General features: G+C 44.9%; 4 protein-coding genes across 12 annotated transcripts in view; 1 reads left to right on the top strand and 3 right to left on the bottom strand.

Moving 5' to 3' along the window:
* STAMBPL1 (STAM binding protein like 1) overlaps positions 1 to 18,237 on the bottom strand; it is a 49,307-nt gene extending 31,070 nt beyond the window's left edge. The window contains exon 1 of one of the 2 annotated variants that reach the window (XM_045439486.1): positions 17,958 to 18,237. The gene's annotated coding sequence lies outside the window, so the exon portion shown is untranslated. Of the gene's footprint in view, positions 1 to 2,110; positions 2,226 to 17,957 lie in introns of those variants that run through there. The other variant, XM_045439485.1, reaches the window with a different exon arrangement.
* An 11,371-nt stretch (positions 18,238 to 29,608) lies between these two features.
* On the top strand, positions 29,609 to 67,779 carry ANKRD22 (ankyrin repeat domain 22). Of its 2 annotated transcripts, XM_045439484.1 has the most exons (8): positions 29,609 to 29,873; positions 36,991 to 37,153; positions 45,330 to 45,530; positions 59,161 to 59,352; positions 61,635 to 61,742; positions 64,018 to 64,095; positions 66,633 to 66,731; positions 67,009 to 67,779. In XM_045439484.1, exons 3-8 carry the CDS (start codon positions 45,510 to 45,512, stop codon positions 67,084 to 67,086), a joined length of 576 nt encoding a protein of 191 aa, XP_045295440.1. In that variant the 5' UTR covers positions 29,609 to 29,873; positions 36,991 to 37,153; positions 45,330 to 45,509; the 3' UTR covers positions 67,087 to 67,779. The 2 variants fall into 2 exon arrangements, with proteins under 2 accessions (XP_045295440.1, XP_045295439.1); XM_045439483.1 differs by lacking the exons at positions 29,609 to 29,873; positions 36,991 to 37,153 and having other exon boundaries at positions 45,135 to 45,530.
* A 2,064-nt stretch (positions 67,780 to 69,843) lies between these two features.
* On the bottom strand, positions 69,844 to 89,722 carry LIPM (lipase family member M). 2 transcript variants are annotated; one of them, XM_045439475.1, is made up of 9 exons: positions 89,384 to 89,719; positions 86,690 to 86,807; positions 81,819 to 82,017; positions 80,625 to 80,734; positions 78,217 to 78,353; positions 77,247 to 77,393; positions 75,902 to 75,973; positions 74,344 to 74,415; positions 69,844 to 70,331 (listed from the first exon to the last, which is right to left on the bottom strand). In XM_045439475.1, exons 1-9 carry the CDS (start codon positions 89,528 to 89,530, stop codon positions 70,062 to 70,064), a joined length of 1,272 nt encoding a protein of 423 aa, XP_045295431.1. In that variant the 5' UTR covers positions 89,531 to 89,719; the 3' UTR covers positions 69,844 to 70,061. The 2 variants fall into 2 exon arrangements, with proteins under 2 accessions (XP_045295431.1, XP_045295432.1); XM_045439476.1 differs by lacking the exon at positions 74,344 to 74,415 and having other exon boundaries at positions 89,384 to 89,722.
* A 27,217-nt stretch (positions 89,723 to 116,939) lies between these two features.
* Positions 116,940 to 138,332, bottom strand: LIPN (lipase family member N). 6 transcript variants are annotated; one of them, XR_006701818.1, is made up of 12 exons: positions 136,574 to 138,328; positions 133,564 to 133,641; positions 132,202 to 132,317; positions 131,366 to 131,483; positions 129,134 to 129,332; positions 127,702 to 127,811; positions 125,289 to 125,425; positions 124,346 to 124,492; positions 122,645 to 122,716; positions 121,821 to 121,892; positions 117,328 to 118,108; positions 116,940 to 117,251 (listed from the first exon to the last, which is right to left on the bottom strand). XR_006701818.1 is itself a non-coding variant. In XM_045439478.1 (12 exons), exons 4-12 carry the CDS (start codon positions 132,304 to 132,306, stop codon positions 117,875 to 117,877), a joined length of 1,194 nt encoding a protein of 397 aa, XP_045295434.1. In that variant the 5' UTR covers positions 132,307 to 132,317; positions 133,162 to 133,238; positions 133,564 to 133,641; positions 136,574 to 138,328; the 3' UTR covers positions 116,940 to 117,874. The 6 variants fall into 6 exon arrangements, 5 of the variants coding, with proteins under 5 accessions (XP_045295434.1, XP_045295435.1, XP_045295437.1 ...); XM_045439478.1 differs by adding an exon at positions 133,162 to 133,238 and having other exon boundaries at positions 116,940 to 118,108; XM_045439479.1 differs by having other exon boundaries at positions 116,940 to 118,108; positions 136,574 to 137,177; positions 137,294 to 138,328.
* Positions 138,333 to 143,249: the final 4,917 nt, after the last annotated feature.

Here is a 143,249-nt window from a genome sequence, read left to right as displayed (position 1 = left end):
AGGAGCCCTGGGGAGGGGTCGACTGGGCAGCAGAGGGCAGGGGAGGGGGTCTCACTCTGAATGCAAAAATGAAGCAAGGGCTTGAAGGAGGTGAGGGAGAGGAAAGAGAGAGATGGTGCAAAGGCCCTGGGGTAGACGCATCAGCAGGCTTGAGAGAAAGCAAGAAGGCTGCTGGCTGCAGCAGAGAGGAGGCTGAGGAAATGAAGCCAGAGGGGTGAGGAAGGTGAGGAGGCATACAGGTCTCCATATCCACCTCTGCTCTTGCTTGGACTGAAACGGGGGACTTTTCAGGGGGTTCAGCGAAGAAGTGATGAAAACGGCATTATAATTTTATTTTATTTTTTTAAAAGAGTGGGTTTTTTTTAATTTGTAGTATTTATTTATTTTTGAGAGAAAGAGAGAGAGACAGAGCAGGAGCGGGGAAGGGGCAGAGAGAGAGCGAGACGCAGAATCCGAAGCAGGCTCCAGGCTCCGAGCTGTCAGCACAGAGCCCGACGTGGGGCTCAAACTCACGAACCGTGTGGGATCATGCCCTGAGCCGAAGTTGGGCATGAACCGACTGAGCCCCCCAGGCGCCCCGGCATTATAATTTTAAAAAGCCCCTCGGGTGTGCCAGGGAAGAAGCCGGCGGTCAGTGAAGGGGCCACCGCAGGGATCCAGGGCAGAGGTGATGGTGTCTTGGTGACACGGGGAGGTGGTGACAGCACATGAAGCCAGGAGAATGTGGAGTCCTTGCAGAGGACACTGAAGCCACGAGGACGGGCAAACAACAGAAGCGTCATCGCTGGAAGCAAATGGCACTTGGGGGAAGGCAGCGACCCGTGTGACGACGGCACGGCAGGCTGGCAGGACGCCGGCCACACCGGGCGGTCCAGCTCCTCGCCCTCCGGCCGCCACGGAGGGAAGCTGGGCAAAGATGACCGCGGGCGCTAAAGAGAAGTCAGCGCTGCGGCTGGAGGGCCGGACATCAGCGGGGCGAGGCGCCGAGAAGGCCGCAGGCGGTGGTCACCTTCACGCACCAGCGACACGGAGGCTCCCTTAGCGGGTGGAGGGCCCCGGGGCAGAGGCGGCCTTTGGGGCCGGCCTGGCTGCGTCATCCGCTTGCCCGGCGTCCCTCCTGGACACCCCCCCCCCCCAGGGTCACCTCCCTCGTCCACAGCCATGCTCGTCGTGGCCCCACTCCATCACTTCACAGCGGCCCCCAGCCGACTGCAAACAGCCCTCGGGAAAGCCGGCTTCCATCCCAGCCACCCCCAAGGGGACCCCGCCTTCCCGCCACTTGACGACCTCGGAACCGCAGCCCAGAGATACACTTGACCTGCGCCGCAGCTCTCGAGAGTTCTGTTTGCTTTAGAGCCCCCGTCTGTTTGCCTGCACCCCCGGCCCCCTTTCCTGGCGGCCGCCTCCCAACACACACCGTTTTCCTCTTACAAAGACCTTTTCAAAGAGGAGTCAGGGGAGGGTCCGCTTTCCGGGAAGCCTGGCACACAAGGGCTTGGGGAGCTGGTCAGAACCACATCTATTCACACGGAACAGCTTAAGGCCAACTTCCGTCCCAGCAGTCCCAGCCTACGAGGACCTCGTGGAACCGACGAACGGCTCCCAACCTTGCCCAGGGAGGATGGGACGGAAAGAGGGTGGCCTGCGAGAGGCAGGAGCCCTCCCCATAGTGACACTGAACAGCTCTGAGGTGATGAGAGCTTACTCTCCCTGCGTCCCCAGTTTTACAGCCCAGTAGCAGAGTCCTTTGGAATTGGGGGTCCCCATGTGATGTCACCAAGTCCCAACTCTCCCCAACACGGTGCGGAAGCAGGTCTACAATTCTGCCTTTGAATTAAAAGCCAGCAGCAGGGGCGCCTGGGGGGCTCAGCCGGGTAAGCATCTGACTCTTGATTTCAGCTCAGGTCACGATCTCACCGTTCGTGGGACCGACCCCCGTGTCAGCCTCTGTGCTGACAGTGCAGAGCCTGCTTGGGATTCTCTCTCCCTCTCTCTCTCTGCCCCTCCCCTGCTCGTTCTCTCTCTCTCAAAATAAATAAATAAACGGTGCCTGTGTGGTTCAGGCAGTTAAGCATCTGACTCTTGATTTCAGCTCAGGTCATGATCTCACCATTCGTGGGTTCGAGTCCCGCATCAGGCTGCGTGCTGAGAGCGGAGCCCGTTTGGAATTGTCTGTTGATAACTTCTCTCTCTGCCCCTCCTCCATGTGCACTCTCTTCCTCTCTCTCTCAAAATGAGTAAATTTAAAAAATTAAAAATAAATAAATAAACATCAAAAAAGAGAAAACCAGCGGCAAATAATGCCAAGAATGAAGAAGAAAATATTTGACCTAGCACAGTGTGTATTTTGTGACATGTCCCATCCCTTAACTTTCCTTTCCTTTCTTTTCTTTTTTTTTAATACCTTTTTAGGCGGCTAAGCTCAGAACTCTGACCCACTTTCACACACAAGACCATATTTTCCAGAACACAGAGGAGTCGACCAGGCACTGAGCAGTCTCCTTAGAGACCCAGCAGGCACAAGAGCCAGTGAGGCGAGTTCCCAAGCGGGCCGTTTTCTCCAGGGCACAGCGGGCGACCAGAGGGCTGTGGTATGAACTGGAAAAGCAGGGATGTCCTGCCCGCAGGTGAGGGAGGCCGGAGCAGCCCCATGCCACGGCCACCTCCTGGACTGTCATTCCCAGTCGGCCAGCCGGCAGCCTTTCTTGTCCCCACTGGGTTCGAGTTCACGTGCCGTGTCTCCCTCTTTCCCTGCCCCTCCCCTGCAGGAAGAACATGGTGCCATTGACTTTGCTGGAGATAAATAAAGGAAACGACCATAACCTAGGCTTTGAGCAGCAGGGTCATAACATGATTCAGATAAAAGGGGGTAAGTTGTCATTTGCATGCCTCAAACGACAGAGATGGAAGGATGCCTCCCCCACGTCAGTCACTGTCTTACAGATTGGGACCTGCTTCAGGAACAAAAGGACCGAGGCCCACACTTGCTGTCCTTTTCAAAAGCTATACAAATTCCAGACCTGAAAACCAAAGATTACTATGATTCTTTTACACTCATCGTAGGTATCTGCACATCAGAAATGCGCTGGTCCAGATAAACATGTCTTTGCAAATAAGAGGGCACTTTATTTGTACTGCAGCACCGATGGGGTGAATATGAGACTTGAGAAGAAAATTAGAAACAGCTTTGGTTGCATTTTCCCCCTCTACTCGTGAGTACCACCTATGAGTACCTACGAGGCATTCATCCCCAGTCCCTAGAGGGAGGGATATTCCGGGTTAGACACACGGCAACACTGGGCTTTAGACCAGATCAATCAGCAAGAATGCGGTTGCTGCAGGAAAGGTTATTAAATAAATCACCACTCCCGACGCATGTTTGAAATTACTCCGAGGTAAGTCTAGGCTACCTTGAAAGCTATCGCGTCTCCCGTGGGCCGTAAAGTAATTATTTCTCATAGCGTAACATCGTTTTTATCCCGCCACCAGAATGGAGTGCTTGCAACCCTTCAGCACCAACAGCTTAGGCTTTGGGGCCAAATACACCTGTAGGAGAATCCAGCTTCGACCACTTATGAGTGGGGAGGGCTGTGACACCTTTTTTGTGCGTTTTATCTTCCTCTATGAAATGGAAGGGAGGAACACCTTTCCAGAGGAAGCTTAAACATAAAAGGCGGATATATGTGAGGTAATACATAAGGTAATAAATAAAAGTTCCATTACAGTTCCTGGCGTGCAGGAGAAACATCAGAGAAAAGCAGTCCCTTCTCACACTGAGTTCTCAGAGAAGTCAGGTTAATTGCTTCTGTCCTCCAGTCTTGATGTCTATTGCATTTCAGAAATAAAATTTTAAAAAATTTAAAAATAATAGTAACAGTAGAAATTTGTGAGATTTAACCATTTTTGAAGGAAAGATCGCCATGATATTACCTTCTTCTTTGATTAAAATGTAAATATTATTTAACTGTTGATGATTCCACTCTATTTCAACGTACCAACAGCAACGCCTCCCTCCATTTCTAATTGGCACCTGTGTAGAAAATCAATTTAAAAAGAACTTCTTTATGAAACATCTCTGACCTCAGTATTTCTGTCCTTTTATTTTTTTTTTTCGATGTTTGTTTACTTTTGAGAGAGAAAGAAAGAGACAGAGAGATCACAAGCAGGGGAGGGATAGAGAGAGAGGGAGAGAGAGAATCCCAAGCAGGCTCCCCACTGCCAGCACAGAGCCCAATGCGGGGCTCAAACTCGTGAAATTCGAGATTGTGACCTGGACCCTGAAACCAAGAGTCAGATGCTTCACCGACTGGGCCACTCAGGCGCCCCAGTCTTTCTGTCCTTTTAGTCTTAGATCACTGATAAAATAATTTAAACTCACTTGTAATATTAAAGTGTAGGCTGGACACAGATCTCAAGGAGTCTCCCTGTGAGTAAACTATGTGCTGATTACAGTGAATGTGCTCCGTGATTTCCAAACAGGCTGTGCAAAGAGCATTTTCTTACTTTTCTTTTTTTTTCCTCCGCTGTCTTCTAGATAAGAGCAAGCCAAGTTCTGGGCAGGTGAGGTATGACTGTAGGAGTACACATCACCTTCAATACAGCAAAGGCGCTATCTATCATCATCAGAGTGAGTACTAGTAACACAAAGCTTCCCTTCCCTGGTTAACTGTTAGAATGGGCTAACACACAGGATCTCGAGCCTCTCCAGAGCCTTCCCAGGGAGGGGGCAGCTGAACTGAGAGGAGACGGGCAACCTCCAGGGTCAGACCACTTGGGTTCAAATTCTGACTCCAACCACTCACTACAGGATCACGGCTTCTCAGACGGCAAAGTGGGCTTGGGAACAGTAACCAGGAAAAAGCTGTTGAGAAGCGAAGGTGAGATGATGCCTGTAGAACACAGAGCATGACTCTTGGTGTCAACAAAGGACCACCATCATCTCCGCGTGACAGAGGAGGAAACAAGAGCCCAGGACAGGTAAGCACCATGAGCCAATGGTAGAGCAGGGACTCAGAACCAGGTGCACAGGGTCCCTGAGTTCAGGCTCAAATAGCATCCGACGGTCGGTCAATGGTGACGTCGGGAGAAGGTCAAACCCTTGGGGCATGGATAAGGATGATAGGCTTTACTGCGGAAATGAAATGTCACGCCTTGAAAATCAACTGATCTGGGAATAAAAATGGAGGAGGTTGGTGGTGCATCTGAGGAGAAACTTCTAACTGCCGATTGGATTTTTTAATGGTTATCGGGAGTATTCAGGTTTCCTACTTTCTCCTGGAGTCGATGTTAGTAGTTTTTCTAATTTTTTTCCATTTTATCCAAATGCAGATGGTGTTCTCTTCAGAGGTTTTAAGTTACTAATGGTTCTGTGGTTAGGGATCCCTTTTCATTCCTAATGTTAATTATTGGAGGGTTTTCTTCTTTCTCTCTGGGTTAATGTTGTCAGAAATGAGGTTTTCATTGATGTTTCCCAAGAATCAGCTTTGGGCTTGGTTTATCCTTGCAACCTTATTTTATTACTTTCTTATCTGGACCACTTTATCCCTTTCACCATGTTTAGAATTAAGACACCATTTTTAACTTCTTGAGGACGGTTCCTTGTTTTCTATGATTTATGATTTTTTAATAAATGTATTTAAGCATTGAAAATAAAAAAGAAATGAAATTTCAGTTCAGCATCACAGAGCTCTGATTCATAATCTTCTCTCTGCCAAATACATAAAAGGGCATTCATTCCCTCGCTTATTTTTTAGGCAGAATGATTGGGTGTCTGTGGACTGACCAACTGGAAGACGTAGTTGAGAAATTCAAATACATAATTATTCTACCAATTCAAAATATTTGCTGGTTTTCAGTGTAAGTTCTAAATCGTGGTATTCAAAAGGCATTTCATATGCTCATACATGTGCTAATTTAGGAATCTGTATGTTTTCTTGTTAATGAGATGATCCAATTAATATGCATCATAAAACATTTTGTATTCATTTAGAAAATGAATTGGAGGGTCAGGGGGAAATTCCTATCTGTACCCAATTATTTCGTCATCTTAAATCCATATGAGCATTGTAATTTTGTTTTTCTGCTGTTGAGATACTCAGATTTCCTGGAAATAGACGCATTCTAAAAATAGGCCATCCGTAAGCCACTAAACTTTAATGTATATTTTCACATACTTCCTTTTTTTGCTGCCATAAGCTTGGAACGGAATACTACCCAGGAGTTATTTAATTCAATGAAGCATAATGAGTCAGAATACATTACAAAAATAACATCATTTTCTTGCCCGCCAGTTGCCTGAAGCTCAGAGGTAAGGTCAGTCCTGGGGCATCATTAATCGGTTTTATTTAATTTTCATCAATTTCCTAAGGACAGGACTTGACCAAGACGAATTGAGCCCAGCACTACTACTCAAAAGCTGTGCTGGCTGGAATACTTCTCAGCGTGCCTCTCCCTACGGCCCCTGACCGCAGGAATTGTAACTGTTCAACATGTTCCTGCAAAGAGCTGCGCTCACATGTTTTGGTTTGCAATGCGGCGAACGCGAGCAAAACAGGCGAGTCCCTCCCCTCCATAGCTTTCCGTTTCCTCCATCGCAGTCCGTTTAAAAATGCTTCGAGAGCTGCCCCCCTGCCCAGTGCTGCCAGAGTCGTCGGCAAGGGCCCTGTTTGCTCACCAGTCGCTCCCTTCCTATTTTCCTGCCCGGTAGCTGACATCCCCCTACCTTGGCATAAAGTCTCCTCCGAGTGTGGTGCCCGGCCCACCTGCACCGTAGTTATTCGGTAGAGGAGGAGTGTGGTTGTCACAAGAAACAGATTTCTAGATCCCACCGAGTCAGAATTCCTGAGAAAGGGGCCCCACAGATCTCTATTTTCACCAAGCAGCCCAGCAGCCCTCGACACACATCAAAAACAGATAAAACTGCCCAAGACAGTTACAAAGACCCTTGTGGAAGTCTGGCCTTCGTCAGCCAAACATTCCCTACTGCAGAACCAGCCCCGGCCTTGGCCTCCGGAAAGTTCCCCTACGTCTTCCCTCACCGTGCCTCTCAACTATTAACCTTCTGTCTTTTCTGTGAACGTGCTTTCCTTCCATAGGACGTATTTTTTTTTCATGACTCGAACTGAAGCTTAACGTGAGTGTTAGCAACACGGTTCAAATGCTTTCCATCCATTTCCACTGGGACCTCCAACTGGGATTTGTCACTACGTTCCAAGGCTAAAGGCATCTTTCCCACAAATATCACTGGCTCCAAGTAAACTCCCTCATTCGTTTGTACAGTATTATTTATTTATTTATTTATTTATTTATTTATTTTCAACGTTTATTTATTTTTGGGACAGAGAGAGGCAGAGCATGAACGGGGGAGGGGCAGAGAGAGAGGGAGACACAGAATCGGAAACAGGCTCCAGGCTCTGAGCCATCAGCCCAGAGCCCGACGCGGGGCTCGAACTCACGGACCGCGAGATCGTGACCTGGCTGAAGTCGGACGCTTAACCGACTGCGCCACCCAGGCGCCCCTGTACAGTATTATTTATAAGCCAATAGTCTGTGCTAAGAATCAGTGATACAATGGTAACCAAAGAGATAACACCCGATCTTATGACACTGACATTCTGCTGGGGCAGGGGTGAGGGGGAGAGGTGTGGTCACCGTGGTAACTGCTACAAAGACAAAATACAGGAAACACAGAGAGTTGTGCATTTTGGGGGGCAAAAACGACCTCAGAAATGACAGTGTGTCTTCCTCAATGCATCAGGAGGCGTTGATTTGCCCCCTTATCGGTGATGCGAACTTTGATCTCTTGGTTAAGTGCCAGGCTTCTCCCCTGTGAAGATACCATTTTTCCCTTTGTAGTTACAAAGTATCTTGTAGTGTGGGAGGGGAGATGGGCTAAATGGGTAAGGGGCATTAAGGAACCTACTCTTGAAATCATTGTTGCACCATAACTTGGTGCAAACCCTAACTTGGATGTGAATTAAAAAATAAATTAATTTTAAAAAATAAATAAAGTGTCTTGTAGGGAGTTCAGGAGCATACAAACGTGCGTCTGCCCACTAATTTCAGCATCCACAGATGATTCTTGCCTGGAACAGCTGTCACTGCGGTGTTTGAAAATGGTGACTTTTCTATTTCCATCCTCCCTTCTACATTTATCAGTTTAGGTGGCGTTTAATTTTTGTGCGAAAACTTTAAACTTTACTCTGTTAAGGGGTTCCATCTCTTCTTTATGGTATCTGGGTTTTTCATCATCTTTTAGAAAGTCTTCAAACTCACTGATGACAAAAAAATTTTTTTTTAATATGTCCACCCATCTTTTCTTCCAGTGCTTTCCTGACTGGGTATTTCTGGATAAATACCTTTGATCTGTGTGGAATTAATTTTCTGTGAGGAGTAAGTCCAGGCTATGGTTGCTTTTTACCACTAGGCAAAATGGCCCTGAAACCCTTCGATTATGCATAATTTCTTATTTAACTCGCAACTCTGACCCATAAGGTGATCTGCCCCAACTGGGCACTCAGGACGTAGTTATTAAATGAAAGTAATTTCTACCAGCTACACTTCCATAGAGCTGAAAGAAGAAAGTCTGGCAGCAATGGATAAATTTCCAGAGGAGAGGAAAAGGCACCCCCTAGGATGATATGCAACTGTGGATGAGGTACCCCCAAGTCTGGGCTGAGCGGTAAGAAGATTGGAGAACAAATAGCTCTTGGGAGAAATTCTGAGGAAAACCTATATACCTTAGGAGGTAAGTGGACTTCATGAAGCACGGGAACAAAAGTAGGCAAAGATACTGTACGTGTGACATCTCCAGGAACCGGAAACCTTCGTGCTTTCGACTTGCGCAGAGTAAACGTCTCCCCCACCTCAATGAATGGTACCCACATCTTGTCAATTGCACAAAACCTGGTGAAACGTGGAAATGGCCACCCTGAGTCTTCCTGGTTCCTGAACTCCACAGCCAATCTGCCACTGTGCACACACACGCGCGCGCACACACACACACACACACACACACACACTCTCTCTCTCCCACGAAGAAACATCACACCCATCCAAATGGAGGGATTTTCCATAAAACAACCAGCTATCGCTCTTAAGAAAGTGTCACAATGATTAAAGACAGAGCAACTGTTTCAGATTGAAAGAGAATACAGTTCTGCAGGGGCTCCCGGGCCAGAAGGCTGCTGAAGAAATGTGCATTGAGATCTGTGCATTAGACAGAGCAACGTGACAGTATTACTTTCCGGATGTGACAACTACTGTGATAATGAAAGGGGTTCACATTTGGGAAAACGGGCTACAGGACGTGCAAAAATTCCATGTATTACATTGCTGCAATTTTTTTGGAAGTCTGACATTACTTTAAACTATTGTTTTTCAGGTTCAATTAGTACCTTAACAATCCCTCTGAAAGGAAACGAACAGAAGGAAAAGAGTTTGCGTCCCTTGCGACCCTGTAACATCTATTACCTCTTACTGTTTGCAGAACAGTAAGAAAGAGATAAAGAGTTGAATAAAAGCAGGAAAATGGAATGAACGAGTCATAAGAGAAATATGAATACCAAGTAATGTGAATAATGCTTCATTTCACTAGTAGTTAAGAAACTACAGATTTGAGCAGGACATCTTCAGTTATTTGATTAATAACATTTTCATGATTGATCAGAATAAATATTGATGAGGACGGGAGGAAAACTTGGCAGTTTTTTATAATATGCATTCCTGTTTATAATATCCAATTCCAATTCTAAGATTTCCCCTTAGACCAAGTAATATACCACACACACACACACACACACACACACACACACACGCACACCCCTTCCTCCCTCTCTCTCTCGTGGCAGCACGGTTTAAAAATATGAAAATTTAGGAAGTAAAAATAGCCATCAAAAGGGTGTTACTTAAAATAAAGAATCTGTAGGGGCGCCTGGGTGGCGCAGTCGGTTAAGCGTCCGACTTCAGCCAGGTCACGATCTCGCGGTTCGTGAGTTCGAGCCCCGCGTCGGGCTCTGAGCTGATGGCTCAGAGCCTGGAGCCTGTTTCCGAATTCTGTGTCTCCCTCTCTCTCTGCCCCTCCCCTGTTCATGCTCTGTCTCTCTCTGTCCCAAAAATAAATAAACGTTGGAAAAAATAAAAAAAAAAAAAAAAATAAAGAATCTGTAGAATGCAGGATGCCATTAGAAAGGACTTACATCTACATGCATGGAACCAGGAAGATGTCCCAGTTATAGCATTAAGTGGGGGGGGGGGCAGCAAGTTGCAGAGTAACAGAAAGTAGGACCCCATCCTTGCAATACTCATCAGTGGGTAGTTGATATATACGGGCATTTGCAAGAAAAAAAGTCTGACCAACGTACGCTGAATGTTTCTCAGGCTGTTCTCTCAACGATGGGATCCTGAAGGACTTTTCACATTCAATTCATTCATGTCTGTACAGTTTGTCACAAGTAGGTATCACTTCATAATCAGACAACTTATACTTCTGTTGAGTCGGTAAATTTAGTAGGTAAATTAAATTAAATTAAATTTAGTAGGTAGCTCCAGATGCTAATCCTGGCCCTGCCAGTTCCCAGATGCGTGGATTTTGGTAAATTACTCTCCGAGTCAAGTTTCTCCAGAATGAAGTCAGAGTTTACTTGTGCCTTTCTTCCTCCACGATATTGTTAAGGCAGTGGTGATTATTCAGAGGCTTGCTAAATGCAGAGAAGCTGGTCCAGCCTGACGGCCGAGCTGGGTGGCCTCACTGCCACACAGGAAAACGAAATATGTAGTTGCTGGAAAGAAGATGTCTTTGAAAACCCACACTTCAGGGGCGCCTGGAGTGGCTCAGTCGGTTGAGCCTCCAACTCTTGACTTTGGCTCAGGTCACGATCTCACGGTTCACGAGTTCGAGCCTGCGTCAGGCTCTGTGCTGCGGAGACTGCTTGCAATTCTCTCCCTCTCTCTCAGTCTCTCTCTCTCTCTCTCTCTCTCTCTGCCCCTCCCCTACTCATGCTCTCTTTCTCTCAAAATAAATAAACATTAAAAGACTTTTTCTAAAAACATACATTTTAACTTCTTGGATGTTTCATGAATCAGGAAAACAGAGCTTCACACTCCCCAAGGATTCCAAGTGATTTCCATGTTTTCCATTTTGTTTTGTTTGCTTGCAGGTCGATATAGATTCAGTGAGCAGTTTCTCTGCCCCATTTTTACAAGAAACGGCTTATTTCAGGCCTCTCTTTTCTAACTTCGTTCCACCCATTGTGTCTGTCTGCTTCTCCTGTTAAAGACGACTGGCCTGAGGAACAGCTCATCAACCGGCCTTTCACAGACAGACTCAAAAAAAAATTTGAAGGCTGAAGCATGAACCCACAGCCATGAAGACTTGTCTCCATGCCTTCTTGGTGGCTGAAATGCACCTTTCTGGTGTTAAAATCTACAGTTCTAGCAACAGGACGAATGAAATCACATGGTCCTTAGAGGAGCCGCATTTAACCCTAACCGCTATTACTCATTACAGTTTTCTTTCTGCCTTTAACTAACAGGTGCACAGCCAGTCAGTGCCTCAGCCGTTCACATCTGAAGTGCTTACACTCCCATAAGGCCCCCACACTACAGTGACTTTCTGAGCACGGGTAAAGGCAAAAGAGGCAGGCAGTGTTCACCCCGAGCCAGGAAGGGTTCAGGATGAGTCATCGCTGGCCTCCTGTTTCCAAATTACCCGGAAAGTCATCAGGTCCATCAAAATGAGTCATTCCTGGCAGGTCCCTGTAGAGTTTTCTCTTGCATGAGCCCGAGTGGGATCTCTGGTTCAGCTTCTGTGACACCATCGCAACAAAAGCATAGCAAAGGTTTACGCAGTAAAACACCACATCCACCGAAACTCAAACTCTTTCATTCTTAACGAGGTTTTCTTTTTTAATTCAGAAGACGCGTTTCTCGCGTGCCCTGACTCTCTCTTGGGAACAGGGCCACGAGGCAGCTCGTTCAACCTCCTGCCTTGCTTGGCATCCTGGGGGCCGTGGTGACAACCCAGGCTACTGAAAGAGGAACCGATGGGCTGCAGAGGCTCCTGATTCACTCCAACCTAGAGATGCTAGACACACGAGGGCGGGAGGCGTGGTCAGAGTACCAGTGGGCGGGTTCCTCCTTCCAACCCCAGGCAGGCTCCGGGGGGAGCATCCAGGGTATGAAGCCTCCAGGGCCCATCACGACCACAGGTGGTGGCCTGTGGCAAATAACCATCTTGCTCTTTCAAAATCGGGTTTAAATTCTCAAAATTTGAAAATAGTTGCTTCATGGGCCCCTGGGTGGCTCAGTCAGTTAAGTGTCCCATTTCGGCACAGGTCATGATCTCGCAGTCCGTGGGTTCGAGCCCCGTGTCGGGCTCTGTGCTGACAGCTCAGAGCCTGGAGCCTGCTTCGAATTCTGTGTCTCTCTCTCTCTGCCCCTCACCCACTCACTCTCTCTCTCTCAACGATAAGCGAACATTAAAAAAAAATTAAAAACAGTCGCTTTAAAAGGAATTGAACTTGAGTTAAATAATAATGTGCAATTTATACAAAAAATTAAGTCAAAGGACACAGACGATACCTTTTAAGATGAGATTTAAAACTTTTCGTCAACAAAATAGTACCTGTTAACTTTATACAAGACTAAGGAAAGTTTTTGCCTCCCTAGGAAAAAAAATACCAGTTACAGATTTCTGAAAGTTATTTATCAGAACAAAGAATTACAAGGACTAATGTAATGGTAAAATATTGAAATCGGTGATGACATATTCCATTCTAAAGTAGCTCTGGGGAAATTAAGGATTTTTTATTCTTTGTTGCTATGGCAGTCTTCCCACCTATAATTAAAATCTGGCCTCTTCTAATTAAACATAATAACTTCAACAAGTGAAAAAAAAACACCTAAAATTATTTGGCTGTTATTCTATAAAATATTCTGAATAAAAATGGTTATGAAATGTCATTATAAACTCACTGCGGCTCACAAATGGGAGACAAGACTCTGGGAGTGTAGAGAGAGGTGAAGGGCATAGACGTGGTCCAGCATGCTGGTATCTGCCCAACTATATAATGTACACATACTCATTTGTAATGTCTCTCCTTTTTTTTAAGTTTCTTTATTTATTTTGAGAGAGTGAGAGAGTTCAAGTGGGGGGAAGGCAGAGAGAGAGAGAGTGAGAGAGAATCCCAAGCAGGTTCACCAGCATGGAGACTGATGTGGGACTCGATTCCACAAACCACAAGACCATGACCTGAGCTGAAACCAAGAGTCGGACGCTCAACCAACCGAACCACCCAAGCGCCCCTGTAACATCTCTCCTTGTACCCAGTGATTCCTTGTGTACAATGTGTCTCCTTAATATAATGTATTATATAGTATATATTATATAACATATACAGATGTATATAATACATGTTATATGATGTATATACTATATACATTGCATAAAGCTTATATACCCTATATTATACAAACACATAATATCACATTATGCATTGTATAAATAATAGATCATGTATACATTATAGTATATATTAAGGAGACCTATCCTCTCTACCTCCAGCAAAGAATCACTGAATATAAGGAGATGTAACAAATGAATATATACTGCATATGTGAACCGTTAGAAACACAAATAACCAATATTTCAAGCACAGGTGAAAACGCACATTGGAACCATGCTTAATAAAGAACTTAAAGGGCATCTGGATGGCTCGGTCTGTCTGTTGAGCGTCCAACTTCGGCTCAGGCCATGGTTTCTCGGTTCTTGAGTTCAAGCCCCACGTCGGGCTCTGTGCTGACAGCTCGGAGCTCAGAGCCTGGAGCCTGCTTCAGATTCTGTGTCCTCACTCGCTCTCTAAACCTCTCCTGCTCTGTCTCTCTCTGTCTCTCAAAACTAAATAAACATTTAAAATTTTTTAAAAATATATATTTTAAATAAAGAACTTAATGAAACACAGGATTTACAAAATACCAAAATATCAAGGAAAACCAGCAAAAATTTTGTGCAACAATCTGGGTATTGATTCTTTTGGAGATGGCAAATTCCACAGTGGAAATGACTGGAGTCCTCAGTCCCATCGACAAGCCCCCACTTTCCACGCTCCCTGCAGTGTTCCCAGCATCTGGTATGGGTTACAGGAGACAAACACACACACACACACACACACACACACACACACACACACACACCAGAGAAGTTAGTGACTTGACCAAGGACACACAGCTGGTAAATGGCAAAAAGAATCCATGCTTCTAACTACTCCATTGTCCCTGCAAAAACACACGTAAGGTTTTGTCCAGTGTCTGGCATATTGCACGTTAAATATTTATTAATAACTATTAATAAATATTTGTATAAATAAAAATTAATTTTTATAAATAAAAATTTTTATAAATAAAAATTAATAGTTATTAATAAATATTTGCCAGATGTTTGCAAGATTCTGAGGTTACACCAGGGCTCAAGGATGCTGTGACCGACCAGATATGGAACAAATGGGTGGTCACACTCGTGCCCAGGTTCACCGTCCCTCTTGCACATGAGGTCTGACTGCCTGGCATTTCCCTTCTCCACTCAGTGTCACCGGGAGGCTATGCCATCAGGCCGTCATTACTGACACTTGATTCCACCCCCTCCCCCTTCTACAAATCCACTCAAGTGCCAAACACTCTTCTGAAAGAATGCCTTCATCACTTACTGCTTTCAAGGAACCTACCTTGCACTGGCTACCTCATTCAATCAAAATTGCACACCGTGGCTTTCAAGGGCCTTACTAAGACATGGCAGGAACATGCTTTCAACTCTTGTTCAAGTGCTCAAGTGCCTACTTCCCAAACCACTACTTAATGAGAATGGCCATGTTTCGTTATGCAGAGAATAGCAGTGTTTATGTCACTGCAGAACAGCGATGAGCTATTTTTTAATTTTACATATTTATTTTCAACACCACCCAACAGAAAAAAAAATTCAGTGATTAAGGATCTCGTCTGATTTTTGTTCAGAATGAAACAAGCTTGACCGAAACACATAAAAGGAAGGCTATGCAAGAGAAAAATTCCATTATTAACATGCACTATAATGTTAATATCCGGGCAAATTTCAGACAGCTTTCTAATCTTTCATCCTGAAATTAGATCATGAGCCACAGGGTAAACCTCTAGTGGTTGGGGATGGAAAGTCAGAATAATTAAAAAAAAAAAAAGAAGAAGAAGAAGAAGAAGGTATAACACTCTAAATCATACAATGCACCCATTTCCAAGAGTACCTTGAAAGGCTAACTAGAGCAAATCAAAACATATGAATTATTGGTACTTAGATCAAGGGGCTGCTTTTAATAAATACAAGTTACTAAATAACCAGCAGTCTGAATTAATGTGTCTAAGGCAACCACATCAATGGGCAAACATGACATGGGTTTAATTTAAAATGTAAAAAAATCAAACAACACGTGCTTTGAAGAGTTAGCAACTTGCCAAATGTCTAACCGGCTTTTCCACTTAGCACGAGGAGATACAGGATTGTACTAGAAGTTCATCTGATTTGCTTAGAAGTGCAAATAATTTCTGACAAAAGCCACATCTGGATGTGGGTACATCCAGATCATTCCTGAGTCGAGCATTCTGATGTCAACTCAGGACTTCTGAATGTACACTCACATGTCCGACCGGACAATTGACATGTTTGGACAGCTGGAATGAGCAGGTCAACAGGTACAAACACAGTGCTGTTTGTTTATGTTTTGTTTGGAGGGATTCTTACAGTCCCTTTGAGGAAGTCAGTCTTCTTACATGAATGTATCAACCGGGCTTCAGTTGGATGGAATGATTAGTAATCCATGCCAAGGGATGGCTAAAAAGAATCCATACTAGAAGAGGTGATAATGTAGTTAAATTGGGAAGATACACATTTTAGAATTGGAACTCATGTAACAAATCTTTATGGAGCAGCTGTAATCCATTAGCCTTAGGGACCAAAAGCTGATTCAAATATTCTCCAGGATGACCGTGAGTCATTTCTCCTGGTCTCAACCGAAGTTACTTACACACCTCTCACAGGGTTGACAAAAAATGCTAGTGTTGGGCAGAATCACAAACCCAGTGGACTAAAATGGATCTAATTTATAAATGCATCCTTCCAGGTAGGCAGCTGGGATTTGGGGGCACCTCTCACATTCCTCCTACTCCCTCATAGTTTGTGCAAGAATCACCAGGCTTTGCTTCCCTGTAAAAATCAACCTCACTTCCTGGATTGCAGCTGTAAATTGGCTTGGGAAGAGTCCTTAACGGAGAAACACGACGACCAAGCTGTGTTGGTTACGTCCTCTGTGCTGAGAGTAAAAAGAGGCAGCTAGTATGAACAATTCTCTATTTTTATCAGTCTTCTCAGGAACCAACCCCAGAGACCTTTTTCTCTCCAGGAGAAGCCTCTCTGCGGAACATACCCTGGGGCCATGGTTCTGTGCTCTCTCCCTCCAAGCCTCCTGTGAAACAGGCACAAAAGCAGGCAAGAAACTAGCCCCAAAATTGGCAATATGAATAACGGACTAGAATCATCTGCCTGGTAATTTAAATGGTGCATATTTTAGCAAGGAGTATAAGAAAACGCAGGTCTTTAAATTCCCAAGAACCAGCTGATACATAAATCACAGCTCAAGTATATCCCAAGAGGCCAACAATTTGCCGTATATGTACTTGGACAGACGCAAGCAGCCAGGTCGTTTTCTAGGTTTCCAACAACATTTTGTGTCTTTGAATGAAGACGCTGGAATGGAGAGCAAATGGTAAGAGGAACCTCTTTCTCAAAGACACTGACTTGTATGAAAAATATAGATTTTTCTAGTGCACCTACACAATGCCTACTACAGTGCAATCCCCAAACTTTTGAAGTTTAATTGAACATCCACCCCACAAACGTAAGACTGCCAACCACAACAAGGTCTGGAAAGAAACAGAACACAGTGGTTTCATCTCTGTTGTAAAACAACCATAGAAAAAGGAAGCACCCCCGCCCCCTTGGAACAGGAACTCAAACATCCAGGTGTAATTTAACTGTTAGAACAAATCTGCCATATTGACCTTGACGGGCCTTGACTCATGAGATCCTAAAACGGCACCCTAGTGATATCCAGGATCATTCTGGACACGCCTTAAAACCCAGGACTTCGTTTTATTCTCCGTGATTAGCAGGATGTTTGCAAAGCAGGGTGCTCACTGGAGCTTACGTTGAAAGATGTCTGTTTTACTCACATCAGACACTGATTTCCAGAAAGCTGTCCCCAACCCACCCCCAGTGCCAACCAGATAGAAGACTTTTTTCGATCCTCTCGATGAGGTTCTGTTTCCTAAGTTACTCATTACTTATACAACTTAAATACACCCCCCCCCCCAACCCCCCAGTGATTGTGGCACCTTAGGCTCTTGGATCGGGACTGTGGGTTGTTTCAGAGAGTTTTGGAACATGACGTTTCAGCTGACTATCCACTTCTCTGTGCTTTCGGTTAAGGCTTGAATTATTCAGGGGAGGGGAAAATGGCATAAAAGTCAACCTCATCTAGGAAGGCGCCCCACTCGCCCTGCAGGGGCGGGTCAAGGTCTGCTTTTCCAGCCCCCACGCCGCGCACCCCAGAAGCAGCGCGGTGGTCCTCCGGCACGCCGGCACCCTCCCCAAGGCTGCACCCCGAGTCGGAACGAGAAGCACACGCGCACAGGTCACCGCCAGAGTCCCGCCCCGCCACCGGCAGCCACCGCTTCCTGCCTCCCCGGTCAAGGTGAAAGCAACCCCCAGGGGCCGGCGGGAGCCGCGCACAGGACCGGCAGGAAGGAAGTGAGCCGCGGCAGAGCGCGCCTGCTCCCCGCCGAGCGAGCCCCGCAGAGGGGCCCGCGGGCACCTGCCCCCCGCCTGCGCCCCCGCCCGTGCCGGGGCGCGCTCACACTCACGCGCGCGCGCGGCCACTCACCCGCAGTCCCCCGAGGTCCGGAGCCCGCGTGGGACGGCGGCTGCGGCGGCTGTCCCCGCGCCTGCCGTGTGGCCTTGGCATCCGTCTGGCCGCTGCAGCCCGGGCCGCGGTGGCTTTTGCTAGAAGGCCCTGCGGCCGGGTGACGCGGCCCCCAGCGTGGAGCGCCCGCTCGCCGGCCTCGGCCGCGCCGGCCCCGCTCCTCGTGCGCGCAGCGCGCGGCTCTGCTCCTTGCACTCGCGCCGGCCTGCGCCTCGCTCCCCCTCTCCCCTCCTCCCCTCCCCCTCCTCCCCCTCCTCCTCCCCCTTCTCCCCCTCCTGTGCCCCTCGGCGGTCGCGCCCCGCAGAACCCGCGCCGACCAGGCCCCTGGGGAAGCCACGCGCAGGCCGGCCGTCCCCGCCGCCGCCACCGCAGGAAAGAAACTGTCACTGCGATGGTCCCGGCCTCCCCGGCCGCGGCCCCTGGGTGCCGCCTCCGCCGCTGCCTCCGCCCCTCCCCCGCGCGCACGCTGCAGAGAAAGCTCGCAGGTGGCCTCGAGTCCCCACGGCGGGCCTAGCGCGACTGGGAAACCGCCGGCTGCCACTCTGCCACCTGAGACCCCGCGCGTCCCCTTCCCAGCCCGGAACCGCCGGGACCCGCGTTGGCTGCGCCGTCGGTCTCCCCACCCCCACCCCAGGTGGCCCCAGGGGGTGCCTTTGAAGGCTGCGGGGTACAGATGGCCTGAGGCGCCTGGACGCGACCGCGAAACTCGAAACTCGCGCCGGAGTCAGAGAGGAACGGGGTGTGGGTGAGAACCCCACTTATTCTTCGTGTTCGGAATTCTGCCTTGGGGTTTATGCGCAACACCCCGACTCCCCCCCCCCCCCCCCCCCCCCCCGCTTCTGGCTTTGCGCACCCCGAAGATACCTCCTGGGCATTGTTTAGTATCTTGGGCAGTGTTTTCAGTGTGGTCCTGGCACTCCGCCACATACTCTAACTATGGCATCTCATTTTATCCTCGCCCCGGCCTATGGAAAGGCCTTCTAACTTTTCCCATGCCTGGGACACAGACAGGTAATTTGTCCCCGGTTACCCACTTAGGAAGTAGCAGAAGTGAAGGTGTGAATTCTCATCCGAGACACTAAAAAGGTACTTCTGCAGGCTGGGCAGATTCTGTTCATTTACAAACGTTTTGCAAACGCGGCTACTGCTGGAAGAAAAACAGACACTGTTCCACTTCTCCCGAATTTGGGTAGGAGGTGATTTCCGAGACAGAGATGTGACTGCCGAGACAAGGCAGTGCAAGATGAAATGTAAAGATTTGACTCTGGAGGCAGCCTTGATTTTTATTTAAAAAAAAAAAAAATTTTTTTTTTAACATTTATTTATTTTTGAGACAGAGAGAGACAGAGCATGAACGGGGGAGGGTCAGAGAGAGGGAGACACAGAATCTGAAACAGGCTCCAGGCTCTGAGCCTGGAGCACAGAGCCAGACACGGGGCTCGAACTCACAGACCGCGAGATCGTGACCTGAGCTGAAGTCGGACGCTTAACGGACTGAGCCACCCAGGCGCCCCATCAGCCTTGATTTTTAAAAAGTGATGGCTGGGGGCTCCTGGGTGGCGCAGTCAGTTGGGCGTCCGACTTCAGCCAGGTCACGATCTCGCGGTCCGTGAGTTCGAGCCCCGCGTCAGGCTCTGGGCTGAGGGCTCAGAGCCTGGAGCCTGCTTCCGATTCTGTGTCTCCCTCTCTCTCTGCCCCTCCCCCGTTCATGCTCTGTCTCTCTCTGTCCCAAAAATAAATAAACGTTGAAAAAGTGATGGCTGTCATTGCTTTTCTACTTTTGAATTTGGTTCCAAATTTTAAAATCAGGAAATTTCACAAAAAAAACCTCAGACCTTGGGCGTATTATGAAAAGTTGAAGAACTGGCAACCTTTGGTTCATGGTAGGTTCTAGCAACCATCAGCTGGGGCCAAGAGGTTCCCTTCACACAGGGGGATAGTGCCCTCCAATCCTCCAGGGTCCCGACCACTCTTGTGTGCCCTACCCTGCTGACATTTGAAGATCTGATATTTGAGTTTGCAGTTCTGGACTAGATAATCTCATGGCCTACTAGGCAATCTAAAAATTCAGTCATGATTAAGAAGATGAACCAGATTCCTAAGAAAAAATATTATGAAACAAAGAATTTTATGTAAATACTTATCGTGGTCGTTGATCAAGGTCTTGCTACCTACAACCCAAACTCTCACCAAAACCAAAATGGCCCAGGGGCACCTCCGTGGCTCAGTGGGTTGAGTGGCCAACTCTTGGTTTCCGCTCAGGTTATGATTTTAACGGTTCGTGAGTTCGAGCCCCTTGTCGTCCAATCCCTGCTTGGGATTCTCTCTCCCTCTCTCTCTGCCCCTCCCCCCCTTCAAAATAAATAAATAAATAAACATGTGGGGGCGGGGAGCCAAAATGGCCTGATACTCACTGTCTCCATCATGTGACCTAAGTTCAGCCCATGAGAAGTTCCTATCTAGGTCTTTGAATCTGGAGTTGGTGACTCAAAAAGGAGACATTTTAGAAATAATGGCGTTATCTGTGAAGTGGCTTTTGTGCCCGCAGACAGCAGTGCCAGAGGTGAGAGGTGGGCATGTCCAATGGCAATACCAATGGTGTCCTAAATGGCCTGTCTGAAGTGGTCTGACATGTTTTGATTCCAACAACCAAGCTACCCTGTCTGTTTGATGGAACTGAGTCTCCAGTCTTCCTCTCTCTATGGCATGCTGCCTGCTGGCCTTCCAAGGCATTTCTCTTCCGATTAAGTAATCAGAATCGGTTTTGGTGTTTGTCACCAAAACCTTGATCCAATGGCTTTTTGGATGATCCAAGCTCTGCCTCCCTTTCACTCACCGAATTAATGAAAACTGGGCACAAGTGTGTTTATTCAACTTTTATTTTACAATTTTAAAGTGTTCTAGGGGCGCCTCGGTGGCTCAGTCGGTTAAGCATCAACTTCGGCTCAGGTCATGATCTCACAGTTTGTGGGTTCGAGCCCCGCGTCAGGCTCTGTGCTGTCAGCTCAGAGCCTGGAGCCTGCTTCGGGTTCTGTGTCTCCCTCTCTTTGCCCCACCCCCGCTCGCACTCTGTCTCTCTCTCTCTCAAAAATAAATGAAACATTAAAAAAAAATTTTAGGGGTACCTGGGTGACTCAGTCAGTTGAGCGTCCGACTTCAGCTCAGGTCATGGTCTCATGGTTTGTGGGTTCGAGCCCTGCGTTGGGCTCTGTGCTGACAGCTCAGGGCCTGGAGCCTGCTTCGGATTCTGTGTGTCCTTCTCTCTCTGCTCCTTCCCTGCTCACACTCTGTCTCTCTCTCAAAAATAAATAAAGATTAAAATTTTTTTTTAAAAATTTAGAAGTTTAAAGTGTTCTATAATTTTACTTGCACTTTTAAAGATTTTACTTTGCTATTAATCTAACATGTAATGTTTTTTTTTTTTTTAATTTTTTTTTTTTTTTTTTCAACGTTTATTTATTTTTGGGACAGAGAGAGACAGAGCATGAACGGGGGAGGGGCAGAGAGAGAGGGAGACACAGAATCGGAAACAGGCTCCAGGCTCTGAGCCATCAGCCCAGAGCCTGACGCGGGGCTCGAACTCACGGACTGCGAGATCGTGACCTGGCTGAAGTCGGACGCTTAACCGACTGCGCCACCCAGGCGCCCCTGTAATGTTTTTTTTAAGATAGCATTTTCGTTTGTTTATTTTTTTGCTGTTACTGATCATGTTAGCAAAGATCTTGTGTTAATGATCCTTGCCCTCAATACTGGCGAGGGTACAATGAAGTGAGCCCTCTCATCGGGTGGCATAATCTTGACACACTGTCAGGGAAAGTAATTTGCCAGCATGTTAACACAAGCTGTGAAGTGTAACTTTTCCGTGGGTAATTCCATTTCCAGGAATGAAATGATCCTAAGGAGATTTGAAATGAGAAATAAGGTTTCTCCACTGAGATATTTACCACCAATTTTAGTCATTAAAGTTAGGCTTATGATGAGTCTTCTTTTCTCTTTAATTTCACTTTATTTTAGAGAGATTGAGGGGGAGAGGGGCAGAGAGAGAAAGAGAGAGAGAATCGTAAGCAGGCTTCACATTCAGCATGGAGCTCGACATGGGGCTCGATCTCACGACTGTGAGATCGTGACCTGAGCTGAAATCACGAGCCAGACGCTCAATGTCCTGAGCCACCCAGACGCCCCATATGATGAGTTTTAAACAACATTGAAGCTGCTTATCATCCAACGTTAAACAAATAGGGAAACAAAATGGCACACACATATCATCTCAAATAGGTAAAGCCACAGGAAAAGGATCTAGGAGAATGTATTAAAATTACCCCCTAGAGATTAGTTATGGGCAATTATAATTGCCTTCCTTATACTTTACTATATTTAACATTGTCTACAATGGGCATGCTTTTCCTCTCATTTAGGAAAAAAGAATATTTACGAACTAAAAATAAACAAAATTGGTAGCCAGAAAAATAGGAGGGCCTGTTTATGACAACGCCTCATTTATAGTGGGTATATAATTAATATTTGGGGAAGAAAGAAGGGAGGGAGGGAGGGAGGTCATGGTGTTTCACGAGGAACGATGACTTAAGGGACCGTGACGTCTCTATCATTTGCTTAGCTGATGGTGTAAATAAAAACAAGACAGTACATTCTAAATTGCTCTATTAAGTAATGGTGCATTTGAGTGTTTCCCGGTTGTGGCAAAACATTGAATGCCTTTCTCACTGAATGGGTAATATGGAGCCAGTGCTCAGAGCTTTCCCTGCCCCACATCGTCAGAGATAGATCTGAGAAGGTGGGAGAACCAGGGTATTGGTGTTCTAGACAAAGAGGCCCTCTCTTGCCTCTGATTGGCCACCATATGGAGGTCTGCCCCTCTCTTTGGGGCACCCAAGGTCCGAGAGTTGGGGACAGCCTCTCGTCTCCACATCTGTTGACATCCTAATTGAATCTTACTTGTTAGAACTCACAGTACAAAGATTAAGTGTGCCTGGTTGAATTCACATTAATCAGGGAACCCACTTTTGCATTCGTGTACTCTTGTAATTGTTTGGTGTTTGCACAAAAAGCAATAGTCCCTGGGGTAATCACGACCCTCACCGGGGGATCCTCACTGAGACTCTATGGGTTAGAGTCCTTGTTCATTGTTTAGAATTTCCTGGCTCTGGATTATCTGTAAAGCCAAGGGAAAGACAAGAACTAGAATACTCAGCTGATCCTATTAGAAGGGATATATCCAATATAGTATAGTCTAGTTTATTGTATATATAAAGGAAAATAAATATCATATTCTTAAAACATGTGTTTTTGAAATTAAGGGGTTTGCTGTTGTTCATTCTACTGGTTCTCAAAGTATAGCCCAGTGACCCTGGAAATCCTTTCAGACAGACTTGAAGATCGAAGACTATTTTTATAAAAAAACATGAATACATTAGGTGTTCAGCCAGGTGGTGGGTGAGCCACCTGGGTGGCTCAGTCAGTTGAGCATCTGACTCTTGATTTTGGCTCAGGTCATGATCTCGAGGTTGGTGGGACTGAGCCCCACGCTGGGCTCTGCACTGAGAGCTCAGAACCTGCTTGGGATTCTCTCTCTACCCCCTGTCTCTGCCCCTCTCCCCTGCCATTTCAAAATAAATAAAATAAACATTAAAAATATGAACGCATCATTTGACTTTTTCACTCTCATTCTTTCAAGGCTTGCAGTTTCCCAGAGCTATGTGAGTGATATCGCCACAACTAGAAGGCAGAAGCCTTCTAGGAGAATACAGCCGTCTCTGAAGCCAGATGTGGAAGAGATTTCTAAAGCTATAAAACAATGCCAATGTTCTCACCAAGTTTTGTTTTGTTTGGGAAAACGTAGTTACGTTTGGGAAACATAGTTTATGTTTGGGAAAACATGTTATGTTGTAATGACAATGAGATATTTAGTTTAAAAAAATTTTTTTTAAATGTTTATTTATTTTTGAGAGAGAGAGAGAGGGTGAGGAAGGGGCAGAGAAAGAAGGAGACACAGAATCCAAAGCAGACTCCAGGCTTTGAGCTGTCAGCACAGAGCCCGCCCAATGAGGGACTCAAACCCACAAACCGTGAGATCATGACCTGAGCTGAAGTCGGACACTTAACCGACTGAACCACCCAGGCGCCCTGAGATGTTTAGTTTAACGTGAGACCAGTATATTATTTTTTGATAAATTGATAAAATACTTAAAATTTCTTCAATTTTATTTTCTAATGTAGCAAAAATGGACAGATAGAAGTCGCATCAACAAAAGCTCTCCAGAGTCCTCAACAGTTTTTAAGACCATTTTAAGAGGGTCAAGGAGTCCTGAGGCCAAAAAAGTTTGCAAACCACTAGTCTATGCTATTACAAAGCTAGTAAGTTTTAAATGACCTATTCTTCGTTTGAGGAATTGCACAATAACTATGGCAACTAGTCTGTGTCACTGAATGCAGGAAGTAAGAGCTCCAAAAACAGAAACGGCAGGCACATTTGACTTTTTCCATTTGTGAGATTTATTTTGGTGCTCTCTTCCTGTTAGCTACTCTAGGCTCGGGGAATTTTGTGTCTGTTACGTTCCCGTAGCCAGTACACTCGACGAGGCTTGGCGTTCCTGGAACCCTGTCTTCCTGCCACTTATTTTTCTGAGCCTAGTTTTCAGACAGCTTCAGACAGCTCTTAAGGTTTAAGTCCTGAAGCTAACGAGTATGCTAGCATTTTGAAAACCGTCCTACGCTTTGTGGATGGAAGACTTACTACTTTCAAACATGTCAACACCCAGGCAGACATTTGGTGAACATGTAAATTCCCTTGGCTTTAGGTACATAAGACATTGGTAAATGCGAAACAAATATTATTAATAGGAGCCCCTGGCTGGCTCAGTCAGTACAGCACATGACTCTTGATCTCGGGGTTGTGAGTTTGACCCCCATGCTGGACACAGAGCTTACTTAAAAAAATATTAGTAGTGTTTGGGTGCTGTTAGACTTTTTTCTTTTTTATTTCTTTTCCTTTTTTTTTTTATTTTTGTAAGTTTATTTTTGAGAGAGAGACAGACAGAGTGTGAGCAGGGGAGGGGCAGAGAGAGAGGGAGACAGAATCTGAAGCAGGCTCCAGGCTCTGAGCTGTCAGCACGGAGCCCAACCCGGGGCTCGAACTCACAAACCACTAGATCATGACCTGAGCCAAAGATGGACGCTTAACTGACTGAGCCACCCGGGCGCCCCTGTTAGACTTTTTTTCTAAAGACCTTTTTTTGCAGGATGTGTGTGGAAGGTAGAAAGGTGAAGGGAAGGGGGAAAACTGTAGAATAACATCTGATTCTCACTGCCAAAACATAGCCTCTAACAGTCACATCCCTCCTGGGACTGCTTCCATGCAATAGAAATCCTTCCGTGGTAGGCTCTATTATTTAACAGCTACTTGGCAGGTTTGAGTGGCATCCTTCTGAAAGAGAAAGCACAAAACACAAGTTGGCATTGTATTGGTTATTTAAATTTAAAATGTCTTCGGTCAGCAGAGAAAGACTCTATCTTCTGTTTATAGGGGGAAAAAGTGCCCACTGACGTTTTTTCTGTAGTGAATAATAGTTTTAAAATACTATTCTTAAATTTATGGCTACATAAGCAAAGACATGACCTTTTCCAAGGATAAATAGTAAAAATAGCAGATCTATAAATATATATTTAGGCATGTGCTGCTGGGCTTAAAACTCAGGCTTATACTGTAGATAACACTTCTGTCTTAGCCTGCTTAGGCTGCCATAACAAAATACCACAGACTGGCTGGCTTTAAACAACAGAAATTTTTTCTCACAGCTCTGGAGCCTGGAAGTCACGGTCAGGGGGCTGGCTGATTCGTTTCCTCTTGAGAGCTCTCCTCCTGGTTTGTCTGTACTCACCTTCTTGCTGTGTCCTCCCATGAGGGGTGGGGGGGGGGGGAATCTGTCTCTCCCTCTTCTTGTAAGGATCCTGTAGGATTAGGATAAGGATTCTGTAGGATTAGGACCCCAACCTTATGACCTTATTTAGCCTCAATTACCTCCTGGAAGTCCTGTCTCCAAATACAGTCACATTGGAGGTTAGACTATCAATATGTGAAATCTGGGGGGACTCAGTTCAGTCCATAGAACTTGTTTGCTTTTTGAAAATAAGTACACAGTAAGTCATAAATGAAACCACATAGCTTCATACGGGTCTCTTAGAAACTACAGGATTCTAGGGGCGCCTGGATGGCTCAGTCAGTTAAGTGTCTTACTCTTGATTTTGGCTCAGGTCATGATCTCATGTTTCGTGGGATTGAGCCTCACATCATAGTTTTTGCTGACATTGCAAAGCCTGCTTGGGATTCTCTCTCTCTCCCTGTCTCTCTGCCCCACCCCTGCTCTCACTCTAGCTCTCAAAATAAATGAACAAACTTAAAAAAAAAAAAAAAAAAAAAAAAGAAACTACAGGATTCTTTGCACTCCATGGAACAAAATAATCAGGAATATGTCATTGTACACAATAATTTATTCAATTTCTCTGATTAAATGTCAAACTTTGCCATCACAGGTCACTCTATCATAGTATATCACTATGTTTTCAGAGGCACAAATAAACACACGGAAACACTTCCTCCTCCAAAGAGGGAGGAGGGAAATTCTAAAAGGTTATTGATATCGCCTTTGTCTGATGTAATGGCTTTTTTGAATCAGAAAAATCTCTCATTCCTTGAGGTGGAAAATAGCATCCGTTCTGAAGAAGCACAATCTTCAAGTTTCAGAATCAGAAGGAACCACAGGTATCATTTCATCCGACCTCCTTACTTCACAGAAGAGGAAAGGGAAATCTTCAAGGTGGGGGTGACGTGTCAAGGTCACTGAAGACTGTGTGTGTCTGTTCCCTTACAGTCAGGAAACCCGATTGGCTCACCACCAGCCAGTGCGATCAGACTTTACCTTTATTGATTGTATGTCCTTTCCCAGGCATTATGCCAGTGGGTTTTCTTAACAACCCTGTGAAAGGAAGGCCATGGTGAGGCCAAAGGATGAAGACTTGTGTTTCTAGAAACGGGACACAGAAAGGAAGGGGGAGAAGACTTCAGACCTGCAAACCACAAAACCATAAAAGTCAGCGTTCAAGGGGGGGGGACTCAGATGCCACGTGGAAACAAATGGGATTACACAGTATAAAGGGAGTAAGTGAACTCGTGAAAGTGGACATGAGGTGGCAGAGTCGTTGATCACGAAGAGTGGGTACTTTCAGTCGGATGCATTGCACTTCCAAGCTGATCAATTCCTCCGAGCCTGTTTCTTGCCTGGTAGACGAGGTAGAGCCCTTACAAAGATGAAACGAAACCACCTCTCTGAAGCACGTAGCAGCACGTCTAGCACAGGAAGGGATGTATGGAGGTTTTTGAGTCAAGCGATAATGTGGGCTGCACTAAGATGCTTTTGCACTGGAGACAACAGCAGAAGAGCCGCGTGGAAACACTGACCTGGCAATCGCAAGAAATTAACCTTGAGGTGTAGATTTCAGGGGTCATGCACTGAGTAGAGGTAAGTGAAATCCGGAAAATGGTTGAGAGCCTCAAAGGCAGTGAATGAGAAAGGCCCGAGGGCGGAAGACTGAGCCTCCACGGGCTCTGGGCGGCAGGAGGGGGACGGCGTTTTCCGGAAGAGGAGTGTGCGCATGCGTACACGCACCGGGTTGCAGGGAACTGGTGAGTGTTGGGGGCAGGACTGAGATGCCACCCGCAGACCAGTTACGTCAACGGAAGGCAAGAAATAGATGGGCAGTCCGTCGTAGCTTCTGACCCTAACCCTGTGGGCCCTCCGTGAATGGTCACCGTTACTGCTCACAGTAAAAGAGAATTTCTGATTAGCAGGTCAGTCAGATGGGCAGAGTCAGCTGGAGAGGCGTCCCTGAGCTGTGTGTCCTGCAAGTTCATTGGCCACACAGAGATACAAAGCTATGTGTGTTGGGGGAGGAGTAGAGAGGGAGAGAGAGTCCTGTCTACACACTTGCGGGCCATTTAGCGTGCAAATATCCAAGCTTCCTTTCCTAGAAAATGGTGATCTCGACTTGGAAGCGCCGGTTCCTCTTTCAGGCCTGATGTGAGAGCCAAAAAGAGGTTTCTACAATGCAGACTAGACTCAGGAGACAAAACGCATCTTTCAGCAGATGTTTCATTAAGCTCTGATTTAGCCTGATTAAAATCTATATTGACCGAGGCTAAGGAAGTTGTTGCTTTATGCCAGTGCCTAGAGAATGATTTAAATTCCAGAAGAGCTTGGATGATGGGGAATGGTTTTATGTGTGATTTAAATTTCCTCTCTTTCTTTGTCATTTTTTCCAACTGCGTTATTTTTTCAGGCTTTTGGCAAAGAACATCTATGGCTTGTGTGATAATACAAATTGGAAAGTTACGAAAGAAATACGTCTCCTGTCTCGCTAACACATGGGTGTGAAAAGCCAGTTTGAAAGGGGGAGTCACCACCCTGTTCAGGGTGATTTGCAGAGGAGTGGACCTGGAGGAAAGCATCTGGGCTTTAACCCAGTAAAACTTTGGCTTTATCTCCAACTCGTTCTTTTTTTCTCTCTTCCTTTCTCATTCCTGTCTTCCTGTTCATTGCAAAAAAAAAAAAAAAAAAAAAAAAAAAAAAATCTGTCCTAGAAGGATAGAGATTTTTGGTTGCTGCCAGAGAGGCTGGGCTGGGGGTCAAGCTTTTGCTTTAGGAGGCCACCTGATTGCTCTGAGGTTTTATAAAAAGCTGAGGCCCTGCAGGGAGTCTTGGGATGAGGGGATGGGGTTTGTGCCTCGGATGCTCTGGTTTAAACTAAGAACTTCCGGTGGGTGTTTTGCAGAGTAAATCTAGGAGGAGACCTTGAGATTTGGCTTTTAAAAAGCTGCTATTTCACCTGCTTCCCGTAGCGCTCTCTTTATGATGATCCGAACTTTCTTCCCCTCTCAACCCAGGCTTTAGGACGTCGGACACCATTTCTGACGGTTAATTTTATGTGTCAAGTTGACCAGGCGGAGGGATGTCCAGAGCTGGCGAAATATTATTTCTGGATGTGTCTGTAAAGGGTGTTTCTCGACGAGATTAGCATTTGAATCATTAGACTAAGTAAAGAAGATCCTTCTCCCCATTGTAAGGAGAAGTCCCTTCTCCTTTTCTCCCCATGTAGAGTATACATGCTCCTAAATTAGAGTGTACATGCTCCTACTTAACCCTCTTTTTTTTTTTTTTCTCTTCGTGGACAGTGAACATTTCCCCACGTCTTTGCATGTATTCTTACAATATAATTCTCCCCTCCAACTGTGTCTGCTCGACAGATTGCCACCAGGTGACTTCTAAATACCTAGCACTGAGGCAGATGCCATAAGAGTCCTGGATCAATCACTTGCAAGCTCTTGAAGATAAACTACCGAACTTCTCTGAGCCTCAAATGATAATAATATCTACTTTAAGGTTTGTGGGATGTTTAACTAAGACACTGCATTTAATGTATGGTTCCTGGCATATGGTAAACACTCAGCCAAGATTAAATAACATTGTTATCATTTGAAATACTGTTACAAAGCTTGTCTTTTTCAATTTTTAATTTTTTGAAGTTTTAATTCTTTAGGTAATCTCTACACCCAACATGGGGCTCGAACTCACGACCCCAAGATCTGGAGCTGCATGCTCCACTGACCGAGCCAGCCGCATGCCCCTGATTAAGCTTGTGTCGATACTTTTCAGTGACGTCTGTCATCCTAATCCTGGAGGGCTGGTCATTGCCCCGCAGAAACTCCCATGTTCTTTTCTCGGACATCATGGAGTTCAAGGGCACATGAAAGACCATGTCGGTCTAGAAAGAACCAGCCAGGTGTTCACTTAACATCACTCAGGACACGTAAGTCTAACTTTATATTTCGTCATCGCCACGTGTGCTTTGCTCCCGTGAAACTCTATCCTCGGAAGCTCTGTGGGGAGTACACGGTCAACAAATGTATAAACTCATCAGTGATCCTCATGAAGCCGAGCTTCATTATATCCTAGATTAAGACAAAATCTCCCGGGTCCTAGCAACTTGCAGGCCAGGGATCCAAAACCTTCAGAAAGTGTATTATCTGGTGGGGGAGGGGAGGATTCCTGGGTAGCTCGGTAAATTAAGCTTGATTTCAGCTCAGGTCGTGAGTTGAGCCCTGCATCACGTTCTGTGCCGACAGTGCTGAGCCTGCTTGGGATTCTCTCTCTCTCCTGCTTTGCCCCTCCCCTTCTCACTCTCTATCTCTCAAAACTAAATAAATAACCACTAAAAAAAAAGAAGTGTGTTATCTGGGGATTTAACCTCAGCTCCAGGAGCTGTGGGTGATACAGAGCCCACTTCGTTTTTCTTTAAGACTGGACTAGGAGATGTCTTATATCTGCCTTTAGTGGATGAGATGGCAGATGGTTTACCCAACATCTAAGAGACTAAGTGAACCAACAAAAATAAAGGGCAAGAAATGGATATGCATAGGCATTTTCCAATGAAGTCACCACGTCTTTAGTGTATCAGTCAGAATGTGCAGGTGTGAGTGAAAGAAACCAAGCAGAAAATATTGGCCAGAGCTGACTAACTCCAAACGGGTCCAAGAATCAGGTTTGTAGACAATGCAGCCAGAGCCAATGCTGGAAACAATGATGCAAAACTGGTCTGGTAAAGGCACCACGGGTACCATTGTTCAGTTGAGTCACTGCAATTAACACTTGTGATTTCATCAACCCTGGTCATGGAACCCCGGGTTAGGAGACATTTCTCCATTGGCGCCTTGCTTTTCTTCATGTCTTACAAACAGAGGCCCTGGTTGCCTTTGTTGCAGACTATCCATCCAGGACAAAATGTGCATATTTTAAAGAGGTGCTGTTTTTCATTATATTGAATTAACAAAGATGCTGGTGAGGGGGTGGTAAAATGGTCACTTCCATATTGACTGCATGCACAGAGGATGAATTGTCACAAACATGACTGGGAAGGTAATTCAGTGAAATGAATGACAACCTTCAAAGATTTTTGTATCTCTAGTTTCCCAGAAATCAAATGACTAGATCTACCTTACAGACATCTTCTCAAATATAGAACGTAATTTACAGCCAAATATATTCTTCCTAGTGCTAAAAGAAACAGACCAAACATCCATAAGAGAATATAAAAATCTGTGTAGTTATATCTGCTATAGAATACTACATAGCCTGCTCCAAATAAAGGTTCGGCAGTTACCTAGAGTATATATAGCAAAATACCAATGTATGTTGGTATACATATTTGATTGTAACTACATATATCCAATTTGACCTCATATCCAATTTAATTGTACCTATGTAAATGAAACACACAAAAACCTACGGAAGGAAAAAAATAACTGGATGGAAATAGACCAAAATTTTAATAGTAAAATCACATATATACATATGGTTTTTACTGTCTCATATATATATATATATATATATATATATATATATATATAAAACAGTTTTACTGTTTTTTTTTTTTTTAATTTTTTTTTTAACGTTTTTTATTTATTTTTGAGACAGAGAGAGACAGAGCATGAACGGGGGAGGGTCAGAGAGAGAGGGAGACACAGAATCGGAAGCAGGCTCCAGGCTCCGAGCCATCAGCCCAGAGCCTGACGCGGGGCTCGAACTCACGGACCGCGAGATCGTGACCTGGCTGAAGTCGGACGCTCAACCGACTGTGCCACCCAGGCGCCCCCAGTTTTACTGTTTTTTACTGTTTACTGTTTACTGGTTTTACTGTTATATATATATTGTTATATATATACTGTTATATATTTACTGTATAACGGTAAAACCAGTAAACAGTAAACAGTAAAAAACAGCAAAACTGTTTTTTATATACATACATATATATATATATATATATATATATATATATATATATATCTCCTTGGAAGGTAAAGACAGTATTTCCCTACAGAACAAAGGTTAGACATGCTTACTGCCCATTATAAAAGATCCAGTGCATTCCCCTCTGTGTTCAGGCATCTGTCTGGCCCATCTGCTTTGCTCCCATGAGAATTAGGGCCAACGGCACCTGCTGTATGTGCGAATGTTCATGATGCTTGATGTGCTTTGAGTAATAGAGCCCTGTGTCTCTGACCGAAGCGTTTAGCATCTTCTACCAGCATCCATGAAACTGGCAGGTGAGCCTATTAGCCTGTAAGTAGAGCGAAATTTCAAACCTTTAGTCCTTACACCTCGCTGCTGCTGAAATCGCTCCTTTGCTGTCTTTAGAAATGGAGGACGGTCACTAGAACGGAAATGGCAGTCTCGGGCTTTTCTCTTCTGATCTTCTGATTCTAAGTTCATGTGACAGGTGCTTCTAACTGGTGGCCCCTAGGTCATGTGATGCCTGATGTAAAGGGAGTCCGGGAAATCCAATATTTATTTTCCTATAGTTTCCTTAGTGGGAAAGTCTCCAAACATAGCTTGTTCAGGATAACAGGAAAAAAAAAGACAAATGTCCACTACATCAGTAGTTATTCTAGATTTCTCCAATTGATATATGACAGGAATTCTTAGGACTTTGTCAAAGGTTAATTCCAAAGACAGAGGTCTATAATGTTCTTCAGGGAAAGGCCCTAAATTCCATGACTCGTAGCAGAGATGTTAGAGCCACTTGGCCGAAAATACACCAGATGGCACTCTAACTAGTAATGATACTTCTGCTTTCCCCCTGACTGTTTTGGGTGCTTTGTCAGGGCACAGCAGGATCCTTCTAGAAAAAGAAGAGGGATGTGGCCAGATTCCAGTTTCTCCTATCATGGTTCCCAAACAAGATGGCTTCTTATTTGGCCATGGGTGATGCTGGGGTAGGAGGGGGCAGGTGCTACAGGTGTCCAAGGCCTACCACAACCACAAGTGTGACTCAGTCAGCACCACTGGGGCAACAAGGGGAGGGCAGGACTGGAGGTGGGAGGATTCTCTAAGAGGATGGTGGGCTGGTGGGAGTGGGGAGGCAGCACTGGGGGAGAGAGGATCCTAGAAAATCGTATTTGTTGGAGGTGTAAGTCTATTCATTGGGTAGAAGCCTTGATGTGTGTGTGTGTGTGTGTGTGTGTGTGTGTGTGTGTGTGTGTGATGCTTAACAGTAGCATACATGTAGGGACATGTGCAAATCATAAGCTCAATTAATTATCCTAAAGTTAAGATACCTGGGAATTCCTACCCCGGGTCAAGAAATAGAACATTAGCAGTACCCAGAAACTCTCTCAAGTGCCTCCCAATGACCATTTCCATCCCTTCGCTTAAGATAACCACTACTCTGATTCTGATATCTTGTATTAGTTTGCTTTTTTGAACTTCATGAAAAATGGAATTGTATGTACGTGCTCTTTTGTGTCTGGGTTCTTTGCTCGACGTTACGTTTGTGGGATTCACCCATATGTTTGCATGTGACAACGGTCTGTTCATTTGTACTGTTATATAGTATTCCATTATATTGCCATAACAAAAGTTATTGATCTCTTTCACAGTTGATGGAATTTGGGTGGAGTCCAACTTTGTCTATGACAAATAATGCCACTTGAACATTTTTTGATGTCTTTGGTATTTCCATTTGGGTTAAGTGTATACTAAGAATAGAATTTTCTGGGGGTGCTTGGGCGGCTCAGTCGGTTAAGTGTCTAACTTCCGCTCAGGTCATGATCTCCTGATTCGTGAGTTCAAGCCCCGCATCAGGCTCTTGGCTGACAGCTGACAGGCCTGGAGGCTGCTTCGGATTCTGTGTCTTCCTCTCTCTCTGACCCTCCCCTGCTCGCACTCTGTCCCTGTCTCTCAAAAATAAATAAACATTAAAAACATTAAAAGTTTCTAAAACGAATTTTCTGGTCCTAGGATATTCACGTGAAGAACTGCAGTACATATTTCCAAAAAACTTTCCAGAGTGGCCGTCACGTCTTACCTTCCATCTGTTCTGGGGTTAAACCTTGCGGGACATCAAACACCTGAAAATGGATGGAATGTTCCACCTTGGATCATCAAGCTTCTTTGTGTGCTTAACCGATGCTGAGGAGGAAGAATTCTCTCTGCCCTTCAAGACCCTTCTGGCTGGACTAAGAAGCCAATTGCCATTGACATGAGACAGACTAACAGGAGAAAACCAAATTTAATTGTGTGTGTGTGTGTGGAATCCACATAGACGTGGGAATTCCAAAGGCAGTCAGGCAAAATGAGGTATATGTGTGAGTTTGAACTGAGGAGAAGGGGCGAGGGGTCTGGGACTTCAAAGGAAAGAATGCACTTTACGGGAAGATAAAGAGCAAATGTTTGTAAACAAATGTATACTGGGCCCTTCAGAAACAGTAGGACGGAGGACTTTGATCACACAGCCCTTGCTAGGCTCCTCCCTCTCTACTCCTCATATCATAACATAGTTACCGGTAGTGATCGCTCTCTTGCTGGAGCAAGTCCTCTATCTGAATTCTTTTTGGCAGTCCAGTGGAGAGGTAAAGAGTTTTTTTCTGAATTTGCTGGGTTTTGATGCATTTAACTCAAAATGACCTTCACGCCCGAGGGGCCCATCTTGGGTCTGCCTGCCCTTGGCCCCCATGCTGAATTTATGGGCTGAATGTATGTATAGGAAGGGCTCATATTTCTTAGCACCAGCTAAGTCACATCTTTCTTTGTCAGATTGTTCTTTCCTTCTCCCTTACTTTGTTTCTTCCTGAATCACTGCCAAAGTCCTGAATATAGTCCCCGAAGGGTCAGAATTGCTAACTGAGTGTCACTATTTGGTTCAAACTAGGTTCAAAAACTCACGGCGAGCTCAGCTCACTAACTTGGCCACACCATCAATTTCCTTCAGGAAAGTTTATTTTTTCCCCCTCGGGGAATGGTTTTGCATATTTCTCTCTTTTTTTTTACAATTTTACACGCATTGAAACATGGAGGATGACAGTTGGAAAATAGCATTTTTTTATCATCATCTCCTTGGAGATATAAAATAGCCACAGTAAATGTGAACACTTTGTTACTTTTCTCCCTACTTAATATTTTTAAACACAAAATACAAAAAAAAAATTGGCTCCTACATGTTTAATATTTTTCCTCTTAAAATCGCACAGGAAACCTGACGCTAGTTCTTGGCTAATTTGGCCTTCCTGTTTGGCCCACCTGCAAAGAATGCTGCAGATGATGCCGTGTGCCTCTGGGCAGGTGTCAAGACGAGCCTCTCCGAGCGGGGAACATTCTAAGAATGATGGATTTATCTTCTGCGCCATGTGTTTGTCAGAGTTAATAATGCCCGTGTCGTCAGGCAACAGGGCAAGTTGAACTTGGAAGAAGGTCAGGAAATACAAGCCCGCAATCAGCAATCTGAAGTATTAGAGGTCTAGTGGTGTCTGGGGAGCCAAAAATGAGCCAAGCTCTGGGAATCAAGACGCCATCATGGCAGCAGGAAGTCCACCTGCCTCTACGGACTAAAGTGCATTAAGACCAAGTTCATTACGGTGTCTTGGAGGTAGCAGGAGCGTCCAGTAGTTCGGCCGAAGGCCTTCGGCTGCGTCCTGCCACTTGCCACCTGCTGATTTGGAGCAGACAATTTTGCTTCTCAGAGTCTTAGTTTTCTCATCAGTACAAACGGGGACACTACCAGTGTCAGCCTCAGCGGGTTATTGTAAAAGAGCACTAATGGGGATGTGGTCCCTGAGATGTGTCCAGGGAATACTAAGCACTCAATACATCCAGCTAGTATTTTTGTGTTATCATCTTGAGGAAGTACTTTGACCATTGAACTAGACGATATCCGTGAAGCTCCTGGCAGAGAGGGGTTGGCCATGGTAAGTGCTAAATTGGTGAGAGCGGTTAGCATCAATACCAAGGAAACGTGAATGTCATCACGAAACACGACGTTGAAGACCATTTTGTGACAGGAAAGAGTGTCATTAGGTACTGTCCCAGGGCAAAGGTAGGATGTGAATAATTGCACGCACACAAAAATCACTTTTTGCAAGTTAATTAATTAGGTGCACACACACCCATTGGACGAGGTGAAGGCAGTGTACTGAAAGAGGGGCCATAGACGATAATGGCTAGAGTGACAGATTCTGAAACTACGTGTCGCGGGTTTTGACCCTCATATTGCCGTTTATTAGTTGTGTGACCCTGGTGCGTTACTTAATGTCTCTGTGCCTCAGAGACACATCTGTTCAATCCCCCACCTGTTAAATCATTGTTGGGCTTAATGTGGTCAAGGACTGTTGACCATCTTAGAGGAGTTAATACACGTAAAGGGCTCAGACTACTCCCCGGAGCAGTGAGTGACATCTGCGTGCTTGGTGATGCTACGCGCATGGATTGCTTGTGCAGCAGCTTGCTCGGAAATCAGTTTCTTCTTTATTTTCCAATCTCAGAAGTTGTTTATTTTACAAACTAGAAAATTAAGATCGAAATCAGTCGAGGCAGTGTTTCTCAAACTGTCCTTCATGTTTCTTTTTAAGGAAACTCTGTAGACGTCCTTCTGTAATTGACCCTCCTCTGTGAAATTTTAGTATCACAGATACACTATATATCCATGTATGTACTATATTTATATCTGGGCTGTATTCATGAAAATTACCAGTTTTTCTTTCTCTCTCCAAGAAGTAATTTTGCTTGGAGCGGGGAGTGATATCATCCCCACTGAGCACACATTAGTTAAAATAAGAGAAACAAACAAATACTGATGGCCAAGGAAGAAAAATCTAGTGTAGGAAAGTTAGTAGGTCCAAACCTTGGCCCCAGCAATTCAGACGCATGCATGAATCCGTTCCTATTTCATGGGTTATTTACCATAAGGTCTTTTTTAGGTTTTCTGCCTAGAATAGAAATGAGCAGGCAGTTCTGGCCCCAAAATGGCCTATCGAGAAATGAGTATTGTTGTTGAGAGAGTAGAGGCATTAAGGTCAGGAATGTTATTCATTATCCAGCTTCATTAATTTTATGTGAAGAATTTTTAGAATCTCATACTCAAATGCATTTATATACAGGTCCAAAACTGCCTTTGGAACCAGATGAATGCCTCCTGTCCAAGAAGATCAAAAAGACCGGAAAGATAAAAAAAAAAAAAGAAACCAAGGCTTCTGATATGTCCCAAGGAAGGGGGAAAACCCAGTATGTGAGCGATCTTGGATGTCTTCAAAGCGTTGGAAAGTAGGTTCAACCCACTTACAGTTTGACTTAAAAAATAAGGATGTGGGGGGCGGGATACCTGACTGGCTCAGTTGGAAGAGCATGTGACTCTTGATCTCAGGATCAGGATCCTGAGTTTGAAGGACAGAGAGAGAGGGAGACACAGAATCCGAAGCAGGCTCCAGGATCTGAGCTGTCAGCACAGAGTCCCACGCGGGGCTCGAACTAATGAACCATGAGATCATGACCTTAACAGAAGTCGGATGCTTAACCAATTGAGCCACCCAGGTGCCCCAAATAGGTCAATTTCTAAAGAGGAAGGATCAGAATCTGGCCCATCAAAGTCTGACAGCCGTGACCTTAACGATAGTTTAATTTAAGAAACAAAACAACGAAATCCAAATGCAACACTTTATTATAAAATGGAACAAAACCAATGAAACCCCATAAAAACTTGAGACTGCATTTCATAACCTCAGAAGGGAATGTAACGCAACGAACGTTAAGTCCCCACAAGAATGTTGATATGAATCACGTCTTTTTCAAGCCCCACAAAGCAGGAGTGAGAGAAAATTGTAGTTCTAAGTGTAAATAAGGTAGGCAACATCCTCCGTCCTGGGGCAGAGCAGTAAACCCACACCCTGAAGAGTATAGCTTGTCTCATACTGTGAAACTGGTTTTACTGCAAAATTGTAAGAGCCTTATAATTTAATTCATCCAACACATTCCTGAGTCATTGGAGGAAGAGTGGACAGCTTGCAGAAGTAGTTGGTTATATCCCGAAACAGTCATCCACCGTAACAGGATTTGTCAGTGGTTTTCTGTTTTTACCAAGAAATAAAAATAAACTCTTGTCTCAGATACGTGAAGTTATTTAAAAAATTAAGCAACACAAATCATAGCATCCCAGTGGTTGTGGGACCAGGAGCATGAGTTTACTCTTTGCAGTTTTTTTAAGTTTACTTATTCATTGGGAGAGAGGGAGAGGGGGAGAGGGGAAGAGGGGGAGAGGAGAGGGGGAGAGAGAGAGAGAACACAAGTGGGGGAGGGTCAGAGACAGAGAGGAAGACGGAGAACCCCAAGCAGGCTTCTTGCAGTCAGTACAATGGAGCCCAACGTAGGGCTCAATCTCACCAACCGTGAGATCATGACCTGAGCCAAGTTTAAGAGTCTGATGCTTAACCGACTGAGCCATCCGGGCGCCCAACTCTTTGCATTTCCATGAAAGCACATGATAATTACTGATTCTGTGAGTATATGACAGAGGATGACACAGAAATAGAACACACGGAGAATTAAGTGTTTCCTAAGCGCTAAAGAACTAAGTGACCTGTTTTACATTTAAACTTACGACGCCAATGTATGTTTTTATTTTAAGGGCTGGCTGGCCCCATTTCCTTTTTCCATTACCATCAGTTTCTTAATTACTGGAAAATTCAAAAGCGATTTCAAATTTGACAAGATTTTTTAAGTCTTCGAGTAAAAACCCTATATTGGTATAAAACAATGATTATTATTGCAATTTGGCCTCAGAATCCTGGGCTTCCTTTTAAGCGCACAAAAAATATAAAAAGGTGTCACAAGCAAGAGAATTATGGGAGGAGATGGCTGAGCTCTGACGTATAAAACTCGGAAACGCACACATTCTGATTAGCAAAAGTACTTATTTGATTAGATAGCCATTGTTAACATTTAAACGTGCTAAAATGACAAGAAAAAGCTGTTGTGTTATTTAAGGAGAATGACCCTATCCAATCAAGGAATTTATACAGGTTGTGTATGAGCGGAAAGACTCTAATAAGGTATCTAACCTCTCTCATTTCTTATTTTGGGAACTACGGGTCTATTTGCTGATAATTCTCGGCAAATCTCTGCCTCAACTCTGACTGTAAACTTCTGCAACCACATAACAAACTTCCTATTGTGTATCCGCACTTAGACATGCTAAACACAACTTGTGCTGAAACACAACTTGTGCAAACTGGAACCGACTCTGTGTCCCCAGTCCTTCCCTCATCTTATTTCCCTTCCAGTATTTCGCATTTCGGTGAAAGGCACCAAGCGGGACACATGCATGTCCTTGATCTGGGATTCCCCGTGTCCCTTCTATCAGCTGGAGAATTCCTGCTATTTGTAGCTTCTGCACATCTCTAGAGTACTATATCAGTCAGACCCCAGTAAGGAAAGCCACACTAGTTATTTTAACCAAAAGAATTTAATACAAGGAATCCGTTCGGTGGGTATTGCAAGTCTGAAAAGGCCAAAGGAGAACATTGAGGTGACAGAGAGCCCCAGGAGGGGCTACCATCTCTTGGACTGGGGGAACAGAGAACAGAGGTTGGGGTTACCAGCACTTAGGAGCTTGTGGGAAGGACCCTGAAATTCTTGGGGCCCAGCCATTGAGAAGGGGTTACTATCTGCTTTCGGCTACCACTACAAGAGCTCAGGGGAGGAGTTACACCTGGTTGAGCTGGAGGCGGGAGATGGTTGGTATTGGTACCTCTAAAGGGTGTGATTAGGCTGGTTTAGGGAAGGCAGGGAAAAAGCCAGACCAATGGCCGTTTCCCAGATCAAGGGCTATTGCTGGGTTTATGCTAATGGGATCAGCAAACACATAGGAAAGGGCAGCTTTTTTTCTGCCTCCTTAGTCTTACTGTCCTCCCTCAGTGCTCCCTATGGGGGAAATCTAACAGGAGGCCAACGGGGAAAAGAGAAACAGCTCACGGAGAGCCAGTGTGAGCGTCCCACAGCAACATATGCAGACGTGTATTTGGTGCCAGGAGACAACAGTTGTCAAATGACGACAATAAAACAATTTCATGTGATGTCCTTTATTCAAGGGAGAAGAAGCCGTGGATTGAGGGAGTCAGCGCCCCACGGTGCTGGGACACTCCCCCGAAGAGATGATGATTGCACAGAAGTGAGTTCTAGAGAGCGTTAGAAGCAGCACAACATGGAAACAGGGCATCCGTGGCTAGGAGGTCAGGTATTTCCTTCTAAGGCTAGCAGGTCAGTCAGGGAATAAGGAAAACCTATTTGGTGTGAACTAATTGGCCAGGGTTGCGTAACTGACCTTACTTAGAACTATGTATCAGCACCGATTCTTGGCAGTTGGGGATTGACTGGGTGCAAATACTGCCTTTCTGGTCAGATGGATCATTTATAAGAATAAGAAAGTTGTTTCAGTTTTGGTTTGCTGATGTGGCATTCTGAGCAGGTCTGACTCCATCTTGGACACAGAAATTTGTTTCAACACAGCCTCCCGATGCATTTTCAACAAAAAGCCCGTTATTTCTACCTCCTTCGGATTTCCTCCTCTTCTCTCCACCCCCACTGCTGCTCTCCTGCCTTAGGTCCTAGTAGCTCTCTGCTGACCTAATGCAGTGGCCTCCTAACTCATCTCATCTTGCTGTTTTCTCTCTTGTCTGCCTCAAATCCACTTTCTTGGTCTAAGCTCAGGTCTTGATCTCAGGGTGTAGGGTTGTGAGTTCAAGCCCTGTGTTGGGTTCCATCTGGGGCATGGAACCTACTTAAAAAAAATTTTTTTTTTAATTGAAAAATGTATCCATCATGCATAAAGTTATCCATTATGACAGTGTTTCAACATGAGGAGTACCAGGATCTATCACCCTAAAATATGCCTCTTTGGCACATGGGTTATTCTGAGCTAATGGCCTTTGAGAACCAATAGGTGCAAGCAAAGCTTGAAAAACAGAGCACAAGTTTTCCTTTTATGAAGGAAATTTACATCTATAAAGGAAATTTCAATTTGTAGTGCACTCTTACCTCTTAGCTGTAGAGAAGATACTGACTTAAATCTGCCTAACAAACCTTACTGAACATCCCTTGTTTGCAGCACCTTCCCTGGTCACCTGTCCGTAATTCGCTTCCCCCTTTCCTTCCATCCCCTCCCCAGATCCTCTTTTCCGTCAGCCTAAGATGGCGTATAACTTAAATGCTAAACACCTCTTTGACTTCCACATCCCTGAGCTTCTTCTATACAGATATGAGATATAACAAACTTCTTTTCATTTTTCTCTTGTTAACCTATCTTTTGTTAGAGAACCCCAACCAAGAACCTAGAAGGGTAGAAGGAAAAAGATTTTTTCCCCTCTCTGCAACCATGTTCCATTCCAACACTGTAATTCATCAAGTCCCCCCTTTTTCACATTAAATTCTCCCATTGGCCTCGATGAGGTTTTCTCTACCCTTGCACTGTTTTGAACAGGGTAATTCTTGGCTGTGACATGCCGTTCCGTGCACTGGAATTTGTGTAACAGCATTCCTGACCTTCTACCCTCTAGATGCCAGTAGCTTGCCCCCATTCCTGGTGGTGACAACCAAAAATATCTCCAGACATTGTCAAATACCTTTAATTTTCAGTTAGACAACACAATTGTTTAGTATAAGCATGCCCCGTGCGGTATTTCAGAAATTTATCTAAAATTCAAATTTAACTAAACATCCTGTATTGAAAAGAAAAATTTAATGTTTATTTATTTTTGAGAGAAAGAGAGAGAGCAGGGGAGGGGCAGAGAGAGAGGGAGACACAGAATCCGAAGCAGGCACCAGGCTCTGAGCTGCCTGACGTGGAGCTCAAACTCACAGACTGTGAGATCATGATCTGAGCTTAAGTTGGCCACTTAACCAACTGAGTCACCCAGGCGCCCCTAAACATCCTGTATTTTTATTTGCTAAATCTGGCAGTCCTACCTGGGGGCCAAGTCATCGCTGGTCGAGACTCATTGGCCTAGAGTGTTCTTACCAATGGCAATGAGTCGATTGCTTTTTTATTGGCTTGTTTTTAAGAGGCAACCCTACATGGAAGCAGTTACTCTTCCATAATTATAATAGTTTTGTGCCTTTAAAACCAGACTGTAGGGGAGGAAAAAGAATCATTCCTCTTCCCTTCGAGGTTCTGTGGCTGAGAACCCTGCATAATGAAAGAGGCATTAATAAGAAGAAAACAAACTGAAGTTCAGTAACATGCGTACCTCATGTGTACATATGGGAGACCCAGGAAAACTGAGTAAAATCCCTTGAAGTGGCCCAAACCAATGCCTTAAACATCATCTCCAGCTAAAGAAAAAAGAAGATGTTTGAGGGTGGGGAAAGTTATGGGATGCTACCGGTAAAAACACAGTAAACAGCGTCATTTGTTCTCTAGATTTAAGCCATTGTCTTCTCCATTAATTGGAGAATTAATCTCCAAACGAGATTTAGAGTCAGTCTACTCTTCCAGAGGGAGACACCTTAAAAATAGAGATTTCTTTGCTAAGGGTAGGTGTCCTTTACAGAAAGGTAGATTCTGCTCTGTTTTCAGAGATTCTCCTGTGTGTCTGCAGGCTTTCAAAAACAACCAAGTCAAAACAATCCTCATGCCAAACAGGCGTGTTTTAGGGTGGTGTATTCTGCTCTCCTTGGAGATGCAGTCTAGAGAGACATGCGGAATCCCCTCAGATGAGTTTGGGTCCTGACAGGAAATTAAAGAAGCCTCTCGAGGTCAATCAGGGAGGGAGAAGTGTGGAGAAGGAAGCAATCTTAGCAGAGAGGTAGTGAGAGTGAAGAGGTCTGTCCACACCACTTCGTTAAAAGAGGTTACAGAAGAAGCTAAAAGGGGTTGCAGAAGATTTGCGTAAGAGCACGAAGTACCCAGTGGAAATAACATTAATGCTTACATCAAAAGGAAAGACACCGAAAAGGTCTTAAGACGTTTAAAAAATGCAAAATCGAACCAAGCCAAAAGGGAAGTCAGCCGCAATTTTAGTGGTTATTGCACACTTCCACCTTCAACAGAAAAATTAGTTAATTCTATTGTGTTTAAGAAAAACATTTTTTTTTAAATTTTTTTTTTTTAACGTTTATTTATTTTTGAGACAGAGAGAGACAGAGCATGAACGGGGGAGGGGCAGAGAGAGAGGGAGACACAGAATCGGAAACAGGCTCCAGGCTCTGAGCCATCAGCCCAGAGCCCGACTCGGGGCTCGAACTCCGGACCGCGAGATGGTGACCTGGCTGAAGTCGGACGCTTAACCGACTGCGCCACCCAGGCGCCCCAAGAAAAACATTTTTTTAAAGCAACCCCTACACCCAATGTGGGGATGGAATTTAGAGTCTCCAGATTAGGAGTCACATGCTCTATGGACTGAGCCAGCCAGGAGCCCAGAGAATTAGCTAATTCTTAAACTCCCAGGAGATTGGTCCTAATGCCAAGTCCAAGGCAAAGTATGTAATTCTTGTAATAACACGTATAAAAGTAGCTCATCATGTCCATCAGTGGTGTAGGAAGAAGTTCCCTGAATATATGTAGGCTCAGGCCTTGGGTCCTGGCCCCTGTTCTTGGCCACTGAAGAAACTTCAATGATTGGAAGAATCCCAACAGTTTGCTAGGGATGGCTGAAACTAGTTCTCCCATAGGTGTGTGTGAGTGTTCTAATTCTGGGAAATTTTCACGCTTTGCTCTGATTGTGTTCAGAGATAGTGTGTGAGTATTTGGTATGATATTTAGTATACAAAATGTGTATAATGTTAAAGAGATTCGGCATATTAGAACGTTTGGCCAAGTCGCCTGGTGATTCCATGTAAGATACGTAACAGCATAGGGTGCCTGGGTGGCTCAGTTGTTTGAGCATCCGAGTCTTGATTTTGGCTCTGGTCGTGATCTCACGGTTCATGAGATAGATCCCCACATAGAGGCTCTGTGCTGACAACACGGAGCCTACTTGCGTTTCTCTCTCAAAGAGAGAGAAACTCTCTCTCTACCCTTCCCTCACTCATTCTTTCTCTCTCTCTCTCTCTCTATCTCTGTGTCTCTCTCGCTCTCTCTCACAATAAATAAACTTAAAAAAATAAAATAAAATATGTAATGAGCCAAGTGATTTTAGACTCATTTAAAATAGACAATTTTAAAATTGAATATTATAAAATATTTGGCTGAATATATAAACAGTATTAGACTATTTAAGACAACTTAATACTTATTATGACAGTAAGTTTTTTACATTTATAAGACCACTTAGCTGGGAAAGTATTAATTGTTAGGTTCAGAACTGAAGTTTTACAAAAGAAAATTAAATATAGTGATACTGGGCCGCCTGGATGGCTCAGTCGGTTGAGCGTCTGACTTCAGCTCAGGTCATGATCTCACAGTCCGTGGGTTCGAGCCCTGCATCAGGCTCTGTGCTGACAGCTCAGAGCCTGGAGCCTGCTTCAGATTCTGTGTCTCCCTCTCTCTCTGCCCCTCCCCCACTCATGCTCTGTCTCTCTGTCTCTCAAAAATAAATAAACTTTAAAAATATATACAGTAATACTCTCTAAGTGTAGTTTAAACATTTAGAGATAATTTAATTAACTAGGATATAAATGGGACTGATTCTTCAAAGAGGTTAGTTTTTTCGATTTGAGTTGCTCAAGCTTTACTCAAAGATGCCCTTGAAAGTGAACACATTCGGGGCGCCTGGGTGGCTCAGTCGGTTGAGCGTCCGACTTCGGCTCAGGTCATGATCTCACAGTCTGTGGGTTCGAGCCCCGCGTCGGGCTCTGTGCTGACAGCTCAGAGCCTGGAGCCTGTTTCCAATCCTGTGTCTCCCTCTCTCTCTGCCCCTCCCCCAGTCTCACTTTGTCTCACTTTGTCTCACTCTGTCTCTCAAAAATAAATAAATATAAAAAAATTAAAAAAAAAATGAACACACTCATGTATGTAAAATAATATGGCTTAAAAATTGACCTTCATCTGTCACTTGACTTATTACTTTAATTTGTTTATATTAATCAGGAACATCAAAGAAAAAAAATTAACCTTATCTGTGCTGAAAGATCGCGAATAATCCATGGTGACAGTTTCGAAGATTATTTTTCACCAAAGTCAAGCCCGTGGCAGACATATGTGTTCTAACAAATGAGTTTGGCCATCCCTGGCCTTTCTCAATAGCCACTGAAAACCAGATTTCAGTTAATGTCTTAAACACAGTATCGTCCTTTTTTCCCACAGTACCCCATGTTGAGCCCTGAGTCCTTCCTGTTGGGGTGAGAACTTCCCTTTCGCTCTTGACTTTGCTCCCGTCTTCCCACATGTCAGTACTGGAAGAGCAAATATGACTCAGAAACCGGTTCCCCAGGGTTGTAACATCAGATGAGACACACTGGGGTCATTACGCTGTAAACCAATGCCTGTGTTTCCCTGGGCTGGGTTCTCTAGAAGGTGTGCGGCTGACTGAATTGCCAGAAGAACGTTCACGAGTGTGGGAAGAAAGGACTTGCCACCAGCTTTGACTTCTAGAGACTTTTCTCTGGGCCGGGACGGATTTTATGTTAATCAGAAATACCTCCGGAAGATTCAAGAAGCTGTAGGGGTGACGCAAATCTGTGGAGGGCCAGCATGGGAATCCTATACTCTGAGGTATGTGACCTTTCTGGAAGTAAGATTCCAAAGGTGTTAAAAATTGCTCTTGCTTTTCAAATGTAATTTCCCGTTCCTGTGAAAATGTCTCCTTTTCTTCTGCATAGCTTTCCGTGAGAGTGTGAAGTCAAAACGAAGTCTTGGGCGTTAATCTTTTTAATACACTTAATATTATGAGGTAAATCATTTTGTAATTCTACAACTCGAGCTAGGTGTAAGTAGAGAGTTATACAGTATATATATGTCCCGATGTCTAGATGATGTTTGTGGGGGTAATTTGGATCTTGCAGGGACTTAGGAAAATGGAATTAACAGAGTCATGTTTTCTGATGTCAAACATCCAGAGGAAAAGTGAAAATTGCGCCCCACTGGATTTTCTAAACATACAAAAGTAGACTGACTCTTCTGTGGAAAAGCAGGGACGGACTGACATTTTTCAACTTGGTATTTGAAAAGAAAATCACTACCAGCGATTATAAGTAAAGATTATCCCTGTATAAAAGAGGGACAAATGCAGAATATATATTTTTTGGCACTTTGAGTTTTTTCTTTTCGTATCTGATAGATACAAAAACGCTTTCTTTCCCCTGTATTGAAAGTAACCTATTAGAATCAAATAAATTTTTAAATAATGTTTCAAAGGAGTACACGTAATGTATGAACTAGAGTAATGATGTCATTATTCACAATTTACTCCCTTTCCTCTCTAACACAATTAACCGGTTGTTCTGCATTTCATTACAAATGCTCAACAGAACCTTCTCCTACTAAAGGCAGTTTCTCTGCGTTTGCAATTTTTTCCAATTCTCTGTGTGTGTGTGTGTGTGTGTGTGTGTGTGTGTGTGACTTTATAGTAAATGTACTCGTTGATTAGTTTAAGCTTTAGATTTAGGCAATCTAAAGTTTGAGAAATTGCATCACTCACTGTGGTAGAATGGAGAAACTTACTTTTTAGGGGGGCAACCCAGTGATTCTCAGGGAGAGGAGCAATTTACCTCCCTTGGGAGAAACACTGCTCTAGGCTAGTGCTTTTCAAATTTTAATGTGAGGACCGATCACCCAAGCTCTGGTTTCAATGCAGATTGTGGTTCTGTAGGTTTGGGTGGGGGTGAAGATGATGCATTTCAATTCCTTGATGCTTGTATTGTTGGTCCCTGGACCACACTTTAAGCAGCCAGGTTGTAATCATGGTCCTGAGACCAAGTACGTTAAAAAAAAAAGTCTCTTCCTGTGCAGTGCATATTGTTTGTTTATCGGGTGTTGATCTGGCAAGTAGTTGAGTCAAGGCAAGATATGAGGAATTATTTATAAGCATTGTTGGGGGAAAAGTTTTTCCTCTCGAAAATTTCTTCTGGTTGGTCTAAGAACTAAATTGACATGAGACAGATTAACAGGAGAAAATCAAATTTGATTTTGTATGTATGGGAACACTACATATATTGTTTCTCTTGAGTCTACTGGATCTGGACTGCCTCTAGCTCAAAATAAGACTTCACGTGCCAAAGTGGCATACTCTGGGGAGACTTACCCTGGGCCCCTTCAGGGTCAATGAGAATATCCCCAAGAGTGGAATAAATGTTTCACTTTTCAGACATATGGAGGACAAAGCAACTTGGAACGTACTATGATATTTCAAGACAAATCCGACACCCCATGTGCAAACACACACATACACACGCACCTCTAAAAATTCCTAACATGCCTAGACGCTCATAGGTAATTATTCAAAGCTCGTAATTAGTATCGAATCCAAGATAGTCTAAGGTAGTGTTGAAATAGACGTGATGGCCACGCGACTCCATATCACAAGTGGACGTAGATTCTAGGCCCTTCCGTCTGACTGCGCACACTTGTTTACTAACTCGAGTAACAGCGGTATGAAACCTATGAGCACCTGGGAGGTTCACCATTTTCAGAGAGAAGAGAGTTGCCCACCCTTTTGGCAAAGAGTTTCTCAATTTGCAGGATTCCCCATTGATACCGACTTGGTTTTTGTTGTTTGTTTTCAAGGTAAACGTAGCCACCACTGAGGATAGTAAAGGCAGTGGTAAAACTAGCTTGAGTAGCAGGTTCCTATGAGGAGTAAGTGTTAGATCTTCCATAGCGTCGCTGTGCCAAGGATGCTGTTTCCGGAAATGAGGTGTGTATTCTGCTTTCTCATTACTCTCCATCAGCCTGGACCCTGGGAGGTACTCATCTGGTGTGAGGGTGCTCTTACTGAGCTCTGCTGAAGGGACTCTGGTTTGACTGCTGGCTTTAGACACTTTGCATTTTCAGTTGACTGAGCGACGATGTCCCAGAGTAGTGGGTCAGAGAGCCTGAAGAGAAGTGGGTCCTTGGAAATATTTTTTAATGTGTATTTATTTTTGAGAGAGAGAGAAACAAAGAGGGCGGAGGGGTAGAGAGAGAGAGGGAGACACCGAATCCGAAGCAGGCTCCAGGCTCTGAGCTGTCAGCGCAGAGCCCGATGCAGGGTTCGAACCCATGGGCCGTGAGATCATGACCTGAGCGGAAGTTGGACGACGCTCAACCGACTGAGCCACCCAGGCGCCCCTAGAAGTGGGTGCTTTTAGATGAGAAGAAGGCTTAGCTTGTTGTCCGGAAGCTGGAACTGTAGTTGCACGTGGGAATTACAGGTGAATGGAAAAGACAACAACCTAACTTAGTCTTATCGTCTGGTGTTCTGAGGCAGTCTCTCTGTGAGACTCTCCCACCTCTGATTTTAGAGAGGGTGAGAAGCTCTGAAGTAATTCCTCAAATGTGTAGACACGATGTCCTCATCTGTCATGTAGGTGCCAGTTGCTTTGGCCTCGTGCCAGTTTCCTTCTACGTTTCCTAAGGCGTAAAGAATGCAAACCACCGAATGAGAACAGGACGAGAGCCGACCAGCTTTCCCCATTCATTCCCTGGTCCTATACTTTTTAAAAACATTTTAATTCCAGTGTAGTTACCACACAGTGTCATATTAGTTTCAGGTGTACAATATAGTGACTCAATAATTCTATACCTCATTCAGTGCTCATCACGATAAGTGTCTCTTAATCAAAGCACACACGGGAGCACCCAGTGATGAGTAACTCAAAGGGGTGATCAGAACTGGGACGCTTACACCGTCTCGACAAAAGGACCACATATTTTCAGAGGAGCTATCAGACACAGCAGAAGGACTTTGATTTCTTAGGGTGGCAAACTGTGGAAGGCAGATATATGGGGGAGCTAATGGAAGGCAAGGGCTGCTGAGTAAATGTTATTATGTCTCTTCCTTCGGTGCCTTCTCTGGGCTGGCAAGGGTAACTTTTGTCCTTCTTGGCAGAGAGGGGAGGGGGAACCCCTTCACAAATTTATATCATGCTTTTAAGTAACTGGGAGGAAGGCAGAGAACTTTCCTTGTATCTGCTTCTTCTCTGTTGCCTTCAGCTCAGAATAATCGTTATGCCCGGGGTGTATTTTGGGGTGCCTACACTGCATATATGTATACATCTATTGAAGAATAATTGACGTAACATTATATTAGTTTCGGGTGCGTAGCGTAATGCCTCCGTAGTTGTATGTGCTGCAGTATATTTGTATATTACCGCCAGTAACTCCAGCATGGTCCTCCTTACCCTCAGGTGGCCATTGTTTGACAGAAGGTCCCAGCCCCCAGGAGGCTCTAAGGGTGACCTGCTTCCTCTGGGCTCTGCACTCACCTCTTGGGTGGTCTGAGGTGGTAGGAATAGGTATCTGGGCTTCTGATCTGTTCGATCCCGGCAGCGAGAACTCACCTTTTCTCCTCCTTGTTGGGGGAAAAGGCTTTCTTGCTCTCTCCTTCTTGTCATCGCTGACCTCAGAACTTCTCAGGTCTGATGCCCAGCAGTGGGGCCCCATTAGTCTTCCAGCAGTAAAGACAACATACTCTCAAGGAGACCTTGTTGGAGAAAGAATACAAAACAGATAACTGTGCTCTGCCTCCATTTCTCCTCATTGCTACTCTTCTTTACAATTCAACCACTTCTGGAACTTTCCTTCATGTTACATAAAAGCTAAATGGGCCTAAGTCAACCTTGAAAATAAAAAAAAAACCAACCCTATGCTTTTTTTACTTGCCTTCCAGACAGAATTTATTAAGAAATTTCCAAATTCCAGCACGTGACAAAATGAGCCATCAGAAAGAAAGGCTTGAGATTAATTGCACAAATAAATGGACTCTTCAATACTGTTCCCTAAGATTAGTTAATCTGAAAAGGGAGAAAAAAACTGTCTTGTTTTCTCTCTCTTTTTTTAAATTAATTAATTTATTTTGAGAGAGACAGAGACAGAGAGAGCACTCCAGCAGGGGAGGGATGGAGAGAGAGGGAGAGAGAGAGAATTCCGAGCAGATTCCATGCTCAGCGCAGAGCCCAACGTGGGGCTCGATCCCACAACTGCGAGATCACAACCTGAGCCTATATCAAGGGCCAGATGCTCAACAGACTGAGCCACCTAGGCATCCCATTTTTTTCTTTTTTTTGGGGGGGGGGAGTACAAGTGAGTGAGGGGCAGAGAGAGAGAGAGAGAGAAAATCCCATGAGGGAGGGAGAGAGAAAGAGAGAGAGAGAGGGAGAGAGAGAGAAGCAGGGCTCACCCCCAAATAATGGGACTCATGTTTTATCCGAAGTGGGGCTCGTGTTCCCAGAAGTGGGACTTGAACTCACGAACCACGAGATCGTGACCTGAGCGGAAGTCAGATGCTTAACTCACCCAGGCGCCCCCATCTTCTTTTGTTTCCCGAGAAGACGTTTCATCAGTGCGTCCAGGCTCCTTACCTGAATCATTTTGCTTCAAAAAGCACAAATCCTTCTTAGAAATTGTTATGAAACCTTTCACATGGTGTGGAGCTTCAGGGCGGAGATGGTTAATGAACAACTGACCCGAGTCCTCCGGAGAGCGGGCAGAGTTCCACGAGCTCTTTCCCTACACTGGGAACCAGCGAAGTTCCATTACTCTGTAGGAGAATTTTCACCACGGTGAAAGTGGGGCGGGGGGCACGTCTGGCTCTTAGAGACACTGGTAACGGTGCACGCAGCTCAGGTATTGCTACGTGGTTAAAATAACACCAAGTATTTCCCAGCTGTGATGTCTCCGCCCCTGGGATTGGTGTCCAACATGATTCTGTACATGATACACATAGAATATTTTAGCGGATCATTTACCTGCTGAACGTGTCATGAGCTCCCCAGAGACACTCCTTAAGTTTTAGGCCCTAGGAGAGTGAGATACAAAGTGGGCAGGGGCGGGGTTCTAGCACCAAGTTTGGGAGTCTTTTTATTATCTATCTATCTATCTCTCTATCTCTCTATCTCTCTATCTATCTACCTATCTATCTAGTTAGTTAGTTTGAACTAGAGAGAGAAAGCATGAGCTGGGCAGGAGCAGAGGGAGAGAGAGAATCTTAAGCAGGCTCCACACCCAACTCTGAGCCCAATGCAGGGCTCGATCTCCTGACATCATGACCTGAGCAGAAATCAAGAGTTGGACACTGAACCCCCTGAGCCACCCAGGTGCCCTTGGGGTATTTTTAATTTTTTTTTTTAATTTTATTTTTTTTATTTTTTTTTTCAACTTTTATTTATTTTTAGGACAGAGAGAGACAGAGCATGAACGGGGGAGGGGCAGAGAGAGAGAGGGAGACACAGAATCGGAAACAGGCTCCAGGCTCTGAGCCATCAGCCCAGAGCCCGACGCGGGGCTCGAACTCACGGACCGCGAGATCGAGACCTGGCTGAAGTCGGACGCCTAACTGACTGCGCCACCCAGGCGCCCCCCTTGGGGTATTTTTAAAACCAGGCTCATGGCGAGACGAAAGTGCACGAAAAGTGGTCCCTGACGTGTCAAGTTTCCTGAGTTTCTGATGCTCCTTAACGAACATCAGTGTAAGAGTTGCAGTGTTTCATTAAGGGTTACCTTTATTATGGGGCTCCTTTCTTTCACCTCTGCAGTGGTTCCCAACCCTCTCTATGCCTTAGAAACACCCAGGGAACTTTTTAAAATAACACTAATACCCCTGCCTTACTGCCATACCCTCTTCCCTAGATTCTAATTCAGTTGGCTAGTGATGGGACCCGGGCCTGTACTTTAAAAGGGCCCTAGGGGCGCCTGGGTGGCTCAGTCGGTTAAGTGGCTGACTTCGGCTCAGGTCATGATCTCGCGGTCCGTGAGTTCGAGCCCCGCGTCGGGCTCTGTGCTGACAGCTCAGAGCCTGGAGCCTGTTTCAGATTCTGTGTCTCCCTCTCTCTGACCCTCCCCTGTTCATACTCCGTCTCTCTCTGTCTCAAAAATAAATAAACGTTAAAAAAAAATTTTTTTTAAAGGGCCTTAGTGCTTAGGGTTGAGAACCACTGGTTCTCACATCAAGGCTACAGTCTGGTTAGAGGGACCGGACTTAACACGCAAGAAAAAGGCCAGTGAGCAGAGTGAGGCGCTGTGTGGTTCATGCTTTCGGTAGGACAGATCAAGGAGGTTCCTTGGACGTGAGCCATGAAGTGGGCTTTGAGGGACCCATAGTGCAACTGGGAAGTCACAACGGTGGCAAGCAGGTAGCTAAGGTGGGAGTGAGGCCGTTGGACTGAAGAGAGGCCAGAATAGGGGGAAGAACAATTGAGGGGCTTTGAACACAGGGCAAAAATCGTGGCCACCTCACTCTCTTAGGAAATGGGGAACATTAAGCTCAATCTCCGTAATAATGGACGCAAATTAAAAAAAATCACGCAAATTAAATAGACGCAAATTAAAACGAGGTGATGTGATAGACCATACCTGGGCTGGGGGACAGATGGCCAGTGGTCAGGAAAGCCTGTCTGAAGAGGTGACGTGTGGGCTGAGACATGATTTATCCTGGAAGAGAGCCAGCTGTACACTCACAAGCAAGTGCAGACAGAATACAGAAATGGACGTGGAATGTTCCTGAACTAGCTGGGAAGGATGAGATGGGAGAGAAAAGTCCGTTCACTAGCGTGCTCCCTTCACGCTGTGCCTCGGTTTTCCAGGCTGCACGGAGCCCAACTCCAGGGGACGCCATCCCCACAAGTCAGTGGATGTGAACTCACACACACTCTTGGTACATAACCTTCTCTTCCTTCCCTTCCGTCTCCTCCTTTCCACCTTGCCCTGCATGTCCGCTGAAGTCTTGTGGCAGTCTCTCCTTCGATCTGTTTCTTTCTTGTTCACCACTATTGTTGTATGACAATGGCTTGAAGTCTTTGCTTGTGCCCTTTTCTCTATTTTCTCACTTTTGCCCACCCTCCTCCAAGGACCCACCCTTACCTCCCTTGATTCCGGAGCGCAATTTCCCCTTTCTTTCTGTTCCCTGGGGTCGTCTGCAGTGACCTCCACACCCCCAAGCATTCCCTCCCTTCTCCGGACCTCTGCCTCTGCTCCAAATCAACCACCCAACATGACCGCTCGTGACTTCTAGGGACGAAGCCCAGTCTGCAACAGGTGGGATTCGGTGACTCTGCCTCCTATCCCAACTGCGTAACTGGTCCCATTTCCCACTAGATCACACGTGCTGACTCTGCTCTCGTCCTCCTTCGTGTTTCTATCTGCTTGTCTCTGTTTCCAAGTCCATCAGGGTTTCCATATGTCGTCCATTCAGTCTGTATCCCAGGGTGAGCTGCTCCTCCCAAGCCCTCGCCTGACAGACCTGTTTCCTAACCTTCGTTCTTTGCCCCTGTCACTTTCCCCACCCCTCCCTGACGACAGATGTGCTGAGGAGAACTGCAAACCTGTCTGGTAGTCTAACGCGTTTCTACATAACCTGACGCTTCAAGCAATTTCGTGTTTTTTGTTCCTCTCGTGCAGCGCTTTTCATGATGGCTGTCCCAAATCTTCCCCACCAGGTTCCAGAACCTCTTCTATCCTTGTCTCAGTCTTGTCTCCTATGTTACTAACCTGCTCATCTAGTTAAACGTAATGGTGGCTTGTTGAGTTATCTGTCTATGCCTGTTTATTTACGATAGATACGTATTGGCATAAAGCATGGAGATCAGAACTTCAGGCTTTTGGGTGAAAAGTTTGACCGACCTAAAACGTTCTTTCTATCCCAACCACCTGAGTTGCCACCCGTGCTTTGCTCAGAGCCCGGATTGTCATCCTGTTTAAGGCCAGTGCTTCCACTGCTGTTCATTCCCTTTCATGACCACCTCTGCCCGTCTTCCCTGGCTCCTCATGTTTTAAATAATCACAAGAGTACTTTACCTTAATCGAGGGCTTGTTACTATGGGTCTGATCTGAGCTAAGTGTTTCATCTATGCAGTCACGTTCCTGTGACCTGATAAAGAAGATTTGGTTATCATTATTTTTTAAAGCGTCTATTTATTTATTTTGAGAGAGAGGGCAAGAGTGCACATAAGTGGGCGGTGGGAGCAGAAAGAGACAGGAAGTCAGAGAATCCCAAGGGAGGCTCCACGCTGTCAGCACAGAGCCTGATGTGGGGTTCGATCCCACAGACCATGAGATCATGACCTGAGCCGAAATCGAGAGTTGGATGCTTAACCACCTGAGCCACCCAAGTGCCCCAAGAAGATGTGGTTATTAAATCTAGAAGGGAACAAAGCACAAAGAGGCTAAGTAAGTTGTCCAGCTAACAGTACTCTTATGTGGCAGTGTTGAGATTGGAACCCAGAGAGTTTCTTTCCAGAGCCCACGTTTCTGACCATGCGATAGCACTTTGCCTACAGATGCGCGGAATGAGGACGAGACCCTGCTGCCTCCCTCTGTGCTCCAGGAGCTCTGTCTTGGCTTTTACTGCCAAAGTGATGACAATTCCTCTCCAGTCACACCCTCTGATTCCTTGTAGACCGTGTTCTCAGGCCCCCGTGTTCTGCCTCCTGCCCTGTCACTCTATGAACGTTGATCTTTGGATAGTTATTCATGATCAAATCCAGAGTCTCTCCTTACATTTCATACCCTTACGTCCATTTTGGAACTTTTCCTTCTTTCCATCTCGACCAAATCTTTTTCTGGTTTCTCCTGCAACCTCTCTGACCATTATTCCTTTACCTCTTGGCAGATATTGCTATATCTAGGTCAGTTTGGAGAAGAATCTGGATACATAACCAGGAAGGCTTGGACACCAGCTGATCAGGGCGGAAAGGGGACAGACCAGCCTCCTGAGAGTCTAGACTGTAGCTTAATTGGGGTGCAAGTGGAACACAAAATAATCTCAAATGCAAAGTCTTGCAGCCAAAAGACATTCTGAAGGCTGTTTTTCAAACTGCCTGAAGTAATTGGAGCCGGAAGAATGGATGTATTCTGTAGTCATTCCCCTTGATTTCATTGCTGGCACTGCTAGTTATGAGCTGTGTAACCATGGGCACAGAAGGCAACTTCCCTCAGTCTCACCAATACAAAAGGGGCATACGGTTTTGCTCGGAGGGTTGTGAGAGGGTTAAATGAACTGGCTGAAGGACTCAATAAAGGCGAGATCACATTACGACTCATCCATTCCCTTACTTGTTCACCAAATAGACATTGGATGCCTACTGTGTGCCAGGCCTATGCCGGATGCCGGGGGTAGAATGTTCTAGTACAGACACAGTACCTGCTTTCACGGAGCCCACAGTCTAGCTGGGGAGATAGCTGTTAGTAATACTCGTGCCTTTCTTCACTTAGATCAAGGGTACAGAGAAGGCGGTGGTAAGAGATGAAGTTGGAAAGACAGGATTTGGGACATCCGAAGAATCGTGTGTCCGCTCGAGGACAGCATCCTAACCCAGCGGGTCATCAAGTGACCAAACGTTTCGGGAGGGAAGTGACAGGAAGCTGCCGTTTTGGCCATCGGACTGGGGGCTGGAAGGGGGAGACAGGAGGAAGCAAGGTCAGTTAACCACCGGTTTTGCAACAGTCTTGGGGAGAACAACGAAGATCTGAACTAGTGCTTTGCCAGTGAGGATGGGCAGAAGGGCACCAGGGGATGGAAGTATCATGACGATCCCCCAAGGTCTCCACCGGTTTCTCCCTCCCCCAGAATCCCCCAAGTTCCAGAAACTCCGGAGGCCAACAGAATTCACGATAATTCTTCCCTCAAGGCAAAAGGACAGCGTCTTCCTCTTTCTGGGCCCTAGCTTTTGTATTGGACTTCCCTTGGGTCCCCGTCGGTGCTTTCATGACCCTGAGCTGCCCCCTGGTGGAGTCTGGGAGTTTACAACAGCGCCCAACCCTTCCCGTGGTTTACTCCACCAGCCACTTGGGGGTCCAGCTGAACCAGGATGGCACTTTACTTTTCAAATACAGGAGCTCTGTGCCTGGGACATAGGAAGCTCAGGAAAGATTCAAAGATAAGATCGGGGTGGTGTTTTAAGGACGGTCGCTTGAATGGGATTAAGGAAGAACTCAGCCTTACCGGGTGTCTCTTGAAGGCAAACTGTCTACTTGTCCCTTCCTCCTTTCTGATGAGGACTCTCAGTGAAGATTTTGCGGAGCCCACGCAAGGGGAGCTTTATTTGGTGTCCTATGGGAATGTGGGCCCAGGGTTGTCAAAGCTTTAAATGTTTTAAGAGAAGCTGGGAAGCCAGATGAAAGCATGAAATGTGCCAGGATTTTTAATGTTGTAATTTAAAATCTTAAGAAGAAAGAAATTAACTCTATAGCCACCTGCTTTCAAGTTCAGTATGGTGGTCTGTCAGTTACCAAATGCTAGTCCTATAAAGGATGAGTCGTAATCTATGGCAAATTTGCACCGATTTACGGTGAAATCAGAAGAAAAAAAAAAAAAAACAGACAAAGAAGCAGGGTTTTCCATATAGCGAAATCTGTCTCATATAAAGGATGGCTTTTTTTCCCCTCTTCTGTGACTGTGTCCTTGTACATTTTGTTAAAATAGTTTTGCTCTTACATTTATGCTAAAACGCCTTTTATTTTACTAAATGATGATGTTGCTTCTCACGGATTTACTTGGCAAAATTAAGAGTTGGCGACTCAGCATCGCCTGTTGTGTTTCGTTCTGTTTTGTTCGTTGTTGAGACCTAAGTGGCTGGGCGCCACTGCTAAGATAAGGGCTGAACACCGTGGGGTAGTATTTGCGCTTTGAAAGGACTTCCCCACCACCTCGAAGTGGATGGGGCAGATGCGTTGGCTGGGGAGAGACTGGAGGGTGGCAGTCACAGGGTGTGACGACGAAATGGAAGTTTGCCTCATTCTTTTGTCTCGTGACTGAGGACACCAAGATGCACGAGGGGGAGACATTTGTCCACGGTCGCCAGGCGGCTAGTTGCACAATCACGACTATAACCCAGTTTGCTGACAGCAAACGCGTCCTTTCGAATGCTCTGGTCGTTTGCACGTCAGCCCCACAGAACCTGGAGACGCTGCTGAGCCCAGCTGGTGACGAGGCCTAGGCACGGGATGACCTCAGGGTAGCGGAAGGGGGGTTGTGTGGTTGGGCATTTCTACTGCATTTTGGACCCCTGTATCATGCCCATTTCTTTTGGGGGCACAGAACTTTGCCTCTTATCTGCTATTGAGCTGACTTGCCTCTGGGATGTTTCTTTCGTGAGCGGGGCCTTGGGTTTAAAAGTATCTTACTATTGGGGCGCCTGGGTGGCTCAGTCAGTTGAGCGTCCGACTTCGGCTCAGGTCATGATCTCGCAGTCCGTGAGTTCGAGCCCCGCGTCGGGCTCTGTGCTGACAGCTCAGAGCCCGGAGCCTGCTTCCAGTTCTGTGTCTCCCTTTCTCTCTGCCCCTCTCCCACTCATGCTCTGTCTCTTTCTCTCAAAAATAAATAAACGTTAAAAAAAAATCTTACTTTTAAAAGCTCACTGATTATGATATTTGGGGGCGCCTGGGTGGCGCAGTCGGTTGAGCGTCCGACTTCAGCTCAGGTCACGATCTCGCGGTCCGTGAGTTCGAGCCCCGCGTCGGGGTTCTGGGCTGATGGCTCGGAGCCTGGAACCTGTTTCCGATTCTGCGTCTCCCTCTCTCTCTCTGCCCCTCCCCCGTTCAGGCTCTGTCTCTCTCTGTCCCAAAAATAAATAAACGTTGATTATGATATTTGGCTATGTTAGAAAGACGAATTGCTTAGCAAACGTACCACTCAGCCTTCTCACTGGTGTTCATTACCCCAATCTATGCTTCTTTAACATTGTTTTCTCATTGTTGAACGTGTGTGTGTGTGTGTGTGTGTGTGTGTGTGTGCACTCACGCTATATTCCCAACCGGTAAGTACATTTCGCGTGGTTGAGAGTATTTGGTACACCTGTCCCCGGCAACTGCGACTGGGACACAGCAGAGGTCTGACCTTGCCGCCAAATTACAGAACGGCTGAATAAGCAGTAATAATAATTTCCGTAAATTGAGCATGCCAGGTGTGATTCTAAGTGCCTTTTTTTTTTTCCACACTCTCTAATTAAAATCAGTCTGAGAATATTTAGTATTTGCTTTCCATGTGCCAGTGCTGTGTTACATACTGGGGGTATGAATGGAATAAATTCAAACATTACGTGGAACAGTATAGCCTCTGTCCGCACGAAGCTGGCAGCCAGTGCCTTCCCGCACTCAATGCTGCCTCACCCCCTCCCGATTCGTGCTGGCCTGCAGCGCGCGATTATACAGAATTAAGACAAGAGTGGACAGTTAGGCCAGTTGCTGTGAAACAGGGCTGGAGTCAGGAAAGACCGGGTAAAGTAAAACTTAAGTGACGACACGAGGGATGAGCCAGAGGCAGCCAGGTGAGCAGAGAGGGGGAAAGGTGTTTTGCGCAGAGGAAGCAGTAAGGGCGGGGCCCAGATGGAAGAAACCAAACATGAAGCATTGAAAACAGAAGACAGGTCCAGAAGGAGGTGGGGGACAGTGGGCAAGGGGAGGAGGTCAGCTTAGGTCTTGCTGTCAAGCTCCCATGATGCTTTGCAAAGCCCCTTAGGACACTTTCTAAATAAAAAGCATCGGATCCAATCAATGATGTCATTTGTTATTTATGTATTATTTGTCTAAAATGGGTCTTTTCCACTGGGCTGGTTTCCTGGAGCACAGGGCGCCATATGTCTTTGTTTGATCATCTAGTGCTGCCCTAAATTCCTCCGAAGCACCTACTCTATATTCGGTGAAATCCTGCCTCTCTGACAGGCGTCATCCATCCGTGAGCACACTCTTCCCCGCGGAGTTAAATCTGCAATATTGCTTCCACTTATTCACTCATTCCATGAACGCATCTGTGTGCCAAGCAATTTAGGAAATCGTTGAGAGGTTCCTCGTGGACCTGGGCTTGTTCTAGATTTAAGGCTCGGCATAATGGAGACCAAAAATCTCACGTACGAAGCGATACACAGTAAAACCTTGCTTTGCGAGCATAATTCGCTCCAGAAACATGCTTGTAATCCAAAGCGGTTGTCTCTCAAAGCGAACTTCAAGAACCATTGGCTCAGTTGTGATCACGTGACATTCGGCGTCATGTACGACTCGTATTGCAAGACATCGCCCGTTTATCAAGTGAAAAGTTGTCAGAAATTCTTGCTCGTCTTGTGGAACCCTCACGGAACAGGTTACTCGCAATCCAAGGTTTTACTGTATCACGATTGGGAAAGACTTGAGTTTTAAATTATCGGGTGGTGATTTCTCTCTTACGGGGGGCTTCGTTATGCCGGTATTTCAGGACCTGCTTGTGGTTTTCCCCTCTTAGCCCATCTGCCAGGCGGCCTATCAGAACGACTTTGGTCAAGTGTGGCGCTGGGTGAGAGAGGACCGCAACTGTATCAATGTGCAAGATGGCTTTAATGGAGACACCCCCCTGATCTGTGCTTGCCGCCGGGGGCACCTGAGAATCGTTTCCTTCCTCTTGAAAAGAAATGCTGATGTGAACCTCAAAAACCAGGTAGGCCATTACACATGAGTGGAGACAGCAATCGACTGTGGTAATCCTTTCTCCTCCTAGCAGTCGAGGATGTGCCATTTTCTCGTTGCTTGTAGCTCCTGATACCAATTTTTTTTTCTTTACTTTAAAGGGACTAACACATACTATTCTATCCGGCTAAAGAGCCAAATAAATCATAGTTCAATCAGCAGGCATATTTTATGGTTAATTATGTCCTTGTACTTCTGAAAAGAAAGGTTCATTCATTCCTTCATTCATTCATTTGACTAGTTAGAGCTCTCCCTTTCCTTTCCTCTTCCTCCTCATGCTTTTCCCTGCCTTCTTGCTTCCCTCTCCCTGCTCCTCCTCATGATTCCCGAAGGAATGGGAAAGATTTCCTGGAAAAGAAATGCTGGCCTGGTGGTGCTATTTCATGAGGTTTTTACCCACTGGGTCAATGTTCTCCGGGAGATCCTACCGTTCGCTCATAGGATTGAAGAAGGCCAGGTAGGTATTTGCCAAGGACAAACAAGGTCACGAACCAGAGGCTCCTTGAAGCCACACAGAGAGGCAGAAAGATTGTACTTAAAGATGTAGTGTTAGCTGACGGAACCCTCAAGAATCAAGGACGAGCAGAACACAAGTGTATTGCTGCGAACATCTCTTTCGGAGCACCTTGGAATGGCCGGTGTCTGCATCCGAGTAAAGACAGCATTTAAAGTACACTCAGTAAATATAAAAAGTCATTATTTGTCATACTTACGAGTGCTCTGTTTCCACTCACATACACGGAGTGAGGAAAACACAGCCTGTCGGGGCCCCGCTTACCCCCTTCCGAGTCAGTATCAACACCAGCTCCTCTGGAGCAATCGCGTATTATCAGCAAATGGATCGCTACCGGGCCTTCTTGCTGGTACTTCCTATTTTTTGCTTGGTTGGGTTTAAAAGCAAGGCATGCCTGCACCGAATGTGACAGCGATGCAGCTTCGTGGACCGTGACACCGTCTCCCTTGCACACAGCTGGAGGGCCAGGTGTGTGGGCTTGTGGTGAGTGGGAGTGGCGAAGGCAGGTGTCCGTGGGTTCACATCCTCTGTCGGGGGGACGTGCTCATTTGGAAGCTGGGGGAAGGCGATGTCAGACAGCACAGGGATGGGGCCGAGAAGGCAGAGAACCTCAGCCAGCCTGCAGAGATCCTCTGGCATCAGGAACATCTTGGGAAGGACTTTAGGGATATGTTAGATAAACAGAGACTTTATCAGAAGGAGGGTTCGGTTTACATTTTTTATTTTGAGCATAGTTTTAATGGTTTTTAAATATTTAATCTTTCCCAAACGCTAATCTTTGCACATTAATAACTTAACCGGTGCCTTCTCGTGTCTTAAATCTATGTTCAGGAGTCATTTTCAGACGTCCTATAAACAAAGGCCTGAAAATAAAACAAAAAGCTCTGTGGGTAATTCACACGCATGCATCTAATAGAGACCATCAATTCTCTGGAGAGCACATTAAATTAAAACATAAATACGCTCTTTTTTTGGCTCGTCAGACTGAGCAGGATTAAAAAAGAAAATCAAGGGTTGATCGGGAAGAAAGTTTAAAATTTTTTTAATGTTTATTTTTGAGAGAGAAAGAGAGAGGGAACGAGTGGAGGAGGGGCAGAGAGGGAGGGAGACACAGAATCCGAAGCAGGCGCCAGGCTCCAAGCTGTCGGCACAGAGCCCGACGTGGGGCCGGAATTCACAGACTGAGAGATCAGGACCTGAGCCGAAGTCGGACGCCCAACCGACTGAGCCACCCGGGTGCCTCAGGAAGGAAGTTTAAATCGTTATTATACCCGAGCACAGTTTAGCGCCATACGAAAAGCATTCACACATTTCGTGTTAGCAATTACACTTTGAGCAACTTTTGCTAAAGACAAATTTAGAAATGTTGACAAAGCCTTATGAATGGAGATGTTCAGGCAGTATAATTCATAAAAATAGAAAGCTAAAAACTTGAAATGTCCAACAGATAGGGTTTGGTTAAATAAACTAGAATAGCTCCATTCAGTAGAAAGTCATGAAGCCGTTATAGGCCTATGTTTACCATTTTTAAAAGGCATGGGAAAATGCACATATTCTAAAGGTTAATTAAGTTCCACTGCCCAATGTGGGGCTCAGACTCATAACCCTGACATCAGAAGTCACGCGCTCTACCGACCGAGCCAGTCAGGCGCCCCAGAAACTAAACTTTTTGATACGGTAATCTGAAAATATGAAATTTGAGACAAATATTAATGAGGAATCCTTTTCTTAATTTTCAGAAACAGAGAAACTGCTTGCATTATGCTGTGAAGAAAAAATTCACCTTCTTTGATTACCTACTCATTATCCTCTTAATGCCTGTTATGCTTATTGGGTATTTCCTCATGGTGAGTACACCGTGTGTGTGACCAAAGGGCAAACGTGGAGGTCAGCTGCATGAATCATCAAGTTTTGCTGGGCCGGTCATGTGTAAAGAAATAGTAACAAAAATGAACTCTCGGTTTGCATTCTAAAAATGTACTTTCTTTCTTTCTTTTTTTTTTTTTTAATGTTCATTTATTTATTTTGAGAGGGGGAGAGAGAGAGCGTGAGAGCGAGAGCAGGGAGGGGCAGAGAGAGGGAGAGAGAGAATTCCAAGCAGGCTTCCTGCTGTCAGCACAGAGCTCGACGTGGGGCTCGAACCCGCGAACCGTGAGATCGTGACCTGAGCCGAAGTCGGACGCTCAACCGACTGAGCCACCCAGGCGCCTCCCTCTTTTTACCCCCCAAAGAACACCAGCTCTGTGTTGACTCACGACTCATTCCCTTTTTTCCATCTGGTTCCCTAGTGGCTGGTTCCACCTTTGAGAGATGATGACTCAACACATGTGTCACTTACTCGTTAAATGACCAAGCTCCCTTCTCCTTGCAGCTAATAGACCGTGGATGTTAGTTAGTTGTCTTTGCTAACATGGGCTCCGGGACAAAATCTGCCAGTTGGGAGTGTCATTGTTACCTCCTTGGGTATTTAAATGTTACCGAATTAGACATGATAGTGTTGATTTTGATGCTTCGATTTATGGGAAAAAGAAAACTGTAAGTCACTGATAAACACATACTCTGTTTCTCCCCCGGAAAAGTTCTCGAAAAATTACTTGTGTGTTTAGTACTTGGCAGTTGTAGTTTCAGGGCCGGTGAGAGATCTTCCTTTTATTTTCAAAAGGATAGCAAAGGGGGATTAGAAAGACTCATTCAGAATTTGTTGACTCACAACGCTGCTTTCTAAGACGGTCAGATGTTTAAAAGCGGAGGCCCTGGCAAAAATACCAATTGGAATGAATAATCGCCTCTTAATGCACATTTTCCTACTTATTCATGGGGCTCGAATCTGTACACTTGAGATACGTATGGCATAAGCGACCGGGGAGGAAATTTCAGAGGAAGGGACCAGGAAGGACTGTGTCACTGCAGAGGAAGGCGGTGTAGATGTTGACAGAGGAGGGAAGTATAACCAGGGAAGAAAAGTGGGTGGGGCTTCCTGTATGGCTAAGGGCTGACCTCCGGGACAGCCAGGACTGCCGTGCTCCCCTAGCAATGGGATGTTGGGGTGACGCCCAAACTGTCCTGTGGTCAGGGTCTCGGGGAACTGGGTAGGAAAAGGGGATTTCTGAGGGGTCTGGTTCATTTCGTTTCTTTGTTCGACCTTCTGGCACACTCTTGCTGGGGCCCCACTACGTGCGGGCCCTGGGTGTGAGGGATGCAGAGATGAACCAAACAGATGGAGTCCTGTCCGTGCAAGAGTTCGTTAGAGGGCAGTGAAGAACGCATCAGTAATAAAATACGGCAGAAACGCCTGTGAAATTACTCTGAAGTAGGTAATACGGGGAGGTGATCTGTGCCACGAGAGCCCAGAGAGAGATTTCACCTCACCGGGTAGGTCAGGGAAAGCCTCCTGGAGGAAGAGGGGCTCGGGCTGGGATACTAAAAATGGATTTAAAAATGAAATTAAAAAAAAAATTTAAAACAGGACTCTTGGGTGGCCCAGTTGGTTAAGCGTCCAACTCTTGATTCTGGCTCAGGTCATGATCCCAGGGTTGTGGGATCGAGCCCCACGTTGGGCTCTGCTTGGAACCTGTTTGGGATTCTTTCTCTCCCCTTCTGCCCCTCTCCCCATTTAGATTCTCTGTCTCTCTCTCTCTAAAATAAAATTAAAAAATTGTTTTTTGAAAATAGAAGAAGAGAGGAGAGGCTTCTAGGCGGAAGGAACATTCAGGGCGGGGTGGAGCCGGCAGGGACCAGAGGCCAAAATAAATTGGGCCTTGCAGGACAGGCTGGGAAGTTTGCTTTTGTCCTCAGAGCAATGGGACAGTGCCTGTGGGTTCTGAGCCAGGAAGGGAAAGACCGGTCCCTGGGCCCCAACCTCAGTAGGATTTGGCAGGTCTGGCGTGGGGCCCCCGAATTTGCATTTCTAAGTTCCCAGGTGCCCACGCTGCTGCTCCAGGACCACAGTCTGAGAACCTGATTGGTACTGGACGGGGTGAGGAGGCGGGGAGATTTTAAGAAAGATGCATAGACGCACAGAGGTGTTGGGATTAAAATAAACCCTGTGGAATAGAATAGTCCAGGCACAGATGGAGAAAATGCTTGTCAATGAACCTCCTCTTGACGTGTTGTTTGTAACAGGTGTCAAAGACCAAGCAGAACGAGGCTCTCGTTCGAATGCTGCTCGACGCTGGCATCGACGTGAACGCCACGGACTGCGTAAGTTCGTGCGTTTAGTCACCTTGAGATGATATTCAGAATGGTATTTGTGGGCAGAGTATTTGTCACCTACAGAGTTACTCGCTTTGTTTTCCTAGACACGTCTACATGTTCCTCGTCTTTCTTTACGTTTCATTTTTCTTTCTTTCGGTTTTCACTGCTAGTCAGGCGAGCTGGGGGTTGGTTAGATGCTGCCACTAAACTTACAGGGATCTTTATGGACTGGAGGACAGTTTTAGAACTTTTTAAAATGTTTTTATTTTGAGAGAGAGAGAGGGAGATGAGTGGGAAAGGGGCAGAGAGAGAGGGAGACACAGAATCCGAAGCAGGCTCCAGGTTCCGAGCTGTCAGCACAGAGCCCGACGTGGGGCTCGAACCCACAGACTGTGAGATCATGACGTGAGCCGAAGTCAAAAGCTCAACCGACTGAGCCGCCCAGGCAGCCCCCAGCTTCTCGTGTTTTGCTGTGGGCGTTTTCACAAGTCATACACGTATTGGACTCTCAATTTCTCACCTGTAATGTGAGGGTAGCCACAAACCTACCTTGCGAGGCAGACTCATGTAGGGTGCTCAGCAGAGTGCCTGGCACACAATAAGTGCTCAACGAACAACAGCTGCGGTGGCCAAGCTCCCAACCCACCCATAAGCGAGTCCCTACCTGTAAACTCCATGGATGAAGATCAAAGTCAAAGAGCCCAAGTGGCGCGGAGGGCGTGATAAGCAAGCAGCAGTGAACTTCTTCCTGTCTCTAACTAAATATAAGGTTTTGTTCTCACCTTTCACCCTTACACCCTGCGCCCCTCTTCCTCCCTTAAATGATCATAAATGGGCCCGATGTTTATTTGTATGACATTTTATTTGCTTATATTGATTGGATGAAATTTTGGATTCCCAAATGTTTATTGAGAAAGGAGGCAAGTTGAAATTTGAGTAGACACGAACCATTATTCTGTGATCCTTGATTTGTTTTATGCCGTGTGCATCTCTGTGGGTGTGTGTGTGTTACCATTGTTCCGTGAGAGAGAAAATGTGCCCATCCCTGTTTCTATTAATTACTTACATCATTTTAGTTTTGATTATATTGGTATCATCATATGTTTAAACGGAGGTAGCTCTCTGTGTGTGTGCATGTGTGTGTGCGTGTGTGTGAGAGACTGAGAGAGAGAGAACACAGGAGAATAAGTTACTGAACTGTGTGTTTTTCCTTTTATTTAAAATAGAATTTTGGGGGATACCTGGGTGGTTCAGTTTGTTGGGCGTCTGACTCTTGATTTTGACTCAGGTCATGATCTCACGGTTCATAGGATTGAGCCCCGTGTCACTGTCACTGTCAGTGCAGAGCCTACTTGGGATTCTCTCTGCCTCTCTCAAAGTAAATAAATAAACATGAAAAAAAAAGAAAAAAGAAAATAGAATTTTTGGGTTAATTTGGATAGATGACTATGGTGCTCTGTCATACCTTAGAAAACTTCAAAATGTATTAAGTAAGACGTTATTAAAGATTGGGTGAATGGTTTGCTGAAGGTTTTTCTTGGTCCTTTCATTTAAATTCAAAAGGTTTAAAACTTTGCCTGTGATCAAAATTTCTCTAGGATATTTTTCTGCTTCTCGATATGTATCTCTAGCTGGACTGTTACATTCCACACACACACACACACACGCGTGCGCGCGCGCCACCATTTTTCTAAGACTATCTGAATATTCAGATAGTTTTTCCAACTCTAGGTAATGCGGTGCATTGTATTTCTAGGTAATTACACTCACTTTATTTCACATGGAAAAGTTCAAAGCCAGCTCTTTGGTGCATGATGTTATCACTTAAGAAAAATCAGCAATTGCAGCATTATCCATTATGCTCTTGGAAGAGTTAATAAGGTCTGGCATTAATTCGTCACATACCCAAACCATGGTTGTTGGGCTGCTTTTTGAAAGGCAATATCTGGGGCACAAACACCCGAGCTATCCATCTCTTTTCACTTGTTGGTGTTTTAAGTTAGTACCAGCAGAGTAGATCCGCTATTTTAGAATGCAGAATATAAGCCACAGCAAACCAAGCATGAGAGGTTTCTACACAGAACTAACTGGACCGATCCTGGAGCTGGGCTGTAGCGACATGAGCACCGTCTTCAGGTTGCAGGGATTTTGATCAACAACCACGGGGGATGATATTTGCAAAAAAGCCCGTGTGGGGACCCTTGAGGAGAAAAGACGGTACGATGATCGAGGTGGTGATTGCCCAGACATATAGAATTCCACCAAGAAACCTTGAGACAATCGAGCGTTAACTTCTTGCAGGTTGTGTTAAGTTTGGAACAGAAAATGAGAAAGGAAGATATTAATGGCTTATAGGACGTTAACCATACACACATGGAGGCAGGGAGGCCTTTTGAAATACAAGAAAAGTGGGTGTGCGTGGATGATTTGCAGACCGGTTTGCTTGGGGGGACGCTCTAGGATGTGACAAGTGCTTGCCGAAGGAGCCGCCTGCCGGGTCCGTAGAGCCCACGATGAACTCCCTGTTGGTCTTTCGGTTTCAGTACGGCTGCACCGCGTTACATTACGCCTGCGAAATGAAAAACCAGAATCTCATCCCTCTGCTCCTTGAAGCTCATGCAGACCCCATGATCAAGAATCGGGTAAGAATCTGTGGGCTGTGGTCCGACGTCCTTCCAGCAACAGCATCTCCTAACTTGGGCTGTGTGCTGAAGTGAATTGATTGCCTCTGATGTTGTTGACAGCAAAGCTAATTGTCCTCACTAAGGAATTACGTTGTCCTATTCCTGTTAGAACCAAATGACCTTCAGAGCCCTTGCCGGGCCTGTAAGTCAGTTGGTCTAGACTGTTTACTAGGCCTTTTGCATCGACCTTGGACTGCATTGGAGACAAAAGACCGTAATTTCTTTTTCTCCTCAGCGTGGTGAGACTTCGCTGGACATTGCACGGAGACTGAAGTTTTCCCAGATTGAGTCAACGCTAAGGAAAGCATCGTAATCCTAGTGGCCTCACGTGGAGAAGTAGAAAGAAACTAAAACGCCGTGTTCTCTCTCCATTTTGGACAATCGGTCTGTGGACCGCTCAACCTGGATGCCGCAATTTTATGGTTACCATGGGTGACCCTAATGGTGGTTGCCATGGGGACATTTGCGGAAGAGCTTTGTACTGATGATTTTTTTTTTTCTCCCAGTGGAGTTCACCCTGGTCATAATCTTTCTAGGAGAAACACTGAAGTCGTGGGAGTTTCCACTTTGGTCAACACAAAGGTGACATTTCCACCCCGGTTGGTCCTGAAGAAGAGAATCGCAGTTGGCTGGCTCGGTCCCCTCTTCTCAGGTGTGCCACTGTGACCAAGAGGTGGTCCTGTCTATATCATACCCAAAAAACGACTGTTTCTCTCCGTCCTTTTGAGTGGTAAGGGGAAGATTCGAAGTAGATGTATTTGTATAGAATGATGTGTTGGGGGGGGTGGGGGGAGGGCTTCATACGTAAATATTCATTTGGTGAAACAACTTCAATAAAACCATCTATCAGTCGTCAGGGGTGGGGGCATTTAGGCCACAGTCATGTTGGGAAATCCTTACAAGCCAGGGCTTTTTCTTTTTCTTTCCCGAGAGCCAATTTAACTAGAATACCTCTAGACATTTTGCTGTCAGCTTATAAGTGAAATCCGTCTTAATTATGAACAAAATTAGGCAACTATCAAGATGTTTCCTCACGGGGCGCCTGGGTGGCTCAGTCGGTTGGGCGTCCGACTTGGGCTCAGGTCATGATCTCATGGTCCGTGAGTTCGAGCCCCGCGTGGGGCTCTGTGCTGACAGCTCGGAGCCTGGAACCTGTTTGGGATTCTGTGTCTCCCCCTCTCTGACCCTCCCCCGTTCATGCTCTGTCTCTCTCTGGCTCAGAAATAAATAAACATTTAAGAGAAAAGATGTTCCTTCAAAAATACCTTTATGATTCTCTTGTGAATACCAGGCAGCTACTAAGGTTGTTCTTTCTGTTTATTTTCATTGATAAAATTCAAAATATTATTATTAACGTGGGACGAAGGATTTCTTTACAATAAATAGAGCAAGAGGAAAAGATGGTATCTGCATTATACTTCCAGAAGGGAGATAGTGAATATCAAAATACATTTCTCAAGTCCTGTGTCAATGACACAGAGTAGAAATAAACACATTTTAAAAATGATCAAATTTTGCCAAGGAGGACTGAATCATTAATATCTTTAGACATGGACTAAAGTGTAGACGTATCACACACTATATGAGGTCACAAATGAACAGTCTAAGAAGAAAAGATTTACCATCCTTGAACAGAACAAAGGGTTATTGAAAATCAAATCCAGAATATTTATTGAGCCTTAAGGTGTATGTTTTGTGAAGGAAATAGTAGTGTGTAGATACAGATTCAGAAGCCCCTACGTGTCTCTGAAATTATTTTAGATACATGGCACCGAATCGAGTTAGCAGGTGGCTCTGGGGACGGAATCAACAAATGAACTTCACACACCAGTGTACCTTCCACACGCACCTGTGTACCTTCAATTTGGTTTGCAAAATTACGCTATCACTCATGTGTGACCGTAACTGTCATCTTTGAGACGGTGTGAAAATTGAGCGTTTTCTTCTATTTGTGACTGACTTTGGGCAGTTATCAAGATCAAAGAATAAAATATGCGACAGTTTGTTGTCTCTATGCTCATGACATTCTAATACTTTCTTCCTAGTTTTTCATTTTTTTTTTTAAGTTTTTTTTTTTTTTTTTTTTTTTTTTTTTTTTTTAATTTTTGGGACAGAGAGAGACAGAGCATGAACGGGGGAGGGGCAGAGAGAGAGGGAGACACAGAATCGGAAACAGGCTCCAGGCTCTGAGCCATCAGCCCAGAGCCCGACGCGGGGCTCGAACTCACGGACCGCGAGATCGTGACCTGGCTGAAGTCGGACGCCTAACCGACTGCGCCACCCAGGCGCCCCTAGTTTTTCGTTTTTGAAGGCAGAAAACCGGGGCAGAAATTTGTGGACATTAGGTCTTCTAGTGTCAGTCAATGAACTCTCAAACGAGCTGGGCTAGGTGCTAGGTAGTGAAATACATATACGTGCTTCATGGAGTGCGTAACGTGCTTATGGAAAACTCATTAAATTCCTCACAAAATTATTTCCTCTGAGACTTAACCATAAAACCCTGGCCCTTTAAATGTGTTTCATCCATATTGTCCTCTCTCCGTCCCTCCCTCCCTTCCTTCCTTCCTTCTCTCCTTCATTCCCTCCCTTTTCTTTCTTTTTCTTTCTTTCTTTTCTCTTTCTTTCTTTCTTTCTTTCTTTCTTTCTTTCTTTCCTTTCTTTCTTTTTTCTTTTCTTTCTTTCTTTCTTTCTTTCTTTTTTCTTTTCTTTCTTTCTTTCTTTCTTTCTTTCTTTGTTTCTTTCTTTTTTCTTTTCTTTCTTTCTTTCTTTCTTTCTTTCTTTCTTTCTTTCTTTCTTCAGCTCAGCTTCCTGGAGTAGTATTATGTCTCTACAGCAATAAGGTGAAAATGTCCAGCTTATTTTGTCAAAGTTACAACAATCCAGAGATTCAAGACCTCTGTCTCTGTCCCGATCAGTCATTTTACTTGACTGGTCCAAATAGATGGCTTATAAACGAAAATTAACGTTTTAAGGGGCTCTCTCTGAATGACGTAGAGAATCCTAGATAACCTCTAGCGGTCAGGTAAAATCTACCCTTCAGGATGGTAGAATATGACACATGAAACCTATGTTCACCCAATCAATATTTTAATTAGCTGATAAAAATTTAAATGTCAGTTTTAGTGTCAAATACAGGAAATCTCAAGGAGTATGTACCATATCTCTGTCCTCCCTTCTCCACCCCCCTACTCATATGGTGGGTTTTCAATTCTGGAAATCCTTAAAATCCTCCATTTAAGGGTTCCCCCTTCCCCGAGGCTTTTCTGAGACTTGTCAGTGTCCACGGTTTCACAATCGGATGCCACACACTCCCTGGGAAAAGCTGGTTTCTTCCTGCTTCATCAGGTGTATGATTTCATTGTACACACGGTGAGGAGCGTCCAAGCCCCAGATGAAGTCCACATGTGCCCATTCAGGAATGTTCTTATGGTAGATGAGATTGGTCACCTCGGCCAGCAGTGTCTTCACATCCTCTGGGTTTGAAAGCCAGTCCTGACCCCCCGTCCACATCGCCGTGGGGACCGTCATGTCTCTAACTTTGTACCTTACAGGAGTTGGCTAGAAAAAAAGAACGTAGGTAATGTTTGGGTTTTCAAGCTCACAGTTTATATTTCAAATAAACGATAAAAATATGCCACGTGTGGGGCGCCTGGGGGGCTCAGTCGGTTGAGCGTCTGACTCTTGATTTCGACTCAGGTCATGATCTCATGGTTCCTGAGACTGAGTCCAGAGTTGGGTTCTGGGCTGATGGCTCAGGGGCCCGCTTGGGATTCTCTTTCTCCCTCTCTCTCTGCCCCTCCCGCACGCTCTCCCTCTCTCTCTCAAAATAAATAAATAAATAAGCTTTTGGAAAAAAAAAAAAAAAAACGCCATGTGTTGTGAAGAAAGGTGCTCGGGCACCTGCAGCCAAGCAGAAATTCATCAAGAATTTCTGTTCAGCCCCTGCTTGAAGGCACAGTTGGTTAACCTTGCTGGGCCTCAGTTTCTTCATCTGGGAAATGGGGATGACACCTGTAATAACTTAGGAGGTTAAGGGAGAAACCATGTAAGTTGGCTTCCACTTTAAGCATTAATTTTCCATTATTTTTCTTCCTATTAATAAATACTTAACACACACATTATCTTTGGAAGATAATGTTCCTGTCCTTTTAAAGGATGATTTCAGAAATTCCACAAGGCTAGAGGGAAATTTTATATATATATTTATTTATTATTATTATTATTTTCAATATAATTATATATATATAAATTTAAATATAATGTTTTAATATATATTTATATTTATATATATTACATATTATATTATATACATATAATATTATATTATATACATATAATATATATTTATATTATATTGTATATATTATATACATTGTATATATATTGTATATATTATATTGTATATATTTATATTTATATATATTACATATTATATTATATAATATATTATGTATAATATATATGTATAATATATGTATGTATGTATATATGTATGTGTATATATAATATACACATAACGTATGTGTGTGTATATGTAATATACACATAACAATATGTATATACATGTATGTATGTAGATACACATACACACACATATATGTATATACACACACATATGTATATACACACATATACATGTACATATATGTACGTACATATATGTATGTACACACATGTATGTGTACACACATACATGTACACACATACATATGTACATACATACATATATGTGTATATATACATATATATAATATACACATAATAATATGTATATATATATATGATTCTATAGAGAAAGGCAAGAGATTGGAGCCTCACTGAGAAGTCCTTGGAATTTTCACAGAGACTTTCTGGAATAACAGAAAGCCCTTGAGGCAGACCCAAGCTCAAAACCTGGGGAAGTCAAAGGCACTGGAACGCAGGTAGTCTGAACCAAGCGAGGTAACAATTAGAGCCCGGCTCCGGTCTTCTATCCCCCGAAGAAAAGTATCCAGGATTCCTGACACTTTTCCTTTGTCAAGACGTGCTTCCAGATCATACTGGCTGTCCGAGCCCTGAGGTTGATCAAGCACCTGGAACTCTCCACAGTGAAGTTGCGGCTCATTTCTTCTCAGGAAATCCACTGTGGAGCCAAGGTGTCAACCCAGGCAGTCCTGGTTGACTCTCTGGGGCTTTCTAAAATTTTTTTTTTTTTCAACGGTTATTTATTTTTGGGACAGAGAGAGACAGAGCATGAACAGGGGAGGGTCAGAGAGAGAGGGAGACACAGAATCCGAAACAGGCTCCAGGCTCTGAGCCGTCAGCCCAGAGCCTGACGCGGGGCTCGAACTCACGGACCGCGAGATTGTGACCTGGCTGAAGTCGGACGCTTAACCGACTGCGCCACCCAGGCGCCCCCTCTCTGGGGCTTTCTAAGGATTGGCAGTTCTGGCCCGAGACTGTGATTTAGAATAAGAAATACATATTTGGTTTCCATCCCCATTTCTGGCACAGAGCTCCTAAAACCCTTGGAGTTTACCAGGTGATGAGAGCCAACAAAGTGTCTTTTGTGAAGTTAATGAGCTGACTTTTGGACTTCACCCAAAGATGGGGGCTGGCCCCCCAGTGGACACAAGCACGTGAGGGCTGGAACTTTCAGTCCTGCCCCCAGACCTCCAGGGAGGGGAGAGGGGCTGGAGACGAGTTCCATCGCCAGTGGCCGACAATTGAATCAATCCTGCCTATGTAAAGAAGCCTCTATAAACATCCTACATGGTTGGGGACCTTCCTAGCTGGCGAACACGTGGAGATTTGGGGAAAGTGGCATGCTAGGAGAGAGCTGGAGGCTCTTTGCCCCTCGCCCACAACCTTGCCCTATACAGCTTTTCCATCTGGCTATTCCTGGGTCACCGTCTTTTGTAATAAATGGGTGATCTAGTAAGTTAAACGTCTGTCTGGTTTCTGCCAGCCAATCTGGCAAATTCACAGAACCTAAGGGGAGGGTTGTTAGATCTTCACTTTATGGCTAGTCGGTCAGAAGCACAGGAACAGCCTGGGCTTGAGATTGGCATCTAGCTGGAGGGCACGCTCAGCAAATCGAGCCCTTGATCTGACGCTGTCTCCAGGTAGTGCCCGAATGAAGTTAAATTGTAGGACCCCAGCTGGTGCCCGGAGAACTGCTTGTTGGTGGTGAGGGATCTCCCCGCGCTCACACACACACACACACACAGAGGAATTGAGTGATCGGAACTACCTTCTATAGCCTAACTTCGACACAAAAGGTCGGAGCAATCTATGGTGCCATTAATGCATTTTTCTCTTTTACGTGTGAGAACACTGAACTGAATTCGGGTCCAACTCCAAGGTGCTGTGATTCTACGACACCTTTTTGGCACGCGTGTCTTCCTTTCCTTTCCCTGACCATTTCTAGGGCCTATGTTGCACACGCTGCTTTCTCTAGAATGTAAAACATTTATGTTGATAAAACTATCTTGAAGCTAGACTGCTTTCTCCAAAGGCATGTTTTAGGAAACAGTGAAGAAGGACCTAATAAAAGGTAGCTGATGGCTGTGATGGAGAATATGCTGGTCAGGGCGCTCCCAGTCTGTCCCATTTCTAGGCTTTTTACATCTAGACCCTCAGAGGCTGGCCTCTATCGGGCTCCCTCTGGCTCTATGTTTGCATGGTCAGTATTTGTTTGCATTCACACAGAAGCCAACCAATAATCTTCAGTGGGGATTTCATGCTCAGAAGAGTATCCTAGTCCCTTCGGACTTTCCACAGCTGTTAATTTTATCCTGTAGCATCGACTGTGCATTTTCTTAGGTAATGCAATAACCTTTCGTATTTTTCACTTGCAAATTACAGATTCATTAAAAGTGTGACCAGCGGGACTCTTAAGGGTTATCGAGTCCACTAACTTTTAAAGGCGGAGACGTGGGGGTCTGCGGAATCAAAAGCAGCTCGCCCAGGACCACACAGAGGGTCATGCAAAAGAAGGACCCATGGGCATCGAGTGCTCTTTCATGGGCCATGAAGCAGCCTGACCCCTGCCATCTTCATTCATGGTTTTGTTTTTTATTTTTATTTTTTGATCCTAAAAGGATCCTTCTACTGACCACCACAGACGCCGCTCTTCCCTTCACTAAATCTACCCTGTCTTGCTCCTCAGAAGCCCAAGTGCCTTCTTCCTGGAGGCAGCCTCATCGAGAAAGTTCTGCTACTCCATCACGAAAGCAGGAGGCCTCTTGGCTAAGCCGTGAACTTCTCTAGTTTCTTTTTTTTCGAAGTAGACTTCACACCCAGTGGTGCACAACGCTGGGCTTGAGTTCACTCATGGCCCTGAGACCAAGACTTGAGCTGAGATCAAGAGTCTGATGCTTCACTGACCGAGCCACCCAGGTGCCCCTGAACTTCTCTTTTCAAATGGAGTCAAGCCCGAATTGTTAGCTGCTGGCCAAATTCTCATATTTTATTCCCGCCTTGACAAAAAACAAAAACAAAACCAAAACAAACAAAACAAAACAGAAACCCTGCCACGATCACTTCCCTCCCGTTTATTGCCAAAACAGGATGCATTTGATTTTCTTACCTGATTGCCTTTCTCCAGATTTTTGCTCTCGCTCCCCCAGTCAAACGCCCGGAGTTCCCCAGAGTTCACTGCCTAAAAGGAGACAAATGGACGTGGCCTTCAAACGCACCAGACCCATCTGCTACCACCGTCTGTAGTCAGGAGGGAACTGGAGAACCAAGGCTGAGGCTGCTCTTCCATTCGGGGCTAGGATGCTTTCCGGGAAAGCGTAAAGGCAAGAGTGAGGCCCTTTCGGGGAGAAAAACGTACCCGGAAAGCACTTGCCACGTTGTCCTACAACTGCAGGAAGTGCATGCCCAGAGCAGCCCGTGTGCAGTTGGCTGTCCCGCAGGACCAGCCGGCTGCGGCGGGAGAGCGCCCCCTAGCGCTCGCGGTGGGGTGGTGCTCGGAGAAGGCGACCGAGGTACAATCCAGGTCAGAATTCTTCTTTGCTTTTGATTATAAAGTCTCTCTCCGCCCCCGCTAAAGCCCCCCGCCCCGTACACACACACACACACACACACACACACACACAGCAATGACCTTAGAAGAACAATCTGACTAGGCTCTAAATCCTTGGAGAAACAGGACCCATGTTTATGGCTTTTAAAGGTCCTCATCATATTCTTAAAACTTTCTGCTTGCAGTAGGATCCCTCTGGGATTTTTTGTTCAACAAAGTCGTAGTTTTATTTATTTACGTGTTCCACGAAGTGGTAGTTGCAGTAGATGAGAATCTAAGGTTAACCACGCTCTAGCTTTCTGTCTTTATCTCCGTCCTTCCTCCGACAGCCAGTCTATATAGACTCTGCAGTACGTCTCTAACAAGCAATATTAGGTGTGGTGCTTCTCCACGTGTGAAAGGCTAATCAGCATCCACAAGGTCCAAGAATCAGTTCTGAGCGATCCGAGATCCACCCGCGGCCCCCAGAGACAGTACATGTGACTGGTGATCGGGACCCTCCCGTCTGTGACTGTCGGTGAAGTCAGCAGCACAAAGGACTCCTGTGAAAACTTCTTGGGGTATTTAGGTCCTGCCTTCACATTTTTATCACCACTTGACCGTGCTGCTGGAGGAGCCGAAAAAGAGAATGGAAACGTGATCTCCAGCCTCATCTGTGACGTGTCCAGGGACAGAGAAAGGTCTGTCTTGGACCATCTGAACTCACATTCTTCAAAAAAAATTTTTTTAGTGTTGATTTATTTTTGAGAGAGAGAGGGAGAGAGAGCTTGAGCAGGGGAGGGGCAGAGAGAGGGAGACAGAATCTGAAGCAGGCTCGAACTCACAGCTCACGACCTGCGCTGAAGTCGGATGCTGAACCGACTGAACCACGCTGGCGTCCCTGAAGTCACGTTCTTAAGGTCCACCCAAGATTCCTTGAGCCATCTCCCTCCCAGCTTCCCTCCCATCTCCTGAAAAGATTCACTGCTCTGGATTAAATCCACAGTGGCAACAGCATTGACAGGATCACGTTTCCTGTTGGAATACGTGTGAAATAACACTTGCGCAGTCAAAAGGACATCCTTCGACTACTTCAGACAAGACGCACAAAGACCCTCAGCCAAGGCGACGTTCCTACCTGGCTCCAGTGTAGGATATTTTGCACAGACGTCCCGGCGGGCGTATGCGCCACATACACGTTTGCTCGGCTCTGTAACAAAGCACGAGTGGTTTGTGGGGCGTGGGAAAACTCACGAGATGTGCACCTTGACAAGACCACATCTCCAGGGGGTCAGAGGAAGACATGGGAATATCGTTAGTTTAGCAGCAATTATCTACGAAACAGACATATACACATGCACATAAACTTTAAAAATGACACTAAATGTATTCTCAAGCCCCTGTATTTTTTCATCTGAGAACAGCTTCTCCTTAGACATCTGACTTCTTATAAAAGCTTGACTAAGATAATTAAGCATGAGCGCTCTAGAACTGGGTCTGTATTCAAATCCCACCTCTGTCATTCAATTTGGGAGTTCTTTAATGCATTATTTATTTATTTATTTATTTATTTAATTCTTTAGGTATTTAATGCATTAAGTCTCAGGATACTAGTCTATAAATGGACGTATTGATAATACCTGTCTCATAAGGTTGTTATAGGGAATCACTTAGCCTGGCATATAATAAATGGTAGCTATTAATCATATTATTAATAAAAAAGGGAAAAAAATCTTTAGGAGTGAAAGACGTATGCCCCCGGCTGCTGGGAGCGTGGCTGACAGACTGTTGGACTTCCTTGGAGTTGGGGGAGGGGGGGGGTCCCAGTTGCAGAGAGCTGTCCTGTCCAACATCTCCCCCGGTGACATCTGTAGTAAGTGATGGGTTGAAGCGGGATTATAAAGACCAGCCCCTTCACTCTGACTTGGGACAGCTTGGAAGGGTCATCTGATATTCACATCAACCGAGGTTCCCACTGAGACCCCATAGCGACTTGACGCTTTCAGTCTACTGAATCCTGCTTCCTTCCCTGCCCTGGGTGCCATCCCAAGGGTCTCACTCCAAATCATTCTGCACACTAATCTCCAACTCAGATGGTGCTTTCTGAGCAAGCCCACCAGCGACCCCACCAACGGTGGCTATGCCTAAGCTGAACGGAGATTCCGAGACGTCCCCTTAAACTACAAACTGGAAGGACCTACGGAGAAAAAAGAGGTGTGTAATGTCTGGCAGTTAACTCACCGCAGTAGAGCTGCTCTCACACCTGTTCCATCCATAATCTACGAAGTTAATATCTAGCAATGCCCTCACGTCAACCTTGACTCAGCCCATGTTGAAGTATTTTCTGCGTGTTAGTATGATTTGAAGAAAACCGAATTAGTTGGTGTATGTCATTTCTCTAAGCCTGCCCTGTAGTAGCTCACTTTCAGGGACTGAGACCGATCACTCCTAGTGGAAACAGGATTTATTAGGCTCCCACTTACCATGTTCATATTGTTGGCGTTAAATCCTCCCAGAAGTAACATGACGTTGCTACAAATCTGATCAATAATCATCTGACCACACAGGTAAATAACAAACTGTCTGAAGAATCTGGTCTGGTACAGAAATTCTTTTTTGCCAAACAGCCCCTGTAAAAATATGAAATGGGGTAGTAGTTATTACATTAGAGTTCAAAAGAAGTGAGTCTAATTTAAAAGCATACAGATCTTCCTCAGCTTACGATGGAGTTATGTCCCCAATAATACCCCATCATAAGCTGAAAATATCCAAAGTCAACAATGCACTTAATACACTTAACCTACTGACATCATAGCTCAGCCTAGCAGACCTTAAACATGATCAGAATGCTTACAGTAGCCTACGGTTGGGCAAAATCACCTAACACAAGGTCTATTTTATTTATCTATTTATTTTAAAGGAGATTTAAAAATATTTATGTATTTATTTTGAGAGAGAGAGAGAGAGAGAGAATCCCAAGCAGGCTCCACACTGTCCACATGGAGCCCAATGTGTGGCTCAAACCCATGAACCGTGAGATCAAGACCTGAGTGGAAATCAAGGGTCGGACGCTTAACTGACTGAGCCACCCAGGTGCCCCAACACCTATTTTACAATAAAGTGTAATTTATTGGGTACTGCGCCGAAAGTGACAAACAGTGGCTGTGTGGGGACAGAAGGGTGGTAAGTGTATCATTCGTTGACCCTCGTGACCCTGTGGCTGCCCAGGAGCTGTGGCTGCCGAGAAAGGATCGTACCAAATGTCACTAGCCCAGGAAGAGATCAACATTCAGAATTCAAAGTATGGTTTCTAGTGAATGCCTTCGCGCCGTCATAAAGTCGAAAGATCATTATGTCGATTTTATATTATGTGTCAGGGCTGTCTGCGTGTCGTGGCAAATAGGGTTGGAGACTCTTCTACACAGACAGGAAGTTCTCTGAGGACTCACATACCTTGATCATCATATCTGGCAGCAGCAAAAATTTGGTGCCAGGACTTTTGGCATGTTTGACAGTGGCTATGGGTGCTAAAGCAAAATACATTTTGATTTTCTGAGCCAGTTCTGGCATGGTGGAAAAAGCAATAAAGCCTACAAAAGAAGAGATACGTCAGTGTGGGTATTGAATCTCCTAAAACCCGTAAAATACTGATTTCACTCTGGTCAAGTTATTTCAGAAACTCCGTGCGATGGTGTCTTAACCGTCCCAGGGAAATACAAGCTCCTTAAAAGGGGAAACCACCAGCCGCCAAAATACCTCTGTGTCCCCTAAGACATCTTGCAAACACTTTCCAACGAGTAGGTTCTCATTACATTACCGAATGGACCTATTGAGTCCAATAGTACGGACTCTGAGAACATATATATGTAGAGGGAAGTAACTGTGTGCTAGACACTCTCCAGGGGACTTTTGTAGCTCTTCCTTCATTTAATTCTGACTCTTGCGAGGGAGGTATGGAGGCAAATCTCTGCTTTATGGTGAAAGAGGTTGAGCGTTAGAGAAATCACCTTGTTTATTGGTAAAGAGCATGTTCCGTAACATAATGGGTGTTGGGCGAGCAGGGTTTACGCTGGTCTCCTTGACTCCTACCTTTTCTGGAGCCCAAACTGTAATGTAATCTAAGTTGTCTCGTGAACTGGGTTTCAACTCTTATTTTTGTCGGAGACCAGGTCTGGGACCCTGGCTAGCCAGTCCGTGCCTCGGTTTCAGTATCTATGAAACAGTCCAAATTACCACCGTGTAGGGGAGATCTCTGTGGAGCCTTGGGGAGGAAAAGGGGGCTTTTAAAGCCAGGGCAAGGTCGTTGAGTTTGAAATACTCTGTGCACTCAGGTATTTGCAGCTTGAGCGGTAGGGGGCAGGGCAGACGGAAACCAGTATCACGTGACTTCCTCCCGTTCCCAGAAGGTGAGTATTCACGAAGAGCACTTCCTTCTCGACTTCTCCCTCCCTGTGATTAGGTTTGTCAGCCACAGGCCAAGGCAGGTTCAAGAGTAACTCACTAGTAGCTTTTGCCCTCCCAGCTGTAGGTCCTATCGCAGGACGGAGCCGGAACGCCATTAAACTGGAGTCCGGCTTCACTGTGACCCTCTCTGAACTCCCTCGAATGTCAAGTTTGAGAACTCCCGCTACCTTCCCCCAGTGATACTTCTCTTTCCGCAAAGCAAGTACGAGTTTTCCGTAGGAACAGCTCCACGGTTGACCCCTAGAAGAGTCCTGTGCTTTTTTGGCCCCCTTTTTCTTCTCGAAATAGCGTTTGGCCTCATCAGTAGCACCTTGGTCTTAATGTCACGCTGGACAATTCGCGTGTAGAGAAGAGAAAATCTCAAGGGCCTCTGGACATCAGAGCGAGGGCAGGCACTAACACCCCAACTTGCTTTCTGAGAAGTGTGTGGGGAGACGGGAGCGTCACCGCAACCGGTTAATGTTGTTGAAAAATCCAGAGGGGAAAACGTGGAAGTCAGACTCTTCATTGGCCGGAGAGCACCAAATAAAAAGAAGCCCACTGAACGCCTGCCCCGAATTCCAGGAGGCGCGCTCACCTGCCTTCTCAGAGCCCCATACCCTGGCCGTCACCTTCGGGTTTGGCTCGGGGTGAAGGCAGAGCTCTCTCAGCCCTCCCGGGACAGCCTTCCCCTCACGGCCCGCGCTGGGCCCCTCCTGCTCTCCCCTTGTCCTGATCTAAGCCAAACACACTTTTCCTACTGGTTTCGGTCTGAGACGAGGCGGGAGGCCGCAGACTGCACTCCCGTCTCCCCAGTAGATGACCTGGATCCCGCAGGGGCCGTGCGTTACGGTCTCTCGCAAGGGCAGCGAATGCAAAAGGACAACAGCACAAAATTCCAGGCGTCGTCCTTCGAAGGAAAGGAAGAAGACCTGGATAAAATCCCCCATCACTGCTGTCCATAGCGGGACGACAATGCTTGCTGTGTATTGAAAGGCAGGTACGCTCTGGGCCAGAAACGGCTCTGAGACGAAATCCCTGCCTTCCCAGACCTTGTATACATTACCACTGAAGAGTCCAAACTACCTCTAACTCTGCTAAGAAGGAGTGATTATCACCATCTTACAGATGAGGAAACCAAGACCAAGGGGCTGGACAATTGGCTCAAGGACATTCAGCTACGAGGCCCCAGAGCCAGATGTGATCTAATTCCACATCTGTCCGCCTCGAAAGCCCTCGCTCCTTCTACCACGCCACAAGCTTCTCTCAGCTCAATCCCTGGTTTCCCACAGCCCTCGGAGTGGGAAGAGGGTGGGGTCAGTCTTGAGACGCATGTCGGATGACAGATCCCAGGCATAGCCACGTGCACCGTATGCCCGCATTTCTGACTATACAAACCTGCTTTCCTTCGAACCTACCCATGGTAGTGCCCTGTGAATAGCCGACATAATAGATCTTTTCCTGGCCGGTTTTCTGCAAAATAAAGTTTATGACTGCAGGAAGGTCAAACCTAGCCATCTCATCATAACTATAAGGGGGGAAAAGACAAAGTTACATGAAAAATTATAATCAGAAACGACAAAAGCAGCCCCGGGGTTTACAAACAAGCTCCCGAGTCGTCATCCCCACGGGCCTGTTACTGTGCCCCTCACAACCCTCAGAGTGGACTTGTTTCACACCCGGGACACATGGGGGCCTCTGGGGCCACCAGCTATTTGCACGCTGCTGTTTTCTCCAGATGTGATCGCAGAGCAGTAATCATCTTCCGTGGATGTTTACTGAGCACATGACTTACCTCCCAGTGGAGGTGTCCTATTACACAGTTAGTAGAACAGCACAGGGCCATGCAGATTCATTTGTATGGAAAGGATTGAAAATGCTGCGGGGCCCTTCTCTGATCACATGGATAAAGAGCAGGTTGAATGTCAATAGGTACTTTAAATAAAAACATTAAAAACCTTTCGTAAGAGTGTGAGATATGTATTAGTTAAATTGATGGTCCCTAAGACTTCATGATTTCCCTCATATCTTTTTTTTTTCTTTGAGAGAGAGAGAGCGAGAGAGCATGAGTGGGGAGAAGCATAGAGAGAAGGAGAGAAAGAATCCCAAGCAGGCTCCGTGCTGTCAGCACAGAACCCAGTGCGGGGCTCGAACTCACAAACTGTGAGATCATGACCCGAACTGAAACAAAGAGTTGGATACTTAACGGACTGAGCCACCCAGGCACCCCGAGTTTCCCTTATGTCTTTAATGTTGCCTGGTCTCATCACTTTCTGGGTATCAGTCCTTGTCATTACTCAGGGGGGAGTTAGCCCCAGGATGTGCATCTACAAGGAAACGGACCTACATCTTCTCTCCCCCCCGTCTCAACCACCTGACACCAACCACCATTTTCATCCTTTTAGCCAGACCCACCTTCTACTTGGGAAACCCGATCTTCCCCACTCCTCCCCCCAAAGAACCCCTAGTGAAATTAAAACAATTGAGGGGCATCACGGTAGGATATTGATGGGCCAACCAAGGTAAATTATCCAAATGCCAGAAGCCGTGTTCTTTATCCAGTTCTCCCAAAGACATCCATGTCCGCCTCCACTCTCAACACTGTCGTATACCTGAAAGCCCAGAACTCATCTTGGTCAATGGAGAGGGTCTTGTGTTTCCGAGACCAGGTGTTTCCCCGGCTGTTCCCCAGCCACACGTCAAAACCAGCATCGGCCAGAATGAAGCCCAGGCTGTTGTTGGGAAGGTTGGAAATCCAGTTGCTGGCGTCTCCAAGCAGGCCATGCTGCAGGAACACCACAGGCTTGGAACCTACACGGGAGAGAATTTCAGCCGTGTGAAATGTTCTCCACCATTCTTGTTACCCTCTAGGGTGTAAGGGCTTTCAAGGCCAAAGGACCTGTGTTCAAATTTTGATTTAGCTGCTTGCTAGATGGATTGTGTTGGTTGGTCACTCAACCTCTCTGCTTCTTGATTTCCTCATCAGAAGAGCGGGATTTTTGTTATGATTAAGTAAAATAGTGCACAAGGGGCAGATGGGGCCATGCCGGGCATAGAGAAGAGATCAATAAAGTTCAGCGTCCATCGTGGTCTTTGTGTAGTTTTTACTATCACTAGATGTGTCTGGGCACCACAGAGGACATTGGAAGTGTCCTGGAGGCAGGACACTTATCATGATTAAGATAATTATGTAATGACAAATATAATTATCTATCATATACTTTTAAATGTATATATAATGTATTATTATAAAATTATATATAGATGTATGTTTCGCATATACCATATATGTAATGGTTTAATGATTATGGGCCCTTCGTGTCAAAAGGATTCATTAGCCAACTTGAAGAGGTTCCCACTTCTCAAATATGGGAACATTTGAGACTCAAAATAAATAATGATAGCAATAAGTTATATCCCAGTGAATACATTAAGAATGCATAAGACTATATTGATACCCATCAATAAAAGAATAAACAAATAATTAGAGAGGGAAAGAAAAGCTCTTACAGTAAAATACCAATAAATATGGAAAGATTGATGGCCTTATGAAATCATCAGGGGATGCTAAAATCAGTGGGTAAATGTTCAGCGAGATATAGTATATTTACATGATCTGAAAGTATCTCCTCAAAAATTATTTGTTAGTTACAAAGGGGAAAATGTTGGATTTAGAGTAGAAAACCTGACAGACTCTACCTTAACAAAATTGTCAGAAAGCTAATATCGCTAAAGGGAACAGGACCAGCCATTTATGCCATTCACAAACATTAACTCAAAATGTATTAAGACTTAAATGTGAAGCCTGAAACCATAAAATGCCTAGAACTAAACATAGGGGAAAATCTCCTTGACATTAGTCTTGGCGCTGATGTTTTTGGATAAGACACCAAAATCACAAGCAACAAAACCAAAAATGAACACGTGCGACTGAGTCAAACTAAAAATCCCCTGCAGAGCAGAGGAAACGCCCTCATAGTGAAAAGATAACTCACAGAATGGGAGCTAATATTTGCAAACCATGTATCTGATAAGCAGTTAATATTCCCGAATAAAAAGAACTCGTACTACTCAATAGCAAAAAAAAAGCCAATCTGATTGAAAAATGGGCAAATGATCTGAAAGGGCATTTTGCCAAAGGCAACATACGAATGTTCAACAAGCACATGAAAAGGTGCTCAACATCACTCGTCGTCAGGGAAAGGCAAATCAAAACCACAATGAGCTATCACCTCACAACTGTTCGAATGGCTGTTATAGAAAAGAAGGAGCAACCAGGATGTTGAGAATATTGGAGAAAAGGGAACCCTTGTACACTTGGGTGGTAACATAAATTGCTACCGCCATTAAGGAAAACAATATGGAGGTTCCTCAACAGATTAGAAATAGAACTACCAGATAAACCAGCAACTACACTTCTGGGCATATGTTCAAAGGAAATAAAACCAGTGCAATCTCAAAGAGATATCTACATTTTCATGTCCATTGCAGCATTAAAAGATTGGAAACAACCTAAGTATCTGTTGACTGAGGAATGCATAAAGGTGTGGTGTCTGTGTGTGTGTGTGTGTGTGTGTGTGTGTGTATAATTTAGCCATTTGTGACAAACATGGATGAAACTGGGGGACATTATGCTAAGCAAAATAAGTCAGGCAGGGAAAGACATACTGTATAATCTCACATATATGTGGCATCTAAAAAAAAAAAAAGAGTTGAACTCCTGGAAACAAAGAATACAACAGTGGTTACCAGGGACTGAGGGGTGGGGGAAATGGGCTAATATTGGTTAAAGGGTACAAGCCTTCATCTATAAAATGAACAATTCCTGGGTAGCTAATGTATAGCAGGGTGGCTATAATATTAATAGTAATATTAATAGGAAGGTAATAATAGGTAATGTCAATAATATTATCAATAGGTAATAGGTAATATCACTAATATTATCAATAATAGGTAATATCAAGCTAATAATATTGCATTTGCTAACAGAATAGATCTTAAGCATTCTCACTACAAAAAAAAACATAAGTAAAATAAAATGGTAACTCTTGGAGGTGATGGATGTGCTTGCTAATTAACCTGCTTGTGGCGATCAGTGCATAACGTATCAGAGCAAACCATCACACTGTGCACTTTAAATATATACAATTGTGTAATTATGCATCCATAAAGCTGGGGAGAAAAGAAGAATATTTTTTAATAAAGCGAATATCACCAGTATCGGGACGAGCCGTTATCATGTGCTCCAAAATATGGCACATTGAGGGCACACCTCTGCTTCTGTGGCATTCCCCCCAAAATGTATAACCTGCATCCCATCATGAAGAAACACCAGACAAAACAAATTGGAGAGCGTTCTGTAATAACTGTCCAAAACGCTTTTAAAAAATGTCAAAGGCAAAGAGACAAAACCTGAGAAATTGGTTCAGTTTATAAAGGAGAAACCCCCCTCCTCCCCCAAAAAAAACCCCACAAAACATGACAACTAACTGTGGCATACGACCCTGGATTAGATTACTGACCAGGGATAAAAGCAAACATAAAGGACTTTGGTATAACTGACATAATTGTAATATGGGATATGCAGTAGGTAATAACAACATCATTTAATTTCCTGCCTTTTGAGAAATGTGCTGTGATGAGAGAAAAGAACATTTTTAGTGAAGGCGATCAGGATACCACCTAGCCTCCTAGGGGATTTTCTCCTCGAAGAGGCCAATAGAAGCTGCAGAAACAACACTGGCCACGAGAGGGGAGTATTCTGCGTCAACTGGACCCAAAAGGCAGGTGGATGCACTGAACTCCAAACTCGCGTGTGACAAGTGAACAGTCTAAGTAAACAGGATGTGAGGAAACAAATTCCATTCATGAATGGGGGCTGCAGGTGATTCGTGAGCTTAGGAACTGCCACAGTCACTCGATCGCTCAGAAGAGCTGTGCCTGGTTTACGTCCTAGGATTAGCGGGGCTTGGTGAGAAGTTCTTTCTGCAACTCCCTGCAAATAAACTGCTTGTTTATTTGTATAAAATTCATTAAAATCCATTCACTCAGTCCACGTATGTTTATTGGCATCTAGAACGTGTGTGGCACTCTTTTAGGCACTGGCTGTGTAGCCTTCAACAGAATAAAGTCCCAGTTCCCGATGAGTTTACATTCTGGTTGGGGGAGACAGATCGTGAATAAGTAAATATCTATCCCACCAGGTGACAGGTGCTATAGGGAAAGGAAGCATGATAAAGTGGCGAGAGCCTGCTAGGTGGCAAAGGGCTGTTACTTTGAAAAGGGTGGTTAGGGAAAGAAGGTGATTGAGAGGACCTAAATGAAGGCCCGGGCAGACTGTGTAGCTATCTGATGAATTAGCGGTCCAGAGGGAGCACGGTTAAGTTCAAAGGCACCGAGGTTGGGGCATGCTGAAGATATATCAGGCAGGGTTGTGCAGCTGGCATAAAACAAGTTGGTTTTCAAAAAGCTGCACGAGTGTAGATTGCAATAAAACAGAACCCTAAAGCCTGTTCACACCAAAGACAATAGCATTCACCCAGCCTTCCCTGGTTCTAGTTAAGAACATGGGCTAGAGCGGCAGACAGATCTTGATTTGAGTGTGGGTTTTGCAACATTCTAGCAAGTGCTAGCACAGGCTTTCTGGACAAGTTACTTAACCTCTGTGAGTGGCAGTTTCTTAGGAGTATTGTGAAAGTTAAATGAGACGAATGCAAATAAAACACGTAGCCTTGTACCTGGCGTTTAGAAAGAACACAATATGAAATTATATTATCTGTACTCATCACAAATAATGTAGTTGCTGTTATACACGTAGAGCTAGAGTATTCAAAGGAACAGAGCCAAATGGAGACAGAGGGTGGGCACACTTTCATTGGTAAGGAACGCGAATTTTTTAAAAACCAGCACGAGCTGAAAATCCCATATACAAAGAATGGGATTATATGAATTGTAGAAAGGTCTAACAAATTTTAAATGTATACGTGTTGCCTGAGTTTTAAAAAATTTTGGTGAGAAGTTGGGCAATATCTCAAATACTTAAAGTGCTGTTCGGATGGGGAATAGAGTGTGCAGGGGTGGGCGTGAGATGCCATATTGAAATTTGCATTCTTCATGAGCAGGGCCTGGTGTGGTCTGGTCAAGAGACTGTCAGTGAATATTCTAGAACGTCTATATAAAAGGAGTTTGGGGATGGGTTATATGCTAGAAGGGGTCAAGAAATGGACCTTCCTGGAAGGTTTTTTTTTGTTTTTGTTTTTGTTTTTTAAGCAACCACTATGTTTCTTTGAGATACTTGGAGATATTTGGATTAATGGGGTGGTTGTGATGGAGATTATGGGGGGTAGTGAAGCTATCTTTTGACCCGAACAATGGGCTCCAGTCTGTAACAAGAACACAGACTCCCCTCTACACACCCAAATCACAAGGAAGTCATTACTGTAGGGAAGGCTGCCATATTGGAGGGGCATGGGGTGAACCATACCTGTCTTCTTAAGTTTCGTTAGGCCTTGAGGAATTCTGTTAACAGAAAGGATATACCCATCTTCTGTCACGACTTCATACTCTTCCCAGGGATAGCCTTGATGTTGGATGATTTCACTCTAAGGAAAAAGCACGTGTCTTTTGAGTTCAGTTCTGTATGGCTATACTCTCAATAGTTCAAAACTAGTAAGTAGATTCCTTGACCTGGACGATGTGGACAAGACGTCCCTCCTGTTCCCTAGTTAAGCATGTTACCTTAGAAAAACTAGCCACCAACACTAACGCCAGCTTTCTTTGCCTTTAATGAGGAGAACGGACCAGAACAATGGTTCTCAAAGTGTGGGCCCTGGACCCAAAGCATCAGTATCACTTGGGCGCTTGTTAGAGTTACAAGTGATCCGTTTCCTTCCACAACTATTGAATTGGGAACTGGGAGGGATTTGTGGTTTAACGAGCTCTTTCGGAAATTCTGATTCACCCTAATGTTTAAGAACCACTAGACCAGAATACTGATTCCAAAGCCTGAGTGGACATCAGAATTATCTGGGGCACTTTAATGTACAGCTATCTGGGCCCACTTCAGGTTAGGGATCAGGTAATTCTAATGCAGTCAATGCGGGCATCTGTCCCAGGAGAGCTTATGAGAACCCTTAGACCATGGAATTTCCTAAGGTTCTTTTCAGATCTAAAAACCACAGACTCAGGACACCTAGGTGGCTCATCCAGTTGAGCATCTAACTCTTGGTTTCAGCTCAGGTCATGACCCCAGGGTCACAGGATTGAGACCTGGGTCGGGCTCTGCTCTGGGTGCGAGACTGCTTAAGATTCTCTCTCCCTCTCTCTCTGCCCCTCCCCTGCTCATGCTTTTTAAAATACAATACAATAAATACAATAAACACAATAAATACAATACAATACAATACAATACAATACAATACAAACCACAGACTCAAGAGCAGCAGTTCTTAACATTTTTAGGTCAAGGATCCCTCGGTGAATTCGAGGAGAACCATAAAAAGGAATACACACATGGACACACAAACACGTTTTTGTGTATACTTTCAGGAGTTCCTGATTTCTTTTCTTTTTTTTTTTTTTTTTAATTTTTTTTTCAATGTTTATTTATTTTTGGGACAGAGAGAGACAGAGCATGAACGGGGTAGGGGCAGAGAGAGAGGGAGACACAGAATCGGAAACAGGCTCCAGGCTCTGAGCCATCAGCCCAGAGCCTGACGCAGGGCTCGAACTCCCGGACTGCGAGATCGTGACCCGGCCGAAGTCGGACGCTTAACCGACTGCGCCACCCAGGCGCCCCATTATGTTTTCTTCTTTGATTTCACTGCTTTTGTCATTAGCAATTGAGTGTCTATTTTCCCTGCTGGACGGTATAGCTCCATGAACTAGGGTCTTTTGGTATCCTTAGATCTCTGTAACCTAGTGATTAGCACATATCAAGGGCCTCATAGGTGCTCATTTAACACCAGCTAGAAAACCACACGCATGAAGCCAGCTGTCTACCAAAAAACATAGGAGAGATTATATCCGTGTAAATCAGCATATGGAATCAAATCCGTTCAGACTCCGAACCGCTTACATTTCATTTCTTTGAATCGAAACCAGTAATTATATGAATTTCCTACTTTACTTTGCCTCTCCATGCATGAACTCTCAATGGCAGAGTCGGGTTCAATGGATTTTAGTATTAGGGCTCCTAAGGTCCCAAGGGTGCCCGGTGCTGGGCACACCCAGTGGGTGAGGCCAGGGAGACCGGCTCTGTCTTTGGCTAGAGATTCCCTCTAATTACTCAGAGGAATGTGTGTGGGACCTTCGCCGGGCCAAGAGGGAGGAGGGAGCCTCTCCTCACCTGGGATGGTTTACTGTGCAGTGGTTAGAGTGATGAAGCTTGTGTTTGGGCAGGTCTGGACTGAAGTTGAAGCTATGCTACCTGCCAGTGGTGTGGCCCAACGGATGCTCCTCATAGCCTCTTTATTCTGTTTCTTGATTTGAAATACGGGGATGATCCTACCTACTGCAGGGGGGCAGTGAGGAGGACACGGCCCCTCTGCCGTTTTCATGACAGTATCTGTGACGGGATACGCACAGCTTGATGAGGGGTGCTGCTGAGCTCAACTAAGAGCTCGAAAGTGAGCTGAAAACTTCTCTGGGATGCTTAAAAAGTCGTCACGCCGTTCATGAGTTCTACCCCTCTCTAGATTTCCTCCGGGCCCTCTTATTGCCAGCCAACCGAGTGACCAATCCAAAAGAGGGTAAGGAGAATAGACCAGAACGGGCACAGGATGTGACTAGGAGCAGGTGTCCTGACAGTAAGGAGTGAGAAGCGAGACCCTTCTGATCCACACGAGATGGCAACAATCAAGGGTCTGGGTGTGGCTCAAGATACCACAGTGGTTTCTCTGCTCCTAGGATGAGCCTAAGAATCCAGGAAAGAGTTAAGTTGTGCTCGAAGCAAAAGGATTAAACCACTCGCCCAAATTCACTGAATTTGTTCAAGGAGAATGCAGGCTTACTCACTCACTGGCTTTCTTCCCAGTACCGTGTGCTGATCCATGACTACACTTTGCCAGCAAAAGTCACGACCACACATAAATATAATATATAATGCAGATAATACGCAGTGCAAAAGTTAACGTGGGAGCCACGTCATTTCCCCCAAGCGTGGAAAATCCCAACTTACAATATTCATGAATGCTTCTGGGTCCGCTGCTTTAGTCGGCATACCTCCCGAATTCACATTTCTTTGGAACAAATAAGCCACCACAATCAGAAGCCACATCTCCGTCCTGTGTGAGACAATCCACACTCTTGACAAGAGTTTTGACATGATCCAACATCTGCATGTGTGTTTTTTCCCGGCGATGGAACAACCGGTTCTAATGTCAGAAGGATCTGGAGGTTTTAACACTGTTTCCTGAATGTCCCATCTAGGACGCTTCCCCCAGATTCTGAGACAAATTCAACAAGCTTGGTTGATAGGAAGGAAAGAGCACCAAGTAGACTGGCAACGTGGCCCAGGATGTCCCAATGCCACCAGGCTCCTCCTACCGCTCACACGGCTCAAACTCACCAATCCTCACCTTCGAGGTGTGGGGAACTTTCTTTGATGCAACCTGGAATTATGTGCACGTGATACAGCCCATAAAACCCCTGTTCTTCATCATCAGGAAATAACAACCATAGGGAAGATCATTTTTCTTTTATTCTTAGGGTTTTTTTTTAATGTTTATTTATTTTTGAGAGAGAGAGGGGTGGGGGCAGGGGCAGAGAGAGACAGAGACAGAATCCGAAGCAGGCTCCAGGCTCTGAGCTGTCAGCACAGAGCCTGACATGGGGCTCGAACCCACGAACCGCGAGATCATGACCCCAGCCAAAGTTGGACGCTTAAGTGACTGAGCCACCCAGCTGCCCCCCCCCCACCTTTTCTCCCCTAGTTTTCAATCTCTCTTCCAAGGGTGGAATCCAGTCTGCAGAACGCATTACAAGTTTCGATAGCCACCTTCTAGGGTTTCAATGATCAGTCCTTTTATTGAAGATCAATGTAGGTTATAAGGAGTTCTATTTAACATGTCAGAAAATTACAGGACATTCCCTCTTTTTTAGTGATGAGCGAGATCATTGGTTGGAAGAAAATGCATCTTCCACGTTTAGACCCTTTTTTAATGTGGCTCCTTTAAATAGACACGTGAAAAAAGTTTCATGTGGGGTCGTAACCACTGGCTAATTGCCGAGAGATTCATCAGATGGATACCTGGTAATTAAATTGTCTGCAATAACTAGAATGAGTTGCAGCCTAGTTATTTGCACGAGCTAAATGTCCCAGTTCGTTGTACTGTGTGGTCACGGGAACCCCTCCTTGCCTTACTATTATTTGATCGGGCCGGGAGGATAGACGTGCTGTCGTTTTGAGAAAGAATGTGTTCACATGTCAGAAAAGACACCTTATTTCACGTCATATATTTCTTTACCCCTCCATTAGCTCCTTAGAGCGGAGCAGAGAAGCAGGCTAACTTACAGCCTTCTGGAATGCGGCTGGCCAAGGAGCCCAGGCCAGAACAGGACTGATGGGTCTGTGAGAAGGTACCACCCACAGTCTGGGCCTCACCCAAGCTGGGCCGGCCGCACAGGTGCTGTGGGGGAAGCCGGAGGCTCTTCTCCAGACCCACCTCGACATTCCCACCAGGCCGATCAGATGCTCGCTAAGGAGGGGCCCTTTGACCTAGTTCAGGACAGCAGGGACAGCCGTCTAGCTCTGAGGATCCCCGTGTCTCCAGTACCCTCTGCACTCACTCTCCAGTTCTGCAGAGCCAGACTCTGGCTCTCCCATCGCTGCCCTCTTGGGACTTCTCGATGTCACGTAGCTAGAAAAAAAGACAGATCTTTTGTTTTTAGAAATGCGAAGGCATTAGATGATTGGCCAACGTTACCTAGGTGGGTTGTGGAAACACCAGAACTGACATTCAGGCGTTTTAATTTATTGGTGAGTGTTCCTGATGCATGGGGAAAAAAAAAAAAGTGCCATATTTCAGTGTCCTCTTGCCCATTCAGGGACAAAGCCTCACCACCATCCGAAGAAATGACATCAGTCGCTGGGAATTGGTAACTGGTCTCTTTAAAACATTCTCTCCTGGATTTGAGATTCAAAATTGTTCTGTGATTTCATTATAAGTTGGGAAATCTACTCCCATTTGCTCCAATATATTCGGGTAAGATCAACTCCCACACTGGATTAATTAACTTGTGAATATCACACAGATTTATTAATAAAAGAATTGATGTCTGTTCAGAATGAATCCTATGTTTTGGGTAGTTTTGTTTTCAGCCTTTGTTCACTGTGTCCTCCGTGGGTGTGAACAAGGCAGAGAAAATACAGTTCAATTTGGCTACCAAATTCTTGGGTGACCTCCAACTTGGAACTATTTATCCCAAGAGATCTATCTTCAAGGGTTTCTATCCTCCTTTCATCCTTTAAATGGGTTTTTATTGTGTCAGTGCATAAAGACAGAGCATCTGCAGTACTTTGCCATCTTGAAACCAAGAAAATGGGTCTCTCCCAACGTACGCTACGTGCAAATCAATTAAATATCAAAATTACATAAAAGCAATGGGTCTTATTCAGTAAAAAGTGAATAAGGAATCAACACGTAGCCTTCCCTGAAGGTGTCGTGTGTGTAAAAACTGTAAAAATGGAAACAGTTATACAAAACAGGAGAAAACCCAAAAAAACAGAAAACACACAGGAACACAAGAGTAAAAAAAAAAGGAAGATGAAAAAAAAAAAAACCACCCTCAAACTGGAAGAGAAATCCTCTTTTCTGTTTGAGTTGTGGGTTAAAGGGCTCTCAACTTAGAGCTGTGTTCCACAGTTCCACTCAGTTGAACTGAGTCTTGTTACAACAGTTCCTTCAGGTTTGACAAGCTGAAGCCCTGAGTCCGGTGGAGGCTGGGCTGTGGGATCTATCTGAAGTCTGAGTCTGTGCTCTGATCAGAATCTCTCTGTGATCAAACATCCGGAACTTCGAACTCAGGCCTTGAACTCAGGCCTGATCTCTTCCTCTCTCGCCAAGAGTTATCGTCAAGGACACTCCAGGCCTTTGGGCAAATGGCCTTTTGGCTTATCTACTCTCCCGGTGGGTCAGACATGCCTGAAAATATGTTTCTCATTTTGAAATCAACGAATACCTCTCAGCTATAGTCATCAGCATAGGTTGGCTCCTTTTTTTCTTTTTAAGAAAACAGAAATTATTTTAAGTTAGAATAAAGTTATTAAAGTCTAAAATAAGTTGTAGTTAAATTAAAAAATTTAGAGTTTGCAGGGCACCTGGGTGGCACAGTTGGTTAAGCACCAACTCTTGATTTCGGCTCAGGTCACGATCTCATGGTTTGTGAGTCTGAGCCCCAAGTCGGGCTCTGCGCTGACAGTGTGGGGCCTGTTTAGGGGTCTGTCTGTCCCTCTCTCGCTGCCTGTCTCTCTCTCCAAACAAATAAATAAACATTAATTTTTTTTTAGAGTTTGGGAAAAATATTTAAAACATGATTGCAAAACAAGACAATAGAATATATTTAGGTTTATGTGAGACACAAGGAAAACTACAGAGTTTTAAAATACCAATTGCACAATATCGTGGTGGCTGGGTAAACAGTGGGTTAATTTCTAAAACCAAATATACAAGCCCTAAAAAAAATTTCCCTAAGCTTTTGTTTGTCCGGGAAAGTATTTATCTTGCCTTCCTTTCTGAAGGACGACTTTGTGGGTAAAGTATTCATGGTCTGCAGTATCTTTCATTAGCACTTTGAATGTCTCGTCCAGCTCTCTCCTGGTCTGTAAGATCTCTGCCAAGACATCCACTGATGGCTTTGTGGGAGCTCCCTTATATCAGATCATTGTTTTCCTCTCACTGCTTTAAAAATTGCCTTAGATTTTAGGCAGTTTTATTATAATGTATCTTGGGGAAGATCATTCTGAATTGAAACTTTGGAGTGACCTAAGAGCTTCATGAACCTGGTCATCCAACTCTCTCCCCAGATGTGGGAAATTCTCCATCAGGATTTCTTTAAAGTTTATTTATTTTGAGAGAGAGAGACAGAGAGAGAGAGCAAACAGGGGAGGGGCAGAGAGAAGGAGAGACAGAATCCCAAGCAGGCTCTGTACTGTCAGCACAAAGCCTGATGTGGGGCTCAAACTCATAAACCATAAGATCACTACCTGAGCTGAGATAAAGAGTTGGATGCTTAACCGACCAAGCCACCCAGTGGCCCCTCCACCAGGATTTCTTTAAAAACAAATTTTTTTTTTAATGTTTATTTACTTTTGAGAGACAGGGACAGAGTGTGAGTGGGGGAGGGGCAGAGAGAGAGGGAGACACAGAATCCCAGGCAGGCTCCAGGCTCTGAGCTGTCAGCACAGAGCCCGACACAGGGCTTGAACTCAGAAACCGTGAGATCATGACCTGAGCTGACGTTGGATGCTGAACCGACTGAGCCACCCAGGCGCCCCTCCACCAGGATTTCTTTAAATAAGCATTCTGCTCCTTCTCTTCCTCTCCTTTCTGGATTCCAGTGATGAATATGCTGTTTCTATTCATGTGTCTTATAAGGTCCTGTAGGCTTTCTTCTTTCTTTTGTATTTATTTATTTTTTATTTTTTTAGCTTTTGCTCCTCTGAGTGGATAATTTCAATTCATCCGTTTTCAAGCTCACCTCTTTTTTCTTTCGGTTGTTCAAGTTTTGCTCGAATTCTTCGTTGGATTATTCAGTATAGCCATTGTGTTCTTTAGCACCCAAACTTCCGTTTGGTTCTTTGTTACGTTTTCTACCTGTTGAACTTCCCATTGAGCTCCTGATACCATTAAATTGTTACCTGTGTGTTCACTTTTTGCCCTCTGGGTATCTTTACAAGAAGCAGTTTTGAATTCTTTGTCAGGCAGTTCCTGGATCCCCATTTCGTTGGGGCCAGTTATTGGAGGGGCACCATATTCCTTTGCTGGAGTCATGTTTCTCTCATTCTTCATGACTGCCGTAGCCTTGGACAGGTGTCTGTTCATTGAAGAAGCTGTCACCTCATTCAGACTTTGTGAACTGCTGTTGGTGAGGGAAACTTTCGCCTGTGGGGGGAACATGCTGTGATACCAGACCACGAGGCACAGGGTGCCAACGTGGGAGGTATGTGTCAGCACTGAGTCTGGGAGGGAGTGATGTCCCTTTGGCTCAGGCTGCTGAGGTCCATGGCATCGATAACTGCGTGGTCCTTGGTTGAGCGCTGTGAGGGCATGCAGGGGTTGCAAGGGCAGTTGGGGTCCTCAGTAGGTCCAGGGGCTGGGGATCAGCGTAGGCAACAGTGATGGCTGGGGCTGGTGCTGTTCGCGCACTTGGCCGCGGGGGCCAGCAGCAGGGGCCGACGGCAGACGCACGGGTAGTAGTGGGGGGTAGGGCAGACAGCAAGGACCAGGCTCAACTTTGGGCACGCCGGCTGCTGCGGGCTGTCATGTGCTGTCCGCTGACTGCACTGTGTCCCGTGGGGCACGTGCATAGCAGCGGAGGTCAGTGACCGGCGTCTGGCGGGTGGTGTGCAAGAGGACAGCTGAGAGACTAGCCCTGAGTGTGTGCGTGGCAGTAGGGGGTCAGCCGGGGGGGTCTAATCTGGTGTCTTGCTCTCATGCAGCTGCAGGGTCCGGGCTGGCAGCCTTTGCAGCCGAGGCGGGGCATGGAGGGGACCAGGCACTCGGGAGGCTTGTGTCAGGGGATGTGAATACCCACGGAGGAAAAGCTGGTGAAATCTGCAGGGCTCTGTGCTGGCCGCTGGTGTCTCTCGTGGGGACAGTTGCCAGGTCTGTCTGCAGAGCAGGTGCCCGGGAACCGGGATGGCTTCTGCTGCGTGGCCGTATGGGTGGCCCCTGCTCTCTTCTTTGTTCCCACCTGTCTCTCAATATCTCAGCTCTGCCGCCTGGGTGGGGTGAAACCAAAGCAGGTTCTTTCACGTAGTGTCCTGAAAGGCCGGGGAAGCTCACCACTTAGGCTCCTTCTTTCTTTCTCAGGCAGGGGGACTCTCTCTAGCTGGGGGCGCTCCCCCTTCACCCTGGGCAATGCCGGCTTCGGGGCTGGGGCGATGCGGGCAAAGCCAAGATATCTTCCTTTATTCTCGCGTGTGGTTGTCCTCCGGTTTTTTGTTACTGAGGTTCCTTACGTGGACCCCAGAACCCTCCCGGAGCTGTTGTTGTTTGCGGGCAATTGTCTACGGGTTGAGTTTTGTGCTGGGGGGGTGGAGGCTGGGGTCTCCCGTGCTTGTGGAATGTCTGACTCTCTGCCACTTTCTTACCTTTGCTGAGCCTCGGTGGCCTCCCTTGTGACACGTGAACAGTAATGGCACCTCCTTCCTCGACTTCTGTGTGAGATAAGAAGGCAATGCTTGGTTCAGAGTGAGCACCGAGCCCATCGCAGCAATTTTATGTCATGCAGATCGTGGTGGTGGTGATGCTCGGCAGGCTTCTGCACCACGGCCTCCTGCTGGCTGACTTGACCTTGATAAGATATATCGGTTTGGGGTCGCCTGGGTAGCTCAGTCGGTTAAGCGTCCGACTTCGACTCAGGTCACGATCTCGCAGTCCGTGAGTTCGAGCCCCGCGTCGGGGTCTGTGCTGATGCCTCAGAGCCTGGAGCCCGCTTCAGATTCTGTGTCTCCCTCTCTCTCTGCCCCTCCCCCACTCATGCTCTGTCTCTCAAAAATAAACAAACATTAAAAAAATATATAAGCTGGGGCGCCTGGGTGGCGCAGTCGGTTAAGCGTCCGACTTCAGCCAGGTCACGATCTCGCAGTCCGTGAGTTGGAGCCCCGCGTCGGGCTCTGGGCTGATGGCTCAGAGCCTGGAGCCTGCTTCTGATTCTGTGTCTCCCTCTCTCTCTGCCCCTCCCCCGTTCATGCTCTGTCTCTCTCTGTCCCCCAAAAAATAAATAAACGTTGAAAAAAAAATAAAAAAAATATATATATATAAGTAAATACAACGGGAATAAGCGAAGAACCTATATCTGAAGGCGATTTTAAATCTCTAAATATTAAATATTAACATGCCTCGATATGAAAAACTAATTTTTGAGGGGCGCCTGGGTGGCTCAGTTGGTTAAACATCCGACTTCGGCTCAGGTCATGATCTCACAGTTTGTGGGTTCGAGCCCCGCGTCGAGCTCTGTGCTGACCGCTCGGAGCCTGGAGCCTGCTTCGGATTCTGTGTCCCCCTCTCTCTCTGCACCTCCCCTGCTCATGCTCTATCTCTCTCTCTCTCTCAGAAATAAATAAACATTTAAAAAAATAAACCAGTTTGTCTATCAACCAGTAAAACTAGGAATCATCCAGTGTGGAGAGCCACAGTCACACACACTGAAGGCTGGTCCAAGCCTGACTCCTCCTGACTCTGTCCCTTCCCGGCCCTGTGACCTTCGTCGTCTCAGCACCTTGGTGAAAATACAGCACCACGACGATCAACGGGAAACCATACACAATGGGCTAAGTGCATGCACCTGCTTAAGGAGCAGTAAGCTCTCTCCCCGTTACTCTTTCTTCTCGAAGGATCCTGTGATACGGACACAAACTTGGTGGCTTAAGTTCTCAGATTTATTTCCAACCCGGGATTAATTAAGCCACAATTTGTTAGAGCTGAAATCACAGACTTCTGAAATCAATGAGCTCGACTTCTTGACTTGCATTCAAAAATTATAGGTTATGCAGAATACATATTTGCAATAAAACCTGAAACAGTAGGAAGCACACAGAATAAGATGTTCATCCTACTTTTCTTCCTGGAGATAATCCCCATTGATCGGTCCGCATGTCACCTCCAACATACTTTTTATATGTTTCCGTACGCGTAATTATACATACACACAAACACATGCAGCTTTATTTACATGAAAAATGCATTTATCTGTAGAAATACGTGGATGTTTCCATGTTTCTATATAGCCTTGGAAATGTCTGCCCTAGAAAAGGCCTTTTTATTTCAATATTTTAAATCTACCTCGTTCGATTTCACTACTGCAAAAAGTCACATGGTGGGGATCGGGATATGAAAAGGCAGCAATCATTCTATGCTGATGGCTGGCTCTCGTCTGTCTGCAGTGTTTATCACAAACAACACCATCGTGAGTATCATCATATCTGCATGGTGTGTGCACATATGAGAGTATTTTTTTTTTTTTTTTAATTTTTTTTTTTTTTCAACGTTTATTTATTTTTGGGACAGAGAGAGAGAGACAGAGCATGAACGGGGGAGGGGCAGAGAGAGAGGGAGACACAGAATCGGAAACAGGCTCCAGGCTCTGAGCCATCAGCCCAGAGCCCGACGCGGGGCTCGAACTCACGGACCGCGAGATCGTGACCTGGCTGAAGTCGGACGCTTAACCGACTGCGCCACCCAGGCGCCCCGAGAGTATTTTTGTAGGACAGACCGAAGATGGGGAATACTGGATCAAAGTTTATGCAGTTTGTACATTGTCATAGCTCCTGCTAAATTGTGTCCAAGAGATAGACCCCATGTAAGTTCTCATAATAAGGCATGACCATGATTTTTGATTCGCATCTGCATTTATCGATTCTGCATTTCCTAAATTTGTTTTTTTTATTGTTTTGAGACAGAGAGAGAGAGGAATAGAGAGAGAATCCCTAGCGGGATCCGCACTGTCGGTGTAGAGCCCAACGTGGGGCTTGAACCCATAAACCATGAGATCATCACCTGAGCCGAAATCAAGAGTCAGGTGCTTAACTGACTAAGCCACCCAGGTGCCCCATTTCATAAGTCTTTTTAATTTTTCCCGTCTGATGAAGTCAAGACGATATTGTGATTTTTGTTTGCGTTTTCCTGAGTTACAATGGACTTGGGAAATTTTCATGTGCTTTGGCTAACTGATTTTTCTTTATGAACTGCCCTTTCAAATTATTAGCCTATTTTCTCTCCCTTTTTAAAAATGATTTGCTGGGGGCGCCTGGGTGGCGCAGTCGGTTAAGCGTCCGACTTCAGCCAGGTCACGATCTCGCGGTCTGGGAGTTCGAGCCCCGCGTCGGGCTCTGGGCTGATGGCTCGGAGCCTGGAGCCTGTTTCCGATTCTGTGTCTCCCTCTCTCGCTGCCCCTCCCCCGTTCATGCTCTGTCTCTCTCTGTCCCAAAAATAAATAAATGTTGAAAAAAAAAATTTAAAAATGATTTGCTAGGCTTTTTATTTTTATTGAACATTGATCTTTAGTTGGTTATACGTGCTACAAATACTTTCTCTTTTCCCCCTTTTAAAATGTTGCTTATGGTGCCTTTTCTTTCGTTCTTATTTCATTTTACAGATGCATTAACATGCTACGGAGTTAAGTCTCTTGAGGTTTTCATTTTGGGCTTCTAGGTTTTCTGATTTTTTCCAAGACAAATATTCTTTACCCCAAAGTTCTATAAATACATTCTATATATTTTTCTCAATATTTCCCCCATGCTTTTCATCTAGAACCGCAGACCATTTGAAATTCATTGTTCTATATGGGCGGGTGTCGAATCTGGATTTTTTTTTTTTTAAATAAGCAGTTATTTCATTTTACAAGTATAACTTACCCTGTAGTCTTTTCTGTCGGATTCCACTGCTCTGCATGTGACCTTTACTTTATCATCTTCTATTATAAGCTTCTGAAGCCTCAGAGAACTCACAGGATTTTCCTAGAGCAAAGCTTCTCAACTGAGAGCAATTTTGTTTCCACTTTTGGCAATGTCTGGAGACATTTTCGGTTGTCACTGCAAGGGGAGATGCTACTGGCATCTAGTGGTAGAGGTCAGAGATGCCGCTAAATAAACATGGCACAAGGCCGTCCCCCCCACCCCTCACATACCGCACCCCTGCAAAGGATTTCCCCGTTCAAAATGTCATTGATGCCGAGGTTGTGAAATCTTGTCTTAGAGCCATTACGGCATATGACTATAGGTCTGAGAAAAAAAAAAAAAATTCTACTTGGAAAAGGTACGTGAACATGTTTTAAAATCAGTATTTACAATTGCTGGCTTTTCGTATCTGTTGATAAATCCTCCCAAAGTAGTGATGCGTAGGAGCTGGCTCTTTTCCAGGTGAGAATGATGTGACTTTTCACACTGTCATTCTTTTTTTCTTCACTTTTTTTTTTTAATGTTTTTTTTTTTGAAGGAGAGAGAGGCAGAGCGTGAGCCAGGGAGGGGCAGGGAGAGAGAGGGAGACACAGAATCCGAAGTAGGCTCTGGGCTCTGAGCTGTCAGCCCAGAGCCCAATGTGGGGCTCGAACCCACCAGCCGTGAGATCATGACCTGAGCCGAAGTCGGACACTCAAGCGGTTGAGCCACCCAGGCGCCCCTCACACTGACATCCTACGAGATGCTCCCTGTCTTCACTCCACAACTGGAATATTTTATTCTCACCAACGCCGTTGTTTGTTCCTTTGAATGACAAACGCATATACCAATTGTGTGTTCTTTTCAAAGCACTGGCTGTGAGCAGACCAGGTGGGGTGCAAGTTTTCAAGGCCGACTTTACCCCCTTACGAAAACCAGACAGAGGATCATCTGAGCGGTGATGCTGATGTGGGTTTCCACCCCGGACTGACGGAAGCAGCATGTCCAGGTTTGGGACCCGGGGATTTGTATTTTTATCAGGTGAACCGGATGGTTGTGAGGACGAGCTGGGTTTGGGGACCGCTGCATGCGACGCTCACCGACATCCTGCCCGCGGGAACAGAAGCTCCAGAATGGCTCTTTGCCCTGAAGGGAATTTAACCCCGAGGATAAAGTAGGACCGGGGCTTTTAGGGTTAAAGATTTCCCTGTATCCACCAGCATCAAGAGATGTAGTAAAAAGATGACTCCTAATAACCACGATCTCTTTGAGGTTTCAAAATATCATAAGGGAAAACCAAGGGGGTTGAAAGAAACGAGTATGCAGGTTGCTCATTTGCTATGGCTGCTAATGATAGTTTGTGTGGGTTTAGTTTTCTTTCATCTCAAAATGGGTTTAAACATTAATTAAGTATCATAAGTCTGCGTTGCGTCTAACAAACAAATATAGCTAAGCCTAGAGAATGAGATCACGTGGGTTTGGCCCGCACGATGCCAAGAAAGTGCCGTGAGTCACCTAATGCCACCCACGGAGGCATCTTGCAAAATATTCTGATAAACGGACCTTTTGACGTTTATCAAGATGTTTAGCGTCCGGGGCCACTCAATCCCAGAGATAAAAGAGGTCTGAGCAGAGCGGTGAAAGGCTTGAACTTCCAAAATTGCTTCAGCAATGGCCAAACCATTTTCTCAAGCACGCTGAGCAGTTAGAAAGCAACAACAGCCAACGGTTGTCTTCAAGTCCTTAGATGTTAGCATTCCCCATCCGTCCTATCTATCATCAAGTTGGTTTCCTGCGGAGTGTGTCAAAGAAGGAAGAAAAACTCGAAGTGAACTGACAAAAATTGAATATATGCCTGCCGATTCATAAAGATAGCTGTGGTGGAAGAATTATTTTAAAAAAAGATCCGAGAGCTAGCCAGACCCAGGTCTCTGGTGGAGAGCATTTTGGCAAAAGAAAGCGAAGGGTAGAAACCAGAGCATGTCTGAGGTCCCTGTGAATCCTAGGGACTTGGTGACATCTATACACAGTCACTCTGTCATCCAGGTGATATGAAATCTGGCTAAAGATGGGATGGTGGGCAAAAGAGGGCTATTTCTTCCCATGTACATCATCTACCGAGAAAATTAGGGCATCCGATAGCCCTGATCTGAGTACTGACTCACAACTCCCTCTGAAGCCACATCCAGAGTGTGTGGATACTGGAGCAGGCAGTCTGGCAATTTGAGAATGACATCCGAAAAGAGGAGAGTCTTAGGATTTTCACGTCTGTAATAAATCAGCAGGCAAGGGGTGCCTGGGTGGCTCAGTAGGTTGAGCGTTGATGTTGGCTCAGGTCACGATCTCACGGTTTGTGGGTTCAAGTCCCAAACTGGGCTCCATGCTGACAGTGCAGTCTGCTTGAGATTCTCTCTCTCCCTCTCTTTCTGCCTCCCCCCCGCACCTCTGTCTCTCTCTCTCTCTCTCAAAACAAGTAACTAAACTTAAAAAGAAATTAAAAAGAAATCAGCAGACAAAGAAGTGCAAATGTTGAGCTTAAAACTACCTAAGACTTGTGAGTACATCTATACAGGTAAATAAACCCAGTAGCAATCAGACGTGGGATTAAATCACTCAAGAAGGCAGATAAGTAATTCAGGAGCTATCTAAATCAGTGCCTTTGTCCCCAGACATCTTTTCTCCCCTAATTATGAGAAATTACTCTGTTTTTCATAAGGCCTGAAGTTCCAAAATAAAAAAGAACTTGGTTAGCGGGGTACTCAAGTGAAGGGGACAGAGCACTGGAGTAGGAGTCAGGGTCTGGGGTCGCCGGGTCGCTAGTTGTGTGACCCTGGGGCATTCACTTCCTCCAGCTAGGCCCTGGAGTCTATAAAAATTCGGTTGAAACCAGATTGGCAGTTTTCAAACTGTTTGCTGAAGTCTGGTTTCCGTAGAAGGGCTGCAAGGAGTCCGCCAACATGGGCATTCGATTTTGTTTTAAAATGTAATTTTGCTCATTTATTTATTTATTCTTAGTTTTCATTTAAATTCCAGTTGGTTGGGGTGCCTGGGTGGCGCAGTCGGTTAAGCGTCCGACTTCAGCCAGGTCACGCTCTCGCGGTCCGTGAGTTCGAGCCCTGCGTCGGGCTCTGGGCTGATGGCTCAGAGCCTGGAGCCTGTTTCCGATTCTGTGTCTCCCTCTCTCTCTGCCCCTCCCCCATTCATGCTCTGTCTCTCTCTGTCCCAAAAATAAATAAACGTTGAAAAAAAAAATTAAATTCCAGTTGGTTAACATACAGTGTTATGTTAGTTTCAGGTGTACCACATCGTGATTCAACACTTCCATACATCACCTGGTGCACATCACCTTAACCTCCAACATCTGTCTTACACACCCCACCTCCCACCTCCCACCTCCCCTCTGGTGACCATCAGTGTATTCTCTATGGTTGAGTCCATTTTTGGGGGGCACCTGGGTGGCTCAGTGGGTTAAGAGCCCAACTCTCGATTTCAGATCAGGTCATGATTTCAAGGTTTGAGAGTTCGAGCCCCACGGCGGGCTCCATGCCGACAGTGCGGAACCTGCTTGGGATTCTCTCTGCCCCTCCCCTGCTCTCTCTGTCCCTGTCAAAATGGATGAAAAAATAACATGTTTTAAAAGTCTGTTTTTTGGATAATTTTACTCATTTAAATAACTCAGTTGATATACAACATACACATTTGCGATTACGTGTGATTCTGTGCCGACGGCTCGGAGCCTGGAGCCTGCTTGGGATTCTGGGTCTCCCTCTCTCTCTGCCCCTCCCTTGCTCGCACTCTGTCTCTCTCCCAAAAATAAAATGAAACATTAAAAACATTTTTTAATTAAAGTGATCACCTTTATGGGAATACAACATATCGAGGCTGACAAAGTCCTGGCAGATCAGCTCAGAAGAGGGAGACAGCGTGCCCACATGGTTAAGACCAGCTTCAGCGTGATAAGGGCTAAGGCAGGCAAGGTGCACAGGAAACCAAAGGTGACAGGTGGAGGGGAGAGGAAACAGGCTAGAGCCAGGTCCCTCATGGCACATTGCAGGCCTTCAGGGGACACCCTAGCACCATCCCCTGTTGCCCCATAAAGGGACTAAATAGGAAGTGTCCCTGCGTCCAAAAGTTGCTTCTCCTCCCTCTTTATTCTTGCTTGGGGATTCTCTCCATTTCCAGGATATAGCAGCCTACCTGGCCTTGTCATTAATGTTGACATCTCTCCATTCTAGAAGATTCTCCCCAAGGGTTCCTGCCTTGAGATGTTTATTTGGTTGTCTGTTCTAAGCCTAGTCTATCTTTCCAACAGGGAATATGCAGACTCCTTAATCACATCAATAAACACCAAATAGATCAAAACGAACAACAACAAAACCCAAAAAATCCAGAAGCTTTATAAATAAGTTCTTAAGTGTCCTTAAAAATAAAGACAAAATAATTTTTATTCCTGCTTTTTCAAGCCTGTAATATACCCAGCGAAGGATGGAAAAATTGGGGATCATGAAAGACTTGAGGTATCCCCGAGTTTCTTCAAAATTTTCTCCCAGGGCCATTAAGGGGTAAGCACGGGGATGTGCAGGTTCAGCTGTGGAGCCTGGAAATCCCAACTGAACGCTCAAGCCACAGGCTCACCTAGTGTGGACTCCCACCTATCAGAGACACGGAGAATGGTGGAATGTGATAGACCCGGGTTCAAATCCCGGCTCTGCTCCCACCAACTACGGGCCCTTGGATGATCTTCTGGTTTTCCCTTTTCTTACCTATAAATGAATAATGACACCTTCCTTGCAAGATTGCTGTAAAGCCTAGGAAACACCATCATGGGCAAAGGGCACAGCATGGTGTCTGGCATCTAGAAGCCACTTAATATGTCGTTGGTATTTATTGTTGCCATTCTTCTAGGATGAATACCATTTGTAGGCTTGAGGCGGAGAAGATTGACAATAAATCTGACTGCTGGGAAATGTGCTATTTCACGTTTCAGTTAAAATATCTGAGGAGTTGGAAGCCGGCGATCCTGACAACAGGCCGCGCTCTTTTAAGCGGCTCCCGTTTGCAAGGTCAGGTTTAGGCGGACCCGCCCGGCCCCGGCTCTGAGGCTCTGCTCACCACCGGCTTGGCCGCGACAACGCTTGGCAAGGAGGAAATCTGGGAGTTTTCCGTCTAACAACGTGTACAGGCAGCTGAAGCAGAAATTCACTTTAAGGCTATACGATCTGATCTGATTGCGTTGATTGAATCAACTGGGTGCCTCCCACAAGACTTTTCTCATAAAGGCGAAGATTTCGAAAAGAACTTCCCCATTTGCCGCAGTGAGAACTGTCCATGCGCCATATCTTTCTGTGATGGGAAAACAGGACACGAGACGTGTCTATAAGCTCATCTAGATATTCTAGGGAAAAATAGTCTCCCTTGTTTTTTTTTTTTTTTTTTTTCTTTAAGGAATTGCTCCATTTCTAAAACATCTCTTTCTGTCCTTTTTCTTTCTCCAGTAAGAAAGTCAAGGGGAAGGTAAGCATGGTCTCTTATTCAACACGCGTAACATGAAGTGAAAAGGTTCTCCTCCTTCTTTCCCCCCAGATAGTCGCCACTTATTACCCTCTCTTTTACTCATTCAATCTTGCAATTAATTCCAAAACTAAATATTCTTAGTTCGGAAATTTATTTCTAGGGGCCATCCCTGGCGAGCAAAAATGGCATAAGTACCGTGTGAAGGAAATGGTTACATAAATTCTAGTTCATCCTGAGAACAATACTCTCCAGTCATTACATATACATTATAGCAGCGTATTAACATGTCCATAATAAGTTTCAAAGGGGAGGATGAAGGCTACTAAATAATCTTTACTGAATATTTTTAAGTGATAAACAGACATGAATAGAAAGAAGACCAGAAAGAAATCTATCAAAATATTAACCAAGTAGTTTTTCTCTGGGTGGTGAGAATTTTGGTTATTTATTATTTTCTTTGTTAGTGTCTCTGTTCTCTAAGATACCTAGGATGAGTATATTTTACTTTGGCGGTTGAACACAAACAAAATAAACCTTTTTCTTTTAATTTAAGAGACTATTCCCAAACCTACTTGAAACCAGGGAAAGGCAGTGCAATTTAGGAAGAGAAAGAATCATAGGATGACCTACCTCAGGGCAGGATGCATTTGCTGAAGGAGGGCTAATTCAGGAATGCTGTCGCCTCAGCTCAGATACTGAAGGAGGGGAGGAAGGAGGGCACTGACCACGTGCGCCTCCCCTATAATCAGCCATCATCTGCCTCAGGCGTAAATTCTTCCGCAGTTGCTTCAATCTAAGGCTACCCTTCTCCCTGATGACCCAGTGGAGGTCCCTGTTTCCCCAAAGGTAGGCCATCCTCCGCTGGGACCATGGATGATTTTAGCTGCTGCACAGGCTACTAAATAAATAATGGTGTTAAGTCGTATTGAACCACAGGATGGGAGAGTCCGTCTCTATGTTAGTTTCCTATTGCCACTGTAACCGAGAACCACAAATTTCGTGGTTTAAAATTACGTAAGTTCAGGGGCACCTGGGTGGCTCAGTGGGTTAAGCGTCCGACTCTGGCCCAGGTCATGATCTCACGGTTCGTGGGTTCGAGGCCCGTGTCTGGCTCTGTGCCGACAGCTCGGAGCCTGGAGCCTGCTTCGGATTCTGTGTCTCCCTCTCCCTCTCTGTGCCCTCCCCTGCTTGTGCTCTCTCTCTCTCAAAAATAAATGACCATTAAAAAAGGAAATAAAATTACATAAGTTTATTCTCCTGCAGTTCTGAGGGTCAGAAAGCTAAAGCTAGGATCAAGGTGTTGATAGCTGCACTCTTTCTGAAGACTTCAGGGGACAATCTGCTTCCCTTGCATTTCCTGACTCTGAGAACCTCGCACCACTTCTGGTCGTTCCAAGGCACTCTGACTTTGACCTTCTTGCTGCTGCCTTTTCTTCTCTCCTTCTTCCTCTCCTTCCCCTCCTCCTCCTCCTTCTTTTTGAGAGAGAGAGAGAGAGTGGAGAGAGGGGCAGAGAGAGGGAGAGAGAGAATCCCAAGTGGGCTTCATGCTCAGCTGGGAGCCCAATGTGGGGCTCAATCCCACCACCCTGGGATCAGGACCTGAGCTGAAATCAAGAGTGAGAGGCTTAACTGACTGACCCATCCAGGCGTCCCACTTGCTTCCTTCTTATAGGAACCTTTGTGATTACATCGGGCCCACCCAGGTAACCCAGTATCCTAACATAATGACATGGACCAAGTCTCTTCTGCCTTAGAAGGTAACAAACACATTCACAGGTTTCCGGGATTAGGCCAAGGACATGTTTGGGGACCATGATTGATCCTACTACAGTCTCCCTAGTGAATTTCTTTCCACTTTCTGGACATCTGGCTGCCTCAGTTGGTAGAGCACATCACTCTTGCTCTCAAGATTATAAATTCAAGCCCCACATTGGGTGTAGAAATTACTTAAAAATAAAAAATCTTCAGGGAGCGCCTGGGTGACTCAGTCATTTAAGTGGTCGGCTCTTGGTTTCGGCTCAGGTCATGATCTCACGGTTCATGAGTTCGAGCCCTGCATCAGGCTCCACACCGGGAGTAACGCTCAGTCTCCCTCTCCTTTCCCTCCCTTCTCCCACTCAAAATAAATAAATAAACTTTAAAAAAAAAAAAAGGTAAGAATATTAATCTTTTTTTCCAAATAAAAGAAATAAAAATCTTTAAAAAACAAAACAAGGGGCGCCTGGGTGGTGCAGTCGGTTAAGCGTCCGACTTCAGCCAGGTCACAATCTCGCGGTCCGTGAGTTCGAGCCCCGCGTCGGGCTCTGGGCTGATGGCTCAGAGCCTGGAGCCTGTTTCCGATTCTGTGTCTCCCTCTCTCTCTGCCCCTCCCCTGTTCGTGCTCTGTCTCTCTCTGTCCCAAAAATAGATGAACGTTGAAAAAAAAAAATTAAAAAAAATAAATTAAAAAAAAAATAAAAGTGCTTGCTTTGATGAAGCTTATGAAGACCCATCGTATCCCAAATAAGTTAGCTTTCTCAGCCCAGGGGACCGAGGTTTGGTTAGGAAAGCCATCTGCACAGATTAAAATGACAAAGAAAAACCAAAGCAAACCAACCAAAAACGAACCAACGGACCCAGCCACGGGCCCAGGAATACACAGAGCGAGCTGACAGTTTGCCGTGGGGACGGGGGTGGGAAGTTGGGAAAATGGGTGAAGGGGAGCAGGAGACACAGGCTTCCAGGAGTAGGATGAATAAGTCACGAGAACAAAAGACGCGGCCCAGGGAATCGGGTCAACAGTGTTGCGATAGCGTCGCGAGGAGACAGATGGGGGCTACGCTTGTGAGCACGGGTTGTCTAGGGTTGTCTAGACCCTTGTCTAAGGGTTGTCCCACCATTGTGTTGTGCAGCTGACACAAATGGATCGCTGTGCCACCTATGTTTGAATAAAACACTTCTTTTGAAATGGCAAAGGTGCAAATTGCTGAAAAAAAAAAAACACTGGTGTTTTTATTTTATTTATGCTTCGCACAGATTTTTAATGACTGCTAGGTAGTATTGTCATTCTTCTTTTCATTTGGCTTGGCTCTGTGGGAGACGGGATGATGCTGATGGAGATTTTGAGGAGACCGAAGTCCCCTCGCACCCCGACGCTGGCTGGGGGAGTGTTTCGTAACCGTCAAGGTGTGAACACCAGCGATCCGTTTTCACTACACCCCCAGAGCATTCCTGACATCCCATCTGAACTCTAAAATGTAATGAGAACCACATCAATGTTTTGCGATCTCTAAATATCAGATTAAGACAGGCGTGAAGGACTCTGCGGTCAAGTCAATGGAAACGCAGAGAAACTGACACTTCTCCTTAGGGCAACGTATACAGCAGGTGTCAGCATGGAATCCAGCTTTGGGTAGGACTAGCAATTAATTCAAATTAATGACTCCAACTTGAGCGTTTTCTTCCTTCAAGTCACCTTGCTAAGCCCTGACAAGTTAAAAGGTAAAAGCCCGGGGTGCCTGGGTGGCTTGGTCGGTTGGGCGTCCGACTTCGGCTCAGGTCATGATCTCACGGTCCGTGAGTTCGAGCCCTGCGTGGGGCTCTGTGCTGACAGCTCAGAGCCTGGAGCTTGTTTCGGATTCTGTGTCTCCCTCTCTCTCTGCTCCTCCCCAGTTCATGCTCTGTCTCTCTCTGTCTCAAAAATAAATAAACGTTGGGGCGCCTGGGTGGCGCAGTCGGTTAAGCGTCCGACTTCAGCCAGGTCACGATCTCGCACTCCGTGAGTTCGAGCCCCGCGTCAGGCTCTGGGCTGATGGCTCAGAGCCTGGAGCCTGTTACCGATTCTGTGTCTCCCTCTCTCTCTGCCCCTCCCCCGTTCATGCTCTGTCTCTCTCTGTCCCAAAAATAAATAAATGTTGAAAAAAAAAAATTAAAAAAAATAAATAAATAAATAAACGTTAAAAAAAAAAAAAAAAAAAGGTAAAAGCCCGAACTTGGAAACATCCCAGAAGTCCTTCGGTGGGTAAATGGTTAAATAAACTGGTGGGCCCTTATCATGGGTGCTACTTGGCAACAAAAGGGAACAAATTTCATACATGTTAACAGTTAACAGTATGGATGGATCTCAAGTGAGTGAAATAAGCCAGGACTAAAAGGTCACGTACTGCAGATTCCATTTATACAAAGTCACAGAGATGAAGGAACTGATTCCTGGTCGTCAGTGGTTAGGTTCAAGGAAGGTTGGGGAGCACTAAGAGTGGTATTTATGTATACAGGGAAAGTATGAAGGAAATTTCTGTGATGATGGACAGTTCTAGATCCTGATTGTAGTGGTGGTTACACAATCTACACAGGTGATAACATTTCATTGCGTGCAACGCACGCACGCACGCACACGCACACAGGAGTGCCTGGAAACCTTGTGAGGTCTGAATAAGCTCTGCGGACTGTACCAAGGTCAATTTCATGGTCTTGAGAGTGCAGTAGAGTTATGTAAGATACCACCTTTGGGAGAAGCTGAGTGAAGAGTACGTGGGAACTTTCTGTACTGTTTTTGCAATTTCACGTCAGTCTATATTATTGCAAAATAAAGATTTTAAAAGATTAAAAGGTTAGAAAGGCACAGAATCTATTCTCAAGCCACTTAAAGTGCATTAGGGAGATAGACTAAAGAGATAACTCAGAAGCATAATAAAAAGTGATTTGGGGCACCTGGGTGGCTCCGTCGGTTAAGCGTCCGACTTTGGCTCAGTTCATGATCTCATGGTTTGTGAGCTGGAGCCCCCACCTTGGGCTCTCTGCTGTCAGTGCAGAGCCACTTCAGATCCTCTGCCCCCCTCCTCAAATAAATAAAAATTAAAAGATATTTTAAAAAGTGATTTGGAAGAAGTATTAATTTGGGGGCCTGAGGTTCAGGGAAGTCTTGTCAAAAATGGTGGTGTTTGGGCCAGACCCTGAAAGGAGTGGGTGAGTTTCACAGGAGGAGAATGGGGAAGTGGTCAGAGCTGAATAAGGCCTGGGTGGTCAGATAACTTCCTTGCTCTTGGATTAATGAGTCTCGGAAAGCCATTATTTTAGTCTGGTTTCACCTCTCCGAAACCAATTGTACTTCCTGAAGGAAATTCGCCAAAGGCTTTACATTTGACATGGATTCGTATTAGAAATTAATGTTATTGGGGCGCCTGGGTGGCGCAGTCGGTTGGGCGTCCAACTTCAGCCAGGTCACGATCTCGCGGTCCGTGAGTTCGAGCCCCGCATCAGGCTCTGGGCTGATGGCTCAGAGCCTGGAGCCTGTTTCCGATTCTGTGTCTCCCTCTCTCTCTGCCCCTCCCCCGTTCATGCTCTGTCTCTCTCTGTCCCAAAAATGAATAAACGTTGAAAAAAAAAAAAGAAATTAATGTTATTATTTACCTTGTTTTACACAAAACATTAATGCGATGTTTAGGCTTGAGAAACTATGGCACCCTAGTGAGCCTGTTAGGGGGTTATGAGTTTTTTGCTTTGTGTAAACGTAAGGGTAAGACCAAGAAAAGGAGAAACATTGTCGAATTTCCGATAACTTTACATTACAAGGTCTATACTCTAGTGGATTGCTAGATTCTGCACTTACTTGGAAGGGATCCTGGTATTTCAGACAAAGGAATGACATATGTGTTATGATTGACCTGATTGGCAATCTCCCACTGATCTGAATTTTTCATCCAGCTTTATGGAGATATAACTGACATATAACATTGTGTAAGTTTAAGATATACAACGTGATGATTTGATACACTTGTATATTGTGAAATGCTTACCGCAAATGAGGTTGGTTAACACATCCTTAATCTCACATAATGACTATTTTGTTGTTATGGTGAGAACATTAAAGCTCTCACAACAACTTTTAAGTACACAATACAGTATCGTGACCTATGGTCACCATGCTGTCATAATCCCCAGAACTTACCCATCTTAGTTACAAGTGCGTACCCTTTGACGACATCTCCTGCCCCCCACCTCAGCCCCCTCCCCAGAAACCACCACTCTACTCTGTTTCTATGAGCTTGATGTTCGTAGGTCCCACAAATAATTGGGATCATGAAATATTTGTCTTTCTCTGTGTGACTTATTTCACTTAGCATGATGCTCTCAAGGTCCATCCATGTTGTTGCAAATGGCAGGATTTCCTTCTTTCTTTATGGCTGAATATTACTCCTGTGTGTGTGTGTGTGTGCGCACCACATTTTGTTAATCCCTTCATCTGTGAATGGACACTTGGGTTGTTTGTGTCTCGGCTCCTGTGTATAATGAGGCCACAAACACGCAGGTGAATATCTTTTTTAGAGAGTAATTTCCATTCCTTTGAATATAGACTCCAAAGTAGGTTTGCTGGATCATATGGTAGTTCTATCTTTTCATCTCAATTTGGTGGCTAGGGTTCACAAAAAACACAGCAATCCACCCCCTGCCAAAACAAACAAACAAACAAACAAACAAGAAACCCAAAACATTTTCTCCTCTTCTGCCTTAATTTTTCAAGTTTTTTTGTCTAGGGCAATACAAACGTGGTTTTCTCCATGGGGTCCCATTGTCATTTATATACCACTTCGGGGGCACCTGGGTGGCTCAGTCGGTTAAGCATGTGACTTCGGCTCAGGTCATGATCTCAAGGTTCGTGAGTTTGAGCCCCACATGGGGCTCTGTGCTGACGGCTCAGAGCCTGGAGCCTGCTTCGGGTTCTGTCTCTGTCTCTCTCTGCCCCTTCCCCCCCCCACTCTCTCTCTCTCAAAAGAATAAGTAATAAGCATTAAAATTTTTTATATACCATTTGAACATATTTATACAGATATGTGCTGTCAGACTCCCTGGATTAAAATCATGACTCTCTCACTTATGCAATCTGAGGAAAATTTGGCTTTTATGGCTCTGTGCCTCAATTTTCTCACCTATAAAACGATTATGACCATGGTACTATCCCACAAGCTTATAAGTTTTAAATGAGATAGTTGATGTAAAACTCTTAGCAAAAAATAAACTGTTACTCAGAACTACAATAGTCAATATATTTGCTACCATATGCAGTGCTAAGGTATAAAAAGTATTTATATAAAAATATTAAAAGCGTGAGGCATACTTCTGTACTTTTTAGCTTGTCGATTTAAAGCCGAAAAGCTTAGGGTTTTTAAAAAATACGTTTTAGGCAACCTGCGGAATGGGAAAAGATATTTGCAAATGACATTATTAAACAAAGGGCTAGTATCCAAAATCTATAAAGAACTCACCAAACTCCACACCCGAAAAACAAATAATCCAGTGAAGAAATGGTCAGCAAACATGAATAGACACTTCTCTAAAGAAGACATCCAGATGGCCAACAGGCACATGAAAAGATGCTCAACGTCGCTCCTCATTAGGAAAATACAAATCAAAAACACACTGAGATACCACCTCATGCTGGTTGGAGTGGCTAAAATAAACAAATCAGGAGACTATAGATGCTGGAGAGGATGTGGAGAAACGAGAACCCTCTTATACTGTTGGTGGGAATGCAAACTGGTGCAGCCACTCTGGAAAACAGTGTGGAGGTTCCTCAGAAAATTAAAAATAGACCTATCCTATGACCCAGCAATAGCACTGCTAGGAATTTACCCAAGGGATACAGCAGTGCTGATGCATAGGGGCACTTGTACCCCGATGTTTATAGCAGCACTCTCAACAATAGCCACATGATGGAAAGAGCCCAAATGTCCATCAACTGATGAATGGATAAAGAAATTGTGGTTTATATACACAATGGAGTACTACGTGGCAATGAGAAAGAATGAAATCTGGCCTTTTGTAGCAACGTGGATGGAACTGGAGAGTGTGATGCTAAGTGAAATAAGTCATACAGAGAAAGACAGATACCATATGTTTTCACTCTTAATGTGGATCCTGAGAAACTTAACAGAAGACCAAGGAGGGAGGGAAAGAGGGGGAGAAAAGTTACAGAGAGGGAAGGAGGCAAACCATAAGAGACTCTTAAAAACTGAGAACAAACTGAGGGTTGATGGGGAGGGTGGGTGATGGGCATTGAGGAGGGCACCTGTTGGGATGAGCACTGGGTGTTGTATGGAAACCAATGTGACAATAAATTTCACATTTAAAAAATAATAAAAACAAGTAAAAAAACCTGTTTATTGAAATATAACACACATAACAGAAAATGTGCACACAATGCAAATATAGAGCTAGATCATTTTGATTGCGGTGAGAACACTTAACACAAGATCTACCCTCTTAGCAGTTTTCAGTTGTAGCGATTATATCATTACAACATAAAAAATTAAAAAGAATAAGTCACTCGTCAAGTTTCTACCCTGACATTGTATTGACTCAGTTTTATGTTTAATAAATATATATATTTATATATATTTTTAAAAATACATATTTATTTATTTATATGTGTATATATTTAACATCATAGAATTGTACCATTTTTACTTTGCTTCTCTTCACGTAGCATTATACGGTAGCTATTTTCCCCACTACTGCATGGCTTTCGTGGTGATCACTGTCCCCCATCGAGACATATACATCAGATTGATGAATGTTAGTTTGGGGGCAGAATGGCTCCAGATTATCCAGGAATCACCGCTTTGGAGAACACCGTACCCAAGCACAGCCTGCATCAGGAGACTTGGTCAGATGTATGGATTTGCCCGGAATCTTTTGTTGGTCCCTTCTAACCCATTCTTTATCCAGAAGCTCAAGTGATCTTTTCAAAATACAGGGACTGAGTGTCCTTCAGGTAGAACCTTTAGGTGGCTTGCCATGGCTCTTAGGATGAAAGTCTTTAACATTTAGACACTACCTCGCCTAGCCTCTGCTTCCATCCTCAGTTCAATCTCTGACTGTGCTTCCATTTGTCAGTTGTTCATGAACTATTAAAACACTAAAACACACACACACACACACACACAAACCAAGCCCCAATCCTGTAAAGGGGGCACTGCTTGCTGAACAACGCAGCCTCCCTCTGATTATAAAAGGGAACTGATTGGTAGAGGCGTACAACTCGTTTATGTTGCAGCGAGGATGGTTTTATCCATGTATCCTACTATGGGTCCAAGGACTCACTTACCCTGAAGCCATGGGTGGGATTACAGGAAGAGGTTGCCCCAGAGAACTCCCTGGATCTCTGATGCAATAGAGGCGTAGGAATGTCTAGCACAAGCCCGGCAAAGGCAAGACACTTTGACGGAGAAATTGCAAGTCTGTCTCCCAAATCCCTACCCTTCCCATCGCCCTGAAAACCCACGTGACTAAAAAGATAAGAGAAATGTCCAGACTTTAGAGGAATCTCAACTGGGCTTTGAAGGTTCAGACCTTGCCATACGCTAAAAGCTGTCATTGAATTCAAGTAGGGTAACAACTTTCTTACTTTTTGCCCAGTCTGTCTCATTGTGCACAAAGACGGGCAGATGGCCCCATGCATAGGTGCCTCTCAACATAAATAAAAGACTAAAGCAATCAGCTTGGAAAAGAAAATCCACTATCCTCTCTCCGAACTTTCATAGTCTGTCTGCTTTGAGACACTGTGTTTGGAACAGTTGTTGAACATAGTAGCTTTACTGCCGCTCAAGTCATTCTTACTGCTACGCCAAGACGCTTTTTACTACGAGGCGTGTATTTAATAGCTAATTTTGTTCCTCAACAATTTTATACTCTAACAAATTATGTCTGGGCACGAGCTCTGTGCGAGCTGAGAATATATTAAGACATAATAGCCGTGGTCCGGGAGCGTCTCTACTGAAGGAAGAGGGATAGGAGGAATATGAGAAATGATGGCGTTGGGGGATTTCTTGGAAAATCAGAGTGCAAAATTATTGAGAGTTTAATCTAGGAGTAATACATGTCTAACGATTCCAAGCGTGAATGAAGGGCGTTCTCTTTCTGGTGGTGTTACATCGATAAAGACATATTTACGACCTTCAGATAGAAACCCAAAACAGATTGCAACATACACTGAAGCCGAAGGTTCTTCCTTGTTGACTACACATGGCCAAGGCCGGAGGGTGACTGTCTTAAAGGACTACCAGGCATTTGCCTGGCATTCTCTAGAGTAATGATCACTTCTCTGTCATTTGGGGAAGGACACAGCAGGAACATTCCATTCTTCAACTCCTACAGGACACATGGCCTCGTGGACATTGTGGCCTGATTTAAAAAGAGCAGCAAACTCTGTTTGACCCCTTCTGCTAGGACACCTAATGATTAATGTTACACAGAAGTTGTTATTATCGGTGGTCACTAGTATGGTTTGAACGTCAACAGACATGTTATTACTGTGTTTATCAATCTGCTCAGTTTCTAAGATGGTTGTGTGTTTCCGACGGAAGACTGCCGGGCGGTGGGGTTTGTCCACCACTCGGCAGGGAGCACCTGGGGGGGTGTCCAATTGGTTGAGTGTCCAATTCTTGACTTGGGCTCAGGTCATGATTCCAGGTTGTGTGATTGAGCCCCAAAGCGGGCTCCAAGCTGAACATCGAGCCTGCTTGGGATTCTCTCTCTCTCTCTCTGCCCCTTCCCAGCTTGCATCCTTGCTCTCTCTCTTAAATAAATAAATAAATAAATAAAACCATTTAGGTCACTCAGCAAAGTTAAAAATATTTTCATCCAACATTAAAATTCTACGTGGTCTTTGAACGAGCAACTATGGTTCAAAGACATTTCCTGTAGGTATAAAGGGGTATTTGTATCAACACTCGAAATGATTTCTGCACAACATTTTTTGGAGCAATATGGGTAATTGCAAAAGATCGTACTCGGCCTTCATGTCTGTTGGTAATGGGTTTTCGAGTTGTCTGTAATAACGTGCCAACATATATTAAGCGATCAAAGCAAAATGGGGAAGCATGTGGTACATTTAGGTGAAAAAAACAAATGAGTATCTACGGATCTACTTGGATAGGCATGTATGATCCATAGAAGGTAGTCAAAACCACCACTGAGAGACGGTTGTCTTTGAAGGCGAGACCATGCGACCAGGAGCTGGGGCGAGGGGAGAGACTTACTTTGTATTGCATTCCTTATTTTCACCTTTTGAGTTTTGTGCCTGTATGTGGTAGAATGGGTTCTGTCCCAATTCTGCACCCCCGCATAACCGCATTATGTGTGCACTTTCTTTGTCATGTGATTTGCAGCCTCTCCTTGTAGGTGAAGCAGACCACCCCACCTGCTGGGGTCGGCCTTGGCCATGTGATCTGCAGCTGCCAGAGGTATGTTAGCAGATGGGCAGCAGGCGGAGGTTGAACCGTGTTGGTGTGATGGTGGTGGTCCCCTTGTGCTCTTGGGACCTATCAGGTGAAGAACACGATCCCGTGTTCTTAGCTGCTAGTTCCAGAATGAACTGGCCTGTGGAGCAGACCAGGATCCAACCCACAGAGTTGAGCCAAGCCCAAGTGATCCCAGCTCAAAGCCCAGCCAGGCCGCACGACTGTGAGCACGGAAAATAAATGTTCACTGTTGGGGCGCCTGGGTGGCTCAGTCGGTTAAGCGTCCGACTTTGGCTGAGGTCATGATCTCACGGTTCATGGTTCAAGCCTTGTGTCGGGCTCTGTGCTGACAGCTCAGAGCCTGGAGCCTGCTTCGGATTCTGTGTCTCCCTCTCTGCCCCTCCCCTGCTCATGCTCTGTCTCTCCCTGTCTCAAAAAAAAAAAAAAAAAATGTGCACAGCTATTCACGATTATTTGTTACACAGCATTATAGCAACAGCCAAATAAGATAAATCCCATATACGAACTCACTTAATTAACCTCTGCTTAACTAGATTACTATATCAACTGATGCCTTCTTTTCTCCCGTAGATACCTGAACTGACATCCAATGACTCCTAAATGCTCATAACTAGTAGGCTGATTTGTTATAGCATCTTTCCACTCTTTCCAGTTGAACTGTATGCTTGCTGAGAGTTAGAGATTTGTTCTCAGACTTACTTATGCCTGTTCTGTTTGTTATAACAGTTTAATTGTTTAATGCATTTTGATTAATTTGGTTAAATGTGACTTCAAAAGACTGTATTGTTTGCATGAAGATTACATTTTACTCTTTGGAAGACCTCAATAAAAGTCACTAGAAACTGATAAAAATTCAATAGTCTACTCTTGGTAAATAAAAATCATACAAATATGGAAGGATTCGCATTTAACGTTGGGGTTCCCAAGTGGGGTGCCTGGGTGGCTCAGTGAGTTAAGTGTCTGACTTCAGCTCAGGTCATGATTGTATGGATCACGAGTTCAAGCCCCACGTGGGGCTTTGTGCTGATAGCTCAGAGCCTACAGCCTGCTTCAGATTCTGTGTCTCCCTCTCTCTTCCCCTCCCCCACTCGCACTCTGTCTGTCTGTCTCTCTCTCTCAAAAATAAACAAACATTAAAAAACTCTAAAATAAAATAAAATGAAATAAAATAAAATAAAATAAAATAAAATTGCTTCCCAAGTGTTTTAAAATTGTCATTCCTTTTAAAGACACTAAAACTGAGGTTAAAAATCATGAATTATGGATTATTTATTGAAGAATGATGATGTGGCATTTGACATCCCCCAAACCCTGATCCTACGTGCAAATATCAGTGACCTAATCTACATTTACCCGTTTTAAGTTTAAATAAACTGTGGGAGGTATGCATGTGTATCATTTATTTATGATTCCTTGAGGATCGTAAACAGTTTTACGTTAACGACATTATCATAGAAGGTCCGGAACTTTTGCGACTGAACTTCACGCTACTCTTGGAACTCTGTACTTAATCCTAGAATCAATGTCTGGCATCATTTAGAGAACGAAGGAGAGCAAGACTTAGAATATTCCTGTGCCTCCCTTGGGGCTTCTCAAATAGGTTTTCCGGAAGATGCTTTAAATGTCTCTTGTTAGCAGGCAACAGTGTAAAGTCCACATCGACAACGAAGTCACCGGTAGTGATCGGTTTAGCTTCTCTTTAGAGCAAAAGAAGAGAGAATTATTTCTCATGTGTTCTAACTTAAGGGTAATCAGTAATTCAGCTTATCTTACCTGCTCATTCCCAGTTTTGTCTCCCTCTCTTTTCATTCTTTGCTTGGAACGGTAAAATGCGCTCCCGGAATACTTAAATTTTGTTAGTTTTCCTAGTCTGCTGTTTTCTTTCATGCTTGATGTGGGCTGGGCCTTATCTCGTGGCTTGTTCACAGATGGCCATAATGACTATGGCCCTAACGTATGGCCCTATGTCACCCCAAGTACATTCCCAAGTGGCTGCCTTTACAGAACTTTTCCTTCCGGGAAATTTTACTTTAACTAGGAAAGAAAAAGTCCTCTTTGAACCACTCTCCCAAGTGTACAGTTAGCAGAGATGGAAAATCGGGCCTACCCTTGACGGAGGGGAAGGGATTTGGAGGGTGTGAGCATTTCTTAGAGAAAGAACAGGACAGCTGAAATAATTCTTGCTTGGATGTCAGCTAAGGGAGCATCTCGGCAACAGCAACGAGGCAAACGAGCCTGGAGAAGACTTTCCTGCTGATCAGTCTCTTTTCCAGAGCCTCTCACGGGCTTGCCCGCAACTTTGAGCCCAGAAGTGCACGCATCAGGAGTATGACTTCATCAAGTCTATGATTTTCCTATACACACGCTGAGGAGCGTCGAGGCCCCAGATGAAATCAAAGTGGTTCCAATCAGGCAACAGGTCGAAGTAACGGAGATTCCTGATCTGGGGGAGTATCCTGGCCACATCCTGGGGTGTTACAAGGACATCATTGCCCCCAACCCACATAGCGGTAGGCACTCTCATGGTGGTCAAGTCATAGAGTGGGGGGCGGCTCTGGAAGAGACAGAAAGAGCATTCGTGACAGAAAGCTCCTCATGGCCACCACTGGGTTCAGATAAGCAGACAGGCTGCTCAGTGAGCATTTGCCACGATCATAGTTCTTTCAGGCTCTGGGAAGTAGAAATATTACCTGCAGTGGTCCCTGTCTTCAAGGAGTGGGAAGGAACAAGGCAAGATAGGTACATAAGCATTTGCCTACAAAGTAGGGTATGTCAAAAGCCAAAAAATGGCAGGGAAGGTAAAGAAGAAATGACTTCCGACTGGGGGTTTCACAGAAAAACAAGTCATTTGAAATGACTTTTGAGGGAGCGTGGGATTTTGACAGATAGGGTTGAAGGCAGGAGGGCTTTCTAGCAAGTGGCAAGAGTGTGTACCCCACGGTAAGGATGGTAAACTGTCACGGGAACCCCAGGAAGAAAATATGTGAGTGGATGAGGTAGGAGACAGACAGTCAAGGTCCAGACTCCAGGCTAAGGTATCTTGACATCTTTCAGAAGTCGGGGGAAGTGAGGCAGGGTCACTTCTCAGAGCTCTGTCTTAAGATGACTACATGGGCATCTTATGGGATGACCTTGAAGAAGGAATAGGTGGAGGTAGGTCCTGAAACCATCTAGACAGGCAGTAGGGATGGTCCAGAGAAAGGGATAATGGAAGCCACAAGGATGATTAGATTCTCCAAGGGAGAAAGGAAGAGGGGTATGAAGAATCTTGGAAGAGGTTGACAGTTTGCAAGTGCGGGGAATGGCAAGTAGCCAGTGTAGACGGAGGACAACAATCAAAAAAGGAAGGAAGGGGCGCCTGGGTGGCTCAGTCGGTTAAGAAGCTGACTTCGGCTCAGGTCATGATCTCGTGGTTTGTGGGTTCGAGCCCCACATCAGGCCCTTTGCTGACAGTGTGGAGTCTGTCTGTCAAAATAAATTTATTTTTAAAAAGGGAAGGAAAAACGCAAGCGCACTACGTTATTGAAGTCTACGTTGGGGCAGTGAATGGCAAGGAGGCTATGGTGACTGACAGACCATGTTACCTGAAGGCAAGAACGGGCCATTGGATTTGGTAATGAAAAGCCACAGGCCACTTTACATAAAGTAGCTGTATAGAAAAATGAAGGCCCAAACTACATATCCCGGGGTTCAGGAGCGAGTGGAAGAGGGGAGGAAGTGGAAAAACTCAGCCTTTTTAAATATTAAAAAATGTTGGTTGCAAACAGAGGGATGGATTAGTGAGCGATAGAATTGGTAGGTTGACAGAAGGTTGTTTGTTCATTTTCCAAAAGGAATAGCAGTTCACTGAAGACGACAGAAGGAGCCAGGAGGAAGAGGAGGTGGGAAGAGATGGGGTCAAGGGCACAAGCCCTCAGACTCGGGAAAGAAGAAGGCCTCCATTTTGGGAGAGAGGAGGGAAGAAGAGAATCAAGGGGACAGAGACATTTTAAGGTGGATAAGAGGGGCGTTAAGAAATTTCATTTATGGGGCGCCTGGGTGGCTCAGTAGGTTAAGCGTCTGACTTTGGCTCAGGTCATGATCTCACGGTTCATGGGTTTGAGCCCCACATCAGGCTCTGTGATGACAACTCAGAACCTGGAGTCTGCTTCTGAGTCTCTCTCTCTCTCTCTGTCCCTCCCCCACCTCTCAAAAATAAACATTAAAAATTTTTTTAAATTTTTTAAAAAAATTAAAAAAAAAGAAATTTCATGTATGCAGCCAATAAGTGTTAAGGGCCCAGGACATGCCCAATATCTTGCCAGGTGAGAAAACAGTGGTGAACACAACAGAAGGGAATCTCTGCCCTCACGGAGCTCCCACGGGCTAATTCTCTCGTTCTCTATCAAACACAGTGTACACAGAGACTGCACTGGGAATTTAGGAGGGCAAAGTGTTGAGACCAGAATATAATAAAAATTGATTTCAAATGGCCTAAAATCAGACACACATAAAACAGGTTTGGCTTGAACTAAGGTAGGACCATCTATCGAACCGCTGAGAAATTCTAAGGACGTTGACGCTCTCCCATACTTAAGTCAGCACGTTGCACCCTTCAATCTTACAATTTTATTTGTTAATTTTGCCTCAATAGAGCTGAAAAAGAAAGGACTGTGACTAACAATGGTCTTAAGGGAGTGTGTGAGATTTTTGTTTCATTCTCTTATAAACAGAAACAATATACAAATGTGCAATATACAGTATAACGTGCTCATTAAAAATAATGGAAGTGGAAATATGTGAAATCCCAAATGAGAGCCTCCTTTATTCCTTCACATTCTTCCCCTTCATTCTACCTTCTCCTCTGTGAAGGTAATCTCTTTAACATTTGTTGCTGGGTTTGTTTGTTTGGTTTTTTTCCTGGCCCGATTCTAAGAATTTGCAAATATATGCATCTGTGACTATACATGGTCTGAGGGGCAGGGGAAAACTTCGGGGGTAGCAGAAATGTTTGGTATCTTGATTGTGGCATGGTTACATGGATGAACGTATTTGTCAAAACTCACTGAATTGGAAAACCAGCGAATCTTCTTGAATGTAAATCACGCCTTAATCAAGCTTAAAAAACAGTAAAAGCATACATACCTCTCTTAGTCGTCTTAAGGTCTGGTAGAATAATTTCTCTAACAATTCAATCCATTAGTGAGAAACTGACTGGTCTAATAAATAGCCTTAACTATAGATCAGTCTGGGAAAACATTGGAAACATTTAATTTAGTGAAAGAAATGATGCCAAGAGGATTAATCCCAAGTACGGAGGGTTAAGCGGGTGTACAAATCGTAGTGTGAAAATTCAGAGGGAAAAAAGATACCAAAGGCTCAAGTCTTCATGGGTAGATAATATTCCTTTAATGTTCTTGTGGGATCCTACTTTTTTCCTGTTGGTATCAGGAACTGGGTATTCATCTACTCTGTACGTTTTCATAGATTTTTATAAAACAATTTCCATTAATATACAGTCAACAAAATTATGTTAAAGAAAACATCTCAGTAACATTGACTAGATCTTGCCGTTACTGTAAATGAAAAAGCAAGATTAAAAATTGTGTCGGGGGGAGTGCCTGGGTGGCTCAGTTGGAAGAGCATCCGACTTTTGATCTTGGGGTCATGAGTTCGAGCCCCACGTGCGCTGTAGAGATGACTTAAATAAATAAAACTTTAAAAAATATGTCTAGAAGCAGCGGTAGTGAGAAGATTGGAAAAAATGCAGTAAAATATTGACACGTCTAGTGTTCTCTGGGTGGAGGGATTACAAATTATTTGAATTCCTTAAGATACGCTTTTTTTTATTTCTAGACTTTCTGCGATGAATGCATATTTAAATGAGGCGTTTCTTAAAAAGCTCTATCAATGAGAATGCCACCAATGGCCAGGTAAGATTCTTTTCACTCTCTGATAATTTCTTTCTTTTTTTTAGCGTTTATTTCTTTTTGAGAGAGAGAGAGAGAGAATGTGTGAGTGTACCTGTGCGCATGAGCAGGGGAGGGGCAGAGAGAGGGAGAGACAGAGCGTGAGCGGAGGAGGGGTAGAGAGAGAGGGGGCAGAGGGTCCAAAGTGGCTCTGTGCTGACAGCAGCGAGCCCAACGCGGGGCTCCAACTCACCAACCGCAAGATCATGACCTGAGCTGAAGTCGGAGGTTTAACCCACTGAGCCCCCCGGGCGCCCCTCTGATAATTTACTATAATTTCTCAAAAGCTGGCTTCTGGGGCAGTTCCGAGCCGCTCACCTGATTGTAATGATGCATGTTCTCAGCTTCGCTTCCCCAGTCATACGCCCTGAATTCATCTGATCGGTAAAGCTGAAATAAATGTGTTTTGGAAAAGTAATTAGAGTAAGAGCCACAACTGTTAACAGCAAGTCTTGGGAAACCACTAGGCACTGGTTAGAAAAAAAGGCTCCCGGAGCACCAGAAGGATATAAATACATTTTCACTACTAGAAGCACAAGGTCAACAGAAAGGGAAGCAAGGATCTCCCTTGGTTTGAAGGAAGAACTAATGGAAAATCTACACCCCTCAGGGGGGCAGTCAAATCTCTGGGGAAGGTTCGGTCTCCTCAAGCTTTCCCTGGCTACCTCTCGCTTCAGCTCAGGGTCTATTTTACAAGCTCCGATCTAAGATAGAGTTCACTTATGTCATCTACTTGGTCTCCACCATACCTTGCCCTGTCCTTTAAAATCGGGGGACTCAGGGGCGCCTGGGTGGCTCAGTCGGTTAAGCATCCAACTTCGGCTCAGGTCATGATCTCACGGTTTGTGGGTTTGGGCCCCGCGTCAGGCTCTGTGATGACAACTCGGAGCCTGGAGCCTGCTTCGGATTCTGTGTCTCCCTCTGTCTCTGCCCCTCCCCCGCTCACACTTTGTCTCTCGCTCCCTCTCAAAAATAAACATCGAAAAAGAATTTTTTTAAAAATCTGGGGAAATCAAACCAAAGACAGTGTCAAGGACAAAGCAGACACCGGCTTTGAAGCTTCTTAGGGTAGACCGGCTAGCCTCGTCCTTTCGGATGTAGTGAAATAAGCTTGGAATAGTTTTCCACAAAAAAGACGCTACCTGTTTTATATGCAGGATGTTCTGTATTGATGATCCAGTGGGAGCGTGTGACATATACACGTCCATTCGACTCTGAAGGGAAATAAAACACGGTACAGCAAAACTCACCCAATGAAATAAACTACACCTTCCAGAAGCCGAGAGCAGTGGTGCTAAGAATTAGCAAATGAAAGCTGGGGTTTTGGAAAGGACCAAGCGGGTAAGATAAATAAATCATGCCAGGCGCTTGAATGTGAGTAAACCCCGGGTTGCTTGGGAGCAAACTGACATCAGCTTGGAAGCCGTGGGTTAATTGGCTGGTTTTGAAGTAGGAGAAGCAACAATGGTCATCATGGGGCAGTGTGCTTTAGGAAGGTGCTGTGTGCGAGTGTAGGGATGTGGTGTGCTTGTGCAGGGTTGTGCACTGTCACAAATCACGAGGCCAAAAAAACCGGGATTTCAGGAAGTAACTTTGTTCATTAGGAGCTTTGTGACTTCGGGCAAGTCATTTCACATTTCCGAGTTTCTGTATTTTCACCTAGTAAGTGAACATACTAAACAATCCTACGTGCCAGCCTTTTGTGAGGATAAAAATAAAGTATCGCAAAAGAAAAGCAAAAAACAATCGCTTCCCTAGGTGCTGTACTTTGGCCTTTGCAAAACAATAGAGAGATGAAAATTATAGAGCTACAATAGTAATTGTAATCCTATGTCCTAGAATACCGTATAATGAAAGCGATCAAGGGAACTATCAGAAATATTTACTTTTGGGACACCTGGGTGGCTCAGTCAGTTAAGCGCCCAACTTTGGCTCAGGTCATGATCTCACAGTTCCCGAGTTTGAGCCCCACCTCGGACCCTGTGCTGACCGCTTGGAGTCTGGAGCCTGCTTTGGATGCTCTGTCTCCCTCTCTCTCTCTCTGTCCCTCCCCCACTCGCGCTCTCTCTCTCAAAAATAAACACTTAAAAAAATTAAAAAATACATTTACTTTTGAATAAGCAGGCTTTGAACAACGGTTCCCATTGTATTTCCGTTGGGCACAACTTAGCCTCTTGAATAGGGGTAGAGCGGGCTGGCAGAGACCAGCTATTTGAGAACTAGCCTCACTGTCACAGCCTCACTGGCCGCCATATGGAATTCAACCACATCAGTCCGCAAATGTAAACTCCTCCTTCTCCTCCTCCTTGAATTCTCCTACCAGGAAACAAAGAGTTGATGAAACAGGACTGTTCCTTTTCTGTGGGGAAGGGATTCGACCTCCATCCCATTGTGTCTTGTGCTTTCCAAGTGAAGTGAGGAGTTTTATCCGGGGCCAACAGCACCCAGCGAATGAAGGCACACAGGAGATAAATTCAATGCTTGGATGTACTTCTCTTCTCTTCTGGGATTATTATTATTATTATTTAGGGCACAGGAGTGGTTGTAAAATGAAATGGACGGTAGTAATGGCGGTTGAGAGTAAACAGGTGAACCCTCTACTCATGGTGGGACATCATCGTTTTCCGTGTGTGACCAGGGACGGAAGGATGACGCTGCCTATTCTTTTCCCTGGTCTTCACAGTCGTGGTCCATTGAATACCTCATCCATGCTTAGCCAATCTTTGCCCTTATGCTTTAGAATATCGTATCAACCTTTGCCGTTTAACAGATACATCAACGAGAGCCAAAGAAAAGCTGGAATTTCTTAGAACATCCAATGGTCCCCTGATCATCATACATACCACGTTCATATTTTTCTTGTTGGCTCCAGCCCATAAGGACATAATTTCACTACATATCACCCATAATATCTTATTGTTGCAGATTTTGGTAGACGGTGCCTTGCCCATCTTGTCTTCTAAAAAGAAGCCTTTGGTACCAAAAAAACGCTGTGAAAAGAAGAAAGAAGTATCCTTTCAAGAACCATTTGCAGACCCCTTGATGTTCCCCTCCATCCCCAGGAATGAGGATTCTCGGGAGATCTGTTTGTGTTTGTATTTGCTGTTTTTGCCAAGGAGACCAAGTCATCCGGGAAAAGAAACGACTCATGAATCCATCTCCCTCGAGGGAAGGCTGTCTGCTCAACTCTGCCCAAATGCAGAAAACGTCCCGAACTGAACTGAGGTCAACACCCTTTGCAACAGACCTGTCAACCACACGAAAGGGAACTTACATCACTTGAGCTTACAGTAAACAACACAATAAAACCACTACGAAACCAGTCATTAGGGACTATGGAGATTCTTCCTTGTATTAGCTCACAATTGTTTTTTTCCATTCCCACCACTTTGCCCTAAACCAGGGCTTGATTTTATATAAAAATTACTATGAAACCTGAATTGGTCTCCTTGACTTCATTTTGGCCCAAATCCATTTTAGCCGACACCCCAATTTTGGCAAAACGCGATGCTTTTTGTGGCGTGAACTTTTTAGAGAATCCAAAAGCAAACAGAAAAAAAAAATCTTTGGATGGATAAAGTCCCAAATCCACATTGGGCACCAGACTGTTTTTTCAGCCCTTGGAAAATAACCAATAAATGTCTGAATGAATAATGGGGCTGTAGGACATTTGGGCTTGGGCATGTTAACAAACCTCCCCTATGAGAAAAGGTGTATTATTCAGGCTTATGTAACACACGATCCGAGATGGGATCCTCAGATACATTTCGGTGGAAACGAGCCTACCTTGATTACGGAATTTGGAAGTAGAAAAAAACTGGTAAAAATGCCCGTGGGATATTTGAATGAGACCACAGGACCCAAGGCAAAATTCATTTTGATTCTTTGTGCCAGTTCAGGCATGGTGCAAAAGGCTACAAACCCTAAGAGAACAGGAGACAAGACAATCTTGTAAAAATTAGAAATACCGAGGCAACGTCTATACTAACAAAAGTAGGACTCTGCTTTGACGGGTTGTCTTTCTATTGCAACCATCTTGCGGATGAATTGGGAAACTTCCGAGATGTTCTGCAAAGATAATCTGCCTTCAGTCCCTCTGCTGTCAAGTGTCCATTTTTCTCGGATTCTGAACAATGTACCTATTGGTCGGGGAGAGCGAGGGGATAAGCTGTTGGAGCCGCCCCTGCCGAGGGGCCGGGGGCGTCTTCGCTCACAGGCATGGGCTAAATGCGGGCAATGCTGTCAATTTACCACCAGCTCTGAGATGCCAGGATGAGTCACAGAGCTTCCAGGAGCAAATAATTGGTTCATGGGAGGTGGAACAATCAGTTCTTTATGTAGTATCATCCAGTTATTCCACAATTTGTCTTTCTCACCGTGCAACCAGATTTCACTACTCCCAGTGCTTAACTGGATGCTTAGCAGCCTCCAGAATCTTCCCTGCTTTCCCTCGGTCCACTGTGGTCCTGGGGAGGACCAGCAGTCTCCACTTGCTCTGATTTTCCTGCAACACTATAGCACCTGTTTCTAGTCCTCCCGGGACCCTGTCAGTGTGTGTGTGTGTGTGTGTGTGTGTGTGTGTGTGTGCACACGCGTGTCGCAAACGCATGGGGACACAGCCGTAGCACAGAATTTTTTTCCCCTGAAATTCTTCTTGAAGCATTGAAACCATCTTGGCCAAAAAAAGAACTGACTTTGTATTGATGGGCTGAGCAGCTGCTACAAAGACTGAAACGGGAACGCGGGTAGGGGGATACTTCTCCCCAGATCTTTGGAGATGTGCGGAGAGGAGTTTTTCCACGCTCACGCTCACTAGTCTTGAGCTGGAGCCTGGCTTGCTAAACACCTTGCCAGGGACGGGCCCTTCTCACAGGCCAAAAATTGCTCCCTGGAAAAGAGCATGCCCTAAATGCAATGCAGAGCCCTGCTGATGGGATCATTTGTTTTCTTTGCGGGTCAGACGGAAGAGCATCCCTATGTCCTGCCCACTTTTCTAGACCCCACTCGAGTCATTCCTTCTCCTTCCAGTCCTTCCACATGTCCCACACCCCACTGGGGCTGTCAGACTGACCTGCTTTGAATCTGTGCCCTTTCTGCTAAGACACCTGACCGAGGGTCCTCAACACAAGACCCTAAACATAGTCAATGCTCGCTAAGTGTGCGCTAGGATAATGCAATTATTTGCCAGTTAGTGGCAGGTTTTTTGTTTGTTTGTTTGTTTTGTTTTGTTTGTCTCATTAAAATTTTTTATATCCTTTTAGAATATGTCCTGGGATGCTCATTGGCTGTTCCAAACATATCAATATAAAGCACCAATAAATATACATTTGCTGTTGATGGTAATGGTGATAAGGAGACTGTAAGATTATTTATTTTTTTTGCATAGTTTCACCCCAGCTGAAATATTGCATTCCACATAATCTCTTAAAATGGAAAACATTAATGGAAGATCGCTAACAAATTGGCATTATTAATAGTATGGCTTCCTCTAAATTTTTACTTGGAACTGGATTTTTTATTTCTTTCTAAAAGATGTAGTAAATCATTAAGAAGTACATTTTCAGAGAGTAGGATCTTGGGCTTTTGAAAATTTTTCTACATAGTGCTTACATTTAATTGCGATGCCATAAATATTAAGTCACACGCTAAATGGGCCCAGTTGACATATGCTTTTGTGTTTCAACTAAAAAAAAGTGATCGTATGTTTTCAGTTTGTTCATATAGAGATATAACCTCACCCTTTTACTATTTTTTAAAAATCCCATATGGGTTGTGAGGCAGGTATGATTGATACATATTTATCATTGTTCAGGGTTATTTCAAGGCCTCAGGCTTTACTTTTTCAGCTCAGAGGGGACCTAGACGCTTAACTCTTTGGAAATACTTCTTTAGATTTGGGGCACATGGAAATTATATCACGGTTACAAATGTGCTGTTGGGACCAGACATGGAGGAAAGATTTGTCCTACACACAGTCTCTGAAATTCAAGTTCACAACCTCATAGGGCACTAGGATTTCATGTCCGGCACAGGACAGAGAATTAAGGGCAAATTCACAACCACTTAGGACACTAGGTTAACACATCCAGCACAGGACAGAGAATTAAGGGCATGATAAATGACAGTTACTCTGTTCCACCTTAAAGGCGAACTCTTGCAAGGCTCCAACCTTGTAAAACACAGACATTTGTAAACATACCTATTGTCGTGCCAAGGGAGTGTCCAATGAAATACAGCTTCTCCTGACCAGTTTTATTTACAATGAAGTCTATTATTCCTGGAAGATCGTATTTGGCCATTTCATCAAAACTGCAAAATAAAACAGGGGCTTATAAACACTCGCTCCTAAGTTTAAGACGCAGAGCACCTGCTCACTTAGTTTTTATACACAGAATTCTGTGCTGTTCACTCATTTGCCTTGCATTTCATTATTTAACCGGTCACGTGCAGGCTATTGGAGCCTTGTTGGCTGCATTTCTATGCGTTACTTTTAACGGGGCTGATTTCAAGACTTGTGTGTGCTGTCTGATGGTCAGTCCTACCCTTTCTCCCCTTCATCCCCTTCCTTTTTCCATCTGGTTTTTCTGCCTCTACTTCAAACACCCCCAGGGCGCTTGCAAGATTCATGCCCAGCTTTGGAAACAGAAGTAGTTGCAAATCACGACTCTGGCTGAGTAACTTTTGATGAATTACTTAAACGCTCTGAGCTTCAGGTTCCTCATCTGGGAAAGCAACATAATGCCAGGGATGTAGCAAGGCTGCTAAAGGTCGTCTTGTAGTAAACAAGCTCCACCTTCCCGACCAAGGGCCACGGACACAAAATATTATCCTGATGTTTGCCCCTGCCCCAAATTTACTCTATCCTTCCTTTATTCTTCCTCTGCCAGTGGGTGCTGACCATTTCATTCGTGTGCTAGGAATGCACCTTCTGTTCTGGCAGCTGGCTTGCAAACCAGCAGGGAGGTTAGCCTTGGGAAGTCTCTTGCAGGCATCAGCCTGTCCTCTGATGCCCGCAGAGAACACTTTCCCTAAAAGAAGCAGGCAGCGTATTAGACCATTGTTCTCCATTGTCCATTAGCAAGGTTTTAAAGACCTCCTATTGGGTCTGTCCTGAAAATGGTATTTAATACCGTCTCAACCAGAGTTTCTGTAAATAAAATCGAGTACTGGTACACATCATCTCTGCAAAACTGAGTGACCATCCGAGGGGAAAGACCTGTATTCGTAGCGTCGGAATGCACATAAGCTTCTCGAGGGCCGGTACTTTGCTTACCGTTGAGCGCTCAGGGCCCCGAACTATGCAGAGACGAGACACTCCGCAAACATTGGTTGAATGAGTGTGTGCACCGGTCCTAGAAATGTCCTGAGCTGCCCCTTGAGACATGCTTATAATGTACAGTATTGGACAGAACTGGATGTTAAAATGATCCTGGGAAAATGATGTAACTTGCTTGTGGCAGAATCAGTGGAAATCAAACTCCTTGCTATTTCTCTGCTTTGAGATGTTAGTAGAAGCTACACGGAACCACGTGACTCCCAATATTACAGATTATTATTAATATCATCCACACTATTATATTCAAAGCAATGGTCCCAAAGTCTCTTCATGATTTTTCTTAGATACCGTTTACCTAAAGGCCCAGAATTTTTCTTCAGTCACTGAGAGGGTCTTGTGTCTTCTTGACCAAGTGTTTCCCCGACTGTTTCCCATCCAGACATCGTAACCTGCATCTGCTAGGAGGAATCCAAGGCTGCCATTGGCATAATTCTCAAGCCAAGAGGCATTGTCTGCAAACAAAGCGTGTTGCAAGTACACAACTGGCCGGCGACCTGGAAGGAGGGAGGAAGAGAGAGAGGAGAGAGAGGATAACTTCTGATAAGTAGACCATCTCAGGAACGTGATAGAAACACACACATGCCCAGAAAAAGCAAAAACCTAATCAGCATTCACCTTTCCCTTTCATATGGAGCGTTTGGTTAACATGATGTAGGTTTCTTGAGCACATGCATTGCGCCTAGTGGTATGTTGACAGATGGCCAGGATGAGCTTGTTAAATTCTCATAACAACTCCATAAAGTAGCTACTATTTTAAGGATCCTCATTTTCCAGAGGAGGAGATGCAGCTTTAGAAGGTAGTTAGGTGACTTTCCCAAGGGTCCACCCAATTAATGGGGTGCAGAGCCAGGACTCAAGCCTGGTTCTGTTTAACAACCAAGTGGGTGCTTGTAACGGTGCTCGCTGCTCCATGAACTCACTTTTGCGTATCTCCTGGGTCTGGCTGGCGGAGAAGTGAAAATGATCATGCTTGATGGTGTTCTGTGCCTCTTCCAGGGAGGAGGGGGATGTGACCGTAAATGGACAGCATCTGGCTCCTTGCCAAGCCTCTAGCCAAACCCCCTGCCTCTGCTCACTGGAGAGCATTTGAAAACCCAAATACAATACAACCAGCTCAACACCCCTCTGACAACAACCGAATTCCTGAGGGAGAAGATCTTCAGGGTGGAAGGTTCCAAAAAGGCACCATCATTCAATGGGTAAGAGCACATGCTCTCTGGAGCCAGGCTGGATTTGAATTCTGATTCCATCACTTGCTATTTGTGTGACCTCGAGAACCTGCTTTGCCTTATCATCTGTAAAATGATAACCATGAATAGTACTGACCTCATACGGATGCTGAGAGCTTTATCTGATATAAATTAATGTAAAGCTTTTAGAATAATACACTTAATAGATTCTTAATTCCAAATCTTCCCCAAATCCTCCCTCAAGTAAAACCTTTCCTGGCGAAATCCTCTCCTTTTATGCTTCCTGGCCATCCTCCCCCCCCCCCCCCAATTTGGGCTGGTATTGAAAGGAAAGGAAGATTAACAGAAGACCCAGGATGCCGTGTTAATGTGAATTTCAGATGAACAATAAAAAAAAAAAACGTTTTGTATAAGTACATCCTAAAGTGGAACTTGTATGAGAAACCGATCTGTCATTGATCTGAAACTCACCTTTCACAGGGTGTGTCCTATTTTATCTGGTAACCCTACGAGCCCCACTCCCAGTTTTCATTCCAAAACCCTAGAATTACACATTTCTTTGTTAGAGTCAGAGGAAGTTAAACAGCGTGATGTTAGTTGCCCCTGAATGTGACTGGCAGGAGAGCCGGTGCAGCAATCTGAGTAAACGACTTTGCCCTGGAGCCTCCCCAGATACTTTGCTCAGTCTTCCCTCTTTCTCATCCCGAGATCTGCAGTTATGTGTCCCTATTTAAAGAATAATTCCTCTGCTTTTGCACGGCTGGCTCTTTATTCCAGAATTCAGACCTTCCTAACACCATGTTCTTTCATTCCACAAAACTTCTGTCCCTCAAATCAAAACATAGGTGAATGTTCCAGTTTTCCTTCCTGGAAAAAAAGTTGCAGATATGTCATGATCATTTAACTTGATTTTTTCCCCCCTTTAGCCTACAGAGAAAGGCCTGTTGATCTTTGCAGGGGCAGGAGAGACTGCACGCAACCCAGTCAACCTCACACAGCCCAGCAAACGTCTTTCCAGCAGCCAGGAAATCTGCTTTCCTGGGATGTAACAATTTTCCGCATGAGAGATCAGTAATGAACCAGCGAAATGCACGCTTTGCCTTTGCATTTACACCCCTACCCGCAAGCCAAGCCACCCGCCTTCAACAAGATCAGTCTTGCCCTTTGTATTTTTAGCTTCTTGCCTGGCTTCAGAGAATGGGAAAAAGAATGAGGCTCCCTGTTGACTATTTAAAGACTCATCCAGTTTTGACAAACCAGTCATTCCGTTCAAGGAAAGCCAGCACTCAGTGTTAGTCATTTGCTGTCCTCCTTCGCAGGAGAGACACATCTCATACCTGTGCTTCTATCATCTCTTCGCCCGTGGGGGATTCTATTGATGCTGAGGATGTACCCGTCTTGAGTGGTGACTTCATACTCTTCACTGGGGTAGCCATTATAGGTGATGATCTCGCTCTGTCCAGTGAAAATACAGGTATTAGCTCAACATCTTCTCCAGAGGTCATCAGAAGAAACTAGAACAAAGAATCTGGTGTGTGTTTATTGGAGTGAGTGATGTGAAATCTGTAGCCCCAGGTAACTGTAAGGTTAATTTACTATGTAAAGTCTTGATAACGAATAAGCAGACTATTAAAAAAGATCTACTATTGGCAAATCTGGGGGTGAGTGGTTGGGTGGAGATATTATTTAGTATCGACCCATTCTTCTTCTTTTTTTTAATATGAAATGTATTGTTAAATTGGTTTCCTTACAACACCAGTGCTCATCCCAACAGATGCCCTCCTCATTCTTCTGACAAAACTATGTTCTCAAGCCGATTCTCCAGACCCCTCTTGGTTTAAAGATAATAAAACCACAGTCCACTAGAAGGCTGTCATATCTATCATCCAAATGGCTTAAACTATAAATTCTTAATGTTTTAAAAATATAATTTCAAAAGAGGAGGTTGCCTACAAACATGAGTTCACTTGATGTGACTAGAGAGTATTATTTATTCAGTCAGAAGAAAACATCAGCCTAGCTTGACTCAGAGAAATGTTAAAATCACTTATGTTTTTTTTTTTTTTCATCTGTTTCCTTCTCTAAGATTTTTCTGCTATCACAAGACCTTTGCTAATCTCACAACCCACGCATCAGCCTTATGTGATGTCTTTCGGAACCTCGCGTGACTTACAATATTCATCCACACTTCAGGATTCGCTTCATTTTCCAAATTAAAGAAGCTACCAGCATTTAAAGTTCCACAGAGCAAACAGGTTGTTGTGAAAAACAGCCACATCGTGGGAATGCCTGACATAAGACATTTAATAATCACAGATTAATCTTATACATCAACGTTGATGAAGGGATGAAAATAACGCCCTGGTGAAAACTGAAAGACGAGTGTCCTAGAAACACCAAGAAAGCGTGGGAGGGAGCCAACACAGTAAGCTACCTCTGAGCATGTGAATCCATTGCTCTCATGGACACTGCTATGACCCCGTCCAGTTCTTGAAGGAAATTTAATTTAGTATGGAGGCTTATTTCTTGGTTTTCTTTTACTCAAAGTTTTTCAATTATGTCATTCAGTCTCTGCTCACCTTCCAGTTGCCGGATACCTGAAGAATCCGAGGACAGGTGTCTAAGCCACAGCCAAGTGGAAAGTGCCCCTATTCTCTACCCCAACCGGCTTCCCACAAGACAAACAAGAGCGATGAGCAGAGAACCTGACTATCAGCTTCCAGGGAAGGGGTTATTTGCCTTGGGGACACCCAGAGGGGAAGGTAGCGCATTGAAATGTGTTATCTCTTCCTTGGCACGGCTTCAAAGCATTTCTTCCAAGGCAGCCCGACCTCATTGCGGTGCAGAGGGCTCGTCCTATACGAGTTGCAGCCCCATGGTCCGAGATTGGGATCCAGCCTCACCATGGACAAGATTTCTGACCTTTGGGCAACTGATTTAACAGGTTTCTCTCTTGGTTTCCTTGTGGGCAAAATGAGGATAACGACGTAACGTCCCTCACAGGGTTACAGGAAGGATTAAGTGACCTACCGTGCAGTAAGTGTGTGTAAGCCCTTTCTCTATTTTTCCTAATCTGAGCATGAGCCAGAAAGGAACATCAGAGAACTTTTACTGGAACAAATTAATGACTGACTTCTAGAAATGGAGAGCTTCCTTCTGAAGTTAATAGCTTTCCATACATTTGCTGTCCGGTTGAAGGCAATCTTCTACCTGCAAACGTTACGTAATTTTAAAGGTTTTTAAACCTAGCGGTAGCTAATGTCTACTCAGTGCTGAGCTCGTGTGGAGAAGAGCTCTACGTGCCTCGTGTATGTTATTTAAATCTCAAAGAAACTCCATGAAGTAGGTTCAATCATCCTCACCTTAACAATGAAGGAAACCAAGGCTTAGAGAGAGATTTTAGATCTGTCTAAGGTCACAGAGCCAACAGGTGACAGAGGGGGACCAGGAAGGCCGGCCAACTCCCGGTAGCACCCTTACATCTGAGAACCATTCCCGACCCACCTCCCGGGGTTGTGATCCATTTTGATCTCACCTACTTGAGGAAGCTTCCCCTGCTCCCGAAGACTCTGTGCCGATTAGGAACCTCCGGACTTCTGCATGTGACATCAGGCTGAAGAATGAGATGTCGTTGCAGTGACAGTTAGAAGCTGGAGAGAGGAGAGACCGGAAGCCCATGGAAATGAGGAAACCCTGCACTAAGGCACCACCCAGGGCGTCTTCCTGACGCCCCAAATGTCATGATTCGCTTGTAGATTGGGAAATAGTGGTCTGCACGATGCCAAATAACCAGTTTGACTGAATCCTTCATGTTTCCACTGAGTGTCTGCCACGGCAGGGAGGGTTCAGCAACAGTTTCAAAGTCTTGCAGGAGATGGGGAAGTAGGATGTACCGATCATCCTCATGGCCAAAACCAGGCATAACAAAGCCTACCTTTCCAATGCCGAAGCGTTTCTGTCGGGGTCACGGGAAGCCATGTATGTAAAAGCACTGATGTCAACCATGCAGCGTGGAGGGATGCGATTGATTGTGGCTAAGCCGTGGCAGTGAGACCATCCAGACTCCAGGCCCTGGACGCCGGGCGGAACCCAGTACTAGCATTGTGCCAGAGGGAACTGACCATCGTGGGTGCTGAACCATAGACCACGCCCCTTTACTTAGAACAAAGGGGAAGCGCACCTCGGTGGCTCAGTCTGTTGAGCGTCTGACTCTTGACTTCCGCTCAGGTCGTGATCTTCTGGTTCGTGAGTTCGAGCCCCACATTGGGCTCGCACTGACATTGCAGAGTCTGCTTGCAATTCTCTCCCTCTCCCTCTCTCTCTCTGCCCCTCCCCCGTTCACTCTCTCTCTCTCTAAATACACAAATAAAATTTTATAAAATTATAAATAAAAAAAAAGTAGAAGCAGAGGCCAGAGGAGAAGGAAGGGAATTTAGCTCTACACCCCACCTGGAACAATAGTGGAGGCCATGCGCATCAATTTTCTGTCCCACTCTGTCTTCTGTACGCCTGTAGGACCCTAGCAGCCACCGCATCTCTCGGGGACAAGAAGCAGGAAGAAAGCTACCTCCTCCCTGGCCCAATCCAGTAATTTCAGTTCTTAGTTTGGACTCATTCTCCAATGATCTCAGAAACAAAGATATTATTTGTGTGTATCCAAACCCTAAGATCTGCTCCACTGGAAGGGGAAATTTCATGCCAACCACACGAGTGTAAATTCAAAGATAGCACTCAGTTTATTGGAAGAGGTGGAAGGATTATGGACCCTCCAGCCTCCTTCCGCCTTTGAGGAAGGACATCCCCCCCCCCCCCCCACCTCCCGGTTCTTGATGGCCCAATGGCAGAGGCGTGCGGGCTTGCTGGGAAACGCTCAGGGCTTCTGACTTGAAAAAGCGCTTCTAACAGAACTTTAGTGGACTCTGGAGAGTTCTAGGAAGCACAATGTTCATACTATTAATGTTGATTCAAGGTCATGGCTCCATGTGGAAATAGCATGGATGGAGTTAAACGTCTCGGGCCTTTACAGGTTGTAGCCCAGCACAAATACAAAATAATAGTGCCTACTCTCTAGAAGCTCAAATTTTCCCTGCCTTTTTTTTTTTGCCCATAATTTTAGATGATATTAGAACTGGAAAGTGATCTTGGGCAAAATGTAGATTGAGGGGCAACCTTTCTGAAGCTCTGTGGTATTTCTGATATCTTGATCCAAAGATCATATTGCAGTCTGAGCAAATTTAAAAAAATTTTTTTAATGTTTATTTATATATTAAAAAATTAATGTTTATTTTTTGAGAGAGATATAGAGAGAGAGAGACAGAAAAAGACAGAGCACAAGTGGAGGAGGGGCAGAGAGAGAAGGAGCCCAGAATCCAAAGCCGGCTCCAGGCTCTGAGCTGTCGGCACAGAGCCCAACACGGGGCTCGAATCCACGAACCACGAGATCATGACCTGAGCCAAAGTCGGACGCTTAACCAACTGAGCCATCCTGGTGCCCCATGAGCAATTTTTTAAATGATGGCTGCCGGTTCAAATATCCAGGTAGCTAAAAATATGCGGTTGAGCATAGAACATAGGTCCTGGAATCTTGGTGTCCATCTGTGAAAATAATTCTTATTTTCCATCCAATGTTCTCATTCAAAATATATTTGCTATTACATCACATCTTTTTGTTTGTTTGCTTGCTTCTTTCTTCCCAAGGCTGGTTTTTCATAATATATAAATTTGTATCAAAGGGGGATAGCTTTCCCCTGAAAACAACTGGAGGTTAAAAATATTAGGTTGTAACTAACAAGATACAAAATAGAAGCTAATGAGAATTTTGGAAAAATAAATGATTTGAAACTTTTGCCCTGGAATAAAAGACTTTGCACGGGGCACCTGGGTGGCTCAGTTGATTAAGCCCCTGAATTTTGGTTTCAGCTCAGGTCATGATCTCATGGTTTGTGAATCTGAGCCCCACGTAGGGCTCTGTACTGACGGTGTGGAACCTGCTTGGGATTCTCTTTCTCCTCTCTCTCTACCCCTACCCCGATTGCTCGCTCTCTCTCTCTCTCTCTCTCTCAAACAAAACAACCAAAACAAAAGTTAAAAAATTTTTCCAAAAGACTTTTCATGAGCAGGAACACAGAATTTGTTGCTTGCTTGCTGGATAATTTATCTAATTCATTATACATCTTAAAATTCAAATAGGGCTCAATAAAGCTGCACACACACACACACACACACACACACAGTGTGATTGATTAGTACACTTTGGCTTTAGGAAAGGCACTTTAAATTACGTGTAGCAATTTTATTTCTTCACCCAGAAAGCAAAGTTGGCCATGCTCATAACATCTGTAAGATACAATGCTGTTTCTGAGATCGTCTGTGAGACTAAAGCAGGTTGTCATAAATGCTGCTGTCCGTGAATCTCCATGTCACCTCCACTAGACTACACCCACCTTCACACACCGCATGGTGACAGTAAAGATGCAGAAGAGAGAAAAGGCAAATAAAATCTAAAATGCGCAAAGGAAAAGAGACATTTAAAGAGACATTATTACCAAAAGCGCAGGTCTGGGATGACATCCCCGTCCCCAGAGAGGCAGGATCAGGACTGTGTTCGTGGCAAAGGTCAAAGCTTTGTGAGAATGGAGAGGAGGGGCCATGCCATCTAATAGGAGGAGATTTATAGCATCTGATCCTCCAAGTAGGTTTACCTGCCCAGCTAGCTGCTTACTTAATGTGCAGAACTTATGTATGGTATTCTCTACAGGTCATTTTGTACTTGAATTCCTGTAGGACGTATGTCCCAGTGGAGGTGCTTTTTTAAACACACACACACACACACACACACACACAGCACTTGGCCAAAAAATTCAAGTTGACTCTAGTTTGAGATACAGTCTCATTAGTTTGTGTAGGTGAATCAATGGAATGTGCAGTAAGGGTAACGTTGGTTGTTTTGATACATGGTCCTATTTCTTTTCTGAGTTAGCTTTTTATTGCTTTAAACTGCTGTTGAATCACCTTCAAATCTCCCCAGCACCCCTGAGAATGGGTTGATGGCTTTTAGCATCACAGGATCTTGATTTCATCCCTCCCCTCATCACCATCAGCATCAAACATAGTCTCCGGGTGAGTGAATTAATGAATGGATGGATGAATCTGGAAGTCCAGAAAACATTGCTTAGTTACCCAAGAAAACTAATATTATTGTTATCCATAAAAAGAGTGAACTCTTGATTATTTATTGAATATTTACTTTGCATCAGGCATCTTACCTTGTTACTCTGGCAGCCTGGCTATAAATTCTGCTGGATCTCTTTGCTTTAAAAGCATATTACAGTATGCTGCAAAGGACATTTTTCTTAATATTATTATATGGTAGATTTCATAAGAGAGCAAGCTCATAGGGAAAGTCAATCTTGCTTTGTTTTTGTACTAAGTTGGAATAATGCCACCATTAGTTATAGATTGCTGCACATACTGACACAGTAAAAAATTGCTACTGATATTCCTTTTTCTGCCTCCAATTTCGCCTTAAATCTACCCATTAGGGCACAGTCTGGTATCTTTCACGCAATCTCTCTTCTCAACCTTATACATGCAGAATTATTCAAGTTTTTTCCTACAAATAACCAGATTTCTTAGGCCAAAATAACCTCTTTTCTCTATGCCAGCACTTTCCGATGGAAACATGATGCAAAGTACACATACCATTTAAAGTTTCTTACGGCCACGTCTCTTAAAGTGTAAGGAAATGGGTGAGATTAAGTTTTGTATTCTACTTCGTTTAAACTAATAGATCTAAAATATGATCGTGTCAACATGCAATCAATATTATTCATGTGAGACTTTAGTTGATTTCTTGTTTGTTTTGTTTTGTTTGCACTAAGTCTTTGAAACCTGAGGATTCTGAGACACTCACAGCCCATCTCCGTTAGGACTAACCGCATTGTAAGTGCTTACTAGCCACATAGTGACTGTGTATTAGAGGCTACAGCTGTCCCCTATCGGTCTTGAAACTTTCCTCCAACTTGAAGGGACTCCCCTCAAAGACATAACTTTGTATCGTATATTTGACCTTAGTTGAATATCCGCCAATCTGCCTATTTACTGTCTGCATCATCAAATTCCTTTCTCAAGTGCTTGGCCTCTGCTCCCCCACCGAGACTTGAGTCTCACTATCCCGCAAAAAGTTTTGCTCACCAATATGTAGCGACAATACTTTATCAAAAGCACAAGGGACACCAGTGTTCTCAAGGTCAGTAAATCTAGAGAGCGTATGACGTTGACTCTACTCCAACAACAAACGCCAAACTATTATTTAAAGTTTTTTTTAAAATGATTTCATATTTCCTGGCAAAGAAAATGTCACTGAAATGATTATGGCATCATTTATTTGTTTATTTATTCTAGTGTTTATTTTTGAGAGAGAGCTCGAGCGAGATGGGGAGGGGCAGAGAGAGAGGGAGACACAGAATCTGAAGCAGGCTCCAGGCTCCGAGCCGTCAGCATGGGCAGCCCCACGCAAGGCTCGAACTCACAAACTGCGAGATCATGACGTGAGCCAAAGTTGGATGCTTAACCGACTAAGCCACCCAGGTGCCCTGATTATACTGTTACTTAAATTCATTTACAAGTTCGACAGCTTCCTGGATTTACCTCTTCCAAGAGTGTTGGTTAAACAAACAAGAGTTAAACATGTGTGCAGTTAGTACGGATTTTTGGAGAGGTTTTGTTTTGAGATCACACTTTGACTGATTGTCCCTAAAAGATGACTGAGTCCTTAATATGGAACTGAGAAAGTATTTGTCCATGGCTAACCTTGGGGTTCCAAATAGCCATGTAGTAGCCAAAGCTTCCTTATCTCAGCTGGAGCTCTGGAAACTTCTATCTAGATTCCCTGGATCTGCCTAATGCCTTCTCCATGTTGTGGCTATTGTCATCACTTTATTTTATTTTATTTTATTTTATTTTATTTTATTTTATTTTATTATCTTATTTTAAAGTTTATCTATTTTGAGAGAAAGAGAGAGAGAGCTCCAGAGAGACAGGGAGGGAGAGAGAGAGAATCCCCAAACAGGATCCGCACTGTTAGTGTAGAGTCTGATGTGGAGCTCAAGCTCACGAACCGTGATGTCGTGACCTGAGCCGAAACCAAAAGTCAGACACTCAACTGACTGAGCCATCCATGCGACCCTACTGTCATCACTTTATTTTTATTTTATTTTATTTATTTATTTATTTATTTATTTATTTATTTATTATTTTTTTAAATGTTTATTTATATGTTAGAGAGAGAGAGAGTGTGCATGAGCCAGCAGGGGAGGGCCAGACACAGAATCCGAAGAATCTGAGCTGTCAGCACAGAGCCTGATGCGGGGCTCGAACTCACAAACTGCGAGATCATGACCTGAGCCAAAGTCAGATACTTAACTGACTGAGCCACCCGGGTGCCCCTGTCATCGCTTTAAAACATGCATCTGAGTCTGTTTTTTTTTCTTTAATGTTTATTTATTTTTGAGAAAGAGAGACAGTGTGAGTGGGGGAGGGGCAGAGAGAGATGGAGAGAGAGAATCCTAAGCAGGCTCTGCACTGTCAGCACAGAGCCCCCACATGGGACTCGAGCACACAAACCCTGAGATCATGACCTGAGCTGTAACCAAGAGTCTTAACCAACTGAGCCCTCAGGGACACCATCTAAGTCTCCTTTAAGCACTCTTGAAATTAACACTCTGCAATGGCTTTGCAGTCACAGTTCTGTAACCGGCCGGGAAAGCCTAGAGCCCAGGCTCTGTGCCCCTCTGGCACTCACCTCGTCCCCTCTCTCCCTGGCTCTCTGTGCTTCTTCAACTGTCTCCAGTGAGCCTAGCTCCTGCCACCCGAGCCAGTCCCCTGCCTGGAATGGCCAAAAGACTTTACATATCTGAGATGTACTTTTATTTGCTCAGACAAGACTTCCTTCCCTGTCCACCTTGATGAGGGTGCCCTTCTTGTTGGTGGCTTCACCACAATTATGATTAAAGATGTAAATTCTGTGAGGGGGCAGTTGTTAAATATCTGCTTTTACTCTTTAGTCTATAAATTTCACTTGGGCACAACAGCCTCTACCTTGTTGCTCCTTGTGGTCTGAATGCCTACTTAGATCACAACAGGCACTCACAGCATTGTAGCACCAAGAGTAAGAGCTCATTACAGACAAGATTCTGAATTTTAGAAAACTGCTAAATTGGGGGAACTATCTACAAGCTTCAGTTCCTTAATCTATAAAGAAGGGATGAGAAAAGTACCACTTTTATAAGACTATCATGAAGATTAAACATACATGTATACTGATTAGACTGTTAGTTACATGTGGAAAAGTCTCCATGTATTCGAAGGATGTGTAGGTGACGATTTTATGTCAAATCGTAAACTTCCTCTGTGGTTTTTTTCCCCCTGCACTCCTAGGATCTCCTATGTGTTTTATTACAGGGAAAGAATACACTAGTTTCGCCAAAAAATGGATACGATTCTTGTGACAGCTGTGGAGTCTAATGCAGATTCTAAACACATGTTTTGATTTATGCTTTGTCCCTTGCAAATTTCAGTTATGTGACTCAGCATGTGTAAGTGCAGTCACTTTCTGGGACACTGACAGTATCGAGTCAGGATATGCCCGTCTGAGATGCCATAGTCACCAAAGAGGTGCCTCTCTATGCAGCCTACTGGCACTGTGCCAACCACCCTTTCCCATTCTATACCCTCCCCTTTACATATGACAAGAAATTCTTGACAAATGAGTCTTAGCCAAAATATGTTAAATTGCGTGTCTTGAAAGTACCCCTGTTCCTATAGGACCTACTCCAGTGCTTGGAGGACAGAGAAGGTACTCCTAACCATTCAGTAACTATTTATTGAGTATTGGTTCTGTGTAAGCACAATGAGACCAATCCACTGTCGTTGGGCAGTTGGGCTCCTGCCCAAGTTCATTTGGAAACCAAATTAATCTCCACATGCTCTGTGCCTTTTACTTTCTGTGAATACCCCCAAGGCTGTCTTTACAACTCACGTCGTTCTCTTCCTCCTCTGGGATGTCTTGTCTGTCCTCAGCTTTCTATGATCGTTCCTGTCTTTGAGGTTCAATAACACTGCGCCCCACCATTCATGTGGCGCTTAGGGTCTGTGACGGTACGCCGTCAACCTCCATGTACACGTGATTATATCCACACCGTGGAGGCATACGGAAGTGCTCTTGGGAATTAGAATAACCAGTGAGCTATTTGCCATTTGACCTTGGGTACCTTAGTTAATTATTTCTGGTACTGATCTCCTTCATGTGCAAAATGGGCATACTAATATCTAAGTCATAAACTATTATGTGGATAGATGGGATAATGTGTGTCTTGTTCAGTAATGTCTTGTCACATAGCAGGGAATCAATAAATATTAATCCTCGTCCCCATGTACACACTCAGTACCTCCCCCCCCCCCATAGCACTGGATAGTACGGCGTCAGATAAAATAATAGATATCATTTAATTGACTGTGTGAATAAATGGAGAATAATTGATTGACAAATACGATTACGCTGGTCATACCGCACCATGAGACAGTACTGGCTCCTGTACTGGACAGCTTTGGGTTCATCCCCCTGCCCCCCAAGATCACTCCACGACCTCAGGAAGTTATTAACTTTTCAAACATTGGGACTTCTTATCTGGAAAACAGAGGAAATGTGGAGTCCGTCTTCAGGGCTATGATGAGAATCCAGTGAGATAACCATACAGAAAACACTGAGCGTAGTGCTTGGCAAAAAATAAGTAGAGATGATTTCTATTAATGTTACTCACATAAATGTATTCAAGTCTCGGGAGGCCAAGGAAAAAGTTCTTGGGATTAAATATGACTTTACACACGCCATTGAATGTCTTGGTATATGTAATTCCTATGCGAATTAAGAATTCTATTTTTCCATATAGGATATGGGTCATGATTGACAATATTAAGCCATTATCTGTGCCCAGCACTTTACAAATGATAACATCTGCTAACCCTTTTCTTTGGAACTGGTATTGAGTTAAAGTCTTTCGTGGTATCTCACAACTCAATACCAGAGGTACTTAACAATAGCTCCGTTTTACAGATGGGAAAAGTGTGGATCAGAGTGATTAGTTGACTTGTCTTTGGACATAATGATAGCAACAGAGCTAGGAACCAAACGTAAAGACTTCAGGGCCCGTGCTGAAGGGCTGTGCTATACAACTCTACCTCATATACGGCTTTTGTCTTCATGACAGCATATGGGTTAGTCAAGAATGAGTGTCTCCATGTTGTAAAAAAAAAAAGAAAAGAAATAGCTAGAATCGACGATAAATGACTTCCCCAGGATCACGTAGTTAATCAGTAGTGGTGCTGGCTTTGAACTTCTGTTGATTTATGCTACCATGAGCATTCTCTCCCCAGCAATTCCACGTTACTGCTCGGTCAATAAGAGAAGGGGTAATTATACCTATGAAAGCCCTTTAAAATTTATTTTATTTTATTTTTTTAAGTTTATTTATTGATTTTGAGAAAGAGAGCTCAGGGGAGGGGCAGAGACCGAGGGAGAGAAAGAGAAGCCCCGTGCCGGGCTCGAACTCGCCTGCCGTGAGATCACGGACCTGAGCCGAAATCAGGAGTCGGATGCTTAACTGACTGAGCCCCTCAGGCGCCCCATTAGTTTATTTTATTTTTACTGTTGAAGTTCGATTGGCATACGATGGTCTATTAGTTTCAGAGGCACAACATGCTGATTAGATAATCCTGCACATTGTTCAGTGTTCACCGCAGTAGGTGAGTTGCAGCCGGCTCCACAAGATGGCGCCTGGACGATGGACCCCCAAAGGTGTGAAACCGGTCAGCCTCACGAAAGAAAGCTCAGGTGCAGACAAAGGAAAGGCCTCTCCTTACAGGGGATGGCAGCTTCTCAAAATTTCCCATTCTACTAAATACAGACGGAGCAGTGTTTTGTTGAGGCTTGGGTAACTCAGCGTGGCGGGGCAGGGCTTCGCTGATGGGAATTAGATTGCGTAGGGCCAAGTGGATTGGGTAGGGCCAAGAGGATGCTACCCCAAGGGGCTGTGGCTGTGGAACAGCCTGCCAACACACCTGTCAACAGATTTGTCAGACAAATACCAAAGAGGTTGGCAAACCTGGCCCTCCTCTCTGCCAGTCTGGTTTTGATTCAGAACTCGGGGAGCCTGTTTTACATAC

The sequence above is a fragment of the Leopardus geoffroyi genome, chromosome D2 (assembly GCF_018350155.1).
Source record: "Leopardus geoffroyi isolate Oge1 chromosome D2, O.geoffroyi_Oge1_pat1.0, whole genome shotgun sequence".
NCBI classification, from domain to species: Eukaryota; Metazoa; Chordata; class Mammalia; order Carnivora; family Felidae; genus Leopardus; species Leopardus geoffroyi.
The sequence above is the reverse complement of the archived record's forward strand: the minus strand, read 5'-3'. Positions and strand labels throughout refer to the sequence as shown.

Excerpts from the sequence above, each read along its gene's own strand:
- ANKRD22 (XM_045439484.1), top strand. The coding sequence starts at position 45,510 with ATGGGAATCCTATACTCTGAG. Across the intron at positions 45,531-59,160 it reads TGGGAATCCTATACTCTGAG|CCCATCTGCCAGGCGGCCTA; the intron begins GTATGTGACCTT and ends TTCCCCTCTTAG. Across the intron at positions 59,353-61,634 it reads ATGTGAACCTCAAAAACCAG|AAACAGAGAAACTGCTTGCA; the intron begins GTAGGCCATTAC and ends CTTAATTTTCAG.
- LIPM (XM_045439475.1), bottom strand. The coding sequence starts at position 89,530 with ATGTCAAAACTCTTGTCAAGAGTGTGGATTGTCTCACACAGGACGGAG. Across the intron at positions 75,974-77,246 it reads ACGCCAACAATATGAACATG|AGCCGAGCAAACGTGTATGT; the intron begins GTAAGTGGGAGC and ends GCTTTGTTACAG. Across the intron at positions 74,416-75,901 it reads ATATCCTACACTGGAGCCAG|GCAGTGAACTCTGGGGAACT; the intron begins GTAGGAACGTCG and ends GTCTCCTTTTAG.
- LIPN (XM_045439478.1), bottom strand. The coding sequence starts at position 132,306 with ATGTGGCTGTTTTTCACAACAACCTGTTTGCTCTGTGGAACTTTAAAT. Across the intron at positions 127,812-129,133 it reads GAAAAATTCTGGGCCTTTAG|TTTTGATGAAATGGCCAAAT; the intron begins GTAAACGGTATC and ends TTTATTTTGCAG. Across the intron at positions 122,717-124,345 it reads ACAAGAAAAATATGAACGTG|AGTCGAATGGACGTGTATAT; the intron begins GTATGTATGATG and ends ATTTCCCTTCAG.